At 38.4% G+C, this 131,717-nt stretch overlaps 4 protein-coding genes, 1 long non-coding RNA gene and 1 pseudogene across 8 annotated transcripts; 4 read left to right on the top strand and 2 right to left on the bottom strand.

The window, feature by feature from the left end:
* The first annotated feature begins 6,823 nt into the window (after positions 1-6,823).
* Positions 6,824-11,983, top strand: LOC148830478 (high affinity choline transporter 1-like; annotated as a pseudogene).
* A 5,451-nt stretch (positions 11,984-17,434) lies between these two features.
* Positions 17,435-25,797, top strand: vstm5 (V-set and transmembrane domain containing 5). The gene is made up of 4 exons (XM_088921081.1): positions 17,435-17,694; positions 21,973-22,299; positions 22,706-22,849; positions 23,928-25,797. Exons 1-4 carry the CDS (start codon positions 17,616-17,618, stop codon positions 23,996-23,998), a joined length of 621 nt encoding a protein of 206 aa, XP_088777207.1. The 5' UTR covers positions 17,435-17,615; the 3' UTR covers positions 23,999-25,797.
* Positions 25,798-28,967: 3,170 nt separating this feature from the next.
* med17 (mediator complex subunit 17) lies at positions 28,968-36,595 on the bottom strand. Of its 2 annotated transcripts, none has more exons than XM_088922061.1 (13): positions 36,538-36,595; positions 35,680-35,932; positions 34,781-34,944; positions 34,164-34,383; positions 33,695-33,831; positions 33,531-33,612; positions 32,993-33,145; positions 32,388-32,518; positions 31,227-31,411; positions 30,735-30,872; positions 30,098-30,215; positions 29,783-29,942; positions 28,968-29,379 (listed from the first exon to the last, which is right to left on the bottom strand). In XM_088922061.1, exons 2-13 carry the CDS (start codon positions 35,912-35,914, stop codon positions 29,171-29,173), a joined length of 1,932 nt encoding a protein of 643 aa, XP_088778187.1. In that variant the 5' UTR covers positions 35,915-35,932; positions 36,538-36,595; the 3' UTR covers positions 28,968-29,170. The 2 variants fall into 2 exon arrangements, with proteins under 2 accessions (XP_088778187.1, XP_088778188.1); XM_088922062.1 differs by lacking the exon at positions 36,538-36,595 and adding an exon at positions 36,449-36,523.
* A 945-nt stretch (positions 36,596-37,540) lies between these two features.
* cep295 (centrosomal protein 295) lies at positions 37,541-65,733 on the top strand. Of its 3 annotated transcripts, none has more exons than XM_088921885.1 (33): positions 37,541-37,667; positions 37,823-37,930; positions 38,709-38,909; positions 40,735-40,859; positions 41,590-41,683; positions 41,850-41,963; positions 42,350-42,490; positions 42,798-42,981; positions 43,306-43,473; positions 43,806-44,027; positions 44,321-44,424; positions 44,746-44,940; positions 46,194-46,282; positions 46,660-47,764; positions 48,686-48,887; positions 53,579-53,743; positions 54,442-54,627; positions 54,882-55,003; positions 55,409-55,550; positions 56,353-56,565; positions 56,886-57,061; positions 57,387-57,480; positions 57,864-57,955; positions 58,427-58,556; positions 58,759-58,904; positions 59,250-59,385; positions 59,639-60,246; positions 62,210-62,383; positions 62,735-62,840; positions 63,071-63,277; positions 63,584-63,680; positions 64,545-64,644; positions 65,545-65,733. In XM_088921885.1, the coding sequence occupies exons 2-33, from the start codon at positions 37,832-37,834 to the stop codon at positions 65,584-65,586; spliced, it is 5,979 nt and encodes a 1,992-aa protein (XP_088778011.1). In that variant the 5' UTR covers positions 37,541-37,667; positions 37,823-37,831; the 3' UTR covers positions 65,587-65,733. The 3 variants fall into 3 exon arrangements, with proteins under 3 accessions (XP_088778011.1, XP_088778010.1, XP_088778009.1); XM_088921884.1 differs by having other exon boundaries at positions 54,439-54,627; positions 63,587-63,680; XM_088921883.1 differs by having other exon boundaries at positions 54,439-54,627.
* A 5,182-nt stretch (positions 65,734-70,915) lies between these two features.
* Positions 70,916-87,354, top strand: LOC148830474 (uncharacterized). The gene is made up of 3 exons (XR_016091294.1): positions 70,916-71,087; positions 72,347-72,408; positions 87,228-87,354. It is a non-coding gene; the product is annotated as an uncharacterized LOC148830474 (long non-coding RNA).
* A 1,429-nt stretch (positions 87,355-88,783) lies between these two features.
* On the bottom strand, positions 88,784-114,284 carry LOC148830473 (centrosomal protein of 63 kDa-like). The gene is made up of 14 exons (XM_088920285.1): positions 114,241-114,284; positions 112,727-112,898; positions 108,378-108,473; positions 106,685-106,804; positions 104,655-104,768; positions 103,331-103,534; positions 102,484-102,620; positions 102,165-102,308; positions 101,502-101,619; positions 101,167-101,352; positions 100,615-100,704; positions 97,133-97,266; positions 93,665-93,869; positions 88,784-88,927 (listed from the first exon to the last, which is right to left on the bottom strand). Exons 1-14 carry the CDS (start codon positions 114,282-114,284, stop codon positions 88,784-88,786), a joined length of 1,908 nt encoding a protein of 635 aa, XP_088776411.1.
* Between the last annotated feature and the right edge of the window lie 17,433 nt (positions 114,285-131,717).

Here is a 131,717-nt window from a genome sequence, read left to right as displayed (position 1 = left end):
TGGCTGCGGTGCTCACCCCCGCCACGGGGCGGACAGCCTCCTCACGCTGCTCCCGCCGGTCGCAGTGGTGGCAGTCCGCGGCCTAGCAGGGGCGCCGCGAGAGAGCGTCGGCATTGAGATGGCAAGACCCCGCACGGTGCACGACAGTGAAGTCGTACTCCTGCAGGATCTCTATCCATCGCGCCATCTGCCCCTCTGGCTCCTTAAAGTGGAGCAGCCAGGTGAGGGACGCATGGTCGGTCCTCAACCGGAACCGGGTCCCGAACAGGTACGGCCTGAAGTGGTGGACCGCCGCCATCACCGACAGCAGCTCGCGACGGGTCACGCAGTAGGTCCGCTCAGGCCTAGTCAAAGCCCGACTATAGTAGGCCACTATGCGCTCCCCATCCGGCCCCTCCTGCGCCAACACCGCACCCACCCCCGAGTCACTCGCGTCGGTGTCGAGAACATACGGCAACTGCGGGTCGGGGTAGGCCAGCACGGGGGCCCCCACCAAAGCTTCACGCAACCGGCCGAAGGCAGTCTCACAGCCCGAGTCCCAGTCAAAACGGCGGCCCTTGTCGGTGAGGCGGTGCAGCGGGGCAGCGATGCTGGCAAAGTCCCGGACGAACCTCCGGTAGTATGAGGCCAACCCCAGAAAGCTGCGGAGCTCCGCGACGGTGCGTGGAGTCGGCCAGCCCCTCACTGCGGCGACCTTACCTGGGTCCGTAGCCACCCCTCGCGGTCCAACAACATGTCCCAGGAAGGTCACCTCCCGCCGCAGGAGCTCGCACTTGCGGGGGTTGAGCCTCAGGCCAGCACGGCGGATGCAGGCCAGCACCGCCTGGAGGTTCGTCAAGGCCTGATCGAAACTCCGGGCATGAAACAGCAGATCGTCCAGATACAACACACACTGGTTCCGCGGGACCGATGCCAGCACCCTCTCCATCAGCCTCTCGAACGTCGCCGGGGCATTGCACAGGCCAAAAGGCATGACAGTAAACTGCCAGAGGCCCTGGCCGATGGAAAAGGCCGTCTTCGGGCGAGCATCGGGAGCAAGCGGTACCTGCCAGTAGCCGCAGCGGAGGTCCAGGGAGCTGAACCAGGTCGACCCAGTGATGTAGTCTAGGGCATCATCTATCCTCAGCAGGGGGTAGGAATCTTTCCGGGTGACCTCGTTCAGCTTGCGGTAGTTGACGCAGAACCTCCACGAGCCGTCTTTTTTTTGACCAGTACAGCTGGCGCCGACCACGGGCTCGCGGAGGGCTCAATCACCCCCGCTGCGGCCATCTCACGGATCTTTTCCTCGGCGGCGGTCCGCTTGGCGTGAATCATGCGTCCCGGTGGGATGCGGATGGGCCGAGCGTCGCCGGTGTTGATCTCGTGTTGGACCAGGGCAGTGCGGGTGCAGTCCTCATCTCTCGCCGCAAAGAGATCCTCGTTCTGGGCGAGTAGCTCCTGGAGCCGCTGCCGCTGGTCCTGATCGAGGCCCTCGCAGCTCCACTGGTAGAGATCCTCAACGGCGCGCCTCGCTTCCACGCAACGCTCGGCCCCCGCCGCCGCCGCCTTGTCTGGCCCCCCGGCTGACTCGGGAGCAGGATCCGGCACGCTCGCTCCCCGGCTCACAGGCCTGGTCTGCCCCGGCGACTGCCGCCGCCACCGCTGCCGCCGCCACTGCCTCTTTTTCTCCCGGCTCCGGCAAGCCCGCGTCCCTCGGCCTTCGCCGGGCCTGCCCTCCACCAGGTGAAGTCGCTCCCCCTGCCACACCAACTCCTGCCGTCTCAAGTCCAAACTGGCCCCCAATCGCTGCAGTACGTCCAGCCCCAGAATGCAGTCCTCCTGGATGGGTGCGAGGTAGCAGGGGTGGCACACCGTCGCTGCACCTAGACGGAAGGCAAGCACCTGTTTCCCCCGGACTGCAGCGAGCTGTCCCGTCACGGTCCTTAGCCGCAGGCTGGAGGCCTCCCATCCTGGGGGGTTGGTGCCCTCGGTGTCGGGGAGGACGCCCGGCCGGAGTAGGGTTACCGATGAACCGGTGTCGAGTAGGGCCAGGCAGGGTTGGTCCTCGATTTTGCAGTGGAGGTACAGGCCCCGGCTACAGCCGACTCGCCCCACGGTGGCGTGAGGGGCGCCGGCCTTCCCCACGCTGAGTCGCCCTGTTCCCGTTTCCCGACGCCGATCGAGGAGTGCGAGGTTCGGGTGCCTGGCAGAACCGGGGTCGGTGTCCCCTCTTCCCGCAGCGGTTGCAAATCAGCGTGCGGGGTTCTTCCGCGGGGGTCGCTGCCCGGGCTGGCTCCTCTTCCCCCTCGCTGGATTCCTCCGTCGCCGTCTCGGTCAGCCGGCAGGGCGCACTGCGTCTGCTGGCGCTTCCAGTCACCCCGAACACGGCCTCAGCCCGTGTAGCAAGGGCCAAGGCCTGCTCCAGCGATGTTGGCGCGGCCAGCTGCACGTGGCGCCGCAGCTCCTCGGGTGAGAGGGCCTTGAGAAAAGCCTGGAGAGCCATCTCCCGCTGCGCCTCCCGGGGGAAAGTTGGGTATCCTTGGCGGGCGAGGAACGCGACATCAGCGGCAACCGGGCCCAGTCGCTCTCCTGGTTGGCGCCACCGCAGGGCCAGCCTCTCCCGCATCAAGTCCGGCGCCTCCTCCACACCGAAGCGCAGCTGGAGAGCCACCGCCAGCGCCGTGTATTCGCCTCTGTCCTCCTCCAGGATGTCCAGGAGCGCCTGGCAGGCCGCTCCTTCCAGAGCCGCCGCCAGGTGACCGACCATCTCCGCCCGGCTCCAGCCATTCGTCTGGGCCGCGAGCTGGAACTGCGCCTCGTAGATTTCCCAAGGCGCTTCCCCATTGTAGCGACCTGGTCTCACCGGCGCGGATGGGTGTGGGAATCGCTGATCGGCTCCGGCAGGGAGAGTATCCTCTATCTGGGGCACCCGCTGACCAGGAGTAGCGGCCAGTCGCCCCAATTCTACTGGCGGGACCACTATTGAATAGCCCTGGTAAGGGCTGTGGCCACCTGTCGCACCCAGGAGTTGCTCAGGCTCCCTATGTGTGCTGCCGATGGGTTTTGTTTCTTCCAGCGTCAGCCGGCGCTTAATAGAATCGAGTACTGTCTGCCACGAGTTGTCCATTCATCCCGCTTCTAACACCAATGTAGCGTTTGCAGGTTCTTTTTCAGAACAAGGACGAATGGAGACGCGATTAACAAACAAGCATTAGCTTTATTCATTTACAACCACACAAAAACCAAACACAGGATCTACACACACATGAGGAGACTGACGGAACACGTACACATATTTAGGGTGGTAACTACCTAACAACACACTATACTTTTACAGGACTACACAGGGGACTAGAATTACTAGGACATTATTTACACAGGTAGGGTCAGCCGCTGGTCATCGTGCTGACCCTCAGACTCTCCCCGGCTACAACTCCCAGCATGCCCAGCGGTACTACGAGCGCCTAGGGGCGCTTCCTCCTCACCACCAGGCGAGGGCGTTACAATACATATCGAACATTTATCGAACTTTTGTTAAAATTATTTCGCAGAAACTTATATCGCGATAATTATCGTTATCGAATTATCGCCCAGCACTAACTGTGTATATATATATACCGAGAACTATTAGGAATGCAACTAATGATGGTTGAAACCAATAGCATGTAATGTCAGTATATACAGTACTTTAAGACTGACATGATTTATATCTTCAGCCTACATTAAGCAAAAACCCTATAGATTATGGTAATTACTTAACTATTGAGTGTTCTGTTAGACTTGTTAATGTATTCATAAAACAGCCCTTAATAGCAGGATGTATGAAGTTCAGTTTCTTGCAGCAGTCCTATCTAGATTATCAAAATGTATACTGTATTTCCTAAATTCTCACCATTTTAATTGTTCACCATTGTTTCTTTTAAAATGTGTTATCCAAGTTTTTTTTTGGTGTTTGATGGTGTAGGACTCTGGAACAAGTCATTATTTCTAGCATGCATTTGGTTTTCCAATTCAGTGTAAAACATGTAAGTTTTTTAAAAACAAATGTACTGAGAGAATTTAAAAATGTTACAAATACTACTGGTCAAAATACTCATTTGTAGTGTTTTTAATGCTTCCTTGTGTCTATCATGTTGAGTTTCTTTCACTGTCTTTGTTTTTTGGCATTCATAAATTCCTTTTCTATTAACTGAATTTTGATTGTCTTTTTAATTGCTTAATTCCAGATTAGGAAACCAGCAGGGGGCTCTGTTCATTAGAAGTTCATTTCTCTCCAACCTTTATTCAGTATCATTGCACCATCTTCTACCATAAAAGAAGATAATCTTAACTGAAAATTTGTAGACACTAGATAGATTAAGCAGAGTACAGTATGTGAGAGTAAAGAAAACTTGGGTTTACAGTTTTCTATTTCCCAACTTCATGAGAAAATGTCAGTTTAACTGCAGAGTTTAAAGATTAACTGGTTGTGATATAATATATCTAAGGTGGGTAGCTGCGTCAGCATGTGTAGTTTGCAAAGGATCAAGCAATAGGTTTATTCCCTGCTAAAAAGAGAAGGGAGAAAACACATTTTGGCTGTGAAGACGAGGGCTTCACAGCGTAAAGTGTTGTGTTTCTCTTTTCAGCTTGGAATAAACCTATTACTTGTTCTTCCATAGTATATCTAAGGTTAGAAATACTCTGTGCAAAACCAATCAGAGGAAATCCATGAACAGAAAATAGTTTGTGACCTATGCAAGGTACAGTGTAGCATTTTGTTTATGTTTAAAGAGATGTGTTGCTTTTTTAATGAGGTTCTTTTTGTTTTCTAGAAGTATTTCTGAAAATGTAGCACATTTTATTGTTCTGTGTGTGAGTAATGAATATCCACGCAATTGGCTACAGAAAACAGATGTTTTCTGACAAAAGGGAACTTACTGAAAATTAATTTGATCCTTGTAATATTTGAATAAATACTTTAGAAGACATTCACTTGTAGTGGAGAGGTTAATGCAATATTCTTACACCCAGCTCAGGTTATTTTAATCTAATAAAGAATAGAAAGAAAAAGTTATGTGTAATTGGATAGCAGTGAGCATGGCTCAGGAAAGATGTCTCACCTAGCTGTTATACACGTTTTTTAATTTCTTATTTGTTTATTATTGTAAATAATTTGGTAGTTCTTTCATTATAAGCATAGAAAAATATTCAGACACTCAGGTCATGGCTACTACTTAAATGAAAAGTTCTGATAGGAGAGGTTGAGGGTTTGAAATGAACATTGTGCAGTAAGAGGACTTAAGCCAATATGATTTTAATTCATAAATTCAAGATGGTAAAAACCAAGTGCTTACAACCTTTGACCCAGTTGCTGTAGTAATGCAGTCTCCTGAGCCAAAAGAAGTACTTCATTATACTATAGCTGTTCCAGAGCCGATTAATGCCGACTATTAGGAAAAAAAAACTTTCATTGTAAGAGGAAAAGTTTGGAGCATTTGCTAATGCTCATTGTGTTTTCAAGGAGCAGCTTTTGCTAAATATAATTAAGCCAGGTGAAGAAACATTTATTCTTTATAGCTAACAGAAATTAAGTATTAACATTTGCAAGCAATAAATTCACAGCTAAACCCACAGTCATCTGAAAGTCTGGAAAGAACCCAAGCTATATATCCACGGTACATTAACTAATACAGGTTACAAATGCCATGTTGCAGAAGTCTGTTCCATTCCTCATAGTTTCTGAACAAGAATGTGCCTGGTTTCTTCTGGTCTCTGAGCCCTAGGTGCCACACAGTATCCTAGTTCATCCCATAGATGGTCAACAGGGCTCAAGTCCAGAAAGAAGGGCGTCAAATTCTTGTTGCAAAAAAAAAAAGCCATTATTGAATGAACAGCAGGAGGACAAGTTGTCCTGCAGTAATGCTGCCTGAGGTTGAACCCACAGGTAGTGAGGCACCATACAGACCAGGTGTCTTCACCCCTAACATGTGGAGCCCAGACGAGACTCTTCTGTCCAGACCATCACACTTAAATCACCCTATCAATCTTGGTGTTATGACTTATGATCTTCCAGAATATGGACTATTATTGATGACCTGTGATTAGACACAATGCTTTACTAGGTTAGACACTGCTGATTGTGAGCATCCCAGACAACAAACATCAGTGATCTGGCTCAATCTCCAACAATCATATGCTGTATTTTTCTAAAAGCTTGTATGCATACAGCACATAGAATGATACGTTTCATTTGATGCTCAGTATCAGTCACAGCTTTCCTTCTTTTTGGTATTGTCAATTCACTCTTCCTTTAACTCAGTTGTCATTTCCATTTAAGACCAGCAATTCATTTTTCTTTCAATTGAATCTATTGAATTATATTTTTCAGAAGACATTTTAAGTTATTAAATGAACAATTATTTCTTACCCATTATCAAACTCAGGGAGTATCCAACCAGCCCAACAGCCCAAGCCAGGCCCTGTGATGGGAGATAGATAATCTCAGCTGTCCCCAGGATGAAGCCGCCTCCAACCCATGTTGCTAAAACAGACAAACAAAACCACATTTAACTACAGTACTCTTGTTTGACTTTAATAAGATAATTGTTGTGTCAGCTCAATCAGGGAGTTTGATAGGGGGCAGTCTGGATAGCAATTCTAATTCTCATCTATTACTGATAATAAATGTAACAAGTACCAAGTCTGTAAATCTTACCAGTCATTGTGAAAATGCCAACACAAACATTCAAGTTTCGGCCACCAACCATGGTGACTTCGCTTTTATTTCCTGTGCATTTCTTCCCTTCTCTCTTGGGACTTTCTTGAAGCCCAGATGCCAGTGGCCAGAATCACCACATAAAATATGATCACAGACACCAAACCAGGGATATTGACACCCAATCGCTACACAGTGGAGCTCTGTGAATGTAGAAAGACCGCTGTTAATTTACAGGCCTCATTTGGCTACATGGACGGTTAAGGTAATTAGCAATTTGATGTGACTGACTTTCACATCCAAGACCTTTAAAACAAAGGTCAGGAATTACCCACTAGCAAATGGGAGGATGGACCCTATGCGGTACCTTAGGAGTTAAACGAGAGGTGAAGTCCGATAAGGGATCCGAGGTCCGAGAGGCAAAAGGCAAGAGCGAAGGTCTCCTAACCAGAGAAGGGCGAGGCAGAGGTCGAAGTCGAGAAGGCTGATCCAAAGGGCCAAAGGAGGAGAGCAACAAGAGAGTTTCCAAATCCAAGGGGCGAGACAGTAGGCGAAGTCGTAGGTAATATTCGGCAAGAGGCAAGAGGCAAGAGGCAAGAGGCAAGAGGCAAGAGGCAAGAGGCAAGAGGCAAGAGGCAAGAGGCAAGAGGCAAGAGGCAAGAGGCAAGAGGCAAGAGGCAAGAGGCAAGAGGCAAGAGGCAAGAGGCAAGAGGCAAGAGGCAAGGCAGGTGTTCTAAAGAACAACCAATACCAGGCAAAGAGCAGAGGATACAGAAGGGTTTAAATACTGTGTGAAGAAGAAGGTGCGTTGATTAAGGAAGTGTCGTGGTTGGCTGATTTGCAGGGGTGGTGTCGTTTGGCAGAAGTGCTCGGGCTGGGGTGTAATTAGTGCGGGTGCATTTCCGTGTGAGAATGCGGTGAGTAGAGGGCGTGACAATAAATATATATAAATTGAATACAGTATGTCCTACTAAGAACTACTATACACTAAAACATACTTATGCAAATAAAACTTTATGAAGGATAAAAACTAAAGGATACATTTTCATGTAGGGAAACTATATATGTCACTGAAATGATTTCCCCCCTTGTTATGAATGAAGACTAATCTGCTCGCATGTTTATGAAAATGAATGTATTGTGAAGTAAAGCGTTTGCAAGGATCATTAGGACAATTAAAATTTCTGGTCTCTTATTCAATAACAAACACTATAAAACCCAAACCTTTTTGTCAGTATCCATTACTGGTTTGTTCTAAAAAATAAAAATCTAATCTCATTTGTTGGTATAACTCCTTTCACAGGATATGAAAATAATCAAAAGTAGAGTCTTACCAAATATCTGGTGGTCTTTCTTCAGAAAGAAAAGCAACCGCACAATACCTTGAGCTTTTTGGTCAGTATTCTTACTTCTGGTTCAGTTTTGGCAGGGCGTAAGGGGTTAATAAATGACAGATCTTGAACTTGACAGATCAAGTCAATATATGGTTTATTATACAATCTATTCCAAGTCTTTCTAGTCCTGCAAACCACAGGTCACGCTAATACAGCAACTAGAAATATCTGGTTGTAATATAAACTATAAATGTATCTTAACCAGGTGGAATTTTCTTTACAAAACCAATGAGAGGAAAGAATTATGTCACTTTGATGGACCAATTCCAACTAAAGTATGGGAGAAAACTGACAAGTATACTCTTTATTCCTGCATTGCTGGCAGACATATTCTGGGTAGCCTGTGTTTTGGCTGCTTTAGGTGGGTTTGTTTAGAGAATTTTAACATTACGGTCTCTTGTACCAGGTTGGCTGAAGCAATATGCCACTAAATGTGTTTTCTCAATCTGTATAAGAGAGGTATTGCAACATGCTTACCTACAAAACTGCTGTGCGATGACAAAGAAATAATGACAAAGAAACAGTACTTAACCTCAATATATTTATCATGAAATGTATGAATTTTTTGCAGAGCACTTTCTTTTAATTCACATTTTCTCTGTTCCCCAGCTCTCTGCACATAATTAAAAATATATTTTGAACTTGAGTGCATTAGTTAATTGCTAGAATGAAAAAAATAATAAAGGTCATGTCCTATTAGTTTTGTAACCATTGTGACAGCTCAACGCTGTTTAATGGCAAGGCTTAAAAATTAATCCCATTGTATTCACTAGGTGACTTCAGGTTACAATGTGTCTAGGATTTTATTATGGACTCCCTCAGTTAGAGTTGTCGGAATTGATTGAAACTGCACAAGACAGACACATGAACTTATATTTAAGTAATGTTCAAGTGGAATTACTGTTCTTAACTGAAAATTTAGTCCCATTACAGCTCTGCTTGAGTGAATATCTAGGCTTAAGTAACTCACCTTAGATTTGAAAGTAAAGTGTTGCAATGTAATGCAACTTTATAAGCATGTATTATGCAGGATCTTTGCAATGACTAGCAGAACAACTTTTGAAGCAGAGGCATGGGCTCATCTTGTAATGTAATTTTGATAACAGCACAAAGTGCATTATTGTCTACTATTTGCAATTTAAAGAGTCATCTCAGGGAGGCATTAACATGTACCCTTTAACAACACCAACATTAATTATTTCATTTCTGTCTTTTATAACTATCACTTTCCAGTACAGCAAATCTCACATTACTTTGTGGTAACCCTCAAAGGGTTCTTTCTTGTTGTTTTATGTTCAAATTGAAAGGTAAAAGTGTGTTTAGAAAATAATGCCAATGCACACCTCCATGAATGCTATACATTTCAATATACAATGTACAATCTGTAGTCTCTGTGTCTGTAATCGTATATGAATTAGTAGAAGACATGAAGCAATTATTTGGTTGTTTGCTGAGCAATGTGTAAATATGAATTCTCTAGCTCAATGAAATCCCTACAGCGACTTCAGCACTAAAACACAGATATTCCAGATGAACAGTACCTCAAAATGGGCTAGTGGAGATGGGACACTATTGCCTCTGCTTCATTTCAGAAGACTGTTGCTACTGCTGTGTGTTTTAGCCAGTCAAAGTAAAGGCTCATCTGGCATTATTTGGGATTATTTGGAAAAGTACACACAGTAAAGTACCAGACAATAGTAAGCACAGCCGATAGGTTTGTAGGCACATGTGTCACTGCCTTGATCTATCACGTTAGGGTGATTGTACTTGCATATTGTGAATGTAGGAGAAGTACCAATCTAATTACAGTATGAATTCTATCGTTTAAAAAAATACTTTCTGTCCTCCCTGCAATCAGTGGGTCATGTTATACTGATAAATTGAAGTTTACTCAGATGCACCAGTGACACAACCAGTCTCTATATAGCGGTAATCCTAGAATGAGCAGTGATAGTGATCTTTTTTCAGAAGCATATGCTAATGTACCGTGATCAGTCCCTCTGGACAAATAATCTAAGTAAATCTAACTACACAGAGTGATAACAACTAATTAAAAAAAATGTATTGTATGTTTTTGGAGAGGGTGTGATCTTAAGTCTCTGCTTTGTTGAACTTGTTTCTTCTTACCAATTCCAGTGGCTTTGTGTCCCATTTACTCTTCTGAGCCCAGCATCTACTGACATTGCATACACAGCAGTGAATGAACTCTACCAGTCTCCCTGGATAGGGAAAATTGAGCCGACAGAATTGGGGAGATGGCTGGATGATGTTTTGCTTGTGGTAATGTCAGATAGATAGATGAATCATCCATTCCAAATGATTATTTACTCTATTGGTGTGAGAATTCTTGATTGTGTTATCTGTAAAATAAGATGTTTACCTTTTCAGTGCAAAGTTTAGCTTGTTTTTCCAAGCCCATTAATACGGCTACTCCATCGCTGACAGTTTCAATTCTTTTCCAGACTTTGGGAGGAATATGTTACCAAGCCTTTTATCAAAGGATCTTGGCAGTAGCTTCTACCACTCAGGCACAGGTCACATGCTATGTTGGATCAATCTTCTGCTTTGTCTTGGGCATTCCTTCTGTGATTATTGGGGCCATAGCAGCTTCAACAGGTCAGAAATCCTTTGTTGCTTGCTATGTCTTGATACAAATTAATTAGAACATTAGAACTTAATTTCCTTTCTGAAGAAAAGAGAAACGGTCATCTTTTAATTAAGGTTAGACATTTTAATAATAATTGATGATGAAAACCTTATATAGACTGAATGACACTTGTGTCTAATGGTGTGATCTCAGGGTAATAAAACTAGACACGTTGATGGAGTCAATAGTGTGAATTATTGTTCCATAAAGTCAGGTTCTTCTTGAGGGCAATGTGAGTTTCTTACGGTATCACTCCTTTGCTGTTTCAGACTGGAACCAGACCAGTTATGGTTTGCCCACACCATACGAGCAAGAACAAGCTGGTATGATTTTGCGCATTACCCTGCAGCATCTCTGTCCTTCCTACATTTCCATCGCAGGCATAGGGGCTATTGCTGCAGCAGTGATGTCATCCATAGACTCGGCCTTGCTTTCCTCTGCCTCCCTGTTTGCACGAAACATCTACAAGAACATCTTGAGAAAAAAAGTGAGGAACAGTTAAATAGATCAGATTTAGCAAGTAACATTTTAAAAAATTACTGTAGTAACTTAAAACACTCCATCTAGAGATGCAGTGCCTTGTAAAATATTCACACCATTCCAATGATGTCCCATTTTGTTGCTGACATATAACTTGTTTCATTCATAGAAGTGTTCCATTTAAATATTATAGATTATTGTTGATCTCATGCTAAAAATATCATCTCCTCCCCTTTACAGGCATCTGAAAACGAAATAATGTGGGTGGTGAAGTTTTCAGTTCTTCTTTTTGGGTCAATTGGAATGAGTCTGGCAATGACAACCAACTCCGTCTTTGTGTTTTGGCTGCTCAGCTGAGATATGATGTATACTGTGGTTTGTGCCCAGCTTCTCTGCTTTCTCTTTGTCCCCAAGTCAAATGGTTATGGTGCCTGTGTGGGATTTGTGTTGGGACTGACGCTGAGGTGTCTAGCTGGGGAACCCATCTTGAACATTGCCCCTGTGATTCACTTCCCTGGCTGCAGGCTTGTGGATGGCGTCTATGTGCAGTATTTCCCCTTCAGAACCGTCTCCATGCTGATCTCCTTTTTCAGCATCGTGATAGTTTCCTACCTGGTGTCCTTTCTGTTTAACAAAGGGCTCCTAAAGGAAAAGTGGGATATCTTTAATGTCAAGGAAAAGAGCAGCATCACTCTGAAAGACATGGCACTGAATGAATTAACAGAAGAGAGCATTCTTCACAATTGTCAGCCTTCTCCCGTCATCAGTAAAGAGGGCTCTGCTTGAGTTAGAAGACACCAATAATGCACACTTCTTAATGGAAGACAAAGATAATACATCACGTTTATGTCTACATACAGTACAGTAGGTCACTACTAGTTCATAAAAAATGTTTTGAAGGTTCCAGCATTTTGATTGAACAATGTTGTAGCAGAACAGCTGTAGTAAGAATAGTAGTTTCAGCTGATCTGTCACAAGAAGTTCTTAAGGCCTCTATTGTCTATATACCGTATATGTAAGTTTACAAGTGGTGGGTGCACTTGATTGATTGTATAATTAGTTAATTGGTGAAGGGGTTAGAGTTAGGGTTAAAGGGACTCATAGTGGTAGGTGATATTGGTTTGTTGTTTGGTGGGTACAGAGGTCCTTTGTGATTTTCATGTGTTCATGCCTCACCAGCCTACTGTTTACACAGAAGCCTGGCACAAATATCTAACACTTTATAATACTGAAAATAAAAAGTACAGAAATAACTTCTCTTTCTTTGATCAAGATTTTTCTGAAAACCAGTGGATGTGTCCAAATGATACGGATTTTAAAAAATCAGATTCAAATCTGTATGAGAGATGAAACAATAGTTGTAATCATTATTCAAATGGTGCAGTTCCTCCAGCTACCGATTAGAGTTGAGCTGAGCATTGAAGATGTATTTTTTATAACTGCTTGTAGTAAATTTCAGAATTGTGTTTTGAAAAACTGAACTTGAATAATCACTAACTGGGTTTCCATGCACACTAGTTTTTTAACACTTGGTATTCACAATATGGTATGCATTGTTGTAAGGATAGTCACAATAAGATGAAAAATATTCCTGATGTACAATGCAGTAACTTCTCTGAAGCATTCCAAATGTGTCTTGTATATACAGTAGGTATATCAGTTGTTCAAGCAATTATGTGACTGAGACTAACATGACAACATTCTTTGAAATTGACACATTCCAGTATGCCCCGACAGTGAAGCATGTCAAGCAGGCTGTTCCTCTTTACTGGAAAGCAGTGATGTGATGGACCTAGTTTAGTTTCACTAACTTGATTTCTCACGTAACCAATTATGCAATGTATAGGAACAAACATGCAGTCTTTCCACTCTGTAAATTTAGGACAATAATGCCTAGTGTCATTTTTTAGCCAACTACAATTTTTTTATGAACTAACAGCAAACAAATTTATGAACTAAAAGAAAACAGAATTCTGCATGGAGAGTTACTGTAATGTTATATAAGAAACACTTGTGTTCCACATAATACTCCTCTGTGATTGCTTTGTTTTAAAAAAATAAAAAAATATATTTTTTGTAAAGATCTAAACTAAAGTTTGTGTTCAAATCATTATTTTAAACCAGTGCAACATGGCTTGTTGAACCCAGAATACTTGGGCTGAAAACAGAAACATTCTGTCTGGATCATTTTGAATATTTGAATGTGGCTGTTTGACATGATGCTCAGAGCATTTGCTTCCTATTTCTCACTTATGGCACATGTGTGCTCAAATATGAAGAGATTTGGTGTTTTCTACCATCCCTGGCCTGGTTGGCTATGTATTCTTAATTTTCCCAATTATACATTATATAATATATCCACCCATCCATTTTCTAACCTCTTCTTCCAATTCAGTGTCATGGATATGTAATATACTGTATAGATTTTACTGATGGTTAGCTTTATTCAGATTATCATAAACAAGCTGTCTGCCCTGTGATGGACTTGTTAACTTGTGCCCTTGCTTGCTAGGATGGACTCCACATAAGCAAACCTGAATTGAAAGAAACAGTAGATGGATCAATAAGCAGTCATTCAGCAACATTGCTTGGAAGACACTTGAGCTTGAAAGGTGTCTAGAAGAACTTGTGGTATTCACTGAGTAGTGACTGTTCATTAACGGTGAATGTGAAAGATGGGTGGCTGGAGTTTTAGGTTTGAACTGCATGTGCTGCAAGAAGAGCTAGCAGAAGAATTCTTACATTTGTGCAGGAAATTAATATGAGTTTAAAGAGTTTAATGAATGATCGATCATGAGGTCTTTCAGTAAATTCAGCACACAACAGTAGTTAAAAACGAATACATTACATCGCTTTTAACAGGGACAGTTATCTTGTTCACAGATTAACCATTTTATAATAAATTAAACTACATACAGTATATTGTAAAGTTTCTTCTAACTGTGCAGCCATTAAAGCTGCTGTAATACAGCAAAACAATTAGTTTTTCTATCCATAATTCAATTAATGACAATTACCAGGTGAAGTTTACTTTATTGAACAATCCATCCATCCATTTCTTAACTGCTTCTTCCAATCCAGGGTCATGAGGTGACAGAGTCTATCCCAGCAAGAAATGGGCGCAAGGCAGGATACTCCCTGGACAGGACACCAGTCCATCGCAGGACAGACAAACAGATACAGACATGCATACACTCACATCTATGGCCATCTAAGACTGATTAGGCCAGCTGAGGGAAGAGTACTATCCAACGGTCTACCAGCACTGCCTGTAGCATCATTCTCAATCTTGCTTGAATTAAATCTAAACGTGTCTAAAAAGCATCAGTAGACTAATATTATCTGCATTATTCCATGTTCACCACCACAGACGTTTTTAATAATTACCACTGGGGGGCAGTACATAATTGTAGAAAGAACTTCAGGTGGAGAGAAGAAATCATTTTTGGTATGAAAAACTAAAATGATGATCTGTTATATAAATTACAGTGTTTATGGCAATTTCTAATTAAGACAATGTTATTTGAATCACGATCATATTGTTCATTTGTGAATATACTCATGAATTTACATCAGTATTTTAATCCACAATTGGAATGTGTCTTTCATATCTTTTTGTATTCTGTTTCAATGTTTTTCATGGGTTTCTTTTTATATATTGCATTTTGCCCATTCCCAGACTTCAAGGTTTTGTGATACTTCTAAATAGGTGGTGAACAGGTTGGCTGTTTTTAGTCACATAATACCACAATATTTTTCTGGTCACAGGAGAATTTTACACACAGCTTCTGTAGCCAGCATTCAAATAGCCAAAACTGAAGCTGCTCATAACACTCAAACCAGGATAAACTGCACGTTCAATTATGCTTGAAGATTAAGCAGTAGAGCATGCAGTCTATTCTTTTTATCTTTAGAATTGATGATAACAGCCCTGTCAACTTGTATTTCTCTACAATGGCAATAAGATAATGTACAATCCAACCTACCCCAGAATACCAACAATGCCGGATCATTACCCTGAGATAACAGACAAGCATTTAAAGTCTGGTATTACCTACAGTATAGTGCTCAGAGGCACTGGAAAAAAAAACCTGGCAACTTTACAGCAGTATGAGTAAAAGGCCATCATTTGTGGTGCTGCGTGAGGAAGATATTAAAAAAATATTCTGAAAAACCACAGTCGCTTCTAATTTGGCTATCAATAAATCTATGCTAAATAAGTGACAGCTATCCAATATCACCGCTGTTGTTGTTTGTTCCCTGCAGGCATCTGTAAATGAAGTGCTGAGGCTGTTGACATGCTCAGTACTTGTCTTTGGAACAATGGGATTGGGTCTGACAATGACAACTATGGATTTTGGCTGTTCAGTGGCTTCTCTTTGTTCTGATAATCCCCAAGTTAGGTGACTGTGCGGACACAAACAGAATTCTGAGAAGAACTGGAAGGTGCAGATTTGCCCATTTTTCTTTATTTGTATTGTTTTATGCCCAGTTTCATTTTCAGCCAGCCTTTTTAACTCTGTCAGGACTTTGTAAATTAACATTTCATTGTCTTCACTTATTGTCTTTCACCATCCAGTAGAATTTCTCACCTTCTCTAGGTCTGGAATGCAGCAATTTTTCTGTTTATGTGAGTTACAGACAGATCTTGACCTAAGAGAAGCATAAAATAAATCTAAGTTTTAACTGCAAAATCTTTATGTCTTCAGCCCAGTCTTAAGATGCTGTCTTTTCAGGAACTTTTTGTCTTTGTGTGATGTTTGATGACTTTGATTTGGTTTGAGACTTCAAATTAATAATAATTCATAATTCCTTACATTTGTATCGCACTTTTCTGTCCACGTCACTCAAAGTGCTTTACAGGTAATGGGGACTCCCCTCCACCACCACCAATGTGCAGCCCCCACCTGGATGATGTAATGGCAGCCAAAGTGCGCCAGCATGCTCACCACACACCAGCTCTCAGTGGGGAGGAGAACAGAGTGATAAAGCCAATTTATAAATGGGACTCATTAGGTGGCCATGATTGGTGAAGTCCGGGGAAATTTGGCCAGGACACCAGGGTAACACTCCTACTCTTTTTGAGAAATGGCCTGGGGTTTTTCGTAAAGATGGAAAATCAGGACATCAGTTTTTTTTCTCATATGAAGGACGACATCATTTTTTTACAGTATACTGGGGCATTAGGACCCACACAGAACACAGGGTGAGCACCCCCCTACTGGTCCCTCTAATACCTCTTCCAGCAGCAATCTTATCTTTCCCAGGTGATCTCCCATCCAGGAGTGGGCTGCCAGTTGTGAATTGCAGGGTACATGTGATATAGCTCCTGAATTTACACCTTATTTTCTGGTGGTTTATACTATTTGTTTCAGCACTTATTTTAGTTAAAGTATTCCTTTATTTTTTGTTAGCTTTCCTTTAAAATACTAATAGGGATTTGTGAATTTTTTGAAATGTAAAGCAGTATGCCCTTCTTTTCTCATTATCTTGATTTATTTGATTGTGAGTGTGAAGTGCTGCTCAGCCCTTTCACTGTGGTTAGAGTTACAGCTGCTATAAACACTAAATAAGAATTAGACCTCCTCATATTTTTAATCAACAATTAGGACTCCTCTCTGTCTGCCAGGGCTGGTGTGGGAATACAATGGGACAGCCAAATGTATGAGCACTGACTGCTCAAGCCGCATAATTTGACTGAAACAAACTGAGCTCTTTACATTCCTTAAGCCAGGACACATACAGTACCAGCATTTGAAGGGAGTCAAACAGGTTCTTTTTTTGTCTGGAGAAAATAAAATGTAACAATAGATCAAAAATGTTACGTTAACCAGTACTTCCACTGAACCAAAAGTACAAATTCTAAGAGAACAAGAGAAGCACTTGAACAATCAAATAAAAACTCATTTAATTGTTCAACATGAGCAAATTTTCAATGAGCAGGCAAGCCAGTCTTTGAGCTGAAACGAATAGGACTTATACAAATGAAAGCCACAGTATAAATACAGCAGGCTCTCATGCAGTATTACATACTGTACACTGCCTGCAGATCCGAAAACTTTTGGAAAAGGCTGCATTTTTTTTTGTCGTGATCACTGTGTAGAAAAGGTGGAATGTGTGCAAAGAAGAGCGTTGTACATGTGAGCTGAAAGCAGACACTTCCTGGCAGTATCAGACTGAGTTTTGGGTGTGTCTGTTTGAGACTGTGACAGACCCTATTCGCTCAGAGTGCTCCCCTCCTACTTGCCAACTTCATAGCATAGGTATGCTCAAGTAAACCTGTTTGAACTGTGAGGTCTCTAAAAGGAAATGTATGAACAGCACCAGCTGGTCTAGAAGTGGCTGAGTTTAAGAAGAAGGCTTTAAGGATGACTTCACAGATGTACTTTGCGGGTGTTTAGATGGACCTTGCATTCTGATGAGGACTCAGAGCGACTGGAACAAATCCACTCTCATTATTATCTTCGTGCTGTGTTACATGGGCGTTTGTTTGCAGGGTAAGTGTAACAACCACCAGTGCCAATGTAAACTCGCTCTGTAGTTTCCTGTTTCATCAGCCTACCAAAGCTACCAGAAAATCAAGATTTGTAAAAATATTTTCAAAACTGGTTGAACGGTAATGATCACTTATAAAAGCCAGAGTAAAATGTGGTTGTCTGGCTAGCTCTTCGTGTTGAATTGAATCGATGATTAAGTAATGATTAAAAAAGCCAGCAAAGCCCAGAGATATTTCTTGCATGTAACAAATACTCTGATGTTATCACAACAACATTTGCAATTTCTGTAGCTTGTTGTGCTGGTTCTGATTCAGCCTATACTCCAGGTATACATTAACAATTGAATTTAGCAGTTAATTGCAGCAGCAGACATTTCCCCAGCTAGTTAAACCAGTTTTCCTTTTAGTTCTGGGTTAAACGTCTGTTTACTAAATGGACTTTGGAGTATATACACCATGCACCCAAATTAACTACAAAGATTCTAGATAATGATCTTCTATAACCGTGCACCCAAAAGTAGCAGTATCAAAATATCACTGAAGCTGCCTTATTAGGAGCTACACTCTTTATGAGTATTCCATTTTAAATTTTTAACATGAAATTCTCTTCTATAGGGCCTTTTAAATTGAGACTGTGGCCCAGCATGTCCTCTGATTAAATGCATCTCTCAGGGGTTTAAAATGCAATGAATACTACTTCCACAGCTTCACCACAATAAATGAAAGCGCAAAGATTCACTGCTGCTTTTATTCCACAAGTAATGCCACAAGTACTTGTGGAATGATATACATTAAGAGTGAAATCACACTTCAACAGGACCACTCTGCATTTTCCAAGAGAAAGATATATACAGTCAGGAATAGTATGTAATTCTTATTTCAAGAAAAATTGTGGTCTATTTTTTGGGAGTTCAGTATCTCAAAAGTCATTTGTAATTAGGTGAAGAGTATTTCATCTGTGACAGATTTGTTAGCGCTAACTTTTCACTCCAGGGATTCTCATTTTCTTGCCTCTGTCTCACTGCACGCTTGTTATTGAATACATTTAGATTATGAAACAATAGAGATGTGATGAACATTTTGCTTTTTACATGTAGTAGTGTATTAGCCTGTTAGCTCATAAATGGCTTTAGAACCATCATTTAGACCTGTTCACAGCTCTGTTGCTATAATTTACTTAAGTACACTACAGGCAAATTATTTTCATTTAAGAATAATCAAATGCATCAATTTTTTTTTATCTCTCAATGGACCAACTGAGATTCTATATAGAAAAGTGTCTTTATATTAATGCATCCCTCTTAGAGAAACAGAAAACTAGCTAGCTACTGTATAACTGATTTCTGCAAGATGAAATATGCTCCCTTTTTGCAAACATAACATTCAAACAAGTTTTTGTTCATTATCTGTACTCTAAGGGGACAAACAATAAATTCCTAAATCTGAATATTTTTATTCCCTACTTTCCTCACTTCATGGTAAAGAGTGCTTGAGGCAGAGATGGTGATTTTCAGAGCAGAACATGGTGGCAGACAATTTTGGATGCGATTACCAGAAGCCTGTGTTATTGTTTTTTCATAGAGCCTCATAAGCTGTGTCTCTATGATGGTAATGATCCTTATCAGAAAAACATTATTCTAAACACCTTTTATTTACTTTCAAGAAAATCAGAATTTCTAGAATTCTGATTATTCAAAGTGTAAATAAATATCTATTAGCAAAATAGGATTCTATTTTAACAAGTACATTAATTTTCCAGTGTCGGCTTCAGAAACAGTATTAATATTCCACTGCTTGCTGCATGATTGATGACAAACATAATTCATCCCAAAGTGCAATCTGTGTACTAGAGTCTTCTAAAATATATAAGAAAAATTACTAAAGAACAATTTTGTTTTATATTAGAATATTGATCTGACAAACAACAACAATCTGACATTGATTTTCAAAGCTCTGTGGATTTTTAGACAAATCTAAATGAATGAAAGCTACTTTCTGAGATAGTTGAATATCTTTTTTTCATTTACCTACTTAAAACGTTTGTAATGACTATTGAAACTGACTGATGTTACTACTGAAAACAAGATTTTCCTCATTTAGCTTTATTTTTTATTACATTCAGGGAATGTTTATATTTGATTGTTGGAATTACTTTAACAAATGAAATACATTCCATTCATTTATCCCATTGTTTCTAAGAAGAAGAGTTTACATAAAACTCTATGGTTACCATTTGTTTGTGTTTCTATTAGACTTTCATACAGTTTCTCTTGATATAGCAAAGTTAAGGCCAGAGAATCAAACCAGACAACGCTCAAAGCTTCTTGATCTCGACAAAATTTACGAGAGGTGTTTTATCTCCAAATTTAAATACACAACCAAATTGTCCCGCAGCATAATTACATGGATTGTTTGTAGTTTTCCCATGGTTTTTATTATGCTTTTCACAAATTTCCATCCTTTCATACTTTTTACTTGGCTCTTTTTCTATGTTTGGACATGTCTTAATACAGCCAGCAGCTTATTTTGCATTGTAAATCACAACTGGCAGCCCACTGAAGCTCAGCAGATGTGAGCCTAGACAGTACCTGGATGGGAGACCTCCTGGGAAAGCTAAGGTTGCTGCTGGAAGAGGTGTTAGTAGGACCAGAGTGCTCACCTTGCGTTCTGTGTGAGTCTTAATGCCCCAATATAGTGATGGGGACACTATACTGTAAAAAAGATGCTGTTCTTCGGAAGAGACATAAAACCGAGGTCCCGATTTTCCATGATCATTTCTCCAAAATAGTAGGGGTGCCCCAATGTCTTGGCTTCATTTCCCTTTGGCCTTTACCAATCATGGCCTCCTAATAGTCCCCATCTCTGAATTGGCTTCATCACTCTGTTCTCCTCCCCACTGATAGGAGATGTGTGGTGAGCGTACTGGTGCACTATGGCTGCCGTTGCATCATCCAGGTGGGGGCTACACATTGGTGGTAGTGGAGGGCAGTCCCTATTACCTATAAGTGCCTCGAATAGATAGAAAGTATAAATAAAAGTCATTGTTTTTCACTAATATCTCGTCTCCTACTAGAAGGTCAGTTCACCTACAAAAGGTGACAGTTTCTTTCAGAAAAACAGGGGCAATGTTTGCTTTGGAGCAGGACTGTACAGCAACCCAGCTCCTGGAGAGGTCCTGCAGACTTTATTAAATTTGTCTTTTAATCGATAGATGAAGTAGCAGATTTGTAAAGTTTGTTAGCTCATCCTCATTAAAAATCTGATTGATCCATTTAAGTAATTCAGAGCTCAGCTGGAAGGAATGCCAGAAGACACTATAGGTTTCCAGGTTTACAGTCACTCCTCTGTCCTTATCGACAAGGCCCACTCAGTGTATTAAGTGTTGCGTTTTAAATTAAAGAAAGGATTTGTTTACTGAAGGTTTCTGCAATTTACCACATGCAGAAAAAAATGGGTTTGCCTCTTGCGTGAAGAAATTATGAAAGATTACATTTCAAAATAAGGTGTTTTGTTTATGTAACCAGTCTAAACTGCATTATTAAAAAATTGCAATATTGAAGGCCTATGCCATTATGAATCATAAGACTGTATTGCATGTAATTTCAATGAGGTTCATATTTCTTTCATTGGATGTTAGAAATATAGCTAATCAGCTATACCAAGTGAAGTTCTAGTCCGAGTATTTTTGGCAGAAAAATATTGCCCTAGAGGACACATGTGAAAACAAGAGGAGACTCTACATTAGATAAAGTCTGGATCAAGGTACCTAACCATATTATTTATGCTGGATGCCTGGGCTCCTTTAAGAAATAGCTGAATCTCCTAGCAACCATATGAGTTTGTAGCCTTTGTTATGTATAATGGAGAAGCTTTCTATAAATTATTATCTCATTTGAAAAGGTAAAATAGAAAAACTCCTACATGCTAGAGTATCTAAGAAATAGACTAGAGCAGGGCAATTGTGATCCTGCAAGGTAGGTGTGTCTGCAGGTTTAAAAGATCGACTTTTAATGACCTAAGTCTGCTCATTGTTACTTTAATTGTTAGTTGCCAATTTAACTATATCTCCCAGCTCTTCAGGTGCTGCTGTTCTGAAGAGACCTAGAAATCCTGGTGTTGGTGTTGGTGTTGATGTAGACGATTGGGTGACATTTGTGTTTTATTTCCTGGTGTTTCTGGTGGAAACAAAGGAAAACATTATAAACCATTAGAGTTTAACAGGGTACCAATACATTAATTTTAAGATTTTAACTGTACTCACCATGCTTCTGTTTTGTAGCTGAAGCGGTCACCATAACAACCCCTCACCTCAGTATCAATGCCTCAGTGCAGGATGATGTACTGTTCTCTGTGGCCTACTTGTGCTGGGGGACTCCAACCATTCGGTGGAGATTTATGTCCGTATCCAGAATCCAGAGCATCGTTGTCTGGCAGCCTGAAGTGTATGAGAACATTTCCGATGCTTACAAAGACAGACTGCACACATACGACAATGGCTCTATAATGCTGCAAGATCTAAGGCTAAAAGACTCTGGATATTATGTGATAACTGTGACAGAGCCTTCTGGAACCAGTAAGGATGCTGTCATCATACTAAAAGTTACCGGTAAGTAATCACGCCGAGCTTTGAACACATCAAGTATTAAGGACACTCATCTTTTTTTGTGTTTCCAATGTTGTACAACAGTGTGCTTTATTTATAGTTTTTTTTTTGTCTGGATGACTAACATTTGAAGGACCTGGACTGGAGGGGAGGAAGGAGAAAATGAACAACACTTGGATAGAAAAAATGAAAGAAGTTTACAGGAAAGAGCCATGTGTCCTCTGTTTGCTGTTGAGTCCTAGTGTTTTCCTTTTTTGTGCAGTAGCGATGAAGAGGAAACTAATGGTGTAGTGACTCTTCATTCTAATAAACTATAAAACTTGTATTCTATGTGGATTTATAGATTGTGGTTAACAATGTGATGCAGCAACTCTAGTTAATTCCTAATTTATTTCTATTCTTCCTATAGAGAACCTCTATGAGGACCTACATTTTTTAGCTGTCTTCATAACAGCTCTTGGAGCCATAGCAGGATTTTTGATGTTGTCCATGTGGTTATTGGATAAAGTTGTGAACAGGATAAAACTGAAGCAACGGAACAGAAGACAGATAGGTAACCTATACATTTGATTTAAGGCAAATAAAGCATAACAAGGAAAGCGATTTTCTTTATGCACTACTGCAGGTGTGGCCAATCCTGTTCCTGTCAATCCTGTCCACAGTCAATCATCAATTTGTAAAGTCTTGGAACAGTTGTGAATTCTGATCAATTTAGTAAATGAACTGATTCAATTAAGCCAGGTATGGAATGCATCCCTTGATAATCGCTACTTAATAGTACAGATCAACCTATGCTAAGGAAATCAAACTGTTCCCAGTATTTGGCAGTTGATGATTTAAAGGTGACCCCCAAAATCTGCTGGATTATGGAGCTGCAGGAGAAGTGCTTGACCTCTGTACTAGAGGATATGATACAAAAAGTATAGTTGCTTTAGTGTGTAGCCATGCTAGACTGCGTTTTTAAAATTTCTGTGAGATTAGTCATGCAAAATGTTTCTGCTAGAATATTTTTTTAAAATAACTATGTATAGTGCAGCTGCCTCAAAGAACTGCAAAACATCTCAGAAATCTAGAATTCTAAAAGGAGGGTGTGGTTTTTAACACCTGGCTGTTTTCCATTAAGGAAAACTTCATGAGACCTGGTTCTCACAAATGCTCTTTTTGTTGACATATTCAAGGGAATAACGCTTAACTCTGCATTCCAAATAACCATTCCAAACTATATGCCAAAGTAGCGATTCTACATTGTAACAAGTAATAGGTTTATTCCATGCTGAAAAGAGAAGAAAACACAACGTTTCGACCTTGGAGCCTTCTTTACCTGTGAGCTCACCCCTGAAGGTGGCTCCACAGCCAAACTGTTGTGTTTTCTTTCTTCTCTTTTCAGCATGGGATAAACCTATTACTTGTTCCTTTGCAGCCTACGCATGCTGACGCAGCTACCCACCTGACTCTACATTGTCCCACTAGAAAATCTGGAACACCACCACAGTAATTGTACAAAAGATGATATATTTCACTATACTAAGATTCATAACTATAATCATCCATTCATAAAGAAACATCTGTTTGTGTGTCATTAGTGCAACAATGTTTTTACTTATTCTGGACTGGATATATTTCTTTTACAGAACAAGAGGTGATTGAGCTGCAACCACTTGATGGAGAAAATGAATCACATATCAGCAAGGAGGATAGCTGATCACCTTAAGTGATCACAAATTTGCTTTTCCCTTTCTCCACATTAAAACCAGAAACTTTATATGTGGACACATGCTTTATTGTATGAAAAGCAATTGAACAAACCAGCTGAGGAACAAACTTTTTTTATCCCCATTCCATTTCATTGTGTATGTCCTCATTTTACTCTCGTGTTTTGCAAAGAACAAGTGAGACGCTGATGAATGCTAATAAGCCCCATGGATTATTATCACAGCCATCTGAAAGTACAGTCCACAGTGGGCAGACTGCTATTTGAACAGAAGCAACGCAAATCTGATTTGAACTGTTTTATTTAAATAAAAAAAAAAACACTACATAGAGTTTATCTGAAAAAGTCTTAGTATTCAGATATATCCATTGTATAATATCATGCTGGTTATGTTTACTTTTCCCATTTTTGGACATGCACATTTCTTTGGCCACTGTGTTTAAAAAAAACAGCCTGCATTTGCTCATTTGCTAGACAAATGTATTAGTTTATCTGACTAATACACACCTCAGCAATCATTTTCTTCAAAAACAATAGCTACTGCAAAAGGGTACCAAATGTTAGAAAACTTAGGCATTACAAAATTAATATTTTGCACTATGCTGTAATCTGTAAGACAAACCTAAGGAACATGCTTTCTTTATTTCTTTATTTCTAAGATTGGACAAAGAATGCCAATTACAGAAATAAATACATTTAAGATTGCATCTCTAACAGCTTTAAGATGATTAAGTTTATCACTCAGGAGGTACAGTAAGGCAATGGTTACCATTGCTGCCTCACAGGGCCTCACTTGGGCTACTATCTGCATGGAGTTTGCATGTTCTCCCCAGGGTTGCATTGGTTTCCTCCCCAGTCCAAAGACACAATGGCATGTTAATTGGCTTGTAGTAAAATTGCCCTGCTATGAGTATGTGCCCTGCGATGGGCTAGTGTCCTGTCCAGGGAGTGTTCCTCCTGTCTTTTGCTGTGATAAGACTCGGGCTCTCCTACCCCATTTTGGCTAAAGAGCTTACAAAATTTATGGAATGCTGATTTGGTGAGAGAAGGGGGCAGGTAGCCCAAGGAGGAGGAGAAGGAAAGACAAAGAGATCTAGAAAAAGATTTAGAGGAAGGCATAGTGGGTCGCAGCACAAGCAGGCTGAAGTAGTTCAAGTAGGGTAGCTGCAAAGGAACAAGTAAAGGTTTATTCCATGCTGAAAAGAGAAGACAGGAAACAATGTTTCCGCTGTGGATTCTTCTTCGGCTCACGGGTTCCTTTGCAGCCTATGCATGCTGATGCAACTACCTACTTGACCTACAAACTGTATGTATTTATGTAAGTTTATCAGTCCTATTCACCAAGGCAAGACTTACTAATCACAACCTTGTCAATTACCATCCATTGCACTGTGCTTAATTCTTCTCAACCAAAACAGGCTGAGCTGACCAGAAACAGGTGAGCATGATTGAGTTGATTGGATGGTCACTGGAGGAGTGTGAGTGGCAGGTTTTTCATTGATGAACATGGACGCCTACATGCTTAAAACTCCTTTTAATCTCATTTGCAAGTGCATTTGAGCCTATTGGGTGGGAATGAGATTTTTGTCATAACTCCCAATGAGAAAGGGCTATCCTGGGCTGGTCACTTAAGTACTGGTAAGAGGATATCCTACTGCACTTTAACGACAATTCCCTCAGCTTGTGCAGAATAATGGCCTTTATGAGGGGGGATGCAAGTTGAATTATTTGCAGGTACTTTTCAATGATCAACTTACAAGATCTATTAAAAAACAACATTGTCTTGTGAATTAATTTGCTAAATTAATGTCAGAAGCAGAGTGAAAAACCAGAGTACTCTTATGGCTTTCACTACTACCGTATATTCATCCACCCATGGCTTATACTCATGAAGGGTTTACTAGAAATTCACAATAACTTTCACCACAATGAGTGTGAAAACTGTGAAAATTGAAAAGCTATAAATTGTACCACTCATTTTGTGGATGGTTTGTGTGAGTATTTAGTTTTCTGAAAAAAAACGTTGCTACTACATTTGCAGGAAATGCTTTGTGAATACAGGGCTACATCTGGATACCTAGAAGAATATTGAACTAATAGACATGCTGCGAATGAAAGGCATATGGGAAGAAGTTTATCAATATTTATTTTGAGGGAGTGCACATACCTTGCTCACCTTTCATAACTAACACCTTCTTTCATCTGACTTATTTTTGTTTAAGCTTCCCCCCATTCATCAAAAGTTCAAGAGTGCAGACCCAAAAGCCTAATGAGGAAAGAATGTTCATTTTCTGGGTGTGTTTAAGCATCAGCTCCAAAAATAGCTTCCTTGGGATTTAACTTGAGTTTGTTTAGTTAATTTAAGTTGTGCAATTGTCAGAATTTCAACACCAAGAACCGCACAATTAAGAAACCTGACCCGTGAATAAACTGTAGAAAGGACACATTTTAGATCAACATACCGCTGACTTTTTAAGTTAATTCTGGAAGACTGCTTTATGTTCTTGTAAGTGAAAGATTGGGATGTTGGCAAGAGTAACCACAGAGAAAATTAGAGAATTTGACGTAGAAAAATACCAAAAATAATAGCAGTATAGAAATATCTGCTAGTACCTGTATACTATGTTCTAATGTGTTTGGTAAACAGAAAAAAAAGGGTATTTGTATCTACATAATATATGGTGTATTGTAGTTATACATTAGTACTGGACTCAACTTCAGTTGAAGTAATAAGTACATTTATTGTTAAGTGTAATCTAATTTAAAACTAGTGATAATTTCCCAAGTACTGTCACAACTATGCTGCTGTGACTGAAATTGTAGTTACACTAAAAATAGTAAAAATAGCTGATTTACAACTTTATTGTAAATCAACGCAACAGTGATACTCACACAAAATCAAACTTCATGACTTGATTAGGTAAAGTAGCACAGTATTTCAGCAAATTTAAGTTTTTCTTATCCATCTGCTCTCAAGCTTTCCCATGAAAATGAAATGAAGCGATATTGTCTTAAATGCATAACCTAATTTTAATCTCCGTTTAACTTCAACAGATCTTATCTAAGGCTTTTAATGGATAGAGAAACACTACCCATTCCTTGCAAGTAAAGGGCATCATAGCTTTCATTTATCTCATGATTTACATTTTCCTACAAAATTAACAAATTTAAACCAAAGGTGGCAGTTTCAGTTAGCGCACTAGTCACGTAGCCACTACATCACCTGACTACATTGTTCTCTTCAATGAGAAATCTCTAGCTGCTAAGCATTTCCAAATTAAAGCTCCCACACTGCAAATGCAATGTGATCTACAGTATGATCGGTTGGCACAAATTCCTAGAAATTAGACCATATACATCTGTGGTCAGACAGATGACACAAAAGGGAAACGGCCAGCCTTTGAAGGAGTTATTCTTGCAGAGCAATCATTATTTTTCCCTTTCTTTTTTTTAATCAGGTTTCAACTGTTCTACACTTAAACCTTCTCCAGATCGGTCAATTCCATCCCTACCTTTCCAGTGAAAATACAGAAAAGCAGGATTCAATGGCATTTTTCTCTGTAGCAGTACAGTTGGATTCATTGTCACCTGTTCACTCACTTATTGTGATCTTTACCACTAGTTCCAAAGAACAAACTGTATTTATTTTATAGCTTTACAATAGATAAAACCACCCCTCATTGTATTGATTCTTGACATACTTCAACTTCAGAGCTGGCTCTTTGCACAAATCTGAACTCTAATTGTTGACTGTGTGCTGTTAGATTGCATACAGTACCATTTACAAAACAAAAATGTGAATGACATCATGGCTGCAGAAGAACAGCTAGAGGTCATGGGACAAAAGATGGCAAATAAACCAGGTAGATGGCTCATTGATGAACAGAAATTCAGATGATTCACTCAGAAATGTAGCAATAAAAATGTAATGTAAATTAACATAACAGAATAGGATCTTCTCATTGTACTGACTACAATACTTTAACATGTCACAGATTTCCTTTAATTTATGTTTGGTAATATAATTGGTTTTGATAATAATGATGTAGAAAGCAAGTCATTACTTCTGTTATGGCTCTACAGCACAGAGTAGTTGCTTGTTCTAATCGACAAAGTAATACAGTGCCTTAATTTATATGAGACATAGTCTACCCAATTTATCAACTTCCCAGAACGAGGGAACTGCACAGTATCTTGTTTTATATTCCTCTCTCCATCATTATGTTGCAGTCCTCATTATATACAGTATATATACTGGACCCAATGCTAGAGATATTATAAGGGAGTGAATTTGTTGCTTGAATTGTGGCAGGTGTATTTAGGCCTTATATCTTTGCAAATACATTGTGAACAGCCAAGACAAACTATTTTACAGAAACATGAGAAGTATATACAAATAAATTTGCAATACATCTACCAGCTTATAAAAAGCTAAACTTTCACCTACGCCTAGTTTTTTTGGTCTTCCATTTGTAGTCCACAAACACAAATCTGTATCAGGATCAGAGGCACCTTAGGCTGACAAACTTTCAAGAACGTTGTTGTAGATGTAGACTGAATTTTTAGAACAACCAAGTTTAAATTTACTTTCATAAAAGGGAGTACGTTTTGGCACACATGGGTCAAGCTTATGTTCTAAAGTTTAAAAAAAAATGGTTTTCCAACTCACCTGACCCCCAAAATATCACAACTTAAATAAGTACAATTCTAAAAAAAGTTTTAATTTCTAATCTAGATTCCGATAAAAATTTACAGCCCATTCTGCATTACCTCACACTCCTGGTGTTCAATATTCTCAGCTCTAATCACTCTGTAGCTGTCACATCTAACTGCAACATCGTGTTGAACATCATACTGTAGATAGTGCGACAAGCTTTTGTTGAGATCTTCACGGCCTTCACTGCAAAATGTCAGTACATCTTTGAAAAGACTGCAAGTAGGTATAAGAAAAACTGCAAGGAAAGTTTTAACACAATTTAATATACTGCAGTTAATTGATCTAGAAAGAAAGGAAAGCCAAAAAAAGAGTGAGGCAGGTGAGTCCTTTTTTCCCCCGCCCCAAATCAAGGAGTTCGTTCGTTACTTTAAGTTTCACAGGAGGTGAGATTTCTCAGCACTTCACCGAACTTGAGGTTCTCGTTTGTCTCTGTGCAAAAAGCCGAATTATGGGCATGGGGTGAGAGCTGCCATCAAAAGCTCCATTTTGTACACAAAGTTCCGTCCTTCCATCTTGTTCCAGTGCACCTCCTTGCTTGGCCCACGCAGGTGGTTCCATTTGTTGTCTTGGATGACGTCGCTCTTGGGCAGATCCTTGCACTGGCTCCGGGGGAACTGCACGATGACTTTACAGCCGCTCTCTGGCCCATTACGAACTGTAATCACACAGAAGACAAGAGTCTCTGAACGGCTTTGCAAATTATACAATTTAGCAGGTCTGATATAAATAATTAACATACAATTTTGTCAGAATGAAGACAACTGAGCATTCAGTTTTTTAAAAAAAAATTCCCAAGCAACTGTTGTACATGAGATAGCATACATGCTACACTTAGTGACGACAAAAAAAAAACTAGTGTAGTAATATCAGTAAAACATAGTGAAAGTCCATTACATGAATAACAGTGGGAAACTGTTGTGTAAATAGTGTGTAAAACAAGTCTGTAAACTAGTTTTAAAAAAAAGTAGCAGCAGTGCAGAACAGTTCAACAAGTTATTATTAAGTCTGACACAATAACTATCATACCAACAGGTCCGAGACAGATACAGTTTTCCTACCAGAAATGGCAAACTCTCCATTGGGTGAGGCCACTGTGATGGCGGAGGCATTGCCAATGCTCTCCACTGAGCCCAGGCCCACGTGGTTACTGAAGCTCAGCACGTGCCAGCCCATCACTTTGGCCAGCTGCTGCACCGCATGGACTTGGTGCTGCGACATCTGGAAATAAGAGCCAATGCAAAGTTTAAAATCCTGCTAAAGGAAATTTAGGATTTAGCTTACCTTTCTCATAACTTTTTAATTGCCACAATGCTTTATATATATATATTATTCTCTGAGTGTGTTGGAGTGACTGCTAGACTAAGAGGACAGACCTGTGAGAGGAGGAAGTCTTGCAGCTCCTGCTCTTGGTGAGATAGAGCGATGACCCGGCCATCTCTGTGCACCACGCGAATCTGTTCCACACCAATGTTTAGCTGCAACTGAATAGACCTGCCCAAAACACAGCCTCTGGTAAATCTTTCTGTCCTGAGGCATGCCCCTGAATCTTATAATGGTGAAAACTGCTTTATACATACAATGAATATAATTCTAAAGTTTTAATATATTACCAAAGTCAGCGGTTATTCCAGATGTAATCTACATAATATAAAACGTACATTTAGCTACGTAAAATGAACCAGGCCAGCGGGCAGTGTAGTGGTTAGCACTGCTGTCTCAAGGCTCACTCCTGGCTGGGATGCTTCCGTGTGGAGCTCTAAATTGTACCCTACATGCACTTCCACCTGAGTAACCTACAATAGACTGTCATTCCATCTAGGCTGTATCCTGTATGCAGGGGCAGCTGGGTAAGGTCTAACCTCACTGCAATGATTTCAAGGACTAAGCACTTATTGAAAATGGATGGTTGGACACGAGCCATTTCAATTAAAATGTTTTAAAATATGAAATGCCGATTTTAACCAGCTTCTACAGACGAGGCATTTAAATACTATCATCAGCAGTACTTACTTGCATATCTGCTCGTAGCCCTGTGAGGTAATCAAAACCTTAACACTGGATTCATAAACATCATTAATGTTTGACCAGTGAGCCTGAATCTGCGGATCTTCTATGCGGCTGGCCAGGCTGTCTATTGTCCGTGCCGTCCTAGACGGAAAAATAAACATAAAAACAAATCTAGAAGGATTTTTCATAGGTTAGATGGTCACATCTGATGAATGGAAATTACTACATTAAGGCTAGAAATTGCCAGAACAACTCATGAACAACATGCTGCTTATACAGGCAATATAGCAGGGGAAATAAAATGGTTATCACAGCTCATGGGAAGGAGCTAGCTCATTTCTAAATCCAGACTTCTGAAGAGCTGGTCGTTATCTTTTCAAACACACTCAGTGTGAAGGAAAGGAAAAGGAAAAACTCAGCGGTTGTATAGCAAAACAGCAGGGATTCCCTGGGCTTCCATTATTTAAAAAATAAGTTCTGCTACACTGCACAGACCTGCGCCTGAGGAAAATGTGCTTTGCTTGTTTGATAATCTTCTCCAGGAGCCCTTCGTTCTGCTGCAGGGAGGCGATCTCTGCTTTATCAAAGGCCATAGGCCCGGCAAGGCGCAGCCTTTTGTGTCCGAAGGGGGCGCTAGCAGGGTGCGGCATTACTGCTGAGCTCAGGGTCTGTTTGTGAAACTACAAAAAAGAATACTTCAGCATAGACAGTACACAGAGATGAATCTATACAAGAAGACAGCTTATATGAATACAAAATGGGACAGGAAAGTGTTTACATTCTTAAATTTGCATATATTGTTATTCAAACATTGTTATAACAATTCAGACTTTTTATACAGGATGAAAACATCTATACATTTAGTAGTAGCATTTTTTCAAAAACAAACTTGGAAATTACTTCTTAAAGGGGAATTGCAGTCCCAATTTCTTAGAATAGTTGTTTAATCCCGGTAACAAAATAAATGCATTGACAGTACAGAGAAATTTTACAAATTTCAAAACAAACATAAAATCTTTAACTTTGTGAGTGTCCGTAAAATTGTCATTGTGTCAAACCCCTGGTCTTGCCACAGGCGAGAGTGAGAGTTGGTGCAAATTTGTGACACGAAACATCCCTTCCTGCTCACTAGTCACTGTAATGACTAATTAATGTGACGTACAAGCAAATAAGTACAGGCTGTGCAGCAGACATTTCAATGCAGAAAATCCAACATGATCTGCATGCTGAGTTAACAAGTAGCATTTCTCAGCAGAACTGTCTTGAAGCCCTTCTGAATCACAGACAATGGTGGTAATATTGCACTATGCATACCTGGAAACTTAGTCTAATTTGTGATGTAAATTGGAGGTTTTATAAGTTACTGTGTCCGTTTTACTTTAAATGCGGTTTGAAATGAACTCATCAATGCTGATTCTTTCTAACCCTGAAATCTTAAAATAGTACTACTGTTCCTCTTTAAATAGCAAATACTCATGTTAACAAAAAAAAATACCAGTACAAAACAATCTGAAGCAAGCACTTTGCACTAAGCTTCGGTACAGAGGAATTTGTGCAATCTGCCTCTAATCTCCCACTTTAAAGCTTTTGTTCTTACAATACTTTAAAAGTAATTTGTCACAAGCACTTCAAAAAGCTTTCACAGACAACGTGTACCTCTCTCATGAGCTGATGGAGGTTATGTTCAAGCACGTAAAGGTGATCGTCTGGCTTGGGTTTTTCTGGAGAGGCCTTTTGATTTTTCTTTTCACCGGTGGAGTGACACAATGAAATGGAGAGCTGCAGACCTTAATGTTATTCAAAATAAATTCCACCTGTTAATTAGTGTAATACTTAATCCTAAATAAAATCTCATAATAAAATACCATTATACAATACATCCTTAAAGTAAACCAGTCCTAAGAGCACAACAAATATTCAGGAGTTGAATTTTCTAACACAGTCCTATGTGGTATTCATTTAAATAGGCATCCATTACTGGAATCTAATCATTTGTAACCCTCAGGAGAAAGATCTTTTAATTGGTAGGTAATGAATAAGAGGGATTAATTAATGAAGATAAGAAAGTCAGTATTAAGCAGACCAATTTTAAACAAATAGACAACACCAAGTTTGCCAAAGCCCTCTGATGCAATGAAATTTACACAGGAATTTTAAAACTACCTCAATATGTGCCAGAACTTATCGATGTTCATCACCTGATGGTCAATTTTTAATAAAACAGATAACTGCTTTCCAGAATAACTGGCTGCACTGCTCACCTGGGAAAGGCTGGGAGATGATCTGATTCTTTACAACAATGTGAGGGATCTGGGATTTAATCTGCACCGCCTCTCGAGAGAGCTGTGCAAATATCTCCTTGCAAAGCAAGACGTTCTGGGCCGCTTCCAGCTTAGCATGCCAGGGCTGAGAACCTGTCCGAAGCAATACCAGAACAATTTGCATTTGTTCATGCCTAATTATTGTACAAACTTACTGGACACCAGTGACACCACATGCCATTGAAAGAACAAGAAAATGTGCCAGTGAAATGCTTGAAATCAATCACACTCATTCATATTGCACTTGATGAAAAAAGCAACTGTAGTATAGAGCTGATAGTACTGGAATTATAAAATGTATACATACAAATGGGAAAGGAAAGTGCTGTTACAAAATTGTGTTTTATTCCCATCATTTCAAATATACACATTTATCTATCACTTATCTGATTGTGAGACATTCGATTTACTGATTTAACTGTTTAGAACTTACACATTTTTTCATTATTAAAAAAAATCATTTACGATAATCAAATACCTGATTTTGCTTTTGGCTGTCTTCTGAAAAGGCTCACAGTCCCAAGGTCACCTATATCAGGAGCTTGTTTCTGAATAGAAACCTAAAAAAAGTAATTAAAAATATGAATAATAATTCAGACTGGAAATCTATTTTAAGCTCCCATGATAAAGTAAATCTCCTACCTTGATGTAAGCAGATCCTTCCAGATCACTGGGAATTTGAACATCAAGAGGGCAGTAATCTTCTGGGATCTTCTTGTCCAGGTCAATGTCTGTGTTCTTAATGACTTCAAATGTCCCATGATGGGGAAACAATGATCCTGAAGTATGCACACATCAATCATCAGACTTGTCTTAACCATTCAAATACTTCTGTATACTGAGAACATTATATTCCTTTAGAAAATATCGGTAAGAAAAACAATGATATAGTTTAATGAGTAAAATTGTAATCAAAAGGTATATTAAAATTGTGTTAAAATGTATTAGTAAATCCATATTTAAAACACCCTGTAGAGTTTTGGTTTTCATGTTACAAAAACATTCCTGTTCTGAAATTGACAAAGAAATGGATACAGTAAACAGAGGCCTAGCACCTCACTGATCCTGCAGCATGTAATATTCAAAATCTAACTTGTATTAAGGTGTATACCTGCGCTCTTGTAGCTGAGGTCTCCAAGGATTTTGTCCCCCACTTTCCTCAGTTTCCACTGGGATCTAAGCCTGAGCAGCTCCGAGTTGAAGTCTCTCTGTCGTCTGTTCTCTTGGTTTTCTGCAACTGACTTACTGAGCTTCTCTGCACCTTTGAGCAGCAGTTGAGCTGCTGTGGCCAGAGATTTCTTTTTGCCGATAAGCTGCAATACCTGGGGTGTCTACAATAAACATACCAGAGATTAAAAAATACGAAGGGACAGTGCAGGAAAACCCAAATATTATACATAGAACAGTGCTACACCTTCAGCACATTTTCCAAATTTGCTTTCCATTAAGGTGAACAAGTCAGATTTGCTAAATACATCTTATATAGACAAATGATTTAGTTCTAATTCTTCCAATCTGAAAACAGTTTGTAGTCCATACGACGTCTATCGCAAAACTACGGCAAAACAGAAATGATCATTTAATTGCTTTCTATGTTAAAGAAGAAATTGAGAACCATGACAATTAACCTTTCCCAGAAAAGTGCTGACTAGGGATGAATCACATTGAATACAATATGATTGCATTCACCTATTTTAACAAAGTGCTGGATTTGATTTGACTGTGTACCTTTCCAGCAGTGACGTCATGGGAGACAGGGTCCAGAGTCATGTACTTTTTCTCTTTGACCACACTTAGCACATCATACAGCACACACATCTCTGTAAGTGCACTCCGCAGGTTATTCCGAACTGAGTCCCAGGGCCAAAGTGAGGGCTGGAACTTCACAGTGGCTGGGGAAATAAAACAGTCCTTCAGTGAGGTAGGGTCCCTCAGCCTTACTTCATTTCTAAGTAAAATCTCCTGCTTGTTTGAGTTACCTGGAAAGTGTCTATTCACAGGGGAGGCAAATTGTGAGCTGCTATAGTGTGACATTTCCTATGGTGGCTTGTTACAATAACTTTACAGCCTCTCTCTGGGGGGGATCATGTACTATGAAACAGAAAATGTGAATCTGTCTAGACTTTCTTCCTGTGTGCATTTTAATATAGAATCAGGTCCCCTGGGTCCTAAATATGACTGCTACATTCATTGTTTGGATTTACGCCTTGAACACCAGACGTTAATGGCTTGAAATGCTTATGCAGGTCAAAGAAATTACCTAACAACAGTCCAAAAATATAGAGCTTAAAACTAGCCAATACTGATACTACTAAAATACACCTCTCGATCAAGGGGAGTTTTCTTTCTAAAAAGAACTGGACATAATAGGATATCTGAAAATACTGTGCTTGTTAAGGAGTGCATTGCCTACACACCTGACAAAAATGTCACCTGGTTGTTCTTCCCTGATAACTTTATTTGCAATTCAGCTTCACATCTACATTCCTCGCTGTTTTCTTCCTGCTGTGAAAGTCAGCACTGCAAAAGGGAAGCTCTGGCCTTGCGAGACCACTATATGGTTTAAAAACCAATTAACCTCTGCTACGAATTACAGAGCGAGACGCAACAACAAATTGTTCACACACCTTCATCCTCCTCGGCCTCCTGTTTCCCCCACTCCTGGTCCCTGGACTCCCCCTCTCCTCCTTCATCTTCCGAGTCAGACCCCTGACCAAAATCGATGCGTTGGGCGAGTTTGGCCAGGTTCTGGGACATTGACAGGGGCTGGACATAGGTCTCGATCCCATCTAGGGACACCTCCTGGACCTGTTTTTCGCAGGCAGATTCTATACTCACTCGGACAGCTGGACCACCTGACATGGTGACGATTGCACTCAGCTGCTTGCATGAAAGAAAAGGGAGAAAAGGGAGAGACGCATTAAGACACACTGCTCTTCTTGCAAGATGAGTATGTGGAACCTTCAGTATTGTTTGCAAGATGCTGTTGAGTTCTAAACGCGGCTCGGTGCGGATTTTCAAACTGAATGGAAATAATTTTCACAACAAACAGACGTTTTACTTCATAGGAGCTATGTGCACAAAACCACAAAAACCTGGAGATCAGCGTTATACTGACCACTCTCTTTGAAATGTTGTTATTGAAGAATACTGTAAGCAGTTTCTACGGTTACACACGGTAATGTGTAATGTTTAACAATCTACATAGAAAATAAACCCAGATTTCAGACTAATACGCAAAACAGTTACATTTAACCTAATAAAACTTGGGCAACGAAATACTATAACATGTAACTATAACAATACAGTTCTACAGTCCAAGCTACGGATTTCCTAGCTTGCTATTAACTCCACATGGAGAAGCGCATACCGCTAAAGTAAATATAGTTTCAGCACCTAATACAAACCGGTATTATTTATTCAGCTACTCCTGGTACTGCATGTACAGGTAAAGTATTTAATTGAATGTTCTATATTGTACTTACATTTATTAAGAAGGAAATGCATCCACAAGCTCACGCACCAAGTCTCACGAGAAACAGCGATACTTCACCGGAAAGAATTTCTCGCGAGATCCTTCCAGTATGCAGGAGGGTTTCCCCCTGGTGATTCAAGCCTTAGTGCTTATTCTATATATATATAATTATATATCTGGGCTTTTTACCTGTGCTATTGTGTTGCAGTCTGCAAAATTAAACATTAGTTTATCCTTCAACTGATGGACGAACATATAATATAGAAGAACTACAATACCCATAAGGGTTTGACCTAGGACCACGTTTATGTTGTTGTTAGGCTTTGGTGCTAAACGTTACTGTTACATTAGTTGTACAACACTGTACAACTTTTGTCTTACTGTTTCTCGTGAGTTTGGTAAACGTGGTGCATTTAAATTCGAGACATCTTTCTTAATAATTGGTACTTAGGATTTTTATGGTCTTGTTGGATGAAGATTGTTGTCATCTTAATAATAATTATTAATAATATTGTTGTGATACCTTAATAATTCAAATTGATTGAACGATTGTCAGGTGAACTGTGGCAATTAAATTTGGTCCGCAAAGGTGTATATTTAATTTCACAACAAAGGCATAAAACCAATGACACGTTGTTAGCTAGGGATATGCCTGTTGCATGCAGTCATGTGACTTGATTTTTTTTTTCCATATAATTTACTGAAGCTGAGCGGAAGGTAGAAATTCAGGGACAAAGTAGTTTTAGAATATAGCTCAGATCTAGATGAACAATATTTTAACACTGCATAATTTAAACTGCCTGCAACAGGACAATGAGTTAGCTCTTCCCGCGTACTTTCCCCCCTTCGCTGGCTGTTTAAATACAGGATGTGACGTTTACAACTCCGACAAACTGCCGTTTAAAATACAGGAACAGGCTTTTAGGCTGCAGTGGGACCTCTTGTTTCAGAAACAATCCGAAAAATAGAATTTATCATTAAAGCTTGATATCCGTAACGCATTAAACTTATTCCGTAATCGGACGACTGACGAAACGTGTGCACTTTGGAATATTTAACTCCACTAAGTGCTTTATCAAAACAAGCATCTTTTGGATTAACGAGCTTTTAAACGACCACGGGTTTTGTTGAATTTCTGAGGTAAATTTAATGCAGAATTTTACGCCGTATCCTTGCGTTTTAGATTTCTGGGGTGGTGAGTTTGTGAGTCAAGTGGCTTTGAGTTGAAATGTTTTAAAACTCGGCAAAGTTTGCATTGCTCTAGTGTTTAATAATATGGCTAATTTATTTTGCAGGCTAGAACGATGAAAAGGAAAGTGGCGAGACTGAAACTTAGTCCGAACGAAGAGGCTCAGCTCATAAAACAAGAACATGAAAGAAGACGAAAACTGAGATTGCAACAGGTGAGAGCAGGCTTTGAATTTCGAAGTACTTGATTCGACGCAAAAACCTCGGGTTATCCGATCTCCAAAACGTTCAGCAACACTGACTGGACGAAAGCATAGAATTCTTGAAAGATATTGCAAGATATTGTGCCAGTATCGCCGTGACTGTATCACCGTTCCCATAAATGCAAAAGAATCTGAATCACCGAGTTGTCAGGTGAGTTTGATGGTGAATGAGCTGCGACATTAACTCGAAGTGAAGTTAGGAATATTTAATACTGAGCGCTAAACCTTTCGGGGGGGGACTTATCTGTGGAGGACAGCTATCACCCTTTTACAGCTGATCACTGATTTAGAGGTGTCTTATGAAAATAACACTGATATTCATTCACTTCTTAAGGCTATGTATGTATAAACGTTTAACTTTCTGATTTAGGTAATGGTTGTTTTTAAGTGAAATATTTGCATGGCTTTGAAACATTGGTTTCAAACATACCCTGATGAATGTATATTGCTCCCAAGAAATTTAGCGAACCGAACCGCCTTTATCCTGTTGTTTTATTGACTCCTTATTTCTTGTGAAAAGCTCTATTCTGATGACTTTATCGGTGATCTTCAGACACAGATGGGGAATAACGCTGTATTAGCTACTTCCACACGAAATAGTGTTTTGCATTCTACACGCGCGAATGTTTTAAGAGCCCCCGAAGCTGGTGCCAATTCAAGCTTTAGAAAGGGTCGGCAAGCCAGCCGGTGTTGGTGAGCGCCGGGGATAACCCTGTGGTGGTTGTTGCAGGTCCGAGAGCAGGAGCGGTACATCGCGCTGCAGATCAGGAGGGAGGTGCAGCAGCGCCGCGACCTCGAGCTCCAGAACCTGGCCGAGGAGCTGAGGGCCGCGTGGCTGCGGCAGCGGGCGGAGAGAGTGCGGGCGCTCGAGTCGCTCTACCAGCACAGCCTGAGGGCCGTGGGAGAAGGCCACAGGCGCGCCAAAGAAAACGTAACGCCATCCTTTGAGCCTCGACCAACGCGAGAAATTGGGCGCTCCCTGCCGAGCTCTAAGCGTGTTTCCCGTTCTTTTCGTGTCGAACCGGAGTGAAACGTTCATTTAATATATTTTCCTAGTTTTAGCTCCCGTGCACCTTTTCATCTTTTTTATGTTCTTTTAATGTTATATATAAAAAAAACCTGCTTTGACTTATATTAATTCAAATACATGTGGGCCCCAAAATTTAGAGAGTCGTGCTCTAATTCTGGGTTTTCGGGGGTGACTCTGGTGACCCAGTTGTTTGCTTTTTTTGTTGCGTTTGCTTTTTTCAGTGGTTATTTGAGCCCCTCGTTGATGTGATAATTTCATTGTCTGCATTGGTTTCAGGTCTTAAAAATGCTACAAATGTGAACTATACAGTTTTAGAAGCGTCTTAAAATTTGAAACGGAAAGTGATGAGAAGTGCCCAATCAACTTAATGTTTCTTCCCAAGATAATTATTTTTAACATAAGAAGTCAAACATCTACAATGGTATTTTAATTACCTAATTACTGTATTGAAGAAAAATCTAACGTACAATTGCTTAAAGCTCTATTAACTGCTGATGTTAGTAATGAAATTAGGCTGCATTTGCTTTCATTGTCTTGCTACAGGAGCCTGATTAAGGGTTTCTTAAGTCAAGAGATCTGCTAGATTAAAAACCTGGGGTGACCAGCATCGGGAAACTGTACTCTAATTATGATAGAAAAGGTTATAAAGAGTGTTGTTTAGTCAGTGATTAATTTGTTGTTGGCTGGTAGAGTAATGTAATGATGATGCTATCAGTAATTGTTTGGAGTGTACCATCGTAATACAATGATCATTTATTGCCTTTTTTTCTCAGTTCTAGCAAACATGTCGAATACTTGTTACTATAGAGTTTAAATCTAGAGTTTGTGCTGTATATTGTTTTCTGGTAGCACTTTTGTTATAAGCATCCATTATTTGCTTTAATTACAGTTGAGATCATTTACTATGGATGCACTTTCAATCATGGAATGCTTCAAAGACTCTCATTTTCTGCATGAGTTCAACATTTTATGTGTTTCCAGATTACCTTAAAATAACTTTCGTTTGCAGTTCAAGACTAAGTTGGGAAAAGCTTCTTAAGTTAAAAGCTACTTGTCTAGTTCTAGTAACACCATTTTGACTGCAAAACTGAGTATGAGACGATCGCATGTACAGTATCAGCACTACTGTTCATTGCATTGTCCTGTCAAGGGTTAATTTAGAAGTGTTTTTACTTTAGGTAGAAAAATCAGACCTTCTGTCATTTAGTTTTCACTTTGATGGGTTTCCATTTTATTTCTTTTGTTTATTCAGGGTACATTTAAACTTTTTTTTAAATGAACATAATCTGGTTCCAAGACCACTTAACAAAATTGCTTATTTTAATTTATTTCTCTGCTTGTAATACAATTTCCGAGTTTGCCAGAAGTTTCCCTAAGTAATGCTTTATATCAGTTAGCACAGGAGCTAGTCTTTTTAACCGATGGCCTAAGTATTGATGCATAAGAATTTAGTTTTAACTGTTCTTAGTCTGACATGCATTCTAGCTAATAGCATAGCAGCCCTAAAATAATTGTGCCCTAAGTAATTCAAATTTAAGATGCTGTTCAGTTTTTTTTTTCCTCCAGATCCAATTATTTTGAAAACAAGTAGTCTCTACAAGTACTTTAATTACATAATTGTTATCTTTCAAGAAAGATCCTATCCTTAAGAATTTAAGGCCATACAGGTATTTTATGTTTTGTCATTAGTGCAAGGGAGTCCAACGTGTTCATCGTCCAATTGCAGGAACCTGATCTGGCTGCAATTGCACAGAAGATGTTGCAGAGTAACGAGAAGGCTGAAGAGAGACACAGACAAGCACTGAAAGAGTTAAAAACACAACGGCAGAAACAAAGTGAAGAGCAGACTCGGTCAGTTCATAATTCTAATTATGACCAGCATCTTCTGTATTTCTTATTCAGAATCCTTCTTTTCCAAACTCTGGTTCAGAAAGTTAATATAACTCTTAAATCAGGTCTGTATTGGTGTGTTAAGATTGTGTAGAATGTTACCCATGTGTTAAGCAGCTTAAAAAGTAACACTATATTTAGTTTCATTCTTTGTGTGGAAGTATTTAGATAATCCTGAACTCTTACACTAAAAAATAAGTAGGTATATTTAAAAGATAGAACATAAAAGCTTTACAAATTTGATTTTAAACAGTTTTTATTCTCACTTTAAATTTAACAGCCATTTGTTATATTGAGTTGTTTTATGGGTATTTGGTGATCTTTAATTGATTTTCCCTAATGCCAGATAAACGTGTCAGCTGATTTAAAACAAGAATAATTTATGCAAATTTGGCCATTTAAAAAAAACTTGAAATATGGTTGAGTAAAATTACCCATCCTGGCATACATCATAAATCACATCTGCAGGCTTGTTTAAATTGTTTTTGGTAAATACATTTAATCTGAATGTGAAATGTTTGCATAGATGGTTTGCTTTGCAAAAACATTATTTGAATAAAGCCGTTATATTTCAGTTTTGAGCAGCAGAATCTTTTGCCATTTGTTTCTAGAATAATACTTGGCTGTTTAATACAGTGTTTTGGTTTATTTGCTTCAGAAATGTGAAAAAACACATTTGCTTTTTGTACAGACACTTGAAAGCTCGCAGAAAAGCTCTACTTGCAGAAAAAGAGAGGTCGGCAAAGATTGCCAGTCTCCCACCTCCTCCTCCAGACCCTTTTGAAGTAAGTTTCACTACAGAATGCAAGGCGTGTTTGGCAAAAAAAGCTTTCTGAAATTGAGGTTACTGTGACATTAAACTTTACGAGTAACCTTCAATCGCCTCCGCTGTTTTTAAATATGTGGGAGCAAGGTTTGATCGAATTCTGACCAAGTGATTTTTGTCCTCAGAACATTGACGTAAAGAAGCTTCCTTCTGTCAAGATGTATGACGTCGACAGTTTTTCTGTCACACATTACCATCTACCTGAGACGTGTGTGGACAGAGAAGCCGTGACAGAGCAGGTGATTTGCTTTCAGCTGTGTAAATTCATACCGCTGCGTTTTAAATACCAATCTGTGTTGGAAATTGAAAATTGTCAATTAAGCCTTTCTGAAAATTCTGGGTCAAGAATTCCACACGCTATGATAAAATCCCCAATTCAGCATATGGAATTTAAGCTTAATGCGTAGTTAAGGTTTACATTGGATTTAAGAATTGTCTTAAAAATTCACTTGGCTGTTTTGCAGGGTTTTTTTCCCCATGTAGAGGCATAAACAGCTTTATAGCTTGTAACCTATTTTGATGTAAACCTCTTAATTGAACTTGAAACTCAAGCACAGTGCTTCCATATCAAAGCCCATTTCCTAAAGAAATAGGCTGGAGTGTTAAAACCCGTGCTTCCTGGCAGGCGGATGCTCGGGCCGCAGCGGCAGTCGAGGGCAGGCGCCTCGAGGAGCTGGAGAAGGAAGAGGAGCAGGAGAGGAGGGAGCAGCTGGAGAAGGCCAGACTGAGGGGCAGCCACGCCCTGCGAGTGGTCCAGCTCACCCAGGTACACTACCCTTCTTATCTACAGGTCGTCTCAAAGGTGGAGAAAGCGTTATGTTTAGGTTTTGGAAGTAATTCTCAAAACTGCTAGTTTCATATGGTAGCACAAAAATAAAAATCTGATGAGGAGTAAGCATGTTGGATCTATTCTGGGGCTTAAGGGAAAGTGGTACACTGCCAGGCTGAATGGACTTTTAGTTCTGAACAGAGAGAACTATAGGGAACCTGGTCCGAGAATGTGCCAGCCTGAATTCTGTTTAGTGGACTTGCGTAATGGTGACAAGGCAGTGTGGTTCATTGCTGGCCCTCAGGACCGGGAGAGACTGCTGAAGGAGCTCGAGCAGATGCAGCAGGCAGATCTGGCCAGGCGCAGGCAGGTTGTGGCACAGATGCCTCCCCAGCTCTTTGAACCCGCACACAAGCGACAAGAACTGAAAGAGGAAAGGCAGAGGGATCTTGAGTTTGCCTTTGAAGACATGTATTCTGGAGAGAGAAGTAAGTTGGTGGCATGTTTTTTGCCATATTATGCTGTGATCTTCGTATACGTGTGTATTGCCTTATCGTTCTCGGATGAATTTGTACCTGCTATTGCTTTTCACCACAAGCCAAAGCAGTGAATTTACATCAGTTTTTTAAATTGTACCTTCCACTATTGTATATTTATATAACTTAAAGGTAATTGCTGCTCTTTGATTGCCTTAGAAATCAGAAATGTGAGCTTTATGATTTCAGCTCATGTCAATACCTCAATCCATTTTTTAAAAATCTTTTAGGCTAATGCTTTGTTTGTGAGGCTTAACCATGCAATTGCTCTTACAGGAGTAAAGGGCGACTTGGTTCTTCGCTTAGTCCCAGAACCACTACCTGTGCCATCCACAGGAAGTCATGATGGTGAATTGGACGTAACCCTGGAGTCTGGGGTAACATCCAATGGCGAAGAGCACTCGGAAGAGAGCCAATCGGTTCACTTGCCAAGAAGAACAGAAGGTAGAGAGTATATCATGTGAAATTCTGCAAAGAAAGGTTAAGACTTGCTTAGAGAACTCAGATATTCTGCGGTGTAAAATGCTATTTGGATTTAGTTTATTCAAATCTTATTTTAGATTGAGCTGGAAGTTAAACATATCACTAAAGCAGTAAATGTCACTTCTACACTAATTCAAGCCCTTGTACTAGAGTCTTATATTTAGATGTACCATCAACCAATGCACGACTCTGCATTGATTATGTGCTTATTTGCAAGACCACTTCTAATAATAAATCCCCTTCGCTTTGGCTGTGAGATGTTTGTTTTCTAATCCCAACAATTCAAATTTTAGATCAGGCCCAGGCCTCAAAACAAGCATTAAAGCGACTACTGAGCAAGGTCCGGACCCAGAGAGACCAGTGGAGCTCCCGTAGTGAGGCTGAGACGGCTCCCGAAACTATGACTATTGAATCGGGTTCCCTGGACAGTGAAGAGAGAGACGAGGAGATATCCTCTTGTCCCAGAGATGGACCCCATCATGCAAAACCTCCTGCATTGGCTTCCCAGCCTGAAGGTGAATCTTATTTGAGATGTGGAAAATGTAAAGAAAATCTAAGGCTTTTAAACCGTATGTAAGTTCAGAGTTTGAGTTTTCAGATTTCCTTTGTTACACTGGGAATTCATTTTCTGGAGCTGGAAAGAGTTTAATTTTACCAAAAATTAGAAGACTACTGAGTTTTATGCAGCAGTTTGCTTTCGATTCACGTTGTAGGCATGAATCAAGGGAGATTCCTTAGGCTTTAATACCAAACAATGTGCTGAGTTTTAAATTAATTTCATACTAGTGCTCTCGGGTATGTTTTTCAGGTCCTGAAACATCAGAGGAGTCAATTATTGCTGGAAGTACGACCCTGCTGCATCCTAGAGAACAAGCCAATAAATTACGTTCTGCTTCTGAGAAGAAAAAACAGGTTTTTCTGTGCTTTTTTTTTAAAAAAAATGGAACTATCTTTATTTTTAATCTAAAATGTATGAAATGAAGAACCTTTTAGCCTGTGTAGGTTTTAAAAATGCAGAATTTGATCGTTCCAAGTGGTAATTGCTTAGTCCGATTACATTAAATGTATGTATGTCTGCAAGGTAATTTGTGTAGCTATGCATTTATTTGCCGTGAGTATTTGATTGATGGTATGGAAAAAACGTTTAAAAAAAAAATTAATTCCAGCTATCCCCTGTAGTAGCATTCCTTCTGCATTGTTGCTTTACTTCTTGTTTTGCATGTGCCGCTATAGGAGGAAGAGTTGGAAGTGCAAAAGCAAGAACAAGTTGCACTGCTACAGCATCTAGAGGAGCAGAAAATGATTTTGGAAGCTCATTTACAGCAGGCTCTGGCAGATAGGGAGCGGCTACAGGCTGCGATCCTGGAGAATCCCGAGGGAAATGAACAGCCTCCATCCCAGAAAGAAGAACCATCTGCTGCCACTGAGGTATTTTGAGTTTTATTGACCCAGTAGTATATTTGTTTTGATTTTATTACATTTTGCAATTTTACTGGTGCAGTGGAGCAAGTCAGGTGTGCTTGACAGTACATTGAAATTTATAATTTAAAACTGTTCTGTTTTGGGGGGTCTTTGCAGTGAAGCAAATAAGACGGTTATGACCTGGTATTTGCTTTTACTTAATTGTACATGTTTTTTACACTGAGCATAAAAAGAATGGATTACTCTTTATGCATGCATGCATATAAAATATAATAATTTTGGACAGTGATTTTGACATCCTTAATTGGTCAGTGATGACTTCAGTACAAAAAAATTGACTGTTGCATAAGCCCTAAATAACCTCATTAGTGACTGCTGATTGGTTATACTTGATGAAATAATTTAACCTGAGTATCAACCCAAAATTGCCTGTTTATCAAGAGAACAGTGACTTGCCTCTAACAAACTGATGACACTCTCTTTAGTAATCAGTTTTTTGTAGACCACCTTGATGGATATTGATAAATGGAATAGAGACTTGCAGTAAGAATTGTGTACAGCATACTGATTAATGGAGAATGATGGTCTAGACAGGGAGTGTCTAGTTGCTACAGGTTGTACTGCAATGCAGTTGGTTTTCCATCATTGAAGTCCTGGAACCTCACTTGCTGCTCTTCCTGTGTGATCATCCTGATCCAAGCTCAGCACACATTCTCATACTCCTTGTATAAGCAGTGTGATTTCATGCGAGATGAGAATGTGACAATTATGCTGTCAATACCTTACTCGCCATACTTGAGCCTCAGCTTGGATGGTGTGTGGCAACTAGGGCTCAGAGACCAGTGCACAATCACTTGCTTGTTTAGGCTGTAAGAAAGGGGACACAATCCCAAAAGTCATCTGTACAGTTTCCATTAATTCCATTGGTGGTCAGATGCAATCCTAGTTTGTGACTTTGAATGCATACATTGCAATCAACCCTGATGATTATTGAACAGTTGTGACATTAAAGATGGTGCACCTGCTGCTTTCCTGATAACTCTGTGAACTTGATGCAGTTGTAGAATTTTCCTTTGATGCTCAGTATAGTGCGTGCAAAATCTTGTTTAGGATGACATGCATAAGCACTGCTGAACAGCTATCAAAACTACTGTAAGTAGTTTTAATGGTTATGTTAACTACTACCAATACTTAACCTTCCGTTTTAGCTCAAACATGCTCTTAATGTAGTTGTATCGAATTTAATGCCACTTTTGTAGAAAAACAACGTCCTACTTTCTTCATCTTCAGAGGATGAACATGTAAGGAAGATTCGACAATATCAACAGCGCCTTCTGGAACAAAATCGGTTAGTTTTAAACAATATCAAATGGTGAACCATTTAAGTTTTTACTTGTTTAAATAGGTATATTGAATTGTATGTACCATAGCAAGACATGGAAAACGGCTCTAATGGAAATCTAGAAACCGCTTTTCTCTTATAAAGATTGAGTAAAATTGACCTTTCAGCATTCTTTGATAGTTGACTGTTTTTATAAAACACTATTATCCTCATCTATTAATACAAGTGACTTAGTGACAAGTTCAAATAAACAATTTCAGTTATTTCATTAGGGTTTGCTAGTTGTCTAAGTGGATTATACTGCACTACAGTTGATGTTTTCAGCTTGATTTGTCAATTTAGAATTGTACATCTACAAACTGAGTGTCCTGTGCAATTTTCAGGCTTCATAAACAGTCGGTTGAAGAAGCAAGACGGTGCCTTCAGGATTATCAGTTGATGTTGAAGAAAAGATATCCATCTTTTTCCACAACAGTGGTGAATTCATCTACTGATGTATCGGCACCTCAGCAACCTATTAGTTTCCAGCAGGGTGGACTTCACAATGGCCACTTGGACTCTGGCTTACCATTACCTGAAGCGACAGTAGATCAGTATTTGGAACCAAAGCAGCCTGCTCAGTCGACTTTCATTGTAAATCCTAAAACAAAAGGCAATTTGCCCACTGGCTCTTTTCCGTTAGGGACTCATAATGGCAGCTTACTCACGCAGTCTCAATCCAGCAGCTCAAAATGGTGTCATTATGAAACATCTGACACTGACAATAGGTTACAAACTTGCATTCCATCTACATTTCCAATTACTTCTGTCTTGGGTAGTGATCCCTCTGGAGCTCATGCACCAGCCCAGAACTCTGATGGAGACTCACAGATTCCGCTGCCAGCACAACACTCGGGGAGGGAATTTTATCAAGACTTGCTGAATGCAAAGACGCACCCAGTGCATGAAACCTTTCAAGGAACCTTTGAAATGCAGAGGTCAGAAGTAGATGTGGGACAGCTTTTAAAAGTTAACAAGAACTTTCATGGTATTGCTCTGCAAAAGGGTCAGCTGTCTTCAGTAGTGCCTCTGGAAACATCCAACCCTGAGACCCAAAGAACTCCTTTGCAAGATGAAGCCCATATAGCAGACAAAGGTTCAAATGTCTCGCACATCATGCAGGTGCCCGTCCTTCATCAGAAATGGGATTTATTAGAACCATCGGACCACTGTAAAGATATAACAGTTGCTATTTCAGATGTAAGCACTTCATCTCTTGTGGCCACGACGCCTGTCCAGAGCCAGGGTAGGCTCCTGGTATCGTCTGCTGAGATCTTGGCCCAGAAGCACCAGCTCCAGGAAACTCGGGAGAAGCTGGCAAGGCAGAGAGAAGCTCTCCTCCAGCAGCAGAGACTTCAGGAAGAATTGCTGATGCAAAAGCAGAACAAGCTGAAGGAACAGATGAGCAGACAGCCAACATCCTTGGAAGCATTCCACACTGACAAGCTGGTAAACAACCTGTTTCTGTTCTAATACTTTCTAGGTAGTTCCGTATTTGACAAGATATGAATATAGTAGGCTTGTTTTCATGCTCTGCCCAAGGTTCTATGTTTGTATAGTTATAGTTTGCTATGGTTAACTTGAGTTCTCCAAACTATACTACACAGACAAAATCAAATAGATTTTGCCCATTTGATGATTTTTTTTCATTAGTTTCAAAAACAGTCCCAATGCCAATTTTAGCATATTGCAAGGTGTGCACATCACCTCTTCATATTCAAGTAATCCTTTCCTCATTGGAACCAGATGGGCACTGAAATCCCCTGTCCCTAATGGTACTGTAGCTACTCAGTCCTCATTTCCAAATAAATTCTACACACACTCTGGTACTTGATTCAACACTACTGTACCCATTCATACATATAAGATTGTAAGTAAGTGCAAGCCATGGTTAACATCTAATTAGTAATGTTTTTTTTTAGTTTGTGCATGAATTATTCTTAGATTTTAATTCCATGTTGATGTGGAATTCATTATTTTTTTAACTTCAGAATAGCCCTTAGCATTCTCAAGCTTTTATTGGTGTTATTGGTTATTGAATGCATCTGTCTCCATATCAGGACAGTTATTTTGCTCTTTATTTGCAAGCTGTGTGGGACAACGGAGAAATGTGATAGGGGCACTTTGGGCTTTTATCACTGGAGGATTTTACTTCCTGCATGTGGTAATTCTCTACCTAATTGCTTGGACTGACTTTGTAGTCCACCCTTAGTTCTTGAGAATTCTGAATTATGCACTATTTTTAAATAAGGTTAGAAAATGATTTGTAGTAACTCAAATATTGAGCAATGGAGATACATACAAATATCTATGTATGATCTGAAAATACTGGCGTACACTAAACCTTTATTAACCTCTGTCTTGTTTCAGTCTGCACAGCCAAGGCAGGAGACATCTGTCTCAAAGATCAATAAAGCAGAACAGTTCCATCTAATGTCTTCAGTGCTGAAAGCTGTAAAGGAATCTGATAGCGCTCCTGTGCAGCCTCAGAGTGTGGAGCTGAAGTTTAATTTGTCTTCACAAGCAAATCCCAATACATTTTCTCTGAACCATCAGACATTTGTGCCAAGTGGTAGGTTAACAAATACCTCTCCCTTTTAACTTTTCATTTACAGTCTGCTCCATCTTTCAAGTTCATCTGAAAATCAGAAAGCCATAGTGCTGTTTCCACATAAGTACATGGCAGAAATAATGTAGTAGTACCCTTCCAGTAATTACAATCAAGATCTAACTGCATGTGTGCTTCGACTACCTGTAGTGCCACATTTTATTCCACACCTATCATCTTTATAATGGCTAAATCGTCTTTATAATAATAGATGTCCGATCTCTTAACATACTGTTCTATTCTTTGAAACATTTTAAAACACCACTCAACTTACTTGTGGGGAGAGTGTTCAGGATGTGAAGGTTTCACATGTCATTGCCAAAATATAGGCAATTTTATTCTCAGTGTTTTATTATATTTCACTTTACAGGTACCATTGTTACTTTCACTTTCAAATATCCCTATAATTGGACTTCTGATTGGCTCACTGGATAAGTATGCTTGCCCAAACATGGGTTGAGCTTACTTATCTAGGTGTTGCGAGTTTGAGTCTGTGTTATGGCATTAACCGACTGTAACCCACATAGGGTAGGTTGGGATGTGTTGGCCAGAGCTCCTTTGGATCCCTCAACAATGCGACGTTCAGAGCTCTCGCGAGCTTGTGGTGCTGTCAGGGACACCCCTCTCCCCCTGTAATTGCTGAACCTCCTGGGTGTGGGTGTGCAGCCAATGATATTTTTATATTTCGGGGTTAGAAAGAATAGGCATTGAGTGCTTTTCAAACCACCATAAAATTAAACTGCAGTAATTTGTAAAACCTCTATCACAAAATAGGCATAATTTCCAGCACCAAATTCTGAGATTCGGCAACAAAATACCTGGTGATGTGAAGCAGCATTATCGCATTGTAAACAAATAGACTTGTGAAAATTTTTTTTAAGCTAATAGAAATATTGCTCTTCGACTTCAAAGCACTGTTTTGCAGACAAATACAACTTAACTCTGCATGCAGATCATGTTAGAACTGCTTGTTTGCTTGTACATTATATTGGTCATTACGGTGACTAGTGAGCAGGAAGGGCAGCTTCATATCGGATTTCACGCAAACTCTCGCCTGTGGCGAGACCAGCAGTTGGCAAAGATGGTGACCACACAGTACTTTTTTTGTGCTTAATTCAAATTTTGTATTTTTTTTCCATACTGTGAATGCATCTTGTTACCGAGATTTACTTACCATAAATTGGGACTGCAGTTCCCCCTTTTAAAAAGATGAGTGGCTGGAAGTGGGGAGGTTCGGAAGACCCTGCCTGCACTTGTGTGCATTTACAGGGTTTCTTCTCATGACCAGAGAGGTGAAATACACAGTTTGATTCTTGCCTGGTGGGTTGGCTATTCTAATTTTAAAAATAGAGTAAGGGTATGAGAATCCACAGATTTCACAGGTAAATGAAATAGTTATAAAAGCAGACTTCATTAGCTTTACTGCTATGGGGATTGCATGCTAATTTTGTTATAGTACTGCAGCAGAAAGAAGTATTAAGAGATGTAAATTAGGGGCTAAAAATGTTAAGATTTTTGCTTTCTAGCTCACCTTGGAGCTCTAATTGTGCTTAGGTATTGTAAAAGACAATACAGTATATAAAGTGACATGCACCTCAGATATTTCTGTGAATTTATGTCATAAGTGTTTGAGATTTAAACACTGCTGCAGTTCTTAGTCTGTGGCATGCCTTTTTCAGTTACCATGGTTACTAGTTGCCCTTAGCATCCTACAAGCAGGTTGGTGTACCCATCTGGCTGCAGGAAAGTCTGAGAAAGTGGTGTTGACAGGTTTTGATTCTTAAGCCTGGAATCAACACTTCGTTGACAAATGTTCTGAAACCACTCTACTGCTGATTTATACTTGGGCTCGAGACTTCTTTACGCAATATCCTTGTGGTTAACCCTTCTACTTCTCTATAATGATGTCCTGCCTGAAGGCAGGCTGACAATTACTGGGATGTGCTTAACATGGCTAGGATTATTGGAACAGTAAATTTGTTGCAAAAGATCATATTGTAGCTAAGCCCCTGACTTGTGCCGTCTTTTTAAGCCAACTCGTTAACAACTGCTGGACATAAAATTCCTCTTTTTTTATAATTAGATTTTTCATAGTTGTTGGTTTTCAATCTGTCGTAGCTTTTGAATCAATAAACCTCTATTATGTCTGATAACTGTAGGTTAAAATGTGTTCACATTTGACACAAATAATTTAGAAGTGACTGTAGCATAGAGGGAGTATCTGTAATGGTAGCTGCAGAAAAGTGTCCCTTGAGGGTATTTGTGCATCTTTTATGTGAATGGAAAGAAACTGACCTATCAAAATAATAGCACGATTAATTACCTGAGCCACTTTAACATGTACATTGCCCACATACTGTGGGGATCTTTGCATGTAGTAAAAAATGTTGCATTTGTCAGATTTTGAAAATTATGTCTAAATGGGTGTTGTTATATCTTGACTAATGTTGAATTTATCTTAATCAAATCTGTCAATTTTAAAATGTACATCTCTATGCAGTAGTTTTTATTAACTAATTAAAGGCATTTTATAAAATATGTTCATTTGAACATCTAAAGGGCATGCACCACAGTGGTTATGATGGTAGTGCTGCAGTCTTACAGGTTTTGGATCAGGGGCTTGTTTTCCTCCAATTTCTCAAAGATGGGTATGGCGGGGCTATTTAAGGTTTCTAATTTGTCCCTGCGTGTGCATATCTGACTTGTAATATACTGGCATGTTATCCAACTTGTTGTTTGGCTTGTGCCCTATAGTATGCTTCTGGGTTCCTGCTTTTCTTACTAAAAATAAGCAGATTTCCAGAACAGGGTAGACCTCTAAATACATAATTACGTGATAGTTTGGGCACTCGCATGATAACTTGTATTGGTGCAGTCTCTATTCAGTTTGGATTCCTCAGTGGAACTGCATTAAGACAGGTTTGGGGCTGCTGTGTAGCCAGGTGTGAGTCAAGGTATTTAAAAGTTTGTACCTATAATTCATTGTGGTTTTCCTTCGGTAACTCTTGGGGGACTTTATATTATTCTCAGTATCTAATTGGTAGCTTGTTTTTCTGCTGTGCTATCTTGCTAAACCGATCCTGTTAATCACCCACTTTAAGCTACGAAAGCTGCGTTCAAAGTAACAAATGAAAAATGGAAGCAGACTGATATCTGGTATAGTTTTACAAGACCGTTCTATGACAGTCGTGGTGTTTAAGCTTGTTTTATTTGAATTTAAGCATGTTAAACATTTAATTTGTAACTTTTCATAATGGAATATGTCCTGTGTTTGGAGGGTATTGGCAAACAGTTATTTTGATATCATCCCCCATTCCAGTAATCTGATTTTCTGTAGACAGGTGCAGTGTTACTTGCTTATAAAGATATTATGGGAGGAGTCAGTAATAGTTTCAGGTCTTTTAAAATGTGTTCAATGAAGTGTAGTGGCAGCATCACAGTATTGTCTAGTTAAGATTAAAGATTTGCTCTGATTTTATAAATTGAAGTAAAATTAAGATCAGTGATTAATGTTTTTTGGATAACTACTTAGGTGAAAGGTTGCTGACTTCAGATCAAATAGAAAAAAAATGAAGAACAGCTTTTTGATATTTGATTGGATTGATCCAGGAAGGCAGCAGAATCAGATTTAACAAATGTAAGGTTTTTTTTGGGGTAGATCAGCCTGCAAAGTGGTTGCTCTTTAATAATACTGGTTTGGTAATGTATGCAATAGCTAAATAATATGCAGGTGTATTTCCTGTATACAGATATCAGTGTTGAGAGTGAAACCACAAAGGTCAATTATTCATGAAAATTCTGATTTGTACTTAAGTTTTTAAAGAGCCTCATTTAAAATCTTTAACAAGGCCGTTAAATAGACCATCCCAATTGCAAGTTATCTAGTTTTATGCGTAGTTCATCTGTATTAAATATGTTAAATTTACCATGTAGTTTGTGAAATAATGTGCTTCAGCTATCTAAAATTTCAGAAAGTCTGCAATAGAGTTTCTTACCAGTTGACTTAATTTATCTTGCTATGATAATTGTCTTACTGAAAGGCAGACTTTGCACTTTTTCCTGTAATTGTCTCTGCTTCTAATGCAAGTCTTGTGCCCTTAATGAGATTATTCTCATTTCTACTTCATTTAGAAAGAGAATGGTTTCACTTGGATTTTGGCTTCTATAATGAGTTCAGTCAGTTGTGCTTTTTTTTATTGCTATTCAGCACATGAGTTTATTATACAAGACAAATGTTAATTTTGGAGATCAGCATGGGTTGTTTTTAAATTAGTCTTGGTGAGATGTGGTACACATTGAATTTCTAATTTGTGCATTTGATTGTTGCTGTATAATGGAAATAAATGGAAGCATGTACCTGAAATGTACTTATCTAACACTCTGAAATACTAATATTCTGACTGAGGTTTCATTCATCCCTTCAACAATGTATATTTTTTTTTCCAATGTAATCATTATACTTACTGTATTTCCAACAAACAAGGTATCAGGTCCAATATAGGTTATCATTTTATTCCTACTTTTTGTGAATTCAATCTATTTTTCAATTATGTATTTCTTGGTAACTAAGCTGTTGTGCTACATGGCATACAGCCATGTAGTTGTTTAGTACAACTTGTTAGTTAAGTACCTCTTGTTGCTTTTTTTTATTATAGGTTCCTCATTTCAAAATGAGTACCAAAGCCGAAACGGCCAACTAAACAGACCACAGAAACCACCTCTGGCCAAACCTAGACTGGGAATTTTGGAAATGATTGAACAGCATGAGCTTAGTGCAATTCAGGAGGTCGAGACCCCAATGAGTGACAGCCTTCCCATAGGTGATGCAGTTTTGGAATACTAATTTCATATCCAGTGTATGAACATGGCATTATAGAACGTCTGTATACCGCCCCACAGAAGAAACTGCAAGAAAAATAGATAACTGGTTGATAAACTTTTATGATTGTCACTTGTAACAAATTGAAATTTTCAAGCATGACAAATTCTTTGAATTGTACTGGGAATAGCAAGACCCACTTTATTGGAACAAATGCAGTCACTATAGTATTTAGAAAGGTGCTTCAAACAAATTCATAGAAAGTCTGTCCCATCCATAATAACACACTTGCCAGTTATGAGCATAGTCAAGTGCTTGGCATGCTTCAAGCTGGAATGTTCCAATGAGTTGTCAGAAACCACTTAATTGTCACAACAAAGTCATTGATCTTCTGAAACATCGCCACAATGGGCATGCCCAGGACATCCATGTGTAATGATGGTAGTATAAGTGTATCAGAGTTGCACACCTCTGAGATCACCTTCAACTTTTCTGTATTTTAGGGGGTATGATAACCTGTATGAAGTGTAGATGCCCTGTAGTGATTGATGCTGATCGTGTCCACACAAGATGCTCAGATTCATTTATACCATGTAAAGTTATAGATGCTAAGATCTAGAACATACAAGTCTTTATGTTAGAGTTGTATAAACTGTTTTAGGAATGCTTCATTCAATATGTTTATTTTGTTACCAGAAGAGGACGTAGGAGAAGATTCCAGTGTCACTGGATGCCCAGTGGATGTGGTCTCTTTCCAAACTGAGTACTCTGGTTCGTCTCAGAGTAGCACCAGGCAGCTTTCCAGTGCTGCTGAATCGTGCTGTTCCAGTAAGCTGTCCTGGAGAGAGAGACTGCTGCTGGAGGCAAGTTCATCCTCACAGCCTGGTAAGAAAACCTTGCTTTTCAGAGTGCAGTACTGTGTCACCCAAAAGGTAGTGAGGATAACAAGGATAGGAGTACCAATTTCTACCAGTTTGTGAAAAGAGAATAAAAACATTAAATGAACCAACAATTTTGTCCTTTTTTCTGTGGGGGATTAATATTGTTTTTATTCTGACTAAAGTATTTAAGGCAAAGTTTTAGACGTGTTTATTCTTTCCTTCTGTTACAGAAATTGTTAGCTTAAATTTATTTTGCAGCTCTTCCTGCTTTTTCATCACCTGCTGCACAAATGGAGTTGCCTAGCTATTCATCCGATATTGGAAGAGGTGTACTGAGTTATCCTGGTCCAGTTATTCCAAGGTTTAAACCAAGAAGTGAGGTAAGCCATAAACATTCTGACCGCATTTTTGAAACTCCTTCCTCTGAGATCTGCTTTAAATTGTGGATCAATGATGAAAGTTAGCCAAATCTGAACACTTGTAGATTTTTCTCTACAAGAATCATGATTGTCAGAGAAGCAATCTTTTTTTGTGTCTGTCTGGTGTGTTTGCATTTGTGTGTGTGAGTGTATGAGAGAGTGGATGTGTGAATGATTGTTGACTGTCTTTTTTTTGAGCTATGATGTAAATCAATTTGCCTGAAGTACAAAAAAAATTGTATTTCATGAAGGTCTCTACACTTGAACTGAGCTCAGTGTTCGTTTTATTTGAAATCACTACCTTTTTCATTGTAAAATCGCTCCAAGCAACATTTTTCGTTTGATTTTATAATTTTGTCACTGCAGATAATGGTTCCTCCTTCGTCAGTGGATCTATTTTCCATGCCATCAGACCAAAAACCATTAGACACGGATTGTTTGTCTTCCACTACAATTTCAACGGGAAGCTTTTCAACCAGTGAAGCAGACCTAAACTTTACAGGAACTGGTTAGTTGAGTCAGTTTTTAAAATTCATAGAAGTCATCTTACTGTGGACTTAGTTTGCTAGTCATATTAAGGGGTTATCCAGTTAAAACCATTAAACATCTGCCAATTACAAAACAGTCAGCAGTTGAGTTGTGCAGCTTGCCTGTTTTGGCACATCAGTCCCCAAAGAAGACTTTACAGGCGATATGGATCATTAATCCCAGAGCCCATTTAACCTGCATTTCAGTCCTGCGACTATCCTAACAAATGTTTTTTTCACAGAATTGACACTGTTACATAGTTCATCTCAGCCACTTTACTGAATATAAACAACGATTAAATACATTTTGCTAAAGTGGGATCTATTAGATGCAATCTTTATTGCCTTTTAAACGGGGAAATTTCCCTGTAAAAAAATAGATCAGTCAATGCTCATATTTTCAACTGTATGCAGAACATACATTTTTTTCTTTTTATGGCTACAATTGTTTTACCCATGCTTACTCATGTTAAGCAAATTAAATATCCCAAGTACCATAAAGCAATTGCAGTGGAGTTCAAGAAAAAAAATGCTTCATTGGGTTATTGCAGAAGATCTGTACATGATATGCAAGAGCTAGATGATCATAGGGAAAAAGCCTGAAGTCTTCACTTAGTATGACTGATCAAAACAGTATATTTAATTATTCTTCCCTAAAACAAAGATTAATGTTCTTAATAATGGAAACAGCCAAAGGTAGTGTAACAAGGGATGTTGTGTGACAATATACAGTAGTACTCCATATTCATGTGTTTATCACTCTTTGTGCTTTATCTGTTACAGATGCTTTTACGCAATCAACAGATTATACAAGAGCTAAATTCTCTGAAGGCTCTCCAAATACATTGCTTTCCTCTTCTAAACTTAACACCAGTGAAGTCCTGAAACATTTATCACCCTCTTCAGAGTCTATTAATGGCAACAGCATTCAACGCATAATCGACAAATACACTAAAGAACTGAATCACTCTTTGGATGCTGTTGGGAGTTTTTATGGTATGTTTTTTTTTGTGATATGCGAGAGCGCTAAAGAGTAAGGTAATGAAAAGAGATTGTTTTAATATTAGGTATTCTGCATTCAACATTTTTTGAAAAATCAATATGTGCATTTTTCTTTATAACCAGTATTATGGATCACTGAAAGATGCACCTTTTAATACTTTTAATATTAAGGTTTCTAATTCCTTTTTAGAGAGGAATTAATTTAACAGTTGGTATGGAGGTTCACTGAAAACGCAGGATGCATAGAGATTCTTCTGGGTTCCACATGGATGATGTCATGACAGTAACACATTAATCCTGATGTCTATTTTTAGCACCCTCAGCTGGGATGGATATAACAGAATTGGGGGAATCTAATTGTCATACATCCCTGCAGTTAACAAAGCATGATAACCATCCTTTCCAACCTCTGAGTATAAGAACGGACCTTGATGTTTCACGTTTGTCTGCAGAAATATCTGTGGCACAGAAAACAAAGGATAACTTTGAGGTACACATTTGTTTCCTGTAGTACTGGGACGTGAAGCATGTGGGAGTCCTTTTGTAAGAAATAGCTGCAAGCAGAAAATTAACAAGAAATTTGTGGTTTGCTGATGACAAATGGGGTATATTGTTTAGTCACTAACCCATATCCTCACTTAAAATCTGAAGAGGTATTGCTGTTAATGTACATTGACCAGTGATAAGGTGTTATGTAGCGATAGCATGTCGTTTTTGCTTTGCAAAAACTGTTCTGTTGTCCATTGGGGAATGGTTCTAATGAAATTTAAGAGAAAGAGAGTTGATCAGTGTTTCTTCTATTCTGTTTAATGCAGGATGTAGATAACTATGATCAAAGCAGTAGAGACGGTGCTGATTTTGAAAAGGACCTCTCTAAACCAAGCACTAGTGTTACAGAAAAAGCTCCTGGTAAGTATATATAGCTGCATTTAAGAGTTTGTCAGCTCTTCATTTTTTCCCCATTTACATTAAGTAATCTTTCCACATTCTGATGGACAACTCAAAATGCCTAGCTTACATTTTGGGTTGTTTCCAAGTCATGGAAAAGACTTAAAACACAGGCAGAATTCATATTATAACTCATGTATGGATGCATGCACTATGCCAATTTTTTCTGAAAGTACTTTCAATTTTCCCAAAGATAATTGCTGTCTCTAAATTGTTTGTTTGTTCCCAGTGAATGGTATGTATAAGGTATAGTCCTGCCTTGCTGAGTACTGAGTGTATTAACTTCAGATTCTCTTCAGGTTTCAAAAAATAGAACTTAATGTACCTTTTTTTCTGTGACATAGGTCTTTTTCTTCCTCTGGAGCCAAAACCTTACTTTGACACATCTTCCTCATCACAGCAATCGGAAAGAGTGATAGAGATCCAGCACGCTAAGGTACATGTACTTTTAATTGATCATCTCCCGACGTGAACTTTACTACAAAAATATTCCAGCAACGTGCATTTTAGAAATTGGTTTTAATAAAGTTCCCTGTTTTATTCATAAACCACTCCTCCCTTTCATGATGTAGGAAATTCTCTGTGAACTTCCCTTGCTGGTTTTCTCTTTTTAGCATTTTTAGGATTAACTTACACTTGGGAAAACTCCTATCACATTGTTTTTCTTTATTTCTGTATTTTACCCTGCCCATTTAAGAAATTGCTCAATTAAAGATGGGACAGTTTTGGTGCATCTAGTCCTTGCTGTTCTGAGAGTCTTATGCATTCTGAATCTGTTGTAATTACCTAAATGGAGGTAATTATGTTCGATTAATTACTTCCTGTAAGAATCTTGAAATGCTTATGCTTCACTTAACCTTGCATTTCATTATAAGCCAATATTTTCTGTACTTACTGCTCTTCACAGGAGCCAAACTACACAGATCATGGAGACTTGACAGATAGCCTTGCTGATCAGCCTTCCTCAGAGTCCGTGAATGAAGGTCAGGTTGTGAATTGTGGTTCAGCAACAACTGCCCAAGAAAATGAAATCTCAGGTAATGAGGTCTATTGTGAACAAAAGTCTTTTAGAATATAATAGTGATTTTATAACAGTTATAAATCATGCAAATATGTTGATTGTGATTGTACAATCTTTTTGTCAACACATTTTACATTTATAAGTTTTTATATTTTGTGGCCATGTAATTTGTCACTGTTTCCACCCCCATGATGAACTCTAGTGATTTTCTTCATTAGGCGATATAGCCGTTTGTCTCTTGCCATGGCTCTCTCCTACAACCTCAAGCCAGCAGCACCAGGCTCAACCAGGATCAGAGGCTTCAAGCTCTTTATGTGGACCACAGGAAAAACTTGCCGAGACGCCCAGAGCTGAACCTTCTCTGGTATGCCATGGTTCATGGTTTTAGTACAGAATGTTACATATATATTAGAATATTGACATTCAGCTAATTTATAATGCCAGTGAAAAGCATATCAAATACCTTCAGGCTTTTTTGAATAAATGGGTCTCATCAGGTATGTATGAAGCGTTATTCATAAACTGTCATTATTGAATTAATTTACATAGTAACACACAAATGTGCTGATTTCTGAGGACCTGTTTAGACAAAAAATGAAAGGGAGGTAAAGCTATAATAAAAAAAATCAAAGCAGGGGAAAGTATAATTTGTGTAAAACATTAATTAGTATTTTTTTAGCAGAATTTAGCAATGTTCTGTTATGTTTAGGGTTTGGGCAAGTGTGTGCTGGACTCTTCAATGAACTTGGCTCCAGAGCAGCACATCCAGGAATCGTTCCAGGAGGTTCCTCGTGATTTAAGAGACTCCTCAATGGTGACAGCCTCTCAAGAACAAAGTATTTTTGGTACTTTTAAATACTACGTTCTATTTATAGTGTAAGGTTTGATGGGGTTGGGTTTATATCTAGTTTTGCTGCACAGTGCATGTTTCCATGAGATTGAGTAAGATCACTGAAAGATGTCTATTGTTGTAAGGTAACGTACACTGAATATCTGTGTTTTTATGTAATTGTAGACTATGCTTATCCTGCATAATCATTTAGAAAATATGCTTGCATGTAATTCGCATGAACTATTAATGTGCTTCATTTATTTTAGTGGACCAAACTTCAGAGTCCTTCCATCCTCTCCATCCAGAAGTTACCTTAAACGAGAATGCCGAGAACTCCGTCCCCTTTCATGAAACAGAAAAGAGATTTTCAGAGCGAGGCTTGCAAGAAAGCCAGGGCCATTTTTCAGATGTGAGCGAATCCCATGCACAAGAAGGTACAGATGAAAATGAGCTCACTTCTGAGCTCACATTGCAGCAAGACACTGACTTCTCAAGGATTTCTGAGGAATCGCTGGAACACTTCAGGCAGCAAAGTTTAGAAACTATACAAAATCAGCTGGAGTTGCAAGACTCATTCTACCAACTTTCAACTACAGAGAGTATGATGGACCCAGTCTTGACAGAGCCTCCTGTTACTGCAGAGACTGTTTTAGAATACAGCATGTGCCAGCTGTCTCTCGATGGCGCACAACACTCTCCAAAGAAAGTATTGGACAATAAGACCACAGTGGAGGAATCCTCGAAAGAGAGACAGTCTGCAAACTCAGGGCTGGTATATGATGACCATCAAGATGCGCTGAAAATGGAGCATTTGGATCACCGACCTTTAACATCAACAGGCAAAGGCTGTACAAACTTTAGCCTTCCTTTCTGGGTAAGATGGTACATTGGGAGAGTATACCCTGTGAGAATAAGTCTCATCTGTTGAGACCATTTCTGAAGAGATGGTTGATAACTTTTACAGTAGTCTGAAAGTACTCTGCTATTCACATGAGTCAAAACACTGGTGACAGAAATTGTAGTGATGTATATTTATGGCATTGTCACAGATTTTCACTCATTACACCATGCAACAATCTGATTCATATGCAATAGAAACTGCTGCTAGTTTGAGCTACAGTTAATAATTTTGAGAACTACATGTGAAAATTTAAAAGTGCCAGAGGGAAAGCAGTTTCCTTTTTTCTATCTTCGCAATGATATTAATAAAGTAGGCAGGTATATAAATTGGTATGTGTGATAGTTTTTGGTGAGTTTAAGTAGTTATATTGATTACTGCTACTAAAATTCACTATAAAATCAAAGTATTTGACTGACTGCTAACCTTTCATAAAACCTTTATCATTATAACTTCTCTAGAGTCCATGTAGCTGTGGTCTTCCTTACAGAATTCTAAGTGGTGTCATGTAATGCATTTGTGTGGTGATTGGAATCTATCTGCTCTAAGAAATCAGTTGTTGCTGGAGACTAGCTCTAGTGGTGTCGCACAGAGAAATCTGTACAAGATACAGTTGCAGTGGGCAAAAGTGGCCTACAGACTGCCTTGTTTTACTAGGCCTTTAGAAAGTGCCTTAAATTACATGATTGAAAAGTCTCAAGCAAATGCTACTTCGTTACAGATATTTTTTTGTCGAATAAATGGAACTCTGTGCAACTGAAGTTTGTCCTTTGGGAATTCATATCTGCAAGTTCATGATTTTGACAAATTGTTTGTGTTGTCTAACTTTGCAACGATTCTCTCCTGTTGTAATTAAATTTTCATGTTTATCATGGTTTTTTTTTGGTTTAGGGAGTTCTTGTCAGTAAGTAACAGCCATAACCGTGCTGGTGACAAGTGAAATTAATTTTAGTTCATTAAGAAAAATTGTCGTCTAATTTAATTAGATGCATAAGTCATTGTGGAGACCATTAATGTTACTTGACAATAATGATGTATTTACTAGCTTTGGCCATTCTGTTTGAGCTGTTTTTTTTTCCATTGCAGTCAAAATCATTTAACACTATGTGGGGAAAAATGCCATTTTCCATTATACTGTTCAAAGTTTATTCTTGTAAATGGTTTTGTGTGTTTAATACTTTACATACTTGTACCACGTATGCAGCCTCTCACAGAGGATAAAAGTGCTTTTATCATCCATTCATCCATTTTCTAACTGCTTCATGGAAATTAGGGTGACAGGGGAGCCAGAGCATTTCTTGGCAAGTAATGGGGGCAAGGTAGAATATACCCTTGGATGGGAAGCCAGTCCATTGCTCACACAGCACACACAGGGTCACACCAGGGCCAATTTTCCCAGGAGGCTATTGACCTACCACCAGTATGGTCTTTGGAAAACATGGGGAGGACATACAAACTCCACACAGATAGCAGCCCTATCAGTTTTTGTGTGTACCTTTTGTAGTGAACCTGAATTAAATGTTCCATGTCCGATGGGACACTGCATTTATATAAACATAATCCCACTAGCAGTGGGAAGAAATGTTGGCTCTTTAAATATGAAAGGTTAATCGAACTCTAATGCAGTTTTTATATCACTACTTGATTTTGAATAAAATGTATCCGGTTAAACGATAACACTAAGCCTACAGCACTTTTTACACCACTACTGCATTTTAAAACATTTACATTCATTTGCCTGTTAGATGATGAGACTCATCAGGGAATCCCCTGCATTTGATAGCAGTTCTGTCACATTAAGAATCTGAATCCCGTGTCTCTTACCACTGCACTAGGAATCGTCTGCAGATAGTATTTGCTTACTGAAGCATCCTAGTTTGATTCACTGTCGCACATTATTGATTCCTCCATTGATAGTTTTTTACACTTTGTCATTCAGGAGACCGACTTTGGGAGAGGAATCATGGAGGAACCTGAACTGACTCTAATGAGTCTAAATGAAACAACTCTGCAAGAAGAGGAGCTAACCAGTAATAACATGGAGGAAACCACAGGGGACAAAAGTGAAAAGCCCTATTTGAGCAAGAGCCCTGAATTGGAAAATATCACCAAGGTGAGTATTGATTCTCTATGAAAGTGTCTTCTGTAGAGCTGCAGGTTCTTTTGTTATGAGCCTTTTTAAATTCATTTTACCTACCACTACCTATATCATAGACTTAAAAACATTAACTAGAATACTTATTGTAATAGCATTTCAAGATGTTTTTTTGTTAGTATTAAGAGATGTTTAGTTTTTAGGGCAGCTAAGTATAAGGACATTGAGTCATAGTGTAAATGAACTATATTGAATCCTTGTGCTTTTAATTTCAAATTAAGGCTAGGGGAAAATTAATCACAAAGAAAAGCAGATGGGTTTTTTTCTGTATTTGACTGCTCTGTTTCAGGTTTAAATCTTATTTTTCAGAGCTGCACATCTAAGTCTTTAGTGGATGGGAATGGTTCTCTACCTGAGATGTTTAATACTTCTGAAGGATTAAGGAGCTCAAGAGATGATTCATCGTCTTGTGAAGGTGGTATTTTTAGTATACATTTCTTTTAATAAAGGCTCTGTAATTCAGTCATGTTTTTATGAAGTGATTCAAGTGTAAAATAAAAATTCCAGTTTAGACTTCATAGTGTCCTCCAAAAGTCACTGGATAGTGAAGTGAATATATTTAAGAACCAGAAGCTTCTACAGTTCATTTATCTCTTGTCATTTAATTTGACTTTTTTTTTTCCCCTATATGCATCTTTGACGCAGTGATGTTCCTGGAGTTACATTCCTCATCTGGTAGTTTACAGGAGCTCTTCCTTCAGAAAAAGAAGAATTTAATTGAGAAGTCTGCTGAAAGGGTACAAGAGATTAAAACTAGGAGACTCCAATCAAGAATGATGCGGACTGTAAAACCTCTTGAATCTCTTGCACAGAGCGAGAAAATGAACTGCAAAGCACAAACTTTACCCTCTGGTATGCAACTTGTGTGCTTTTTGTTCCATTTTGTATTTCTACAACCAGACTCCAAAGCCACTTTCACATCACTAATTCTATTCAGTCCACATTATTTTTTCTAGATTGTAAAAAAAAATGAAGGTGTGTTTTCCTAAAACCAGGCTCTTTAAAGTCACACATTTTTCAAGATAATGTTATTTGGGAACTAAACTCAGCTTGATTTTTGGCTCTTGGGTCACATATATTGACAAATTTCATATGCTATCATTTATTGATTTTTTTTTTTCATATTTTCTGTCCTGCTTGTTTTTGACGTGATATCAGCAGGCATGTGCGAATTAAAAAGGGTGGGTGAAGTGAAGGTCTGCACTCCTGAACAAAGAAAGTTCTCCGAAATGGAGATGTACCAAAGAACAGAGAGGTGGGTAGATCCTGTACACTTTTGACGATTTCCACAGCAACTTACTAGGTAATCTCTAACCTATTTTATGGTCTGTCTTTCATTCATAATTTCTCAATTTACAATGGGTAATAGGGGTACTTTCATAGTTCCTACTTAGTTTTGCTAGTCAAAAGCTGGACTATTACTGATATTCATAATTTTGGTTCTGTGTACAGCCAAAGGCATGCGCAAATGTTTTGTGTACCGATCTAGCCACTCAAATCCAATTCTGTATTTTAATAAAATTAAGTGAGTGTCTTGGGCTGCTGTAGTTTGTATAAATTGGTTTAATAGTTTAATTTATGAGAGGATATCTGCCAGAATGCATTGGTTTTAAACCATAAACCAAGCAGGGCAATTTGGCTGTGCCCTCAAAACTGCCATTCATGTTTACAAGAGCTGTTGTGGGACTAGCACTCTGTAGCTGTGGCATTTATTAAAGCATCCTCTTGCTGTTTTTCCCCTTGAAAATTAATGAGCCCATATTTGCTTCAAGAGTCAGAAGAGGGTGTAAGAACAAGTTAAGTTGAACATTTGTCAATTCTCTTTTGTACAGACTGCCATTTAAGTTGCATCTACAAATAATCCATGTCTCCCTCAGTTTTGAATTTTAAATCCAAAACTTTTACTCCCGTTTTCCTTATTGAAGTACATGATGTTTCCGAACCTGACCCAAGCCTTTATCTTTGTAATAGTGTAGATCAAACAGGGCTGTAGATGAAATGTTTTAAATGTTTGTGACTCCATACTGGCAGTTCAAATAAAAGTGTTGTCTAGAGAGCGGTGATCTGTGAAATGTAACTACTGCTGTGGAGAAAAATAACTGGTCTGATGTCTTTATAGGTTATATAACCAACTTGAAGAGGTGAAGCAGCAGAAGGAAATTAAGATGAGACAAGAAGCTTATGCACAAAATCGGGAAAAGGCGAAACAGTTTCAGCGGGTAGGTATTTAGAGGTGGAGCATTCTATCCTATTGCTGTCAGCTGTTAAATCCTAAGGGTATACAGTACCACCACAGTCCATTCCCACAATGTATGAAAAAATATTACAGATTTTTCCATTTTTGTGTTTAACTTGGTAAAGAGAGGCTTATTTACAGTATATAACCAAAAATGAACATTGGGCCCATTTAAGGGAGCTGCCTTGCATTGCTCTGCTGTGATGTTAACTTTTAAAATTTGGTCAAATGAACTGTTTTCCTTTGGTATCCCCCACTTCGGATATCTTGCTGCCCTCTGGCCTAATAGAGGGTGAAGCATGTCAGACACTTTGCTTTAGAAAGTGGGATTGGAGTTTTTGATTAGGAATGGATACAGATGTACTATTTCTTAACTTCTGCTTCAGACTGACCAGCAGTAGTGGTGGCAAACATGACAGTTCAATAAAGATTTAACAGTTGAATTTTAGAGACGAGAACAAACTTTATCAGTTACCACTGTAATCTGATCATTGTGCAGAGGGAAAAATGTATTTTGCTTTAAACCTCTCTTGGGGGTGGGGGGTGGAGTATGAACAAATTTATCTAGAAACCTTTTTTTGGTTCTTTAATGTCATTGTCGGGTTTTACTTCAGACTTTGTAGATAAATCTGCATGCTTTTTCTTCTACCAAATTCTTATGGCAATGTTTTGAACTTGTTATTCTTTTAGCTGTATGGTATTCAATTTTTCCTAAGATGTTTCAGTCACTGAATTTAGTCAAAGTCTTGTAGTATGGAGATTCAAAGTAAATGCTGTTTTTGCTTATAGTAAATGTTTTAAGATCTTCATTTAATTAACTTTTCTAAACTTTTAATTGTTCATGAATGTTGGGTAAAATTTAACATCATATCTTTCTCCACAGAAAACTCTGCAGAAATTGAGAGAAAAGCGAACCCAACACTGAGTATTTAATTTCTATTTTTAGTGTTGTCTTGTAACTTATTTGAATTTTGTGAATTATACCATTATGTATTTCTAATTTAAATGTGACCAACAGTAATTAGATTAACTGTATTTGTAAAATGTTTCTCTGATTAAAGTGCCTTACAAACACTGTGTGGCTGCTCTTTTTCCATTTCAGAGACATACACATAGTACGAGGCAGACAGGCACATTTGCAGTAATTTCATACAAAAGAAGAATAAGAGTAGTTGTTAATGTTTCAACTCCTGACTTGTATGTGAACTGCTTTCCCAAAACAAGATGTTTTGAGATCCCAGAATTGGGTTTTTTTCTTGGTCTAGCAATAAATGTGGGATTTAAGAGCCAACCTTATTTTTATTCAAAGGCTATGCAATGTCAGGAAGGTTGTTTTGAGAATACATTTGCTACAGTTGTAAAGCATTATTAAAGGACTCTTGGCATTTTTGGGGGTAGTGGACTCCCAGTTTGAGATCTGTGGGTTGGAAAACTAGTTACACCCTTGAATAAGGTACTTCACTCAAATTGCTGAAGTAAAGAAATGGTTGGATAAATGGGTATCCAGGATGTCATTGTACAGTACCCTCCATGTTTATTTCATACACTTGAAATAGGATCAAAAATCATCATATGTCAAGATGAAATATAGGCTGGATAATGTCTCCCTTACATTCTGTAATCCTAGCAGCATCGCACAGTTTAAAGGCCTATTCGTCAAATTAATTGAATTGCAGAAAACACAAGTGTCACTTTTATTCCTTATGCCATATATTTCTCTTTGGAAGTGCAGTTATACAGGGCTTCCAAATCATTACCCGGTTTCCTGCTTTGGGCCCTTCAAAGTTTTGTACCAACACATTTTGCCCTGTCACCCGATTCGTATAGCCAAGAAGCTCAAACTTGACAGAAAATTTACACTTGAGCATGAAGGGGATCCCAAACATTTAAATTGACAAAGTAATGGTTAACTGTGCACAAAACTTAATGTTCTGGAATGGCCATCACAATCTCTAGACCTCAATCCTTTTAAACATTTTTATTCTAAATCAAATTGGCATAGCTGTCTTACAAACTAAAGGGATTGAGTGTCTTCTACATGGAGGAATGTTCTTAAATTTCTCCTCTGAAGAGCCAAAACCTCATTGCACTCTTCAGGGGGTGTCTAGTCATTTTAATTTCTGCCATAGGAGGGTTTATGCAATACCCTAAACCAGGGTTTAAATACTCTTGTCTTCTGGATTTAAATTGACAAATATGACTGTATTATGCTATTAAGATAACTAATGTTTTTTTAAGCAAGAAACTATCGGTGGTAATGGAATTTGTTCACTTAACAGTAAGCTGTAAAATTATTTGAGCAGCAAGAGCCATATTGGTTCAGTTTCACCCTTAGTTTTTTTTGTCCACTTGAAAAGTGAGAAAATTCACCTGACAAACTTTCAGAGAACATCACGTTGTTCTTCACCTTGACTTTTTCTTTTTTTTTTTTAATGGAGTTATCTCTATTTATTGGAATTACCTTGCACACCTATGCTTTCAAAACAAGCTGCAGGTTCCCAGATATTACCAGGAATAAGCATCTTTCTGATACCGATTTCTGGTACTTCAAAATACATTGCAGTGTTTGCAAGAATGAGCTGCATAATGAAATATTTCATTTGTCTGGGAGCTGAGTCAAGAAACCTTTGATCAGAAAGACAGAACAGAAAATAGCATTTGTTTAACCAGAATTCATTTTAAATGCATTGCAAGCAATGCGAATGTTGGAATCTTTCAATACTTCAAGATAACCTTGACCACTATCCTCCTAGATCTTAACATTGCAGAACAGAAGAAAAGTTATCACTTGCTAAATTAATATAAATATAAATTATTCAAATCTTGTGGTAGTGCTTTACATAAATTTGTTAAATGGGGGGTGACTTATGCGATAAAGTGTAATTTGTTTGCACTATTTTGTAGTTTCAGCTTTAAAATTAAAATTTAAATGGACTGCTGACAGTATTTGTACCATACTTTGACTTATTTTGCCTAAATATCTCATCTACCATGAAGCCAGGGCACTATATTTTCCATTTGTTTAAAATTCTTCTCGATTGTGAAATGCAGTATCTGGCCATGTTTTTTTAAGTTATTATGGCAACTTCTGTACTATAAATACATAACATACCTTATCAAAACTTACTTCCAAATAAAACTTTCCAGATGTGTGAAGTACGAGCACATAAATGATTCTTAACGCTCTTCAGTGGTTCCATCCATTGTGGGCAAGATATGTCTGTGCTAGTTATTTTTTAACTAGATTAGTACAGAAATAACCACACAATGCAAAGTAAAGCTTTCTGAATGCACAAGTGTCATCTTAAGTCTCTGTGTTGAAGGGAATCTTATCTGGGATTTCTGTTATGCACTTTAATTTTGGTTTTGTTACTGGGAATGAGTTTAACAGTCTGTTATTTAAACATGTTATCTACAAATGAAACGTCCTGTTAAATAGAGTTAGGAAGCACAAGATAAGATCACTTTATTAGCCATATACAATTTATTGTATTAGAAATTTGTCTCTTTGCATACCCCAGCTTGCTCTCCATGAGACACACAGACAGGGAGAGAAGCTTGGAGTCAGAGCGCAGGGTCAGCCATTTATACAGCACCCATGGAGCAGCTGGGGTTAAGGGCCTTGCTCGGGCCCACCAGAGTAGGATTCCTCTGCCAGCCACGTGATTTGAACCGGTAACTTTCCAGCCACAGGCGCAGATCCTTAGCCACAGTGCCATTACTCCACCCACACATGAGCTACAGTACCATGGTATCATTGTGGCAATTCAAGCATTAGTTGGACAAAGTGTAATATTACAACTGTTTTAGGTTTTTCAGTTAGTTTACTTTTTCTTTTAAAAAAAAGACTTAAGAAAAACAATGGAAAGTGTAGAGGGCATCACTCATCATTGTTTTGATTAATTCCAGAATTCATCAATCTCAATCTCTTAACATGGAGACACTACTAAGGTTGAAAGCAATCAAGATATTTTCAAAATTGTTTACGCTAGTGCACACAACCTCCAACATCATTTCTTATTGCATTTGTTCTGACAAAACTTCTGAGATGCAACATAGAGAACCAATTTCTGCAATTGTTCTATTGACTTGGATTTATTGAAAGGATTTTGTGATCTCCTGCAGTATTGTGGGCCTCCTGAATTTTAATTGCCTTTTCTGCTGCTGGTTAAATTGAATGCATGAGGGAAAAAAATATATTAAAGGCAGTGTTTGTTAGAAGGCACAACCCCATGAAAAACGAATAGACAGCATGACAAAAAATACCACCTGGAGCTTTGGTAGTATTACAACATGCATATAGGTTAATGATGGCTGAAAATGATCTGTAGCAAAATCTTCCTGTAAAAATAATGTATTTTTGGTTTTAAAACCTGTTGTCGCAATGGACAAAGAAACAACACAACAGAGACCCACATGGGTATTGGTGTGATTCAGTCTTGACCCCATCTGGCTAATAAAAACTAATGCAAAAAAATGGTTCATCTTTATGACACTGCACATTCAGCAAAACAATATTAATTATGTAGGTGTAATGCACATTTAATCCTCCAATTAAATATGGTCAAAGTGATTCAATAGAAGTTGTGTCTAGTTGAAAGGCTATCCCCATCCATCAATTCCCACCGGAATTCACATAAAAGAGAAAGTTTGAATTTTTCCCTTTTTTTGCAAAGATTATTTGCAAGTGGTTTCTATCTATTCCAGTAAAATGATTTAGATAGATAATACTTCATTAATCCCGTAGGGAAATTGATGAAGAAATAGGTACTTTAAAATGATCGCGAAAAGGTGATCAGGAGATTTAGCTTGAGTGGCTTTAGCGTGGGTCACAAGAATCCAGGAAGACATTACCATTGCTAAACATTTAGAAGAAATGCAGCGCATAAATGATTATGGAAGATGATCTTCAAACTGGCATTTTGTATGCTGCATAAACGCCAGGCTGAATGATCCTCTTTTCATAGCTAATATTCAGTAAAAGCCATTTAATCTCACTCTTCTGCATATCAAAATCAGATTTAATTCCCTGTGATTTTCTTCCTCCAAAACCATGTTTATTCAGTGATTGTAGGTCTTTGTTATGGAACCTGTTTTAAGAATCACGAAAGCCTTTTAAAAATATGCATGCAAGCATTTCTTTATTTAAAGTCTCTTCCTGCAGTTAAAGTGTGATATCTTTGTCACTTTTAACTATAGATTAATTTAGCTCTGTAATAAATACTTGCATAGCGCGTTTTCTACCGAAAATTTATTTTAAAAACTACTGTACATGAAAATGTATGCAGCTAATTCAATACATGAATGCAGCGTGTTACTATACTTTTGTTTTCGTTTTATTATCGGCAGTTTATCGCTGTTATAAAAATCGTGCAGTCAAATGTAAGATGGATGCAGCTTTATTTAAATAGCCACAAAAGGCTGTGTCCTGAGAACCCAGAACGATCAAGAACAGTGGAACTGCTCGGAAATAGACTCGCCTGGTTTTGAAATGATCCAGTTGTTTGTTACCCGTGGCTGTATCCCTTTCCTTCCCAGATTTGAAGTCCGTAGTTTGGATAGTTACCTGCAGTGCTCGGCACTACAGATGTATTTCAGTTTTGCACACCATCAATAAACACTGTACTTACATTGTACCTTTTCTACGTCTGGTTCTGTCAAGCTGTAAACTTCGCATCCATCAACTGAATTAATTTGAATTACATATTGTACAAGGCAGATAACTGTGATATCTATATAACATACTGTATAACCGTTATATATGTAAAATACATTTTACATACCCGTCAATGCATGGATATCTCATCTTCATTATGCAAACCAGCATGATATTTTTAAGGATTTTATCAATATTTATGGTAAACATGGAATGCCGTATTGTATTAAGTTTATTTTCAAATGGAATGTTTGGCAAATATAACTTAATAAAAGCACAAACGTCACCTCTGTCTGCTTTATCTTAATTTCATTGAAATACATGTGCAAAACATACAGTAATCAGACTCTGCCTTGCTTGTGGATATTGCAAAGTCAATAAGTGCATATGCACATATTCCATAAATACTTTGAACAACTTGTTGCGCTCTTACGCAAGCGTCCTGCCTAGGTAAGACAGGAAGCATTTCATTCGGGTTGCGGCAGTGCCAGCGCTACTCCGCTCCTGTCCGGTAGACTGCGCTATTCCGGTGCCTTTCTCGGCCTCCCCTCTATACGGGTTGAGACTGACTGCTCTGCTGCCACGTAATCCGGAGACAAGTCAAACGGGAGACGGGGGGGGGTCTGCAGCCTAGCACGGCAGACTGTATAGAGGCTAAATGCTAAGGAGTCGTACGTGATTTCTGGAAACCACCGCATGAAACAAGAACAAGACGGAGTTTGTTTTTAATATATTTTCGTAAAATAAAAACCGCTTCTCTTCCGCTGTAGGTAAGTAAAGTCTTGTTTTTTAAGTACAGTCTGACAGGCAACTATGAAGTGCTACTTGTAACACGCAGTCTTGCGCCTGTGGATTAACACGAGCTACTGTACATTTACGAACAGGCAACTTTCTGAAGTTACAAAGTAGATCTGCAGTGCTTTCATTTAGAGAAGGGCCTTTCATCTTGTGAATTAAAACGCATACAGTGTTTGATTTCGGGTCTTGGTAGGTTTATCAAACAAGAGTCTCACGTAGTCTCACTCGGTTAAAATTTACGAATTGAGTACTTCGTAATTTGTAACTTAACGTAGTTCTCAACTGTCCCAACTGTTTCTGGAATGGAATGTACTGCTGAAAATGCCAAATAATAAAAGCTGGCGTTGTATTTCCGTTTTTAAATAGAATCGCGAACTCAACTCGGCTGGTTTCAGATTGCTTTGTGTAGAAAGCAGGTCTAAGTAGCTGTAGTTTTTTTTTTAAAGAAATGAGGTCTGTCTTAAAGCATAGAGGAATTACATTATATGCATGTATTTATTGAATACACTGCAGTTGGACAAGATAAAAATAATAATAAATAAGTAATCGTACTCAGTTAACTCAGTATTTAATGTATTTTTCCTGCTCATTGCTACTTAACCTGCAAAGAAAAAAAAAACATTTACCTTTTTTACCCGAGCACAATAGCGTTGCTTTCTTTGGTTTGTTTAACAGGTACAGTAATCATATACCTGTACATAAAAGGATTGAGCATTAAATGTAAAATTCAATTAAAATGACATTATTCCTCTTCAAGTGTGATAAGTACTACCGATGTAATCAATACACGTGCCTTATACAGATTAGGTTAAATAAGTCACCCTTTTACACATTAAAAAAAATAGTTATATTTGATTAATATCCCGATATATCCGCAGTTTAGCCAGTCTGTTTTGCAATGTAGACTGGCTCATGGATATGCCTCTACACGCACTTTTTTGTTTATAAAATATGCTCGATTTCCTTAAACTAAAATGTCACTGAAAATTTGAGGGAACAGATACTTATTGATATGAATGCATTGTGGATGAAATAGTTATTTTGGAGGTTTCAAATACTGCACATCACTTTTTTTCACTTATGCTCTTAGAACCCTGGAAGTGCCTGCAATGTTCTTTAAATCAGAACCATAGAATGTGATGGAAAATGTGCAGCTTTCTCTTAATTAGGTAAGATATTTAGTGTGAGAAGCTGCTTTCATCTAGTGTCATAGTGTATTTGTTCTTGACAGGACATAAAACCCGGGGGATAGGCTTTCAGTACTTCTAACAGCTTGAACATCAGCAGTAATTGGTAAGTAGACAAACATGCAGAATTGCCTTTTCAGAGTTAAATTAGTGGTGTAAAAGCATTTTTTTGTAGTCATAGCTTAGTACCGTTCCTTAAACTAAAGTGTACAAAAACAATTTATCATGGGTCCATCCTTCTAGTGCAAGAACTAGTTTCTGATCTTAAAGGGGTAGGTCAGAATACTTTATTAATGGCATTTAGGATGAAATGCTTTTCCTTGAGAAGTATGCCTGGTTGAAATGTAAAGTGTCAAACAGTATTATTGGAAAGAACTGTTGGTTTATTTACAGTACAGGACAAATTGGAAATATGAGGAACAAAATATCGTTAGCCCTGTCGCAAAATAACAATTTCAATTAAGTATTTGTGTAGAAGGTTTAATGAAGGTACAACCTTTTTCCGTTTATGCTGTATTAGCACACAAGTTATGACGTGACATTTAATGGTCCAAAATTTGGACAATAGAAGGTTTACTGGCTGTAAGGTTTTGCAGGAAAAGAACGTACAGCCTTCTAGGGTTAAGCCAAGCTTTGGGTGTCAGAATCTTGGTCTCCATTAAGCAGGACAGTCCAAAAGCACAGAAGTGCTGTGCAGTGGTTTTGCTGTGTGTGCATTGATGGTAGATTCAGCACTGTCACTAACAAGCAGTGGAACAATAAATGGTGTATCTGACTAAATGCACTCGCATTATGCTTAAGTACACTTGATTTCTTTGTCAGTCACGAGCTAAGATGTGTCAGTCATTTTATTAATGTTACACGGAGTTCAAGAAAAGGAACAGAGTTCAAGAAATATTTTTTAATAAAAAAACTTGGTATTGACTGTTCAACTTTATGGTTTTCATATTTCTTGAAATCCTTAGAATTTTACTTTACGAGTGCAACAGGAAAACTGTCAACACATTGTCATCCCTATTTAAAAAAAAACTGAGATAATATTGGACAATATTACTGTCCAAAGTTTTAAGTGTTTTGGTGCAAACAAGCACTCATTAAATCAAGAGAACAAATAATATGAAGTTTTATTCTTAAAATTCTCGAATTCCTGATTCTGGTTGCCTTATTAAATGGATTCTGCAGATAACTCTTTGTGGATTCCAATGTAGTAGGTCTTTGTGAAGTTTTTCACTTTTAACATTAGTCATGGGAACACATTGATCTCGAGGCACAGCTGGACTCTTACAGTCAGTTTAGAGATGAGTTGTATGAGTTACAACCATAAATCAGGATCATATGCTTTTAAAATGCACTGAAGATTAGTAAACATCTTCTTTGAGAACAAAATAATTCCCGTTGTTATGACATTACAAAAGAGTTTAGTGTTTTATTTAGCCTACTTTTTACTATTTTTGATTAAACGTAGAAGCATTAGACTAAGCAATCAGGCTCTCACCTTAATTGTCTAATTGCTATTATTCTGTGTAAGGGAGGAACCTCATCCATAATTGTGCGTCTAAAAAGTAATACAATTACCAACACTAGCAATCTGTTATATTTGACCCTGGGAAGTGGAAGTGACTTCAGGAGGTTGTTAAAAATAGAAATTGTTCCCTAAATATAAATATTATCTAGCATCCGGGCTGGTTGAAGCGGTGTCATGTCTTGGGTTAGCCTTAAAGAGGGAGACAAGAGAAGGGACAAATGTGATGGCCTAAAGACAACATGGAAGGTTTGAAAGTAAATTATACTGCCGTCTAGCATGGGAAAGAACTTGGAAGGACTTGGAAACCTTTAAATTATTTCCCTTGTTACAGCTGTCGGAAGAACTATTTTCCATATCTTTACCAAAAGTATGTGCAGTTTTATGATGATCTGCACAAGTGTAAAATTTAATAAGGCTCAGCGGCCCAATCTTATAACAACACACAGGTATTTGTGAGTTTGAATGTATTATTCAGTGAAGGTTGAGCCCAGCTGACTGAATGGACACAGTAACACAGAGAGCTTTATGTCAGACCTTGTGTAACACACTTTGAGACTTTAACTTGAAAGTCAGATTGTTCAGTTTTTGGTATGTCTTCATAAAGCAATAAATATAAAGGGAGTGGATAGATTATTTTTTTCCAGGCTTTTATACTTGCATTGCTTAATAAACACATGACAAGCATGTCAGACGCATACAGGGCAGTATTTTAGTACAAGAATGTCCGATCATGGTCCCAGAGGGACAGTGTGTCTACAGCTTTTCATTCCAACTCAGCTCTTAATGAGGTAAACAAGCTGGTTACAGGCTTAACTAGACCAATTTAACTGCTGCTTTAAACATGCATGTAGGCTGGCCCTCCAGGACTGGAATTGGACAGCCCTGTTTCTGTCTGAATCTGTAATAAATGGATTCAGAATGGTCAGAACAGTAAAGCAAATACTATCTATGGCACCTGGTCATTTTAAATTATACAGGTCTTTCCATTTAACTGACCTCTTCTTCTTCGTCACAGCCCCTAAACTTGCATGTCACTGTGTTGACAGTCATTATGCAAGTCTTAAGGCAACTGATATACATTTCTGTATGTGCTAGAATTGGCTAGAACTTTGTACTACACCAAGGGACTGGTCCCCATGCTTTGCAAATTAAAGTGTACTGAGCACAATGCACACCTTGGCAGCTACCCCCAGTCTTAACAATGCTGCATTTACTATAATGGGCACTCATTATGCTGTAGCCAGGGAGACTTGTCCTCTTATTGAGTCCAGTATCTTTTGTTGATGCTTGAAGAGCTGAAGGTTAAACCTGATAAAAATGAAAGGTCAATTGCTTTCTGTCAAGTGTGTGCACCACAGTTTGATTTAATCAGTTTGTGATTGCTGTATGTGATAGCTGAAATAATCGTAGACTGGCTATGATTATTCCACTCCATGTCTTGGAGGGACGTGAAGCCGTATTAATGTAATGGTCATGCATGATTGTAACCTGTGGTAATTATCATGAAATCTGCTTACAACTAAAAAAATGACAAGTGCGACTCAGCAGATTTATCTATACCAGGGATTGCTTCATCTGCAGTGTTCAGTTATCTGATACAACTGCAGGTCTCATTAGTGACAATAGTCTGTTCATCACTGGTTAATCAAATGAGTGTTTGAATAAATGTCTGGAGTATGGTCCTTGCCTGGTCAAGACGAACCTCTTATTTCCCAAGATTGGCACTACTGCTACTATTGCCCAAGGCACATGCTTGCCCAAGTGCTACGTGAGAAATCCCATAAGACCGTATCTGCAGCTTAGAGCAGTGTGCGTCACAGATGTACATGCTGTATTGCTTCCAAAGGCATTAACTTGTGACCATGGTTTATTTTCTTGATAACTGGTGAATTTGTTGCAGTTACGAGAGAGGTTTCTTATAATGCTTAGTATAGTTTGGTTCTAATGGAAGTTGAAATGACTCGGACTTAACCCATTTACACCCGGCGTCCATTCCGATGTAAATTCTGCAAACATTTTAAAAAATTGTCAATCACTTCAGGGTTACACTGGCTTTCTGGAATACTGCTGTGAATACAAAAAAAAACATCAGTCTAGACATGAAAGTTTTTTAAGCCAATAACCTCTTGAGCAACTGATGTTTTACTTGATAAGGAAAGACACAGAATATATGTATATATAAGTTCAGCAGAAACAAAATCAGAACTAAAGGATACTGAGTGGATTGCATAGCAACAACACTCAGGGTTTGGAGCTTAAAATAATACATTTCTTGTGGTCAAAAGCAAACATGCAGTGTGTTTTGACAGTTTGTTTTGTTGAGGTTTATGAATAATTTTCTTAGATGCCCGTCATACTTTAATAGAGGCTTTTAGTCTTGTTAAATTGTACTCGCAATCAGTGTCGCTTTTGAAAAAGTCTATTGTATATATTGCTTTCATGGGAAGTGAAATGTTGATGAAATTAAATAGACCATTGTGGCAAGGCTGGAATTTTCTGTGAACAATGGAGAACTGAAACAGTGGTGGAATGTGGTGATCCCAGGTCATGGAGCAAATATTTGTATGGTTCCCTCCTCCCCCTCCCCTGACAGTACTCACTGGTAGCACCATAAGCAGCATCTTAGACTCCATGAAATTGTATCTACAGTCCTTTTGTAGAGCCCTTTGATAGGATATAGTGTTGTACTTGTCTATCTCTTATATTTTCCTTTGTTGAACTCTTAAGTGAGGTTTATTTGACACTACACTGGCTACTCTGACTGTAGTTTCTTACCTGTGTGATCTGTTGTTTTAGTAAAAGTGAAGAGGTAAAAGCAGGACATCTTTTATTGGATTGGTGATCATTCCACCTTGCGGGTGGTACTGTGGTCTAGGTGCCCGACTTGTAAACCACAGGTTGGGTGTTCAAATCCAGCCGGCGCCATGACTTTGGGGCGGAGCGGTGGCTCTGTGGCTAAGGATCTGCGCCTGTGACTGGAAGGTTGCTGGTTCAAATCCCGCGGCTGGCAGAGGAATCCTACTCCGTTGGACCCCTGAGCAAGGCCCTTAACCCCAACTTCTCCAGGGGCGCTGTACATTGGCTGACCCTGTGCTCTGACCCCAAGCTTCTCTCCCTGTCTGTGTGTCTGTGTCTCATGGAGAAAAGCTGGGGTATGCGAAAAGACAAATTCGTAATGCAAGAAATTGTATAGGGCTAATAAAGAAACATTATTATTATTATTATTATTATTATTATTATTATTATTATTATTAATTGAGGCGCTGAGCTAGAATACTAATACCCCATGCTAGTTAAGCAAACAATGTTTCTAATCATAGAGTTAGATCAGGATATTTAAAAAAGGAATGTATAAGTTTGTGAGGCCTGAAATCATTTTATATGGGCTAAAATATTTCTGACTCACTCAATTGTCTGTTTTATGATGCTTTGCATTGCATTATTGTGGCTCGCTCTCCAAAATGCATCAATTTATCAAGCTTTGTAATCACAATGGAGCCAATTAAGTGTGCCAGTTGTTTCAGAGGCACTGCTCTGACGCCTCGTTACCAGCGTTATTGAGAGAATTATGGAAGATGCCGTTCACAAAGTGATATTTTACTGTATAAATGAATGGACCTTAGAATTGGATGAATTGTAGCAGTAGGAGAAAATCACATAGGATGACCCTTTTGGCGTAGTTTAATTTAGGAAGGGTAAACCAATTACGCACACAGCTGATCTGTTACCATCAGGAATAAAGGAATAAAAGAGCTCCCTAAAACTGCCACAAGTTTTATTTGAAAAAGTACTTCTTCATGTTATTATGTGATATGCGGTGTTATTTTCCTTAAGATTGAGAGAATTAATGACTACTATCATTTTAATACTCTTGTTACTGTCTCATTCATTTGTTTTTGTTTTATTAAGTTTAGATTCCTCAACACAGCCTAGTGTTCTGTTGCTATGACTACCAGTGTCATCTCTTTGTGGTCCCTCGGAAAGCCAGCAGAATCTTCCAAAAGATGAAAATAAACCTGTGAAGACTGTGGCTTCCACAATGAGAACATTTCGATACCATGCAGAGATACCAGTATCAAACATTGCTATGCAATTGGACTGTCCACCTTATGTGAAACCTGAAGTTTATTTACTTATTAGGCCATATTTTTTTCTGTTACATACCTGACAACAGTTTGTAAAATTGGGACATTCAGCCTTCGAGAGTCTTTGGGTTCAGCTTTCAAGACATTTACATTTACACTTTTGGGATATCTATTGTTGGAATTGATATTAATTTAGAGTTCTTAATCTACTATACAGTTAATAAAGATAGCATGAAGTCTGTAATTAACATGTGTAATAATGGCTGAGGAGTGTAGTTTACTATATAAAACAGTGACTTAGTATGAGAGTAACAGAATATTTCCACAGATGAAAAGGCTGTGTTGTAGGGATCCCTGTTTTTTTCCCCCAAAGTGAAGTATGTAATACTTTCTCCTAATTTGGCTAACAAGCTTCTAGCAGGCATTATAGCTTTTTAATAGCTTGCATTTTTGCAGTGCCTTAATTTAAAAATATTTTAAATTTTCCGAGGTTGTTGCTACAGAAAGATGGTCAGTTTATAAATAGATTAGTAGTAGCTCAATAATCGTTAAACTTGAGATCTAGAATTTGCAATTGATATACATTTATAATTTGTATGTACAATAGGGTTTGGTGCAGAGAACTATCGTGAATAGCCAAATTAATTTATAAGACAAGAAAAAAACAGCATTTTGGCTGTGAAGCCTTTTTCGAGTGACGCACCCAAAGAAGACTCCACAGCTGAAACGTTGTCTCTTTCCAGCATGGAATAAACGTTCACGTAGGTAGCTGCGTCAGCATGTGTAGGCTGCAGAGGAACAGGTAACGGGTTTATTCCATGGAATAAACCTTTACTTGTTCCTTTGCAGCCTACGCATGTTGATGCAGCTACCTACTTGAGCAAATTCATTTATAACCAAGTCCACCCCTATACTGTTATACATACTGTAGTATAATGTGCTACAGTATATAATATATATGATACAAATACAGTACATAAGCATCCCTCCTTTATATGATGATTATAGTACTAATGCATTGGCTTTAAGATAATTAAAATAACATTGATCAACTAAAACTAACAGCATTAATCACAAACCTATATTAATCAGATAAAATAATCAACATAAATCTGCATCCTCTACATCAACAGTGCCCAACCAGTGGTCTATTGCGGAGTGCTTGCCAGTCGATTGCAAGAATGTTTCAATAGCCTAATCATCCATTTAAATCTATGCATGTTATCTCATACATTTTACTGCCCTTGTGTGTGTTTAACCCTTGTCGGGTTGTTTGTAAAAGACTCTGTTGTCTGGGTGCTGGCTGACTTCTGTAAATAAAGAAAGTGTGTGCTACCCAAGAACGTTGTCTCGGTTATTGCCACAAGAACCCCACATTCCCTACGGTGCATAGCGGAGCGAAATGGACTGGCCATGATAAATTCGCCATCAGTTTGATACGTTTGATTGCCTATTTGATAATCGTAGTGTCTGAGCAAAAATGAGTGAAGGAAAGAGACCAAAAACTAGCCATTATCACAAAGAATGGGAGCATGATTATTTTTTTGTACTTTCGCATTCAAAGTGTGTGTGTCTAATCTGCAATGCTAGTGTCTACGTTTCCCTAAAGGGGAAACATAGAACAACATTTCAGAACTACACACCAAATTTATGATGCAGACTTTCCCGGTAAAAGCACCACAGCAGTCGGTTTTCACGAGGCCCAATACAAGAGGGAAAGCGGCAACCATCGCGTCGTTCCATGTGAGCCACGTCCTGGCTGAACACAAAAAGTCATGCAGCGATGGAGGTCTTAGAAGCGTTTGCTGAGGCTGCTGACTCGCTGTTTGGAGATTTCAAAAATAAAAATGAAATCGCAGCTGCCATCAAAGACATTCAGTTGTCAAGAAATGCTGTAACTAGACGATGTGAAGCAATGGCAAAAGACCTTGAGGGTCAATGGAAAAAGTACAAAGCTGCATGTGAGAGTTTTTCCCTGCAGTGTGATGAATTGACCGATATGGCGCACATATATGTATTTTTATTTGAATGGTGTCTGAGGACAAAAGAGAAACTACTCACAGTTTAACCTCTAAAAGGGCCCACACGGGGCGATGATATTTTTCAAGTTTTAATGGAGTTGGTGAGCAAGACCGAGCTGCCCGTTTTTAGGCTCGTTTCAATTACCGGCGATGGTTGGCCACACCAGTGGATTCATTGCACTGTGCAAACAAAGTGAAACCTTTCTGGATTTTATTCATTATCACTGCATAATTCATCAACAAGCATTCTGTGGAAAGATTTTAAATCCCAAAGACGTAATGGACATTGCGAGGAAGGTTGTGTGCTCAATTCGGGCAAGAAGCTTACAGCGCAGGCCATTTCGCTCGCACCTGGAGGAGGCAGGCGCAGACCACACGGACTTGTTGCTGCACGCTGATGTGCGAGGTTCAGAGAGCTGTTGCCTGAAATCAAAGAGTTTCTCAAGTCGCCTAAACATGCCGCATATGCCCAATTAGAGTATGACCTGTGGCTTCTGGATTTAGCATTCCTCACAGACCTGACTAAACTGCTGAATGAGCTGAATGCCGAGCTGCAGGGACAAAATAAAAATGTCATCGACATGATCAGCAGTGTCCACACGTTCAAAAGAAGATTACAAGCGCTCTCAAGTAAGCTTCAACGCCAAAACCTGCGCTACATTAATCATATGCAATCAGAGCTTCAGCGTCAGGGCAAAGACACAGCACAGCTTGACAGTGTACATTACATTGAACGAGTTCAGGACCTCTCATCCGAGTTCAGCACACGTTTCACTGACTTTGCATTACTGGTGCCTGTTGCCTCAGACATGTGCTTCCCGGTTTGCCCAGATATAGATGTGGATGATATAGCCTTGAAAGTGGGATCACTCTTTCACCTCGACACAACAGCAGTGGAGAATGAAAATGACATTCAGATGAAAGCCAGGGCAACAGCTGAGATGAAGAGGGAGTTCCAGGAGCCGCTGTTGGAGAAGTATCCCAACATAAGATCTGCCTTTTACTTCTCTGCCTTTTTTGGATCAACCTGTTTGTGTGAGAATGCATTCTCTCGCATGAAAATAAAATCAAAGTACAGATCTACTATGACAGATGAACACCTTGTGGTCTGCCTGAGACTTGCATCCAGCTGCTACTGCCCTGACGATGGAAAAACTAGCAGCTCCTTCTCAGTGCCAATGCTCACATTAAGGTAGGGAATTCTTTTTTCTAAAATGGGGAACATTACTTGTTCACCTTAGCATGAGTCACATGCTTTTTTTTTTTTGCTGTAAGCTGGTTATTTTAGTGATGGGTATCGCTATTGTATTGATGTGCCCACAGTCTGTTTTTCCCATATCAGAGCTCCAAATTGACACTGATAGATCGCACTGACCAGGTTGAGATGCAGACGCTGGATAGAGCGTTCCTGGGCGGGAGGCAGGAACTGCCTGACTCACTAGCTACGTTCATCTCATGATCCTTGTCTGATGTGCGGTTAATTTGAGAGTTGCACTTAACCTTTGGCTCAGTTTCATCCCGTTCTGCTCTTCTTTCATTCAAGGGCCTGTTAGCCAGGCTGCATTGTGAATGAGTGGATTTGCGAATGTTAAATATCGGCTGTCGAGACCCTACTGTATATGAATGTGCAATTAAGTTACATGTTATTTTGTTCTACATTAGTTCTTGAAGACAATTGGGGAATAGTACAATTTAGACGTTTTAGCATCATAATATAAACTTTGTGTGCTTGTGTAGACCCCCACTAATTCTTATATTCCATTATGTTAGTGTATAGCATCCACACTGCTACTTTGAGTCAACATTCCTGCCGTAATCTACAGCGTTGAGGGGGATGGAAAACTTGATGCATGAGAATGCTTTTCAGACAGTTACTTACAATATTTGTCTTCCACCACCTTGTAAAAGTATAATATTTGCACATTTACGGTTTTCTAAGTGTGCTTTCCTTCTCACCCTTTTGTGCAGTTTGTGCAGAGGAGCTGGTCTGGTTCACTGAAGTTGTGGTTTGTGGTAATGAAATGGGACGCTGTTGAATGATCTGTGCAAATATTTTGCTTGAAATTAAATTCTCTGCAAGTTTTGTGCTGCCAGTAGTCTTCTTGGAAAGGCCTACAGTGAGGCAGCTGCAGAGGCCCTTGCAGTGGAAATGATGAGGAGAGGTAGTGTAATGTTTTACAGCGCTACTATATTCCAGACATTGTTGACTATGGGTTTTGTTCTGGCTTGTGAGAACATGCAGACTGTGTAAATAAACCTCTGTAGAATTGAGGGAATTGATTTTTTGGGGGGAGAAGATGTATTAAAGTTTCATAGCCAGTTCATGAAAGTAATCCAAAGGGAAAATTTGCAGTCGTATCCAGCATCTTGACAGTTTAGTGCCAGTAATTGTTGCATAGTTTTGTCTTCTTCTGGATGCCTAGTGTTTTATACATTTGTGTCTGTTCATTTTTTATGAATAGTGCAAATCTTGGGTGTAATAAACCATTATAAAAGGTAAACACTGTCACATTCATATACAGTATATTATTTTAAACTGTTGTCTAAGCGTTGGAGTACTTAAATTATTTATACATTGTACAAGCTCAGAGCAGTATCAGGCAAACAAGATTGATCAAAGATACATATTAGGATTGTTTTTTTAGGAACTTTGCAGTTTTTGTGTAGGCTGAAAGAAAGTAAACACTCTTACGCACTATACCATATAAAAATAGTATTATTTTCCTGTGTTGTTTCTAAAGTGTAAACATGAATGGTAGTTAAAGCTGAAAACAAATGAAAGTTTTTTCAGTTGAATCTGTGATACTTACAGCAGATGGATGTAAATTCCACACTGGAAAGCAGAAAGAAGGAAGAAAAACAACTTTCTCGGGTGGTGAGATAATGAGGCTGAGGGCAGGAGTATGAAACAGAGGGTGGGGTAAAGTGGACTAGTGAAAGAGAACGGGAGAATGTTTGTAGGAGTTGGGGAAAGGAGATCCAAAGAGACTGAAATCTGGGAAACAGACAGGAAGTGTAAAAGGCTGTATGTGAATAAAGAGATTTGGAAAGAAAGTATTCCATCATCAAGAGTTGGGGGAGGTGAAAACCTTGTTTAAAGGATTTGGCTTTCTCAAGCAAGAGTCCTTGAGTCCCTGTGATTGAGGCTAATGTAGCTCTTCACTTAAACCATTATCGGGAAACATAGAATTCCCAAAACATTCATTGTAATTGCTGGCTCTGTGGACAGTTAGGTCTGTGACTAATAATCCTACGTTTTTAACAGAGATGCATTATCGCCCTGTCTTAATGCCTCCTGTCTTAATGTTTACAGTAATTGGTAAAACACTTTGGACATTTTATTAGTTTAGATAGCTTGTAAGTGTATTTATGTTTTTTATTTTTATTTATATAATCAGTCCTGTCTAACAAGGTTTCAGTTGTTTGTTTTTCAGCTTGACTACACAAAAATCAATTTTGTTTAACCAGCGGCCTGTAAAATGCCCCCTATATGTGAAGTTTTGTTCCTTAAACATTAAGCTCCTTTGCTTTTCTTCTGAACTTTGTCCTGATAAAGCTTTTCCCAGCAGACCCTGCTATTTTAAGGACCTTTTTTAGAACAGCAAGGCATGCAGATTTATCTTAGAATGACCTGTTTGGCTTTTTTTAGTTTTTTCAAGGATAACAAATTTCATAAAGCATACACTACTACCCAGAAAATTTGAAAATGCACCATGTTGCATGGACAAAATATTTTAGGTAGTAAAATTAAGGAATAGGTTTGTCTGTTTTCCTTATACATTTCAGATCCAGTTCAGGGTTTAAACGAAAGAGAAAATAAGGTAGCACAGCCACACCATACTTCACTAAGTCAAGAGCCAGGGTGCTAGGTGAATACCTAAGAGGTTATTTGCTGTATTTGCAATACAGGACAGGTTCATATTGGCTCACATTCAGGCTAGTGAACCCAGATTGAGAGTCTGACAAGCTTTTAGATCAGTGTTTGTGAAAGACAAGGGATCAATAGACCACAGTACTGTGCCCAGGCTTTCACAAGGTTCACAGGATGCATGCTTTTCCTTTCCAATGATGTCTACTTCCCTTAGCTCTGATTGCTCTTTAGAGAAAAGGGCGAAGGGAGAGTAATTTGCTGCTACATTAGTGAAGCACAATTTAATTTTGCATTCAGGAAATTAAATACAATTTGAGATGTAGGCTCATCCCTGTTTGTGTTTTGTGGTTATGCATTAATGTGTTTTTATGTGTATTAAGTAAAAATGAAGTGCAAGTCAGAGTCCAGACCTCAGCCCAATTGAGATGCTGTGGGATGACCTGAAGAGAGCTGTTCATGCAAGGAATCCCAGAAATATTCATGAACTGAAACAGTTTTGTAAGGAGGAATGGTCTAAAATTCTATTGTGCAAGTCTCATCAGCAGCTACAGGCAACATTTGGTGGAGGTTATTGCTGCTAAAGGAGGTTCTACCAGTTACTAAATACAAGGGTTCAAATTACTTTTTCCCAGCCTGGACTGTGAATGTTTAAACGATGTGTTCAATATTGAGAAGAAGAAGTACAATTGTTTGTGTGTTATTAGCAGATTGTGTTTGTATATTATTGTGACTTAGTTGAAGATCAGACCACATTTGTATGAGTATTTTTTTGCAGAAATCCAGGCAATTCCAAAGGGTTCACAAACGTTTTTTTGCAACTGTAATTTTGCAATTATGTTGTGCTTGGCATTCAAATTAATATTATGATCACTCATACAAATGTTTTGATTGTAAAACAAAAATAAGTTTTGACTCTGCTGTCCCAATACCTTTGGAGGGCACTGTATGTAGTGCGCAGAAATATTTATTGAACCAGTTCACCTGTGACAAGGGCTGTCAGGATCATCAAGATGGAGATGGAGAGGCATTTTCTGCTAGTAGCTCACTTTCTCTCATGGAAATAACACCTCTTTTAGTACATTCCCATTTCCACCACCAAATATGACTCATAAGTAGTAGCTATTTGCTTTCATCTAGGAGACAATCAACTTTAAGTGCTGGAGGTGTCCCATATAACAATGTCTGTAGGAAATGAATATGTAATCAATATTTGTTCCAAATGCATGGGTCCTTGGCTTTTGTTGCATTAAATAGGACTGACTCTTCTCATTATCTGATGGCAGATCGGTTTTCTATAAAGTATGCAATATTTAGTATCCCAGTGGAGCAGTCTTAACTTTGAATCGTCTAGCAGATAATGGTGAGGGTAGAAGAATTGGAGCTGAATAAACAGACATGCAGGGGCTAGGAAAGAGGGAAAGATTGCAGTGATCAATCTGGTGATGTATTTAACATTTGTGGTTTAACTTATGACTGCATGTAAGAATGAACTCAGGATAAGTGATTGTTCTAATTGTATTTTAGCAGCAGTCAGCAGATATAACACTGTTGAGAATCATAATGCTTTCAGATTTTTTTGTGGCCATTGAGGTTGATGGACATCCTCCATTGTGATACTAGCTTGGCTGCAAATGGGAAATTTCACCAAAAATGAAGCTAAAATCATCCAGTTTCCACACTGTTTTTCAGATATTGTTTGGATACTGATTTATGTGGAAAAACTGGGAGAACGAGCAAGGATTTTCCGTGGACTGTACAGTCCTACTGATAATAAAGAGGTATCATAAGTAAATCGCTGTACTTTCATGTTTCTTTCCTGCAAATACAAAGGAAAGTTATTCTGAATGAGTGGAAATAGCTTTTACCACATTCATGATAAAAAGAACTGGAAGTCCAGCTGCGATAGTTATTAGCCCCATGGCTTTTGGCTTTCATGCAAAATCCATTTAGAAGAAAATCTTTTGTATTAAAAAAGTCAAACATAAAAAAAATCTCTTAGAAAAGGCAGTGGTTACAGAAGTAAATGGCAGTTCAAACAGGAAATGTGTATTTAAAGAGTTGAGTGATTGCAAGGCTTTTTTTGGGAGGTGGGGATAGGGTAATTTTAACAGGGGCTTTTAGTGGGGATCTGGCAATTGTACAGTAGTTCGCTCTTCTCATCTTTGGGACTAAATTGCAGTCCTAGAGAAAGTCATGCTATAATGACATGTTGACTTTGTGGCTTAAAGTGCTGAACCTGCTCCCCTTTCCCAGTGGTTCCTGTAGAGAGGAGATCACAGGGCTAGTCTAATGTCATCTCTCTCTGCCCCATGTTACAGTAGGCATGGTCCAGCTTCCATGAGTTCCATCAGTTCTTGTTTGCATTTTGGAGTTCCTGACTGAAATTAATCATTCCTTCGGTATTCTACAAATCCAACATATCAATGAGGTCATGGAGAATGAAAAAGTATTTAAAGCAACATGCTTTCAATCTATTTAAAAATGTTATTGTGCATATAAAAGCCCAGAGTGCCAGAACATAGGCAGCATACAGCAAATAAGAACATTCTGTTCTGATGGGGACAATTCTGAACTCAAATGCTGTGTACTGTAGTGTATAGTCTCTCTCATTTTTACCAGGTACAGTGTTTGTTCAAGTCAGAAAACAGAGCATTGTATTCCCACAACATAGATGCGCTAGGTTACAGCAAAGTACTGTGGATTGGAAATGAGTAGGGGCAGGTTAGTGCAACAGAGAATCCAATAAACAGTTTGCTGAAGGACCAGTTTCTGCAGTTGAAAAGCCTTAGGGGGAAAAGATTTAGTTGACTGTGCACAATTATGAACTGCCTTTACTTCAGACATGGAAATAGCGATTGGGTTTATGTTAGTAAAGTGGGTTTCACAGGACAAACCATAGACAACAATATAGTTTTTAATGACTGTGGCTACAAAAGTGTAACATTTTCCTTAAGTTACTTCTCTTTTCCCCTGCCATCATTGAGTTTGGGCATTCTTAAAGTAGACTCCCTTCTGTTAATTTCATCAGGAAAGGAGTTTGTGGTAACCTTGAATCCCATATAGTATGTGCTAGAATGAATTATGCGCAAATGCCCAGTCTTTTAAGTGACTACTATTTGAGTCCATTATTAATAACAAGTCAGTGCTTGATCACTTTTTGATGCGTTTCAGGAGTTGTATTTGTATACTTCATTTACAGTAATTATTAACAGGAAACGTTACCGTACATTCACTTGAATTACACTGAAAGATCTCGCTTTTATGAAATTTGTTGATAGGAACTATGTGATTAAGAAACATTGGAGTGGGGCAGATTTCTTAATCCTTGACTGAAGTTATAAAGTGCATTTCTGCTTTTCTAGATATCCTTTGGTCGTGGGGTATTCTCTTCAGTCCCTAACTGCATTATTTCTGCACTGACAGGAAGAGAGGCCTGGAGGTTTTCTCTCTGTGGTCAACGGGGCCGGCACCCTCATCACCGACATCTGATTGCTGCGCCGAGCAGGGAAGAGCCCCTTCTGTTGAGTGGAGAGAAGGAGCAAGCCATGAGACAGCTCAAAGGAAAGCCTAAGAAAGAGACCTCCAAGGACAAGAAAGAGAGGAAACAAGCCATGCAGGAAGCACGGCAGCAGATCGCCACGGTGGTGCTGCCTACGCTGGCTGTGGTGGTGCTCCTCATCGTGGTGTTTGTCTATGTGGCGACCCGCCCTGGCGCCGTTGAATAACCTAGGGGCATTACTCCTCCAACACAGACTCATTGCTACCAGCAGAAGGATCTTTTTGCCTCCTCCCGTTACAGATCTCTGTGCTTTGTATCGGAATGTTTGAGAAATTCTGCAGATCCCTTACCACCTTCCTTTCATTTGAGTATGCTTCCTCTTTTGTTTCTAAGGACAAAAAGCAGAATTGACCACAGCACAGTACTACGTCATCTTTTTTCATACGTGCCTTCAATGAATGACATTGTCTTGTGTATGTTGGGGGCGGCTGTTGTATTCTGTGTAAACCGTTTGTATTGTATCAAGTATGTGTTCATTGAGCAATTTCTAATGAAAACTCATTTATCTTGCCTCAATTATGCACTGTCACTGAAAGGTGTCAGTTCCATGCTTACCAAAGGATTCCTTTCTCCTGATTGTGGCTTGCCACTGGATGTCAGTGTGTGACCTGAAGCTTGTTTTTTATGATTGACATTGTCCTTGAGGAGACACTACACTGTCAATTTGTATTATGTGTATGATAGGATAATACACATTTTGTACCATTAAGTTATTACAACTGACTGACAATGGCATCTTTGTGTCATACGATATGACATATGTGCAGATTGGAAAAAATGTGCCTTACACATCAGAACATGTAATTTCAGTAAATAAAACTGCAAAACCTTAATGCTACTGTTCTTTTCTGTTTAAGAGTTTCTGAAAACAACTTTTGCGGCCTCTTTGTGGTGTTTCACAATGAGTGTTTAGTTACATGAAAGGGAATAAAGGAGTATATGTGTTCAGAACTTTTTTTCAGATTTGCTAAACAATTCAATAGAAGGGGTTTAAGTTGAAAGGGATTTGGGTATGACCAGATTAGGGTGTACCAGCCATTCTAATGCTTTAGAAAAGTCTGTCATGCAGAAGGTGTAAGATTTTGAGTGTCAGAGGAAAAACTGTTCCCGTTTTTATGTACCATATTCTGCTTTTTAAATCAAGTAGACAAGGGGATAATCCAGCATGTATTTGTAGTCCTGGATGAGTTGTACTGTACACCCTCTCATCAAAGTGCCTTTAAGGTAGTCCAAATAGAGCATGACCATTTTCCTCTAGATTTTCTTAAAGACACTTGAGCCAGGTGTCATCTAAGAAGGCTTTCAATACATGAATGAATCTTCCCAGTTTCGCAGTCAAAGGCCAAAACATGAAAGGTTGAATATCCTGTATTCCCACTAGAGAAGAGAGATGAGGGGAGATTCTACCACATCCAGACTGTCAGATCCGTTTAGCTACGCTGTACTTTTGCAGCGTCTTCCATGTGTCATGGTGAAGCTGATCGATGTATGAATCAAACAGCAGCTCCAGTGCTTTTGACCTTCTCTCCTCTTCCTCCAGGAACAGCTCGGATTCGAATGACTCCTGCGAAGGTGGAAAGAGGTGTGAATTTCAGTGTTCTAAAATAAGGCCATTAGAAAGACTGCAAAGAAGAGGAAACCATTCTACCTGTCTTGCTCATTTGGTAGTTCAGTAGCTGAGGGAATCTAAAATTTTGTCCGGCCATTTCTTGAAGATACCCAGAGTTTGAGTCTCAACCACATAGTTAGGAAATCTGTTCCGCATGTTCGGATCTCGTTCTGTAAAGTTGTTCCATATTCTCCGTCTTAAATGAATTCCCTTTAAGTTTCCCTTTTGCCCCTGTGTCCTTGTTTTGTTACAGAGTCTGAAATAGTCCACTGGATTGACCCCATTTTTATGCCTTATGATTTGATATATTTTGATCTAATTTCCATTGGTGTAGACTAAAAAGATTCAGCTCATTTGTTTGACAAATGTCTCATGTGTGGTATGGTGACCAAAATTGAGCACCATATTCTGAAGTTACACTACATGTTGTAATGCTTGAATATAACTTACATTATTGACAATTCACACTTTCTGTTGTATACGTATTTACATTTTACATTACATTTGCTTTATTTCCTACATGTGCTTTTGACATAAATCTACATCACCACCCCCAGATCCTTTTCAGGCGTAGCTTTCTGCAGCTCAGAATCAGTCATATGTATAGTGTATGTTCACCTTGCATTTATCAGTGTTAAAATGTTATTTGCCAAATTGCTGTCCAGCCAATAATGTTTCCTGTTTTGGTGAGTATTGGTTACTGTTATCCCTATTTGTGTAGTATCTAAAGGGTTTCGATTAGCTTACTCCACAAGAATCTAATCGGGAAGAGTGGTGGGCCTAAAAGTAGTATTACTACAAGTCCCTGTTGCTTGTTTACTCACTCTTTTTTTTTAAATCCATGTTGACTCTTTTAAAATGACACTGTTCCTAAGTATTCTTCTAATGTAGCTCAATAATTTACCAGTAGTTTTTTCATATTCTTATGAGGTGTTATTACAATGCCAGTTCTGCAGTCTGTGGCTTTGGGATCTATGAACAATATCCCACATTTCCTTACATAGCAGTACAACCGAGCCCCAGTGATTTACCAATTGTAAGATGCCCTAGCCTCTGTTAATTGTGCTAAAATTACCCATTACTGATGGAGCTACTTCTATAACATGGGACTAGTGTTCTTTTGTAAAATTCTGCATGTTTACCATTTTTTAGTTTCTGTTAGTAATCCTGCATTATTAAGCTGTTACATGTTTTTTCTGTTGTAATCATGAAAACATCAGTACTGTTCTGTTGCAGTAGTATTTTCTCTGTTTTGGTTATACTAATGTCTTTCTTCTGTTGTGACTGTAGTACATTATACTCTTTTTGCTTTTGAATCTAAGGTGCTGTATGTAGTCTTACAGTATGTTGCTGAATTTGTTTTGAGCCTTTAACATTATTTTTGAAGTAGAATCATCTTTCTTTTATGGACTCTGGATACATCTGTTCCCATTTCACCATTTGTAGTGACATTCCTCATTCCTTTATAGTCTGCTTTTCTAAAACTATACATCCTAATTATATACCTAGGCTTTAGGTATCTTAAGTATACTTCAAGTTACCATTTTACATTCAATTTGCTAGTGGTTCTATCACATCTAGTCTTTTAGGTCCATTCTGGTATTTTGAGAAGACTAGGTCAATTATAGCATAGTCCCTTCTTATAAACAGGGACAAGAAGCAATTTACTATTTCACCCATATTGATGTTCATCTTCTGTATTCTCCACTGCACTATATGTTCGAGGATTGAAATACCTTCATGATCTCATTACATGCTAAACTGCATCCACGCCTGCCTTCATTAGGTGGTCTATAGCTAAGCCTGATAATTTTGATTTTCCATATAGATTCTATATGCACCCTATAGCCTCAGTTTTTTAGTTTGCAAGTTTTTTTTTGTACAGTATGTAGTCCCACTCCACCACCACTAATCTTCCTATCTTCCTAAAAAATGTACCCAGTCATTTTAATATCATTCTTATCATCCTCCCCTAGTCATGTACAAGTCTTGCTACAATAGTTATTTAATTCATAGAGGGTTAATCTGATACCCTATACAGTATATAACTTTTTTCCCCTTAGGCTTCTAGAATTCAGAAATTCCTCCTCTCCATTAACGCTGTGCTAACTGTCCTCCAGCTCTGCCACACATATGTTTCAGTGGAGATCAGCATCAGCAAAATCTCCAAAAATGCAGTAAGCAGGTTTCTGAAAGTAGCCATTTATTTCTGCACACAAGGACCTGAACTGTTTTTTTTTTTGCCCTTAAAGCACCAGTCAGCTGTTTGCCTTTCTGCTATGTCAAAATTTGTCTTGCCTCACAAGTTAATCCAGTTTGGTGCTCTAACTTTAGCTGCAGAGGGCAGAAGATAAGTTTTCTGGCAGCCTTGCTTGACTGGAGCCTAAGAAAAAGGGCTAGGAGGCTTTCAGGTCAGTACTGAGGAGTAACTGGAGCTGTAAGATAGAAATAGATTGCAGGTAACCGTGACCTCCATTGCCATCAATGCATTTGGCTTTTGATAAATGAAAGCTCTGATCCCTCATCATAAATGCTAGAGACTTTTGGCAGTAACCTGAGCTTTTGAGAGTGAATACATAGTATGCTTTTTTGTGTGACATGAATACATTTATTTTATGCAGAGATGTGAAATTTCTGAAATGAATAAATGAGTCTTGTCAATCTTGGGTTTTAATAATACACTTCTTCAGCATTTGACTTTATTTCCTATCACCATTTAGATGTAAATTGGTTATATTTTCCAGTCTTTCTAAACCTCATTTTAATAGTAAAAGATGAACACTGTAACACTGAATAACTGTGTTTAAAAGGGTACTCAGTACAGCTGTGAACCTTTGTAGCTGTACTTCATTATCTGAACTCCTACGGCACTCGAGCACTATTCATATTCCACCTTGACAGGCACAACACGTCTTGTACTGTTTTTGAGCAAATTGAACTATAAATGGAATTAAGCCATATCTGTATTAAGATGCATACTAGGCACAAGACTTAAATATTGCTGATACTGTTTTGAGGCTACCATTATGCATATCTTGCTCAGAGTCTGCCCTATGGGTGTTTTGGATCTTTGCTTTTTAGTATTTGGAATGTTTAAAACATACTGTAAGTAAAAACCTTTCTCTGGTAACTCAAAGGGGAACTGCAGTCCCAATTTCCCAGCCTGGTTATTAAATCTTTGTAACAAAATAAATTCATTGATGTTATACAATATTTTTACAAATTTTGAATTGAGCACAAAATTGTGAACTTTGTGAAAGAACTGTACAGTGGCCTTGTTTTCGCAAACCTTTGGTCCTGCCATGTGAGAGAGCGAGAGTTCCCACTAATTGCAATGAGATGTAGCCCTTCCTGCTCACTAGTCACGGCAATAACTAATGTAATGTGATGTGCAAGTGTATAAGTACAGGTTGTGCAGCAGGCATTTCACTGCAGAAATGTTCCAACATGATCTGCATGTAGAGTAACAAGTAATATTTCTATTGGATTAAGAGATGTACAGTATTCAAAAGCCTGCTTGTTTACAGTATCACAGGGCCTCATGTCACTGGAACTTTTGTTGCCTTGTTCTGAATTGCACATTGTGCATACCTGGAAATTTAATCTATTTTGTTGTGTAAATTGGAGGTTTTATACTGTAAGTTACTGTGTACATTTTACTTTTATTGTGGTCCAAAATGCAGTTATCAATGCTGATTCTTTCTAGCCCTGAAATATAAAAATGGCATTGTAGTTCTACTGTATTTTAAAATGCTCGTTCTTACAGCAGCATTTTCTTAGTTGAGTTTCAATAAATACAGATATATTTACTGCTGTTCTGTAAAACTGCAGCATAGACACCCGTATTAGACTGATTATGCTTTAACTCAATTACGTATAAAATGAAATATAAAATCATTTGGACATTTAACTGAATTCAGTGAACTAAGCGAATCTGTTTATTTAAGTATTGCTTTTTCCATTAATCTGTTTTTCTAGATGTCAATGGAATAATTATTATATAATCTGATGCTCATAAATGCTCAGCATAGACAGTTGATCAACATAAGAGCAGTAATAGCAGAAAATAATGCAAATATCTTTTTTTCTTTTTTTACAAGCAGATGAAAATCTATTTTATGATGTATTGTCCTTGGGTGTCTGCAGAAACTTCCACAGACAGACATGCAGAACAAATAAAAAAATCTCATTTTCAGTGCTGAACCGTCTAAAGCAATCATTTTATAGCTATTACAGCAATGTCTTCTGTTTAGGTTATACGGAAATTGTCTATGGATTCACACAGTTCTTTTTTTCATTTGAACTTGACTGTCCTTTTGCATCTGTGATCCCCAGAGGAACCTTATTGGACTTTGTGCCGAGACTGAAAAGTACAAATTGGGATTATTGAAAAAAACAGAAGTTGTTTCAAACTCCTTAGGGAAGGAAGTGAGAGGAGTCTGTGTTTTCTGTTCTGTGTTTATCCAGGCTCTGTAGTGAGGAATGCAAACACAGGGATGCCTCCCAATCCCACTTAAGAAGATTAGAAGACAAGGGGACCACTATTTACACTGGCTTTAACAAAATATGCTCGTAAGTTAAACTGTACTTTTTTAGCTTACAATTTGTGAAGCCAATTCATCATTTAAAATGACTGCTCACATTTGAAAAGGGGACAAACGCCATTTCAGGGAAAGAAAAATCCAAACCCACCTGCAGCATAATATCCTCCTTGCTGTCTAGCAGGTCTGACACATTCTTCGACATGCCTGCATGGGGAAGCTCCTCTTCAATGAGGCTGTTGTCATGGAGACAGGGTAGACTTGCAGATGTGGGCAGCCTGTTTACTAATTTGCTGGCCCTCTCCTCTGCCATGTCCCTGGTGGGTCTGTCCTCCTGCTCAGGGGACTGCAAGTTCCTACAATTGGCGAACAGGAACATGTCAAGGCTTAATGCCAAGAACTATTCTTCTATCTTTTCTTCTTTAAATTCAGCTTCAAAGGTGCAACAGTTTTGATATGTTTCACTACTGCTCCAGGCGTTTGAGGCATGGGACTGTACAACAAGTTCAACGATGCAAACATGCTCCAAGCAATTAATGATAGCAAAGAGATGGTGACAAATTGAGGTTAATTTTTCTTCTTTCTCTGTGTGGTGTTTTGAGATTGTCTTGTCTAATCAAAGATGCCCCTGTCACTTACGGTTTATATTCTTCAGGTTTTTAGAGAACAATATGTTAATTTGAGAATATTTGTTCATTACTGTGTTCAAAAGTCTGAACTGACTTACTTGCAGCTCTGTGTTGCTCTAATGTTGATGAATGGCTTAACCTTTAGGAGTGCAATATACCTTAAGAAGGAGCTAAGTAACAAACTTAGTGACATACACATCAATGGAGTTTAAGGTGAAGAAGACAGGTTGTGTATTTGAAGTGATGGACGCTCATCATAATCTATAATAATAGAGTGCATTGTACAGCACTTTACATTAAGAACCCACTTCATCTACCACTAAAGTTCAGCACCCACCTCGGTGTTATGTGGCAGCTCTTATGTGCCACAACCCAACTGCATATTAGATCATGTGGAGAAGTGATCATTTGCTTCACAAGACAATTTAAGGTGGATCTTTATGTAGGCCGGATTGTGCAAGTCCAGAGTTAACAGTGGTAGCCCACTGAAGCTCAGCAGGTGTGAGCCTGGCCAGTACCTGGATGGGAGACCTCCTGGGAAAAACTAAGGTTGCTGCTGGAAGAGGTGTTAGTGGGGCCAGCAGGGGGCACTCACCCTGTACTCTATGTGGGTCCTAATGCCCCAGTATAGTGACGGGAACACTATACTGTAAAAAGGCGCTGTCCTTCAGATGAGACGTAAAACCGAGGTCCTGACTCTGTGGTCATTAAAAATCCCAAGGTGTTTCTTGAAAGGAGTAGGGGTGTAGCCCTGGCTTCCTGGTCAAATTTCCCATTGGCCCTTACCAATCATGGCTTCCTAATATTCCCCATCCATGAATTGCCTTCATCACTCTGTTCTCCATTGATAGCTGATGTGTGGTGAGTGTTCTGGTGCACTATGGCTGCTGTCACATCATCCAGGTGGATGCTGCACATTTGGTGCTGGAGGGGAGTCCCCATTACCTGTAAAGTGCTTTGAGTGGAGTGTCCAGAAAAGTGCTATATAAGTGTAGGTGGGTAGGTAAGGTCCCCTTTCCAGGCCATAAAGGCCCATTGGGGAATGGGGGACGAGGGGCACCATTTTTCTTGGCCATCCGTCACTGGAAGAGGAGGTGATGTGGTCAGCATCACGCTCCGGGCGGCCTATTACCCCCAGAAGGATTAACCCCCGGTACTCATTTACATCGATTGCCCCTACCTGGGATTGAATCCGGGACCTTCCAGTCAGGAGCAAGACACCCTTGCTGTCTGAGCTACCACAGTTCCGCTATCTAAGTGTAATGAGTTGTTTTGCTGTAAGATATTATTATTATTAATATTGTTTTTTATCATCATCATCATCTGCTGGAACGGCAGCAACCTGCTTCCCTCCCAGAACAGACTGGGTCCAGCTTGGCTTTAACACAATTATATTTGTACTTTGAAACTTTGAGACCCATAACCTTTCTCTTCAATTTTAAATAATAGAAATCACTGAATTGACTTGTGAAGGATTCATGTCACTTAGGTACCTTTGGTTTAAACTTTTATTGTGACTTGTTTAATTGCATCATTGAAAAAAAATATATTGATGCCACATGACCTTGGTATCTAGGGTTATCTGCTGTTCATAAAACCCAACTGCATTACTATTTTTAGGACTTGCAGATGTAATTGTATTTATTACTGTTCAATGACGGTGCTTAGTATGGATGAACAAGGACAAGTTCTTGAGCAGAAAACACCTATTTTTGAAGCTTGTGAGACCACCGTGTTATCAAACTGGACAGCATTAAAGCATACCCATGAGAGGCAGTAATCTGGTAGTAGTAATCGTCTAGTAAAGTCTAGTAGTAAATAAACAAAAAAAAATGACAATGCACCACATATCTGATTTAAACCCACAGGAATCAAATAGCAAATACAAATTTCACTGAATTTGGAACAGAAAGGACAAGAAAAGCGATCAGAGACAGGACACGATGGGTGCTTTAATCAAAGTCTGCTTTGCTACCTTTTGTGTATGATGTATGATAATAAGGAAAATATTCTAAATGATAACACCGGCATTCAACTGGCTGCCGACATCTTTCACTGTGCACGCCTCACACATGGGATACTAATGAGCTGACTAAGGACAGGCAAACACCATCTGGAGCTGCTGTGACTGCGAGCCACTCCAGAGTTTGTTCCTTCCAGCCCTCTCCCCATTGAAGTGCGGAATGTGTAAACACATAAATTAATGCTGCAAAAGGTGTCTAAGCAGCAGACGTATGACAGACTGGCAATATAAACAGTGTTGCGGAAACAACCTTGCTGCCTCATTAGTGTTTCTTTTGCACAGTTTCTAAAACACACTTGTGTTTGTTTTGCTGGTTAATTTCAGTTTATCCAGGCTTTGCTTTAACATTTGAAAGTAGAAGCTCTTCTGCTGCTGGTTCATTTTCTTCTTAACTATCTACAATATATATAGTAGTATATACAGCGTCTGTATAGAGAGACAACATTCCAACTGTGCATATGAGGGTGGTCGTGTCAAGCCTGAAAGGTATGGTTTTCACTAAATTATTAGATGTGGCGATTCTAAGTATGGATGTGCTGTCACTCTCCAAGACAAAGATCCTACTCACATTGAGCAGTCACAAACTTTGTCATGCTGTGTATATGAGCTGTTGTCATGTTTAACCAGCTTGGCAATGCTGGACATCATTCTAGGATTTAGAGAATAATGAAGTTCTGAAGACTACTGACTCCCTGCAAATGTGAACAACTTGAACTTGACCTTTGGAGAAGCACACTATTGACGAAATACGACCAACTTACTGCAAACCAACACAGTATGTGCCGAATAATAAAAGTAACAACAGTATACAATCAAATATACTGTATCTAACAAACACAATGAGAATTAAAAGACAGACTAGCAATGTCACAGACTTGAAAGCTGAGATGTAAATGCTCCCAGTTTGGTGCATCATGACCTATATTCTTGCCATTAAAAATCTAGGTTCTTCCAATTAAAGGCTTACCTTTGGGTAGTTTCCCAGGAATAGGAATTTCTCTCTGTCTGGTGCAGCTCCTCATCCTCGTGGTTTAAGATGCCCTTGTAGTCTCCAATGATCACAGTACTGGGAGCATCACCGACAATCTCTTCCAATGTGCTCTGTCACCAGTAGAAAGAATTCATGAATTCCAAAGCCTTTATCAAAAACTAGCAAGATAGCATTACACAATGTCATATGTTTTTAGCTTCTAATTGGTGCAGCATTAGAACTTTTATAAATAAGATATTTCAGGACAAATTATAAGTATTTTTATTACACAATTTATTGTGCATTCCAATCAGGATACAGTAAAATATGTTGCAGTTTCTGCAGCTTGTGCTCTTTACAATTTTTACGTTTACATTTCCCTTTTTAAGCTGCCATTAGTCATTACTGTAAGTAAATAAGGAGAAAGCAGCTTGTCTCCTTCAAAAGGGCTACCTCATTTTTTATCACTAATAAAGCTGGGGGATGAATTGATCTTCCATCATCATGTACCATTAAAAGTCGATTTTTTTCTTTTCTCTGTGGGAAGGCTCAGTTTATGTCTGCAAAAAACAGCTCTGCTGAGAGTTACTTAATGCTTGCTTATCTTAAAATCAACTACAGTCCCAAACAGAATGTCACAATCTAGCAGTTCCCTAGAGACACATCTTCTCACACTCATGAAAGCAAGGACGCAAGGTACTGTGCCTGACCAGAGGTAGCTAACACAACCGGAATTCTGAACAGTTATTTCACCCTTGAAAGAGAGGACTGTCAGTGTTCAAGGCAATCAAGACAGGTGGAATTGATTTAAATACAGAGTCCCAGACTGGTGTTAAAGCATTTAGGTTTCAACTCGGATTTTTCTATTCTTTCACTACAATGTCTTAATAAAAATAACAAAAGCAAGAGGTTAAAATGTGTAAAAGGGTTTTTGGAAAAGATGATTTTCCCTAATTGCCATCATTAAACACCTTTATGTGAACACCTTTCAAATCAGCCACATACAAACCAAAAAGAGAACTATCTTTATACTGTACGTGTATGTCTTCTGTCTTCATTTTTTATCACATATCTCACAATACTATAATTGCATGGCCAAAACTATCCCCGGTAGAATTAAATTCGAAATTAATGAAAGAATGAAGTTCAAAACAGGCACTAAACTATTGATTTCTTAACAGAGGCACACATGACTCATTCAAGGGAGGGTGCAATAAAATATCAAGTTTTAATATGCTAGCAGACGTGCAACTAAAACCAAGTTGGCAGACGTCGTTTGCAGTGCTATTTACTGAGATTTTATTATGATCAATGCCTGACATCTATCCTGCGAGATTAAAGCCAAGCACCACTGGTCAGATACAAATGCTTATTTTGTTTTTGTATTCCCTTTTCCACTAAAAGCCAAGTAGAAAAGTGGATGGGTGGTATCAACTTCCACTAAAACCAATTTTCTCTTTTAAAATTAATTAAAAGTTACAAAATATACTTTTAAATACCGCTTACATGTATATACACACATGGAATTGCACAAAAATGTTCTAGCCATGCCCTTTAATAGATTTAATAGATTTATTCTCAGAGTAAGTAAATCAAAGACTAAAAAGCAGTGACCTCACTCAATTACGAAAGATATAAGGTGAAAGACGGCACACAAAGAACAGCATCCAGTTAAAGAAATGCTCGAAGGAAGCTCTATCACACACAAGGTAATGGAAAAAGTAATTAGAATTAACATAGAAGAGCAACTGAAAGGCAACTGAATTCTGGGGGATAGTCAACATAGATTTAGAAAAGGCAGTATAGAAAATCTGTATGAAGACCACTAATCTTACTAATTAATATGAATAATACAGATGATTTTCACATCTATATTACTTAAATGTAGAGTATTCCACCTAGCTTTCAAATGAGCAAAACCAAATTATGCATAGAATTTAATAAACTTTTTAACATGTTTTAACATTATTCAATACTCCAGAAAAACCCATTTAAAATATTTTGCACAGTTTTGGTTCACTAAGGTCACTACAAGAAAGCTATTGTTCACAGTTCACTGAAGAGTAACCAGATACATTCCTGGCCCTAAAGCAATATCCTGACATAACTCTGACAGGCAAACACAACTTAACCACTTTAATCTTGAATACAACAGACTATAAGAGGATCTGATTCAAGTATTTAAGACTCAAGCGCATCAGCAAAGCTAACCCACTGAACTTCAGAAAGAACAATGAAACACAAACCAAAAGACACAAATGGTATTTACACAAGGTATTGTGGGGGTCTAGAACTACAGTAGCTACCTAGCTATGGTATCAAAGCTGATACCTTGGCTTCTTTAAGGAAATGGCAGGATGAAATCTTTGTATGTATTAGCTGCACACAACCCAAAGATTTGAATAGGCTGAACAGCATACTGACTCATTTTGTAACCTTTCTTATGTTATTATCTAAATATATACTATATATGTATCAGAACTCCATTTAAGTAACTCAGAAACAATACCTTCTTTGTGGCCGCAGAGAGATCCCAGATTAAGCTAAAGTCAGAACAGGCTACTAGAGTTAGGCAGGAAATGGCAGACACTGATGAATAACCTTTTATAATAATAATTGCTTACACTTATATAGCGCTTTTCTGGACACTCCACTCAAAGTGCTTTACAGGTAATGGGGACTCCCTTCCACCACCCCCACTGTGCAGCATCCACCTGGATGATGCGACGGCAGCCATAGTGCGCCAGAACACTCACTACACATCAGCTATCAGTGGGGAGGAGAGCAGAGTAATGAAGCCAATTCATAGAGGGGGATTATTAGGAGGCCATGATTGGTAAGGGCCAATGGGAAATTTGGCCAGGACACCGGGGTTACACCCCTACTCTTTTCGATTAACACCCTGGGATTTTTAATGACCACAGAGAGTTAGGACCTCGGTTTTACATCTCATCTGAAGGACGGCGCCTGTTTACAGTATAGTGTCCCCGTCACTATACTGGGGCATTAGGACCCACATGGACCGCAGGGTGAGTGCCCCCCTGCTGGCCCCACTAACACCTCTTCCAGCAGCAACCTTAGTTTTTCCCAGGAGGTCTCCCATCCAGGTACTGACCAGGCTCACACCTGCTGAGCTTCAGTGGGTTGCCAGTTGTGAGTTGCAGGGTGATACAGCTGCTGGCTATTTTCTGCATCGTTTCACCTGACAATAACTGCAACAAGGTTCCCCAGGATCTGCTTTGCAAAATATAAAATAAATCACTGCGTATCACAGTTTTACTCTGTCCTTGGTAAAGGTTTATAAATATAAACAGGACATATAAAGAAGCAAATGTATAAAGAACAAACAGGAAAATGGATTTGGAGAAGCACATTCCTGAAATGAAGAAATGCTTGAAGCAATGCTGTGCTCAAGTCAATACCTGAATATTCAGCAATTACAAAGAAAATGGCTATGGAATGAAAAAGAGCTACAATACCACTGACGTAGATCTTGATTCCGTTTCTGTGATCAGTTCCTTTAAGTATTTATTTTCCAGACCAACCGCCTCAAGTTGAATCTTGGCCACCTACCAAAGCAGAGCAGGTAAGATACAAAATTAAATCCAGCAGAAAACAGGAGCGACTTCTCCCACAAATATGACCAAGCTGCTCAAAGCTCTTGCAAATTAACTGTCAGTGCGAATGTCAACTTATATCAGGCAGACCTCACAGGATCTGAAGTGGCTTTAGCACCTAACATTGATTTGTCTTCTGTTATCTGCTAACCAATATTTTGCAGTGACTAGAAGACAATATTGTGTTTCAGGAACACCCACTGTTTCATTTAATCCTTTTTAATCGCATTGAGTCTGCTAAACACAAACTGAATCACAGGGATCTCTAGTTTATTCCCCTGCTCGACATTGACTATTTAATTTCTTGCCAGTTTGCTCAATGACTTTGCAAGTAAGGTACAAATAGGGATGTAATCACATGCACCAGCTGAAGCCATTGACATATTGACAGCCTGTTTGCTCTATCTTTCTGACCTGGTGTTCAGCAGCTTTGCCTTTAAGTTTTCTCAGCTCGTTCTGGAGGAGAGTGGCTCTCTGGATGGCTGCTGCCCTGGCAATCTCTGTGTCCCGCAGCTGTGCAGTGAGGCGTGAAATTTCATCCCTCGAAGCCTCCGCCTGGGTGCTCTGCGACACCTTCAGCTTCTCCAGTATCCCTTTCAGCTGCACAGACAGTACTGTCACACCCCTATTCATTATTAGCCTAAAAACGTGTGTGAAAGTTGAACACGACCAGTTGCTAAAACACATTTCTTTTCATTATTGCAAGTGTAAAATGTGGTCATGCCCCTTAGCTAGCACTGTAACTGTACCTTGACGGTTTCATTATCCTTGTTTTCACCAGCAGCCTTCAGCCGGCACTGCTCATTTTCTCCCACCACGGACAGACTCCCTTTGAGCTGCATGCAATGAGAGCATGACGGCTCCACCCTTCAAAAACACAGGAGGTTTTCCAAGAAAGTATGTTACAAATTTGAGCGGAGCGTGAAATGTCCTTAGATTGCACTTGGTTGCATTCATTTACAAATATTGTTCTTATGGAACTAAGTATGGTTAGTATACGTTACTAACAGCATGGTCAAAAGCCTTTCCTTCTCTTGGGAACTTGTTTAATTAATGTCATTTTGGGGGTTCTTTACTTCTGTACTTTGTTGTTTTGTTTTCAAAATTAATAAAACATTGTGTAAATAAACGTTCAGTGGAGTTCAGTTACTCCAAGTAGAGGATCTATAACATGAATTAGGTCAAGTATTGATTATAACAAGGTCCTCGCCAAAAATAAAGGCAGGTTCTCTATTCATTTTATTTTAAACTTTGTGTCTATAAGCAAGTTGAGATGCTACAAGTAATATTTCTCTTCTTCAAAGTGTCACGAGAGCAGAGCATTTTATAAAACATAAATCAGTTATCCCTCACTGTACATATACTTTATGATTCTGACATATGCACACAAATGAACAAAAGCAGTGTACTACCCAGCTTGCAGCCTTGTTATCTCAGTTCTTAGTATTTTTTCCTTCTGTTGACTGGCTTTAAGCTGCTGCTGTACACTGTCCAAGACTACTTTCAAGCTGAGCATCTCAGTTGCCATCAGATTCCTGCAGCTCTGCTCCTCCATCCTGCAACGATTAGGACACACAAAGTAAACATTATTTTTTAAACTTCCCTCCTCTATTGGTACAATTTTGATGTGCTATCCTATCAGCAAAACCAAAAGTTAGATGTGGAATCATTAGGGTGACAATTTTCTTAGAGAATAATCTATCTTCTAAATGCAGTGCTGGTCTGGCTCACCTGATGGCGCTCTCCTGCATTGACAGTCGCTCCTGCAGTCTGGCCACTTCTCCTCTCCATTGTTTCTCCTGGAGCTCCGCTGTCTGCAGGAGGTCATCTCGGGCCTTCAGTTCTGCCTTTAGCTCCTCCCCTGTTTTCTGAACCCACACAGGCAGAAAAACACCCAGGATTTCACCTTCCAGGTTTTGAGGAATAAAGTCACTCACACGGGAATGAAGTTATTTGTTTCTCATTTTGAGCAAATTCAACTTCATTTTCCCTGCCCAGTCAGGAACCTCACACCTGAAGAAGGCTCCACGGCCGAAATGTTGTGTTTTCTTTCTTCTCTTTTCAGCATGGGATAAATCTATTACTTGTTCCTTTGCAGCCTACGCATGCTAACACAGCTACCCACTTGAACTATTTTAAAATGTATATGAATACAATCTTTTTTTGTTTTGGTACCTGTAATATAGTCATCAAAAGAGATGTATAATCAAAGTCATTTGAAAGTGTTTGTACAAAGCCTCTACACAGGAATACCACCCAAAACCTTTCGATTTTTTTCTCTTAACTCCCATCTCATCAAAGGGAGATTTGCAAAAAAAACATAGGAATCTTATAAAATAATTTAGTACAAACATAAGAAGACTTTGGGTACCACTTTAAACTGATGGAATACAAGAGCGGTATATTGAATATGTTTCATATACAGTATGCTTCTGCATGCAGATTTATTCAGAAAGACAAGCAAGCCTGAAGGCAAACTTAGGATTGGTGCAGTTAAGAGTCTGTAAAATGTGAAAAGGAGAATGATTTGTTTCTTTGATAGCACACCTCTAAGAACGCTACAGGTTTTGTGCCTTACCTGATGTTGTATGAGAGACTGCTGTAGGTGCTGTATCTCCCCCTGCTGCTCTCTCTCGGAAGAGTTCACCTCCTCCTCGTGTCTCTGCTCAGCGCTGTCCCTGACATGAGCGGCCTCAGACTCTCTCCTCTGCTGTGTCCTCTCGCACGTTCGCTGCTTCTTCCATTCACTGCACAGCTGGCCCTCATAGCTGTGACACGTTCGCTGTTAAAGCGACAAAATATAGCAACATTAGGATCTGCTGGTGCTGAAATGAACAAAGTACAATACATTTGATTCACAACATAGATTGGTCACTGTCAAAATGAACAAAAGATGAAATGTGAGTTCCATATGAGATACTGTAGATAAAGACAGTTCCAAATGCTTGAAGACTGACTTCCCCTCCTCTCCCATATGAACACACATAGTAGGTTATAGATTTCATACCTAAGTTAAATGCATTTTATTGGTTTAACTAAAAGTGCTCACTGGGTATGTAAATATAAGCATTCCAGGGATAAAGTTTAAGAATGCATTCTGTGCTTTGTAGTTTTCAAAGAGGTGAATTGAATACTACAGGACATCTTCACAATGAATACATTAAGAGCTGCTACTTCAGAAGTAAATGGCCCTGCAAAGATCAATATTCAAGAACACCATGGCTTCTAGCAGGCTGCAATCTCTGTATCTCTCTCTATCTGCATGTTGACATCGGCCCAAATCTGTCCCTAGTGAACATTTCTGTGAGCTATAAATCTTACTGGTGAGAGTATGAACAGACAGCATAAAACATTTTTTCTTGGAGTGGATAAAGAATTAAGTTATTTACTGACACAAAGGTACTATGATTTCCAAATTGAAGTCTCTCAGCAATAATATGACCGGATTGGGAGGAATGATAAAACATGTATTACTGCTTTTACTAATTTATTTTACGCTTTTTTCCAAAGTGACTTAGATCTGCTCCCATTTATACAGGTAGGTATTATTTTTTGGGTGTATCTTGTTCAAAACTACAACAACAGCAGCAGCTCATGAGTGATTTGATCCTAGAACTTTCCAGTTCTGAAACCCTAAAACCCGGTTCTGAAACCCATATAATTCTGCTGTATGGGTTTACTGAACTCAAGCACTTTGGATTTTTGATTAGTAATCAGCAGTAATACCCTTGGAATTTTTTTTAAACAAATGAAATTTCAATCACTATCTTCACCTCAAAAATATTTATAACAGGATATTGTATTGTCATTACAATAACAAGGCAATAGAAAAACAAAGCTACGAACAAAGCTCTGTGAAAGCCATCCTATGAGCAAAGAATGAAGATGGGGGTCATGAGTACCTGAAAATATTCACATTTTTCTGCCAAGGATCTCCTTTGAGACTCTAAGATGGCTAACTCTTTCTGATGCAATGTGCTCTGCTTCTCCCACTCTTTTGATTTGGCTTGGAGGTCCTGAAAAACAAGTACATTCCTCTGAGCCTTGATTTTAAGCTTTCTGTGCCAGAAAGTATCTTAGAATACTGAGGATAAAGGAATTGGAAGCAGTCATATGAATTAATAGACACGCTATGTGTTAAGCTTGGAAGTTATGCCTTTATTCGAAGAAACGGAGAAAGAATGCGATTTTTCAAGTGATAGTCAAGGAAAAATGACAATTTTACTATGAATTAATATTGGGAGTCATTCTTCATTTATGCTAAAGTAAGGAAAATAAACAGCAGATCAATATCATTTCCAATATACATGCAAATATAATAATATATACATAACTATATCTGATGTAATATATATAAAAAAACTTTGAGTTGAGACATGAATGATACATTGAGTTATTTAGAGATGCATTACTTATTATACCATGAAGGTTCCATGTCTATAAACTACTACGGCTTTGAAAGCCTCTATTTACTGCAAGTATGATTTTGAAGGATGAAAAAGAGTGTTAATCATGTCGCTGTTATTGTAGGTTGCTTCTTGAGATGAATGTTAATGAAGGCCTTTGGGAAGCAATGCTGTCTGAGACAACCAAGTAAGACAAGTGATCTGTAAATAACAACCTTTTGTAACGGAAATGTAGGCATTCCTGAAGCATCTTTTAGGAAAAAAAAACATTAAATATCAATCAATGCCTTTTCCAAAGCTCCTGGGCTGTTCTTTCTCCTCACTCAGTTAGATAAAAATGATAAATATTCATTCAAAAACTTACATCTATTAATTTGTTAAACACATTTCCAGTTTTAGCTGCATATCAACATGATTGATGTTAGTTCGGCTTACTAAATTTAGAACAAATCTTCCAGCTTGTAAGCTTGTAAAATGATAAATGATAAATTACCCCCATCAATCAGAAACACTATAACTTTAAATTACTTCATCCTCATCCTTTCCACCTACTCCTGTTTCAACTGATGGGGCTGGATGTGGTGTGTTGTGGTGCAATACTTTCCTTCTCCAAGCGCCAATGGCCAGCCATGCTAGATATGAATATAGTTCATTTCAGGACATGGGGCTTGTAACATTGTACAAAGGCAAAATCAATGCTTTGATAAATAACTAATGGTGTGACTTCGCCTCCAAACACAATTTTCCCACATAAATGAGTAAAACTGTAATGGGCAAGTATACCAGCATTGAAGATTCCCCTGACTAGTACTTTGCCACAGGGACTGTGACTTAAGGCAATCCTAATTTGCTGTCTGTGAAATCTTTTTCAGAAGCTCTTCTTGCCAGCAGATTACTTAGCATGAGGAACATTGAAGGCAGAAGCAAAAGCAGATATTAAGAAAGAATAAAGACACTTGGCATCACAGAAAGTAAGACATTAAATAAAAGGGAAATGCTAGGTAATGCAGATGTTATCAACCTCTTAAGTGCAAACACTCTTGAACCACCCACTTTTTTTATTATATGCCCTTTCAAAATGCACAGTTCTCAGAGAAAAAAAGGCTATTTTTCTTTTCTTTCAGCAGCTGTAGCCAGTACCTCTGAAAGCTTTCTGACCCACTTTACCTTCTGGTTTTAACCTTTTATTTGTGCTGAGAAAACTAATATGTCTGAACAAAGTGCAAGTCATGTAAAAATACCATGATCTAAAACTACAAACAACTCTATCTGTAGATATCTACATTACTTGTGAGTCTCTGAAGCAGGGGTTGGTTTGCACAGTCAACAAATCTAAGTGATATGCTCATACTGTAATATGAAATCCAGCTCCTCCTTGTCTACTAAGGCTTTAATGCACATTTTTGATACAGACAGACATGAAAATCTGATTCTTATGTTAAAAATCTACTTATTTACAAAGAGGTATTGTGATTATTTTTAAAACCTCTCATCTTCTTATAGTTACTTCACAGATGAGTCTTTACCTCCAACTTCCTGCTTAACCTGCTGCTTTCAAAGCTGCTGTTCTCCTCATTAGTGGCTTCTTGGGCCTGTTTCATGTGGTGGCGCTGAAGTTTTTCATAGCTGCCTTTCAATTTGTGCAGCTGCATGAGAGAAATGGAGAGAAGGGATTGCCTTTAGTGTGTAACCTCCTGTTACGATAAAGTTTCTGAATTCTTCAATGCATGTCAATTCAGCTTGAACCGCATAACTGATGGAATCCACCTTAAGATTTCTATTCCACTGTAAGAAATATTTTTCAATCTTGACAGGCTACAGCTGGACTCAACTGCCTCAAAAGTGATTGCATGGTGCATTAACAATGCAATTACTTTTGGTCAGTCAGCAAGTCAGTTACATACAATGGGTCTGTCCTGGGGCTCAGTTAGTGTGTTAACCCTGTGTTCTCGGGAGTTTTTTTCTGGGTGATCTTTTTCTTTCCAACTTGCAGAGGTGGTTTGATTGGCAATACTAAGTTCTGCCATTTTCCATGGCCCTGCAATGGACTGACATCCTGTCCAGAGCAAGATATCCATACGCTCTTACTCCTACCTTGTAACATATATTTCCATTATAGGCTCTTGGTTGCCCTCACCCTCACCAGTCAAGTGGCATTTTAATAATGGATGAATGGATCTGCAGTTGATAAATTGCTTCTAAAAATGACATTATATATTCAAGACATAGCTCAAAGTGTATATAAAATTATATAAAGAGAGAAGCAATTTAGAATGCTTTTATTACAACACTGTTTTGGTGAAGATTAATCGTCTAGCATAAAAATTCAATAAGCTGTGAATGTGATATAGACTTCACTGCCAACTTGATTTAAATCAAGATGAATGCCACACCCTGTAGGACTGCCTTTGTGCATTGGCAAGAACTGAAACAATATCACATGATCCTTAATACCATTGACTTAGACTGGCCACAGTCAGCACATGCAACACTAACCATGCCAAGCAGAGGTACATTATTTTCAGTATCTGTGTTAAAGAAGTATTTTCACTACAATTACTTAATACACTGCTTAATATTTAAAGATTTTAATCTTTAATAAAAAATCTTTGAGGCAACATTGTTTCAACCCGTTGAATCTGTGACTGAAACCATATTTCCATACAAGCAGGTTTGTACGGCAGCTGCCTATAACACTGGATTGGATTTCTTTTCTTAACAGGTTAGCTACACCACCTAGTGAGAAACTTAACACTTCTTCCCCTGAATGGTGCGTTAGAAAGAGGCATTGTTCTCATGGTTGCACTAAGGGACAATCAGTGTCTAAACAAAATTGCTTTTTTAAGGACTGTTTGCATTAGTAACAAGAGGACAAGGGTTTCTCCATCAAGCATGCGTTAATTTAGTGCCATAGTATGAACAGAAGAGAATAAGAAATCTTGCAAGACAGATAAACATAAGGAACAGGTAAGATCCATCAACAGGAATTTGTTTTTTTTAGATCAAGGTAGTGTCGGTGAGTTTAAGACAAGAAACAGAATACAAAACCTCTGATGAATATTTAAGGGGCAAGCTTGATGTGAAGATCAAATTACGCCTCAAAAATGCAATTCTAGAGGATGACCTAGTGCTTCCCTACCACTTTGATGTTTACTATTGTAGTATAAACCTAGGTATCGACTGTGCCCCATGAAAATCTTAAGTCAATCTCAGACATACTTCAGACTGAAGAGTGTTGAGGCGCTCCTCATATTTCTGAACCAGCATTTTATTAGAGCTCTTCATCTCTTTGATGTGACACTGCAGTGTGGCTACCTACAACAAAGGCACAAGGGTTATTGGTGACATATTAATAAAAGTCTGGTCAACAGCGCTGCTGTAAATAAATACACAGAAAAAGGATGTTCTTAACTGTGATTCGGGAGGGAAGATGACAATCAGGCCTTCTGCCTCAGATGTTATAAATCAGAATAATTTCCTTTCTCTAAGCTATTGTATACAGAATATAGAACACTTATCCCTTTTCTTTTTGCATTTTTCTTCAGCCATCATTCCTCCACATTATCTACTCACTTGCAACTACAGTACCCCTTAGTGAACTCCTCACTCTGTATGGGGGTCTCCTCGACCTATGGACAGGGGGCTGGCCCTCAGGCAGGTAGGTTAAGCCAAATTATACTAAATAAACATCCTCAATGCATCGAATTCTTGAGCAATGTGGGTTCTGGTGAAATTGGTTAATTGTTAGATTTTTATTATTTACAATTAGGTGTTTAAAAAAACTATTAGGGTTAGATTAAAGGTAATTAATAATTTTGGTATGTTTTGATCAAAGGAACATTGGGTCTTTTCTGAAGTCCTGTACTGCTTCCAAAGTCTGTTAAATCGCCGTAGATGGAAAGTGGAAACGTCTTTATGTTGCTAAAAGCCTGGAAAACATTATCCTACAAAAATAAGATAGGAATTGAAATTACACTGAATATCTGGGCCACAGGAGGAAACCTTTAATTACTTGCAAATTTACAATTGTTAACTTTATAAGGACATAAAACACAATCACACAAGCCTGAGGCTGAGACATCAGCTGAGCCCACTACATCAAAAAGATATCTCTGATAAAACACTGCTGCCAAGTCTATAAAAGAGAATAAAAAGGATGAGAATCATGATCCTTCCTTTCCCAAGGCTATAGCTCATGTTTGTCAAGGTGGCCTTTCCTTTACTGCGTGAAATAAAAACTCTAAGACTGAAAGAGTTGCAGAGTAATATATGGGGAACAATTCTTGCACGATAAAAGTAGAGAGGCCCGTCTGCTCAGCAGAGAAATGCCAGTCAAACCAACCACAGCAGAGGGCAGCATTGATAATTACAGCATCGATTCCCACTGCCATTTGAGAGGCCATTAAAGCCAGCTGCACCTGAGACTTAACAGCCTTCAACAAGGCCCTGTGGGATTTTGTCCATCCTTTCATCTGTGTTTCTCTGCCAACACACAGGCCAGGAGAAAAATAATCGTCTTCTTTTCTGTATATAACTGGAAAGACAGTGTGTCCTGATCTTGCAGCCCACAGCCCAAGCAAGCTTTCCATTCATTCACTCAATTTATTTATTTGAAATTATTTTAAATAAAAAATATTTGCTTACACTTATACAACACTTTCCTGGACACTCCACTCAAAGCACTTTACAGGTAATGGGGACTCCCCTCCACCACCACCAATTTCCAGCATCCACCTGGATGATGCGAGGGCAGCCAGGGTGCACCAGTACAGTCATCCCACATCAGTGGGGAGGAGAACAGAGTGATGAAGCCAATTCATAGATGGGGATTATTAGGAGGCCTTGACTGGTAAGGGCCAATGGGAAATTCGGCCAGGACGCCGGGGTTACACCCCTACTCTTTTTAAGAAACACCTTGCGATTAATGAACACAGAGAGTCAGGACCTCAGTTTTATGTCTCATCCGAAGGACAGCGCCTTTTTACAGTATAGTGTCCCCATCACTATACTGGGGCATTAGGAACCACATAGAGTACAAGGTGAATGCCCCCTGCTGACCCCATTAATACCTCTTCCAGCAGAAACCTTAGTTTTTCCCAGGAGGTCTCCCATACAGGTACTGACCAGGCTCACACCTGCTTAGCTTCAGTGGGTTGTCAGTTGTGAGTTGCAAGGTGATATGGCTTGTTATGGCTTTATATAGCTTTTGCTTGTTTTCAAAAAGTAGCTATTTTGTGCATTTTATATTAATAGTTTTGTGTAAAAAGTTTTGGTTACCTAATACAGTATTATAGAAGCTACAGCGTCTGTAGTTGTTGGCAACTCAACACAAAAGTGCCATGTAACCTCAAAGTCTGACTTGTACTTAAGCAGAGGCAATGATTGCATTGTAGAGTTTTCAATTAGTGTTGAACACTACGGTCTCTCAGAAGGAAATGTCAGACGACAAGAGCATAGAAATGGAAAGATGGATTAATCTGTTAATAGAAGTAGCTTTAATTATCTAAAACAAAGCCCTTGTTATATTCAACATATATTAAATGTTCTGCTTTGAATCACATCTGACACGTACAAGCCTTAAGGCAGTGTGGCATTTTGTGATTGGGTATCTGACAACCAATGACATTGTTGCATGTGAATATAATACTGTATTAGATAACATTGCTTTTTTGATACAAATATTCTTAGTTCAGAATGTTTAATTTGCATTTTATACGTTTCCCACAATTTTTCTTTAATTATTTCCAGCACTTTCCAGCACTAAATCCTTTTCTAAACCTTTGACAAGGACTTAGCTTAGTGTCATGGCAGTCAATTTAACACAAGACACGGCTTGATCCAAGATTTTACTTTTTTATTTACTTTTATAAAATAATATGCTGTGCCGGAACCACATAATAAGCAAATGAGAAAACAATAATCCATATCTTTATCCCATATTTGTGCATTTTCACTTTATTGTGAAATCAGAGAGTGCATAGCGACAGGCACAGTAAATGAATCCTTTCTCCTGCATCAAAAGCTTTTGACAGCGGAATGCAAGGCAGATTTTGAGCGCTTAAGTGACTTGTGTGTCCAAATATCAATGTATGAGGGGGTTCAGGTGGTGAAGGAGGGCTTCTGGGATTTTTCGGCTCTCTGCAAGTACTTATAATCTGATTTAGATCATCAGAAGAGTTACTTTGATGTCTGCAACATATTCCCAGGTAGCTTTTAATCACAAAGCCCCTGGATTGGGTGACAGAGGACACTCTGTTCAGGGAAACAAATGAGTTCGTGAAGAGCTCTGAGCGGACTTTTAATACTGGTCTATGTACCTACTGTACATATTGTAATTCTTGGGGTTTATATTATATTCTGTTTGTAAATGTAAGAAAATACATTTCTCAATTTTATTGTATAAACAGAGATAGTTGCCAAATTTTTAAAGAATGTAGATACTTCAAAGAATACCCTATAATGCGAATTAAGACCTAAGGCTAATTTAGTGATGGGTACAACAAACAACAAACCTTGTTAACAATCTGAATAACTTTTACTGATGTGGTAAAGTAAAAGTTAATTTGATCACATCTCTAGTTAGGGTTATAGCCCTGTTACTGTTGTGATAATATAACATATTTTCCCTCATTTTCCTGCAACATATTGTGGTGTGGTTCAACTATTTAACAACACTCTTTCCCCAGGACATCCACAATGTTGATGGTGCTATTTAAATTAAGTGACACAAATAAGAAATAGAAAAATATCTTATGAAAAACGTTTGAATTATTAGCTAAAAGCTGTATGTCTTCAACAAGTTATAAGGAGCTCTTGTTATACTGTATATATAGAACCAAACAATGCAAACTATTCTTGACAACAGAGTTTCAGATTTGTTCAAATATAGTACAGGTGCCCCATTTTCAGCCTCAATGGTCTAGTGAAATGAATTATAGAAAAAGAAGGCAGCAGTGTTTTTAAAAGCTTCAAAGCAATGAAACAAATGCTTCTTCTGAAGGTGCTGGTGACAGCAGGCCTGGCACAGCTCCAGTCTTTTTAGGCTGGAATCCAACAGGGATTTTAAAGGGATCTTTACAATTTCACCTTCTTAAGACCCAGGGAGAGAATAATGTTCAACTAACAATTAGCTAAAGTAAGTCACTGTCCAGCACGAAGAAAAAAATGGAAGACTATGGTGTTATGCACTCCTGGATTATGAGAGACTTTCAGTTCCACTGTTACATCATAAAACAGGAGTAAACAGTCAAGGTTTTCAATCAGGTGTGAGACCGGAGTCTAAGTCTCTATCCATAGAGATTCCAATTTTACTTCCTCCGAAAAAAATTAATGTCTAAATTGATCTTTCTTTTTCTTCTTTGTAAGTGCTTGCTTTTTATTCATGGTGTTTCAGAGCAGCTGGTATCAAAGGCTCCTTTGATTCAAGTTATTTTACCTTCAAAATATTTTTAGCCCTAATCAGAACTCTTATATTTGTCTAATGAATCAAACAGAGGTACTCCGGGAACTGAGTCTGGCATCCCAGCAGAAGAGGAAAAGAAGAGCCTGCCACCTCCCATAGAGCTCACCTCCTGGTGCTTGTGGTCCAGAGCAGCACGGGTGTGGAGCAGCTCCTGCTCTCTGGCATCCAGGCAGGCCTGCAATGCCTGGCTGTGCCTCTCCCACTCCTGCTTCCGGCGGCTCACCATGATGTCGATCTGGTGCATGAGCTCCTGCAGCTCCTCCTCACAAGAGGGAAGCCTGGCGAGACAAGGTGCTGCTATCAGAACTTCTGAGCGTGCATGATAGTGTGGCTCTGCTTTCATATACAGGTGCATTAGCACACTACAGCATGGCTCTGCTTTCGAATACTGAAGCATTAACACGCAGCGGTGTGGCTCTGCTTTCGTATGCTGATGCATTCCACCTCAGGGGCCATAGGCTTTTGTTTTTTCCCCAATATTTTTACGTCATGCTGGTTTCAAGAGACCACTGAAACATGCTAGACTGCAGCCCTTGAGGATGGTAGTTACGTGCTTATGTGCGAGACCAGCAGTTCTTTTTCCTGGAGTACCCCTGTGTCTGCTGTCCAACTGGGCCCTCAATCACCAGTGCTAATTAATGCCTGTAACTGTTCATTTAGACTTTTTTTCTGCACTCAGCCCTTGTTTTTAAAAACACCCTAGTTAAAGTGTTTTATTTCCAATTACTTCAGCACAGACTCTCTCCTTAGCTTGGCAATTTAGAATTTGCTCCCTTATTTCTGGATGAATGGCTCTTAGTAGGTGATCAATAAATGATTAAGAGACACAGGTTGAAATGACAGCTCCCATATATAGTGAGTGTTTTTGCTTCTGTTTAAGTCCAATGGGTTATATTTCAGCTCACACATCTCAGGGCAGTCCTGAAACTTGCTAATTAGCAAAGTTTTCACACGAATAACAAATCTTATAGATCTTTTTAAGAGGGGGAAGCACATTTTAAACAATGCCTAAGAAAATTAAAAAAGTAACTATTGGTGATGAAGGGCTCAGGTGGAACAAAAATGAACAATGATAAAATAATTAACTATGACCAAATTTGATAACTACATAAAAGTTGAAAAAGTGGAGGTTACATGTTTTTAAATTTTTTTGTCTCTTTTGCTTCACATAATCCCAAAGAGAGGTAAAATATCTGGTAGATTTATCTATGGTAAATTTTGCTACAAAATCTCTGCTATTAAATTGCTATTGCAGTGAGCTAATTATCTCAATTATCATTTTGAACTATTAAACTATTTTGTTCAATTGCTTTCAGGATTATTAGGTATATACTGTGTCTGGCAGCTGCACAGACCAACATTTTACTGTTTGGCATTCTGTTAATGTTGAAGCATTCCTGAACGCAATCATAAATTACACAAGAAGTGGGAGCTCCAGACACCTCTTACGGCAGAAGGCAAGAGAACATGTTCTTGACTACAAACAGGGCAGGAAAAGTACAGAAACCATTCTGGCCACATACTGCTTTAGGTAAGAGGAGACACTGCTGAGAGTTCTGAATGCACAGAGTACAGTATATCAGTATCCAGGGGGATAAAGAAAGGGGCTTATTGACATACCCAGCATGGATCTGTTGTGGTATACCTTCTTCCAGGTGCTGCATGAGGCCAGGGAATTGCCTAAGGTACAAATAAATACTAAATATAAATAAAAAATGTGTGCTTGAAACAAATACACATCCCCCTACATCAGACAATATTATGGCTCTCTTGCTGCATTCAATAACGTATTAACGCACTAGATTTGTTGATGCAAAGCAAAGTTTAGCAGCATTATGTCCAGCTGTTATGATGTGTAGGTTATGTTGAGAATTTAAGCCATGTTTGCATGAAAATCTTAGATTCTTTTGTGCATTTGATAAGCACACACTCGTACAGACCTACTGTAGAAGTCAGACCCTTCCTGTTTGTGAATCACAGACTACAACACCCGTGTTTGCTGGCTTCCATTTGGCTCAAGAAAACTGCCGAACAAACTGAAATCCTAGTCTCCTGCTTTGATTCATATGGAGCGTTGCTGCTGCTATGTGCTCTCACTCTCACCTTGTGTCCTACAGCAAGCTCCAAAGACAGGATCCATATTGCAGTGACTCTCACCTGCACAAACACCTTCTGATAATGGATGGGTGGTCTCTGTATCTCTCCTTTTCATCTACTGCACTGCCCTTTGTTTTGAGTGCAATGTTTGGCTTCCAGTTTCTGGCTGTACACTGTGTTATAAAACTCCCTTATGACTGAGCCTACAGTCTACTTTGAGGAAAACATTATAGCAACCCATAATTGATAGTAGGTAGTGGGTAAATAACAATAACATGTCAGTTTCCCACAGAGGTGGGATTACATTTATAAACCTGCATTATGACACAAAATTATCGCTAAAACGTAAATCCTACAGGTATGTCCACAGGCAAACAGCAAACAGCACATAAACCTCTTCCTAGTAAAAGATGCAATCGAGGACATCTATCATGCCATTAATAACACCAGTTTCTACTTTTTTGTATTTATTCAAGAGGAAGGGGAGAAGAGGTAAGTGTTACTATAGTGCTCCACATCTAAATTGCTTGACTAGTGACTAAACCACCTCTACTGTTTCGGTTATACAGTACTTAAGCTGCTTTTATTTTCATGATGTCCTTAAAAAACAGAGTGTCTTGTTCTCAGGCTACAAGCGGTAAAGGCTATGGTCTTGGGGCTTCTTTGAAGTTGGGTATTATACTTCCAGCTGCTGACAATGAACTAACGAGATCTTTTCTGAGTTCTGTCATTTGTAGATAAGCTCAAATATGAAAAGGAGCTATGCTTAAGGGAAATGAACAGTATGAATTGTGGTACTTTGTGTGAAGTCCTAAATCAATGGAGAATCTACTTATCTATTGATGGGCACATTTTACTGAAAGAATTTCAGCTCAGGCTGACTTTGGTGTGGTGTACAAAATGGGAAATGTTAGAATCTCCAATACGATGTGGGACTTTTAAACTTAGATTTCTAGTGAATTTCCTTTTGGAAAAGATTTGTGTTTTTGAAGTACCTTTGTAATATCCTAGCAATGAAACCAATCCATCTAAAAGCCTTGAAAAGCCGGATAGACCTTCTCTTTGTCACACGAATAATGAATGATCTTACACTTTCTTAAAAAAATGAATAAATCTTTTCAGTCACATTTATTATAGCTCTTCAACACACATCTTGATGCACAATGACATTTTGAGGAAAACACTGTCTTGCATTCTTAATCAGGGTCAAAATTTGAGCAAAAGCTTGAATCAATCTTAAAGAAAATGGGAATATGAAACTTTAAATATTTTCTCATCACATCAAAACTGCACGTACTGTTTTGTGCCAGAAAAAAATAGGTAAATATCACTTCGACAACACAGGTTAGAATTTAACAAGGCCTACAACAGTATTTGTTCATACACCAGATAAAGTACATCATTTAACTTTGATGTTTTTTTGTTTTTTCAAACTAGGATTTTGATTTAAATGATAGGGAACAATGACTTCAAAATATATCTTCCGAAATTAAACAGAACTATTTGATGTACAATGTGTTGCTTGTAAAATTATTCATCCAGCCATTTTCTAACCGCTTTTTTCCAATTGAGGGGTCTTGCGGGATCCAGAGTCTATCCCGGCAATGTTGCCGGGCGCAAGGCAGGGTACAGCCTGGACTGGAGGCAGTGTAAAAACAATTTTTGATATTCAAATGAACAGCTCATTAATAGAGTTTACACTGCAACTCTAGAAGACGCATATAGAAAATTAATCGGTTTCTAACTTCACATCACCCATGCTTTGTGCTATTATCTCGTCAACAGCTTTATGTTGCATGATAACATTGTTACAAGCGTTACTATAAACACACAACGAGTTCAACATACAAGGGAAACAATTCTAAATACGATGTGTAATGAATGCCATTGCAAAAAAGTGTACACAGTTACACATATATACGTTAAATTGTACTAGGTGGGACTAGAAAGAAAAATACAATTAAGTCAGTAAAAAATAAAATTTAATGTTTAGGAACATTATTTATCACATTTATCATAAATCACATTTTTTTTCACTTACCAAACCAGTCTTTTGCTGATGAACCGGAGACCAATAATTTACTTATTACGAAATACACTTCCTAAATATTAGTTTAAGTATTAATTGAGCAGCACATGATTAACAAATTAAGAGCTTAATTTAGGATATCTTGTTGAAAAACTTTTCTCTTCGGAGCTGTGGAATCGGGGTGAAGCTGTAACTGTAGTGCTGATTAAATCAGGTATTTGTTAAGTCATTGACACTTAAATATGTCACTTTCGCGCTGCTGGCACGTATATTGGCGCTTCGCCCTTAAAAGGAAAGCCATAACTAACAGTAGTAGTAGGAGACGGCCACAAGAGGGCGCGACACACTAAAATAAGCAGAATGGAAGAAACTTTTATTTCCACGTTTTGCATAATTTCCAAATTTCACATAATATGAATTCTCATGAGGCAAAACTGAACCTTGAAAGTATGTGCAATAGAATTTTGTAGTGATTAAAGCTGTATACACTGAATACTTGCAATTGAATTTTCTTCTAAAGCGTTGTACAATTTTCAGAACCTTTATTTTGCACTTGGGGTAGTCGTATTTTAACAGTTTCCGTAGATAAAAAGTTAAATTAGATTTTAATTTTATTTCCACTTCTGTGTTGTAGATTACCGTTGTGTTTCTGTTAACACTTTAATCTGCTAGATCTGCTGCGCACATTTGGTGAGCCGCTTGTGGTATGTCTGAGTCAGAGTTAATCAAATGAAAAGTGAAACCAGAGAGATGGTTATGCCGTTTTATCGGTACAAGATCTTATAGCCTCATAGATGAACAAAGAGTAAAACATTTATCTACAACAAACCATTAGGGGATGGATAGTGCAGTGAGCAGTCTCCAATTAAGAATTTTAAATGGCTTTAATTAAGTCTGTGTAAGTGGTAAGATTTTCTTTTTAGTGAATCTGTTAGTACAGATACAATAAAGTTTAAATACTTTTAGAATATACACATTAAAACGCACTAAATTTGCGAGACTACGCTATCTCCATCTAGTGTTTGATTATGGATTCTTTCAGTACCAATGTTAAATTCTGCCTTCATGACTGCTGTACATGTTAAATTTACTCTATTTACAGTATAGTAGCTAAAACTAAACTAATATCACAGTGGCTTTAGTACGGCATATAAAAGAGAAGAAGGTAGTATAGCTATGCTTCCAAGACCAGTGTATAGGTTTACATACTGTGCAACTCTTGTAATTCAATTCATACAGTATGTAAATCCAAGCTAATATTGTAGTTCAGAACTGCACGCCCAACATTTTCAATACAGTTACATATTTTTTTTCCAGATTGTTTACAAACTATAAAGTTCTGTAATAAGAAAAAAAACTGAGGGCTCATAAACGTTCTCATATTCATTGTGCGGTTAATCAGCAATTGCATGAAGAGAAGGTGAAAAAATGTAGAACTGGTGTTAAATGACGAAATGATTTTTTGATCCAGGAAGACATTTTAAGAGAATTCTGTACATGTCCCAAATGTCATGAGGTCGCCAAAGTCGAAACTCAATTATGTACCTGCTGTCTTGTCAGGCTTAAGCAAGCTTTTAAATCTACTTTGCGTGGTCCATGCGTGTTTAAATGTAATTTAAATGTAAATGGAATTTGTGTTTTCCCCATACTACTACTAATTTGTCTTTCAATTATTTTTTTCTCTTAATGCACCCTTTACCGAAGCCGTCACTAACGTGTATTCTCATCCAGCGCTTCTGCACTACTAATGTGATCCAAATTTTAGGTTATACCGTTGTTCTCATACTGAACTACAACTGTTCCATTTCAGATGCCACAGGGTCAAAAGAAATAAGATTATAAAATGTTATTGGAAAATTGCGTGACCATATTTTTGATCTTGTAATGTATAACATATAGATGGAATTTACTCAGGCTTGAGTGTAAAAACATTCTAATTTTCATGCCTGAGTTTTAAGTCTCACGCTAAAAACAATGAAAAGGGTTCAGAATTTGATTGTGACTTAATGTCCCAATCACAAAATGAGACACAAAAGATTTCATATGAGGTTTAGTCTTAATGACATGTCAAAGAAGCTAAGCACTGTTTTTTATTCTTTTTCCCTTATACCAAAGAGAAGAAAGAATGAATGTAATATGGATCTGTAAGAGATGTGCAGGTGGACTGAATCACTGTGCTTACGTTTCTAAGAATTGTGTGACATTTTAGATATTTAATGAGTTTAACATTTTGTATTTATTGGGATGTTGCTCATATTGTTAAATTGTACCAGTGATCAGTTCTACATAGTACTATCCACAAGACTTATTTAGAAGTATTTGAGCATTATTTTTATGCTGCTTATTATCTATTCATTTGACTAACAATAACCTAATTTTAATAGTGAATATCCAGTATGTGTGGGACAGTGATGATTTCATGTGTGTTGAACTCTGGTAAAAAAAATTGTAACTGGTATATGTTAACGTAAAAATGGTCAAATCTTCCACAGTAAAACACTCCACAGGCCTGTTTCAAGAAAGAAAACAAGAATAAAAATTAAAACTTTTTAGATGTATAATATGTGTAAATTCAAATTCATAGTAATTTTATTATACCTAATGGAAAAACCAAGAGATCAGTTTTTATTGTTTCTGACACACGTTTCTAAACTGAGCTATATTTATTAATATATTTAATCGACCTGTATTTGAAGGAGTCAGATCTTAAATATGCAAGTAATAAGTTTATTCCATGCTGAAAGAGAAGAAAGAAAACACAACGTTTCGGCCGTGGAGCCTTCTTCAGGTGTATATATTTGTTGTATACTGTATGTAATATAGTCATACATGTAACCATATTATAGCTGTGTGCTAATACAAGTATTTGTTGTTATTTTTAAATGTAATGCAATTGCAATCAGTTTTCTGATATTAAACACTATGGATATTCACCAGTCAGTGATGTAAAATTAGCTTATTACATTTTTTTCAGATGTTAAAAGCGGTTAGAAACTAAGACACAGAAGCTAGGTTACACAAACTATTATTGCTAATGCTGCTGATCTGTGAATTATAATCCTAAAGGCAATTTAGTGAAATCGTTTATAAACAGATTTGTGTTAATTGTAGCTACAAAAGGATGCGTCAGTACTTTTTCTTGGCTGACGTTAAAAAAACAATTAAGTCTTATCATCTGGATTACACTACATTTGGGTATTTTTTAAAACATTGTAATGCCCACAAATGGCCACGAGAGGCCGTGATTCATCTACGTTTTAATAAAGCCAACTCAACCGTTTCTTTGTGAAAAGTCCAAGTTAAGCCTCTCTCTCTTGAGCACCGTCACATAATATTCACTTCGTTCCAGTTCAGTTACAGTTAATTCCTTAGACCCCCCCAATTAATCTAACGATTTGCTTAGATATCATTTTTGTTCTCTGTTTCTAAAATACGACTGTAATTTTGCAATTCACATCTTCCAAATATTAAGAGTTTAAGACGAGATGCCAACAGGTGTCATGCTAAAATTGTACAACACACCATGATTCCACTTAAAATATTATGCACACTTTTGGTTACAATTATACATAAATAGTGCTGCTCTGGAATAATTCAGCATTGGAGTTCAGTAAGTCTTGAATCCAGAAACAACAGTGAAGTACAAACTAGAGGACACATATGGTCTAAACTATTTTAGCTTCTTAAAATGTTACACATAATTGGTAATTAACAATAAAAAATAAATAAAATTCATGGCTTTAGAATGCCCCACATTCAGGTGTCTGGAATTGAATCATTTGGGTCCACAGCAGAATTAAGAAAGCTTATTCTGGGAGTGTTTGATACAGTGTCATTCGCATTTGTCTTCTCATTAATTAGTGACAAAATAAGAGCTGTTGAGGCACAAATAAGGGAGAAACTATTTAAGAGGAAATCTGTAGCAAATAAAACAAGTGTTCAGTTGGAGTAAACATAGAGCTACTTCAGGACCTACACTGAGCAGGAAGACTTCACAGGAGGAAGTACCAGAAATGGAGAAAAGAAAATGTGCCCTGTTCAACTAATTATTGACTTAACTAAAACATGATAACAGTCTTAAGTTTTTCCTAGTTTCATAGGCAGTGAAATTCACTCCTGGTCCTTAAGGGCTTACTTTAGAACTAGGAACACTTAGTTCTGCAATCCATCAGATACTATAGGTACTGTAATTTATTATTTTCCAGAGTAAAGAACTGCAGATGAAAACAGTGGTAATACAGCCCATTTAAGAGGACAATTGATTTAAACCAAGCCATCAAGAGTCCAGGATAGAATGAAAACCAGAAGACATGATTGCCCACCAGGACCACGAGTGCATATCAAGGCCTGGAAGGGATGTTTTAAATCAGGGGTGTCCAATCCTGGTCCTGGAGGGAAAGGTGTTTGCAGGGGTTCACTCCAGTTCATTTCTTAACAAGCTAAAACAGATTTTTACTGGCTTAAGTGGACCGATTTAACAGCTTCCCCCATTTCTTCTGGTGTAGCTGCTTTAAAGAGATCTCAAAAACCTTGAGACGTACTGTAGATCATATAGATCAGACCCCAAGGCCTATGCTTGGATACCTCTGATTTAAAAAGACCTATAAAACCTACTAATTTGTGACCCTTCAAAACCAGATAGGGATAGCAATTTCTGTAAGAAGATCTTCATTGAGTTCAATTGAGTAGTTTGTTAGCTCTTGAAATAAAATATGCAATATCCTGTTGCATGTGGAATGTCACTATATTTGTAAAAAGTTCTATACTAGGAAGAATAGTTTACTAATTGTTTCTTAAAATACATCTAGCAAATCAAACAGAAATAAGACAGCTTATTCTGGGAGTGTTGTGATAGAATTTAATTCCCACTTATGTCTGCTTATCATTAATTAGTGACAAATTAAGAGCCGTTGAGGCACAAATAAAGGAGAAATTATTTAATAAGAAAGTGGGAGGCACTGAAATAGAAGCACTAACATAAATCCAGACAATCTAAGAATACATTAAAATAAGACAGCTTTAGCTATGAGAACCAGAGAAAAAGGGCTGTTTAAACTTAATTTACAAAATAAAAAAAATGAAACCTGGTGCCCCACTAAACTCATATTTTCACACTTACAAGTAGAATCCATTCTGCATCTATTCTAGGCTAATCCTACAGCGATTCACTGTTTGTGTTGTATCTTTTGGAAGGAACATGTCTTTAGCCCAGGAGGGGAGAGTGTTAATTGTGCTCAGAAAATCCAATCAGCTTTGCTGTGCCTGGGATGGAGACCCAGTGGTGGTAGCTGGGTGGTGAACCGTGGTGAAGGTAAAGGTCTGTGCTTCTTCCACTATCTCCCAGAGATTGCAAACAGTCTTCTGCTATTAAGCTTTATCGTGCTGCTGCAGATTTTGCCCCTGCTGATTTCTGATATTAGGTGCTGCTTATTAATATGTAAACGGCATTAGATGCTCAGCATAACAGTGTACAGAAGGCAAGTGCAGGAGAAAAGAAACAGAAAGCTTGATATCAGAAGGGGGATTCGATGTCGGCGAGGGTGGGACATGAATAATAATTCAATGCTGGTGCTGTCAATAGCATCCAAATGTGTAATGCGATTTGATTCTTTTAAGTAATTTTTAAAGAAAAACATGGATAAAGGGAATGAAAACAGAGAGTCACAGCAACAGAGTCTGGCAGACTGTCCTTCAATTCAATGCCTCTTGTATCTTGGAGTATCAGGTCCCTGAAAAGTCTGTTGAACAAAATTATAACAAAATTAGAATTCAAGAACCAGAACCAGGGCCCTTAAACCAGATAAAATGATATGTTTAGCTAAACTTCAGTGTTATTGAGGATACCAACATGTTCATGGCACAAAATGTGCTTGTTTCATGGGCTATTTCAGCAGAAGGATACAAAATAAGAAATACTTAACAATTATAATGAGCTTCACACTAGATACATTTAAAATATTGTAATGCTGCTACAGTACTTTCAGTGTTTCTTAAGAATTGGGAAGTAATTTGTGTATCTTACTGGGCACAATGCTTTAAAGCGCTGTTTTTGACATGTTCTGCAAGTACCCAAGCTAGGGTTTGGGTTAGGGTTTGAACAACACTTAGACAATTTGTGATGCATTTGCTGTGCTTTAGGATGCGTGTGAAATGCAGGAAAAGTGTTGTTTTTTGTTTCCTTGAAATCGAAATTTTACCCAATTTTGTATTCTTTGCTAAGCCACGGGTCTGTCAATCAAAAATGGTCAACTATCAAAATTTTCAAAATACATTCGACATGCCGAACTGTCTGTTTTTGACTTTTTTTACATTTTAATTAGTAACCTGTTGGACATGTTTTGTTGTTTTGTTTTTACAAGGAGCAACTGAGAAATGTAAGAATAGTTTACATCTTAAAGAAAACCTGTTGAGAAAATCTATCCAGTGTACATGGGACTATATACCGAATCTATTTTATTGCATGAAAAAGAAAAAAATGATATTAGAGGACAAACAGATAAGCTTGAGTCTCATATGATGAATAAAATATCTGTTTGCTTATTACAAAAGTCATATACTGGGGTTTCTCTAATATTACCAACCTGGAATGCAATCTGAGCCAAGAGATTAACACATTTTCACCTTGTATATTAAAAAGTGTTTGGTATACATGCTTTTAATTTAAAAATAATTTCTGAAGTTTACAAAGTGAATAGAGTGTTAAGCCATTTCAAAATTATTTTTCTGAAAGGCTTTGGTTGTTGTATGTTAGATGTAGTTATCTCTTATGTATAAAGTATTTTGGAGTCCTCTGGGATTAACAACACTATTTAAATACAAGGAATTGTTATAATTAGCAAACTGCAACCCAGTGTGAATTAGCCTGAATTACCGTCTTGTTCATAACCTATGTTATGTTCTTGTATTGTCATTTTAACCCTCTAGTTATGGGTCCACAGCCCTTTACACTGTATCACCTAGATTTACAAATACTTAATACATTTTGGACTGGAAATGTATCTTGCAAGAGGAAGGATTTAACAAAACAAAAAGATTTTAAAACTTCCTGTCACGACAGACAGAAGAATAATCCCCTTTTCCATTTATACATTTTCAATTAGTGTATGTCTAAAGCTTTCATCACCCATCCATGTTTTCTTGTTGAATTTTATTTCTGAAATCCATGAAACGCATGCTAGTTATTAGTGTCATGTAGCATGTTAATGCTTGTTCTAAGAGTAACTACTCCAGAAAACTGATGATAACACCATTTTGCATTCTTTGTAATATTGTCTATTCACATAGACAAGTAAAGATCACAGAGGTAAGCAAATCCAGCTTCCCTTTAAGTGTACGGTATATTCCAGACAGCCGTAAAAACTGCTTCTACAGTTTTAACAAAATTGCCATTAACAGCAGCAATCCAAGCACATTTCCGGATGATGTCAAAGGTGGTAGATGCAAACACGTTTCAAGCTCTCCAAGTAAATGGAACTAGGAAGGACTTTAACCTTCACCTCTAATTGCCTGATAAAAGCTGTGGGTAATGACAACACAGTGCACCTCAGCATTTCCAAACCCATCTCCAGAGATACTGCTGGAGTGAAATAACTAATGAAATGGGAATAAAAATAATAATATCAATCAATGCTGTAATCCCTAATATATTCTTCATTAGCCTGAATATTCGCTAGCTTTTATGTTAGAATTACCATTGTATTGCTGATCATCAGAGGAAAGCACTTAATGATGTAATTTGTATTGAATGTCTCATACAGAACACAATGGTTTTTCTCCTCTAGTGCAAATGCTAAAATCTTGAGATGACAGCTGTGGTGGCAGTGGGCTGCAATGTCATCGCTATGTCATTACAATGCAATTGATATCCACCTACTACCAGTAGTAAGGGGATAAAAAAACAATGGATTGCGTAACTGACATTCAGTAACCTATTATGTACAGCCTAACCTGAATTCCACATTTAATTAAAATGTAGGCAGACATTTAGGTTAGCCGTGACTCAGAGAAGCGTGGTTGTTATAACAAGGCATCAAGGGGTTTTGTTGTTAAATAGACTTGGGGGCGGTTGTATATAGAATACTGTCTTGTAAAAGTAGGTTATTGTCAAATGGACTACAAGTCAAATGCTTAACCCCTTCAAAAGTGTCATAATTGCACCCTCCTCCACCCCTCCTTTCTGCCTAGATAATGATACTTGATCGTTTGACAAACACGTATTCCGAGAACACACAAGCATAACTCACAGGATAGCCATGCACCTTTCATAATACATGTTACCGGCACACTAAATCCTCATGTTCACCGTCTTTATTTTCTGATTATTTTCTGCTCAAGAGAAAGTTGGATTTATAGTAAATATTGTGAGAAGGACCCCATCGGAACTTCTAGAATGTTAATCTGAGCATTGATTGCAACCAAAGCAGAAATCAAACTGGCTAATTACCAAACAAGTTAATGCATTTGATACAGAACTCTCATTTAATACAAGCCTGTCACTAAAATTAGTCTTTGTTTAGAGGCAGACAGCCTTGTAGAGAAAGAGTAACAGGTGCAGATGTTGGGCTGACATGATGATTGTGAAAAGCTGACTATTTTGTAATGAAAATAAAAGAAAATGTTTTGGCCGTCAGCAGTTAGAGGGTTACTACAAAGGACACCTACTACTGCATGGGTATGAAGAGTGTTAACTTACTTTAATAAACATGAGTTACTATTGATTATATCATAAAAATAATTATATGAAGAATAACTCCTTGTCAAAGAGAGGAACTTCAGAGGAAAACTAAGGTATCCATTACAAATTAAATCTTTATTTCTGCATCCTATTATACTGTACATTATGTTTCACCAGTTGTCAAGGAAAACCTGTGCTGTATATACTGCCCTTCATATCTTTCTGTCTTAGTAATTTTTTATTTTAAATACATTAACATGGTACGGGGACAGCTTTGAAAACGATGACAGATCCAATTTATTGAGTTTTAAAAATGTTTTGAGTATAATACAGTGCCCTGCTACATCAGACAATTTATGTTAAGGATATGTTTGACATTAAAAGGGAAAAGATGGATGAATAACACCATATGACATAACATATGATATGCGTCCCAAATTAGCAATATAATAAACATAGTGTGTTCCCCTTCAATTAAAAAATAATACACACTTCAGGAAGAATCTTGTGATTCATTGTAAGAACTTTGATGTCAACTCCCCATACACCATCTGCAATTACCATTGCAATATCATAGCAATTATTTCCGATGACTGTTTGAACATTGATCTTATAATGGTCTTCTAGTGTTGATTGCAGAATAGTTTGGTCCAGATCATGCTATTGCTTCATTATTTGTCTCTGGACTAAATGTCTGAACTAGCTGTCAGTTTTGCACAACTTTGTTTTGCAATTCATATTTCAATTTCCTTTCCTCCAGGCATCCCTGTAGCCTCTCCAGTTAAATTAATCCAAGCAATAATTAATAGCTGTAAATAATTAAAAAGAAAAAAAACTTTAATTAATGGATGTATTTAAAGGACAGCTTAGAGATATAAAAAATGTTTAGAGGGATGCAGGACTACAAAAAGGTTTTTACTCAGTGAACGAATGTAACAATATCCACATGTTGCCCAATCTTCAATTTATCTTTACCACATCTAAAAGGCCCCAACAGTCTGTCATTTAACATCACAAAAAAGCACAAAATGTCTGATGGTGGTGAAACAGAGACCTTCAGAAAAAATACATGGCTATACGAAACACACAGCTATAATGTGGAACATTGACATGGTGTTACATGCAATTTGACACAGGCATTTGTCAACTAATATTCCCCCAAGAGATCAATATAATTTGTATACAATCAATACCCACTATATGAATTACCTAACAAATGTTCGAAAAATGCCAAACAGAATGCTGCACTATATAGTTATAAAATTGTAGAATTTAGGTTGAATTTAGGATGTTATGTTGGGTAGCATGGTTGCCTTGCAGCACTGGGGCCTGGGTTCAATTCCGGGAGTTCTATCTGTGTAGCATTTGTATTTTCTTCTTGTGTTCACATGGGTTTCTGGTGGGAACGCCAGTTTCCTCCCACAGTCCAAAGACATGCTGGTAGGTTAATTGGCTTCTAGGACTGTGTGCGTGTTTGTGTCTGTTGTTGCTGTCCAGACTCCCGTGTAGTGCGTATTTAGTACCCTATGCAGACGGTAAAATCCGGAAGAAACTGGAGAAGGGCAACAGGGAAACACAAGAGGAACAGGAAGGGATGACTGACAGCGGGGCATGACAACAGTGTTCTGGAGCTAGGGAGGCGTGGTGCAGGCGAACAAGTCCAAAACTGTCCAGAAGGGGAAACCAGGTAGCAGTCCAAAGTCCATTGCCAGGAGATCCATCCAAACAGACACGGGAACGGGGACGAGGAACAGGGAAGTAAATTCATAATGGAGCCGGGTGCTCCGTGCCCCGGACTCAGATGGTCAGGACGCTGGGGAATTAGACCTGCCCTCGGGGAATAGGCAAGCCTTGTGATGTTCATCTTCCAGTACCGAGCCCTGAAGCCCAGAGACGCCAAACTTAAGTAGTGAGGAGGAAAATAGGAAACAGGTGCACGTAATGATGAAACTAAAATACAATAAGGTCAGAGCGCCCTCTAGAGGAGGGATGATGACCGTGACAGTTGCCTGTGATGAACTGGCGTCCTGTCCAGGTGTATCCTCCCTTACACCTATTGCTTGTCGGGATAGGCTCTGGGTCCTCCACAACAGTATACTGGATGAAGAGATTAGAAAATGAATGGATGGATGTTATGTTAAAAGTGTACAATGTATAGTATAAGTAAAACCTCATTAACAGTAAAGTAAAATTTGTCACCATGATAGAAAAAGATATTGCATCTCTGGAATCAGAGACTAGAAACTTGACCCTACACTGACAGGTTAAAATGAACTGAATTTCAGAATCATCAAAATCAATGACAAATTCAACCACGTGGACTGCTTCAGAATTAACACCGAAATCTAAAGCAGAAGACACAAGAGCACACGTGTGTATTTTCAAAGAGAACAGGAACAATCAATTCATAATTGATCATTAATTCTATAGATGCTGGAAAGGTTTCTTTATATGTCCAATTTCCATAAAACGGTGTCAATCCATGAAAATGGACTGGGTCAACCAGCTGAAATTGTAATGCATTCAATCTTTTCTTTCACAAAACTGTGACACTTAAAGGCTCTTTACGAAAAACCTTCTTCTATTATTATTTTGTATTTTCCTTGTAGTGTACTGTTTATGTACTGTACAGCTCATATGTTACAGTATTGATAATCTGATTTCACAATTAAATACAATATACAAAGCTCAACAAACCTCTAACATCGTTGACCAATTATACATGCTCAAAACAAAAGTATTCTAATAATTTATTGACATGTTCTCCGAAATACTGTTGAATGAAATTACTAAAGGATGCGTGATTAAATAAATGTCAGTCGCCATGTACAGCCCTCAGTTAATCAGTGCTCTAATGCGTGTAATTTGTAGTAAAAGCATGACTAATTGAGATGATTAAAGTAATGCAGTGGGATGATTGTTAATGACGGCTCAGTTGGTGGCTTAATGAGGAGGGTATATTGGCATCTTGAGGATGGAAGACCGAAATACAGGTTACAAAGTCATGAAAAACACAGGGCCCCCAATATTAACTATTAGGAACTTGTATAACAAGTGAGCTTAACACTTCTTGAAAGGAGGGTTTGTTGCTGTGGGAAACTGGTTTTGGTGTTGTTGTAAAGTCCATTGTCCCAAGAACAAAGGCAACATTTTTTCCCAGAGGACCTTGATATAGGGTTAAAATCAAAACAGAGTAGAACTTCTGTTCTGCCTTTAAATTATTTTAGCTTTAATTTAATTGCTTTACGCATTCAATTAAATAAATATGGAACTAAGAAAATAGCATAGTCCATTGAATTTATCAAATAATGTCTTTTCATATTTTTATCAAAGAAAACTGCTCTTGGGCAGTAAAACCTCTGAAGGTAAACACATCCCTTGCCTAGTCATCTGCAGTTTAATTTGCTTTGAAGTATAATTTAAGAGATGTTTTTTGAAAATCTTTTTCCCCATGAAAATTTAAATAATTCAAATTTGGTGTTTGTTGAGTGTGCTGCTCTGTCACAATATTGTTGTGCATGTGCATGGAGTTTAAAGAAAATAAAACTTCAAAGGGCTCAATTTAATTTATGGGAGATTCAATCTGAATTGCATGGAAACTGTTTTAACAGTTTGCATTGTTGTAGCAATGCAGACACTGTATAATAAGCCTGCTACAGTGACGTCGTGCCCTTGTGTCAGCTGGCCTCTTAGCATGGTGTGTTTGATTTTTGTTAGGGTGTGCGGATTGGGATTTTGGAGTGTGGTTTGAATCACATATCTGTACTTTATACTAACAGAGAGTGAGTAAACTTTCTGTGGTTTCTTTCTTGGGTTATACAATATAATAATCTGGAATCTTCCACTGTGTCTTCATTTATTGAATTATTTGTTGTTGCAACTAAAAGAATGGCCTGTCTCCTACAGTAAGTCACATTTTGTCTTTGATATTTCCTGTACCCTTGATCTAAGGCTTTTTGTTTAAGATTGAGATGTTTAATAAGGACTCAAGCCTTTTTCAGAAACAAAAGATGGACCGGTAGTCATTTTTACTCTATACAGCGGCTCAGCTTTGACTTCACCTCTGCTCCATTTGATATCATGTTTGTTTTTTGCACAGAGGTTTTGCAGCAGTGGAGTGGTGTTAAACGATGTCAAGGGAGAAACAGGCACTTATTTCTCATGTCAAATTGACAGTTCATTCTTGTTCAACAGGCAGATTAAGGTCTTCTCTCAGGACTAGTTTCAAGCTTCATCTACAAAAGTGTAGTGAGGAAGCAGCCTTTCAAATTAGCAAGTTAGCTTTGTATGTTGTATCTAAACACAAGAGCATTTTAAGATTTTTCTTTATGAAAAAGAAAAGAAAATTAAAAATAAGCTTTGAAAATTGCCACTACACTACTAAGAATTAACACTGCATAGCTATGTAAAGTATCTCCTAAAGAAATCTGCATTGACTGGCATCCAGCTTTTAAAACAATATTGGAATAAACAGCTATTTGTTGCATTTATAGAGTAAATCTCTATTTCAGAGTAAATGTGCACACAAGTAGTATTTTAATGAACTCATTGAGTTGTTTACTTTTACACAATTAAGTCTTTTTTCAATGATTTGAACAAAACTAAAAAAACCTGTATTAAGTAATGGTAATAATTACACTGTCAGCTTCTCTTTTCCTTCCCCACACTGATAAGTTTCACTATACAGTATATTTTAAAGATGCTTGATATCAAAGTAGCAAATGGGGTCTTAGTTTTTTATTTCTCCCTGTGTATCTACAGGGAAACACTAAAGAAATGCAACGTGCTGGTCTAGAGGGTTTAATCAAATATTTTAAACATAGATACCACAAAATCTGTGTGGAGTTTGTATGTTCTCCCCATGTAAATGTGGGTTTCCTCCAAGTGCTCCAGTTTCCTCCCACAGTCCAAAGGCATGCTGGTAGGTAAATTGGCTTCTGGGAAATTGGGCCTGTTGTGTTTGTGTGTCTGTGTGTCTTGCCCTGTGATGGACTTGGGTCCTGTCCAGAGTATATCCTGCCTAGTGCCTCTTGCTTGCTGGGGTAGGCTCTGGCTCCCTTGCAACCCAGTTAGAAGATGAATGGATGGACATTCACACAAAATCCCAGAGCATGTGAACAAAAATATAGACTGTAGAACCATGATAAGTTTTCATTATGAAACTTGACACATTGTCAAAATAAAAAACAAAGTTAGTATCGACGATGACCTCCCTGTGCATCCTTACAGTTCTATCCTGATCAGCTTCTGGATGGACTGCTCTGGGATGTTCTGGCACTCTGTTCAACTTCCACATCACTAGATATTTAATAGACCGCTATTTCACTCACTGTTGTATTTTAAAATGATTGAAAAATTTGGGTCTCTGAAAGAAGTGGTACATTGGGTTCTATTTAAATAGACAGCAAAATCAGTACATTCCATTGCTTATTATGTATACAGAACAAGTTTTTGTTTTTAATTGAATTGTTTTTTAATTACAACATTTTGAGTTTACAGTTAGTATGTGCATCACCACTTCCAGTTTGGCATGCAGAAATGGAAAAACAGTTTGTTCAAGGACTTTGTGCTTCATGTGTGCCAATATTGTGGTGAACATCTTTTCTTAGGTCTGTAAGGGGAAAAACATGGCAATCATCATTTAGCAGAACAATTTACCACTCTGTTGGCCGACATCTTAGGGGTTCTGTGGGTATCTGTAAATGTTCTCTGACCCACAGAAGACAATGGTTTTGTCAGTCAGCTGCTAGCATTTTGCCCTTAACTGACCTCCAGGTACGGAGCTCATTTTCATGGAGATGGCAAGATACAGGTATTGCAGGTATTGTGCTGATATGTGTGGTATTTCGTCTGGGAATTTCTCATGTTGTGGTTACTACAGTTTGAAAATGTGTATGCAGATAGTTGGTGTGGATTTGAAGGTTCTGGCCAATATGGTGCTTTTCAAAATATGGACTGTCCCTCAGACAGCCATTTTTTGGTACTTTCTTTGGATCAATCTACTAATTGTTGAAGCAGACTCATTCTCTAGGCCACTCGTTTCACAAATCAGCAATTTTCAATTATGCTGATAGCAACTAGACTAAACAACTAGTCTTTCCTATTGGAGTGGAACAGGTGATATCTTTTGTTGTTGTTACATTAATTAAAATGGCTTTTAAGAATGGCTATTTAAACAGACTCTTAATTAACTAATTTTGGTTGAACACCTTCAATAATGCACATAGCAACCTCGAGTCAGACATGGTCTTATATTTTGCTGATCCTGCATTAATTAAAATCACATTTGTTTTAAAT

The sequence above is a fragment of the Atractosteus spatula genome, chromosome 7 (assembly GCF_055471065.1).
Source record: "Atractosteus spatula isolate fAtrSpa1 chromosome 7, fAtrSpa1.hap1, whole genome shotgun sequence".
NCBI lineage: Eukaryota > Metazoa > Chordata > Actinopteri > Semionotiformes > Lepisosteidae > Atractosteus > Atractosteus spatula.
This window is presented reverse-complemented; position numbering and strand designations above follow the sequence as displayed.

Coding starts and splice junctions, on each gene's coding strand:
- cep295 (XM_088921883.1), top strand. CDS start 37,832: ATGAAAAGGAAAGTGGCGAGACTGAAACTTAGTCCGAACGAAGAGGCT. Junction 41,684..41,849: donor CTCCTCCAGACCCTTTTGAA/GTAAGTTTCACT, acceptor TTTTGTCCTCAG/AACATTGACGTAAAGAAGCT. Junction 42,982..43,305: donor CATGTATTCTGGAGAGAGAA/GTAAGTTGGTGG, acceptor TTGCTCTTACAG/GAGTAAAGGGCGACTTGGTT.
- vstm5 (XM_088921081.1), top strand. CDS start 17,616: ATGAGGACTCAGAGCGACTGGAACAAATCCACTCTCATTATTATCTTC. Junction 17,695..21,972: donor CATGGGCGTTTGTTTGCAGG/GTAAGTGTAACA, acceptor TCTGTTTTGTAG/CTGAAGCGGTCACCATAACA. Junction 22,850..23,927: donor ACGGAACAGAAGACAGATAG/GTAACCTATACA, acceptor TTTCTTTTACAG/AACAAGAGGTGATTGAGCTG.
- LOC148830473 (XM_088920285.1), bottom strand. CDS start 114,284: ATGCAGCACCTGGAAGAAGGTATACCACAACAGATCCATGCTGG. Junction 112,899..114,240: donor CCACAACAGATCCATGCTGG/GTATGTCAATAA, acceptor TTGTCTCGCCAG/GCTTCCCTCTTGTGAGGAGG. Junction 101,353..101,501: donor AGGATAATGAAACCGTCAAG/GTACAGTTACAG, acceptor CTGTCTGTGCAG/CTGAAAGGGATACTGGAGAA.
- med17 (XM_088922061.1), bottom strand. CDS start 35,914: ATGTCAGGTGGTCCAGCTGTCCGAGTGAGTATAGAATCTGCCTGCGAA. Junction 32,519..32,992: donor CATCTCCCAGCCTTTCCCAG/GTGAGCAGTGCA, acceptor AATAACATTAAG/GTCTGCAGCTCTCCATTTCA. Junction 29,380..29,782: donor TGGAGAGTTTGCCATTTCTG/GTAGGAAAACTG, acceptor GTGTGATTACAG/TTCGTAATGGGCCAGAGAGC.